This window comes from Peromyscus leucopus, chromosome 20 (genome assembly GCF_004664715.2).
Source record: "Peromyscus leucopus breed LL Stock chromosome 20, UCI_PerLeu_2.1, whole genome shotgun sequence".
Lineage (NCBI taxonomy): Eukaryota > Metazoa > Chordata > Mammalia > Rodentia > Cricetidae > Peromyscus > Peromyscus leucopus.
The window spans coordinates 3505251-3622897 of NC_051080.1; the positions used below are offsets into that span (position 1 = coordinate 3505251).

Here is a 117647-nt window from a genome sequence, read left to right on the forward strand (position 1 = left end):
GAGTGTGTATGTGTGTGTGTGTGTGTGTGTGTGTATGTGGGGGTGGGTATATGTGAGGGTGGGGGTGTATTTGTATGGGGGTGGGTGCAGGTGTGTATGTGTCTGTGTGTGTAAGAGTGGGTTGTGTATATGTGCATGTGGTGTGTATATATATATATATATATATGTAAGAGTGGGTTGTGTATATGTGTATGTGGTGTGTGTGTGTGTGTGGGTGTGTGTGTGTGTGTGTGTATGGGCAGTGTATACGTGTGTTTGTGTGTGTGTGTATGCAGAGGCCAGAGGAGAGCATCAGGTGTCCTGCTCAATCCCTCTCCATCTTATTGCCTTGAGACAAAGTTTCTCACTGAATCTGGAGCAAGGTTGATGACCAGTAAGTCCCAGCCATCCTCCTGTCTCCACCAGCACTGGCGTTATAGGCACATTTGTGCTCTATCTGGCTTTTCGAATGAATGCTGGGAATCTGAATTCTTGTGCAGGCCTCTTGCCCACCTCTCCAGCCCTGTTTTTTGTTTGTTTGGTTTTTTTTTTTTTTTTTTTTTTTTTTTTGAGAGTTTCACTGTTAGCTGATCTAGAACTTCTATATAAACTATTCTGACCTTCAGTGGACAGTGATCCTCCTGCCTCCCCACCTGAGTGCTGGGGCCAGAGACCTGGGCCACCATCTGTCAGCAACTCCACTCAGGCGTCAAGGGATAATAGAGGCAGAATTACAGGGCTCAGACCACGTGAGATCTGGTTTCCAGACACACAGGGCTAAAACACAAAAGCATTCCTTGTGTTTAGTGATGTCATCCTGAGGGAGAGTCCCCGTCTTGAAGCTGGGTCACAAGGGCAGTCAGAATGCATCTGGCAATGTCTTAACCTTCTCAGTACCTGAGGGTTTAAACATTAAGACACCACTGATTCTAAAGAAAGACATTTCTTAAAAACAAAAACAGAACAATTTTTAAAAAGGCCTAAATTGTCAGATGCATCAGCACACACCTGTAATTCCAACTACTTAGGATGGTGAGATGAGAAGATCCAGAATTTGAGTCCATCCTGGCCATTTGGTAAGAAGTGCCAAAATGAAAAAAAAAATTAAAAATTGGCCTAAAGCTGGACATGGTCCGGGCAGTGGTGGCACACACCTTTAATCCCAGCACTCTGGAGGTGGATCTCTGTGAGTTTGAGGCCAGCCTTGACTACAGAGTGAGTTCCAGGACAGGCTCCAAAACTACACAGAGAAACCCTGTTTGGGGGTGGGGGAAAAAAAAAGATGGTTATGATAGTTCACACTTATAATCCCAGCATTTGAGAGAAACTAAGGCAGGAGGATCACTTTGAGTTCAAACTCAAACTGGGTCTCAGTGTGAGTGACAGGCCAGCCTGAGATACAACGTGAGGTCCCATCTCAAAAAAAAAAAAGAAAGAAAGAAAAGAAAACAAAAAAACCATCATCTTTCTTAGGTCTTTGTTTTAGTACAGCCTGGGGTAGCAGCTCAGGGACTAAACTCAGCTTTCTCAGCACATGGACACTCTCAAGAGACTTGAGAACACTTTCTCCGAGACCACTGGTCTCAGATGCCTGGGAACCGCGTCTCAGTTGGGTCACTGGTGAGTTGGTTTTTCTTCTTCTTTTTGTGAACAAAGGCAAAGATTTCCTCTTGAGAAAGGAGTTAAAAGCTCACAGTTACAAGCTGGGTGTGGCAGCACATTCTCTAAGTTCTAGGCACGGCAGGAGGCCAAGCCCACTCTTATGTGGTGAAAGTCTGTTTTAGCCAGTTCTCAACACAAAAATAAGCCAACAGGTGAAGGTATGGGTCAGAGACTCGCCCTCCTCTTCAGGCCTGCAGCAGTCAGAGTCCAGAGACTGGCCTGGGATGGTCATACCCCAACGAGGGCTTGCATTTTGACTTTAGTGATTTAAAAATAGATGTAGAGGCTGGAGAGATGGCTCAGAAGAACACTTGTTGCTCTTGCAGAGGACCTGGGTTTGGTTCCCTGCACTTACATGGTGGCTCACAACTGCCTGTCTCAAAAACAAAAACAAAAACATATATTTGCAGGGCACGGTGATGCCTGCCTTCAGAAGCAGGCAGATCTCTGTGAGTTCAAGGCTAGCCTGGTCTATAGAGCTAGATCCAGGACAGGCACCAAAACTACACAAAGAAACCCTGTCTCCAAAAAAAAAAAAAAAAAAAACAGAGAGAGAAGAATCTAAAGAATATTGCACCTTTTTTCATTCTTTTTTCCTCTTTTTCTTTTATTTTTTAAACATGGTCTCTTGTAGCACAGGCTAGCCTCAAATTCCCTAGGCAGTGAAGAATGACCTTGGAATTCTGACCCTTCTAGCACCACACCTGGTGTAGGCAGGGGAACCTGACCCAGGTGTTCATGCATGGAAGGCAAGCATTTTACAAACTGAGACATAGCCCCAGTGCTGAGGTTTTCATATTTAAAAAGATTTGGGGCGATAACCTGCTCAATCACCCTGCACACACATACCACACCTCCTCCATCCTCTGCCTGTGCACACACACACACAATCCTCCTCTGCCCTCTGCCTGAACACATACACACACACACCACATCCTCCGCCTGTGCACACACATGACACACCTCCTCCATCCTCTGCCTGTGCACATACACACACCACACCTCCTACATCCTCTGCCTGTGCACACACACACACACACACACACACACACACAATCCTCCTCCGCCCTCTGCCTGAACACATACACACACACACCACATCCTCCGCCTGTGCACACACATGACACACCTCCTCCATCCTCTGCCTGTGCGCACACACACACCACACCCTCCTCCATCCTCTGCCTGTGCACATACACACACCACACCTCCTCCATCCTCTGCCTGTGCACACACACACACACACACCACACCCTCCTCCATCCTCTGCCTGTGCACACACACACACCACACCCTCCTTCCTCCCCCCTCTCTTAAATGCACACCCCGCACAAGCACTGTGAGCAGCAGCTCCACGTGGGCCATTCATCAGCTTGCACACTGTTTGAGGTCATAGCTCTGTCACAAGCCTGTTTTACACAAACTCCTGGTAGCTTCTCTCTCGCACTAAACCATGCTGATCCAGACTGTGTGGAAGGGTACCAGAGGAACAGAGCAGGGCAGGGAACCTCTGCAGCAGCCGCCGCCGCCGCCGCCGCCGCCTCCTCCTCCTCCTCCTCCTCCTCCTCCAGGTTAGCTGCAAGTGGGTTATTGACCACATTAGACTTAAAAGCCTTTTTTTTTTTTTTTTTTTTTCCTCCAGTGATGAGGGAATGCTATCAGGCCATGGCATGCAGTAGCAAAATGCTATCATCTGGAGATACTGTTATCAAGTGGATACTTTGACCAAGTTACCGAGAGCCAGCTTTGGGGTAAGCAGGGATTTCCATAGAGCATTTGTAAACAAAGAATATAATGCGCTTCCAACTCTAAAGGGACGATCCTGCTGCGTGTGGACATTTCTGTGTATAAACACATGCACTTACACATACATGTATTTACATCTATATCTATATAGATACACACACAAATATAAATATTTTGTTTGTTTATTTATTTATTTTGAGTCAGGGCCTCTCTACATAACCCCAGCTGTCCTGGGACTCACTCTGTAGACCGGGCTGGTCTCTAACTCAGAGATCCACCTGCCTCTGCCTCTGAGTGCTGAGACTAAAGGTGTGCACCACTGCTGTAGTTTTATAAATCTTTTTTTTTAGCCTTCCAAGGAGACTGGGGCCATTCACCAGGATAGTTCTCTACCAAGGAAGAGGGGGAGAAAATCTCATTTTTCCCATTTGTTTATTTTTGTGTACGTAGAGAGCAGAGGACAACTTTTAGGAGTTGGATCTTGCCTTCTACTATGTGGGTCCTGGGGAGTAAACTGAGATCAGTAGGCTTGGCTTACCGGCTGGGCCATCTCTCTGGCCCTAGTGAGGAATCTTTCAATACCGATTCTGGATTGGTACCGATTCCTATTCTTTCAGCATTGATGTAAACTCAGAGTAGGAGTTCTGGGCTGGAATGATGGTTCCGTGGTTAAGTACTCAAGCTTTTGCAGAGGACTCAGGTTTGATTCCCAGCACCCACGAGGTGGCTCACAACCGCCTGTGTCTCCAGATCCAGGGGTCAGATGCTCTCTTCTGGCCTCTTCAGGTCCTTGCCCACATGTGGGACACACTCACTCAAGCACACACATATATTCATAAATAATAAATAAATGGTACACACCTTTAAGCCCAGCACTTAGCAGGCAGAACAGGCAGATTTGAGTTTGAGGCCAGCCTGGTCTACATGATGAGTTCCAGACCAGCCAGAGTACATAGTAGAACTTTTCTATTTATTTATTTACTTATTTATCTTTTTTTCTTTTCTTTTTTTTCTTTTTTTTTTTTTTTTTTTGGTTTTTGAAGACACGGTTTCTCTGTGTAGTCCTGACTGCCCTGGAACTCTGTAGACCAGGATGACTTCAAACTCACAGAGATCCTCCTGCCTCTGCTCCTGAGTGCTGTGGGATTAAAGGAACTCCCCGCCCTCCTCCATCACCCCACCTCCCCAGAATCCATCATGGCAGTATGTTTTGCAGGGTCTGACTCACTGCGGCTGGTGTGTCTCATGAGTCTGTGTCATTTCCCATTCTGGAAGATGTAGTCAGAACACATGCCCAGTTCTTGTCTGGACTCTAATGCTGGCCTCTAGAGGACGCAGAAAGTGTTGTGGAATATTAATTTGTGTTACATCCATTTATGCTGTGGAATAGTGGTTTAATGATGCAAAGACATGTTACATTTGTTTGATTAAATAAAAGTAACCTGTGATCAGGAGGCTGAGCCAGCAACCAGCCAGAAGGAAGTGGAGGAACCACGTGTAGCTAGGGTTCTGAAGTGGGGGCTGAGCAGAAGGACGTGCCCTGTTTTGGGGGAGGCACGAGCTGGGAGAGGTCAGCTACTTGCTTGCTATTCAGCCTCTCTGAGCGAGCAGAATTTCGCCTCAACCTTTGAATCCCGAGTTCTGTACAGGGACAGAGACCTAAATAAAGTTTCCTTTAGGGGCCGTGGTAGAGCTGGTGCCTGAGGAACAGATTCCTGCCTGGCGATGGCCAGTGTGGCCAACCGCTGTGGAGCGGCAATCACTGATTAGCACAACAGTTGTTTAAGGGCGGCTTAAGGGCAGCTACTGAATTTAATGAGAAGCAAGAAGAAGGGGCTCTTTCCCCCCTAACTAAAGAATTAAAAGGTAGGAAAGAAATGATACTGGAAATCTTGGGGAGACCTAGCAGAGCCATCACAGGACACCTGGGAAATTGGGATGCTGTCTTGGGGATCTTTGTTTCATTAATTAAAGAATTTGCAGTTGGTCAGTAGTGGTGCATGTCTTTAATCCCAGCACTCAGGAGGCAGATGGAATCTCTGAGTTCAAGGCCAGCCTGGTCTACAGAGCAAGTTCCAGGACAGCCAGGGCTATGTAGAGAAACCCTGTCTTTAAAAACAGAAATAAAAACAGGAAAGGAAAAAAAAAAAGCATTAAAAAAAAAAACATACTTACAGCCGGGCGGTGGTGGTGCATGCCTTTAATCCCAGCACTCGGGAGGCAGAGGCAGGCAGATCTCTGAGTTCGAGGCCAGCCTGGGCTACCAAGTGAGTTCCAGGAAAGGCACAAAGCTACACAGAGAAACCCTGTCTCGAAAAACCAAAAAAACAACAACAAAAAAAAAAAAAAAAAAAAAAAAAAAAAACAAAAAAACAAAAAAAAACATACTTAGGCTTTTTCCATCATTTGGGGGGGAAAAGAGAGATGGTTAGTTATTTCTTAGGCCAATGAAAGGCAAAGGCAGCCGGGCGGTGGTCGCGCACGCCTGTATAATCCCAGCACTCGGGAGGCAGAGCCAGGTGGATCTCTGTGAGTTCCAGGCCAGCCTGGGCTACCAAGTGAGTCCCAGGAAAGGCGCAAAGCTACACAGAGAAACCCTGTGTCGAAAAACCAAAAAACCAAAAAAAAAAAAAAAAAACATACTTAGGCTTTTTCCATCATTTGGGGGGAAAAAGAGAGATGGTTAGTCATTTCTTAGGCCAATGAAAGGCAAAGGCAGCTGGGCGGTGGTGGCGCACGCCTTTAATCTCAGCACTCAGGAGGCAGAGGCAGGCGGATCTCTGTGAGTTCCAGGCCAGCCTGGTCTATAGAGCTAGTCCAGGACAGGCTCCAAAGCTTCAGAGAAACCCTGTCTCGAAAAACCAAAAAAAAAAAAAAAAAAAAAAAAAAGAAGAAGAAGAAGAAAGAAAGGCAAAGGCAGTTTGTCTTTAAGGGACATTAGAAGCCAGGAATTCTGGGTAGGAAAAACACATTACCTTAAGGTGAACCCCACCCCTCTTCCTAGGGTGTCACCTGCCTCTCTGATTTAAGAAAGGAAACTAGGACGCGTCTCCACCTAGAGACAGATAGAGGAGCCCGGTGGATGCCATTCTGTCTCAACCAAAACAGTAAACCAAAAGTTCCCATTTTTCTGGAAGGACCTCGGTGATTTGTGCTTTCATCAAGGACCTCATGGGTGGCAAGGATGTTTCCCAACACACCCCAGTTTATTAGGGAATGAAACTGAATTTCTTGAATGAGTTGAGGGCTGGTGAGCTGGCTCAGTACATAAGGTCACTTCCTGCCGATCCGGATGACCTGAGTTCCGTTCCCAGGATCCACATGGATAACCAACCTCCACTCGCATGCCATGGCACCTGCCCCGCAGCCCATCTTAGCCACTGTTCCGTTGCGTGAAGAGACACGTGACCAAGGCGAGTCTTTTTTTTTTTTTAATGGTCTTTCAAGACAGGGTTTCTCTGTGTAGTTTTGGTGCCTGTCCTGGATCTCACTCTGTAGACCAGGCTGGCCTTGAACTTCCAGAGATCCTCCTGCCTCTGCCTCCCAAGTGCTGGGATTAAAGGCGTGTGCCGCTGTTGCCGCCGCCGCCACCACCACCACCCAGTCAAGTCTTATGAAAAGGAAGCATTTCACTAGATGTTAGTCTGTTCTTGCTGTGGTGGAAAGGACAGGAACAGCCCTGGAACTGTAGCTGAGAACTTTACAGCCTGATCCCCAGGTAGCTGTCAGGGAGACACTGGGTCTGGGGAAGGCTTTTAAAACCTGAGCTCATCCTCAGGCATACACCTCCTCCAACAAGGACACACCTCCTCCAACAAGGACACACCTCCTCCAACAAGGACACACCTCCTCCAACAAGGACACACCTCCTCCAACAAGGACACACCTCCTCCAACAAGGACACACCTCCTCCAACAAGGACACACCTCCTCCAACAAGGACACACCTCCTCCAACAAGGACCCACCTCCTCCAACAAGGACACACCTCCTCCAACAAGGACACACCTCCTCCAACAAGGACACACCTCCTCCAACAAGGACCCACCTCCTCCAACAAGACACCTCCTCCAACAAGGACACACCTCCTCCAACACGGACACACCTCCTCCAACAAGGACCCACCTCCTAATCCTTCCAAACAGTTCACAGGAGACTAAGCATGCTTATGAGGGTCACTCTCATTCACACCGCCACATTCCACTCTCTGCCCACCCCACCCCTCATAGCCTTGTAGCCATATCGTAATGCAAAATGCATTTAATCCAATTTCAAGAGCCCCTCCCCCCACCCCCCATAGTCTCCAGACAGCTGAAAAGTCCAAGGTCTCTTCTGAGATTCAAGGCAATCTCTTAACCTCCTGTAAAATCAAAATCAAAGAGCAGATTACAAACTTCCAGCATACGATGATACAGAACAGTGATTACCATTCCGGAAGGAAGCAGAGAGCAGAGTGAGGAAACCCTGGACCAAAGCAAGACTGAAAACCAAGAGGGTAAACTCCAGATTCTTCGTCTCCATGTTCAATGTCAAAGTAACAAGCTTTTTTGAAACAGGGTTTCTCTTCACAGCCCTGGCTGTCCTTGATCTCTCTACATAGAGCAGTCTGGTCTTTAACACACAGAGATGCCCCTGCCTCTGCCTCCCGAGTGCTGGGATTAAAGGCGTGCACTAGCATATCTGACCTGTAAGGAACTTTTATAGATTAATAATTTGATCGCTCTAATTATCATCTGCTTTTGGAACATGGTTTCATTGCTACGGGAAGAGCAATTCAACACAACCTTTGCTGTTAACTTGTTATTTAGCAGTCAGCATGGTTGATAATGCAAAAAATATTAAATATGAGTCTTCTGTCAAATACTACAAAACTTGTGTTTAGGGCAAAGAATTCAAATCTTTTTTTTTTTTTTTTTTTTTTGAGACAGGGTTTCTCTGTGTAGCTTTGCACCTTTCCTGGAACTCGCTTTGTAGACCAGGCTAGCCTCGAACTCACAGAGATCTGCCTGCTTCTGCCTCCCGAGTGCTGGGATTAAAGGCATGCACTACCACTGCCCAGCACAAAAGTATTTACAAAGTAAGAAAGATAAAAAAAAAATATATTTGAAGCTCGGGAGGCAGAGCCAGGCAGATCTCTGTGAGTTCGAGGTCAGCCTGGTCTACAGAGTGAGTTCAGGACAGGCACCAAAAACTACACAGGCACCAAAAACCCTGTCTCGAAAATCAAAAAAAATCTTTGTTTACACAAAAGCCCCCGCTGCATTCTGGGAATTTGATGGCTTGGAGCTGAGACCCCTTTCTCCTTTTTCATTTCCTGCTCACCAATTCTTTTAAGACTGTGAGTCTTACCCTAGCCAACGGGGGACAGACACAGACATCATGTGTTGTTAGAATAAAAACCAAATGCAAACCCCCTAGATCAGCGGTTCTCAGCCTTCCTGATGCTGCCACCCTTTAATACAGTTCCTTATGGTGTGGTGACCCCAACCATAAAATTATTATTATGTTGTTGCTGTTTCATAACTGTAACTTTGCTACCACTAGGAATCATAATGTAAATATCTGATATTTCTGATGGTCTTAGGCAACCCCTATGAAAGTGTCATTTGACCCCGAAAGGGGTCACTGCCCACAGGTTGAGAACCACTGCACTAGATCAAGAGTAAAGTTTTGCCTGTCATGGTGGCACATACCTTTAATCCCAGAACTCAGGAGGCAGAGGCAGGTGGATCTCTGTGAGTTCGAGGTCAGACTGGTCTACAGAGTGAGTTCCAGGACAGCCAGGGCTGCATAGAGAAAGCCTGTCTCAACAAAACCAAAATAAATAAATAAATAAACAAATAATAAATAAATAAATAAATAAACAAAGTGCTCTGCAACACATATACTAAAATTGCAATGAGAGGCGCAAGAAAAGCATGGTCCCTATGCAAAGATGGCATGCAAATTAATAAATATATACATTTCAGGGCTCTTCTCTCTCAGTAAAAAGTAGACCAACACCCATACTGAGTGGCTCACGACTGTCCATGACCCTAGCTCGTGTGTGTGTGTGTGTGTGTGTGTGTGTGTGTGTGTGTGTGTGTGTGTACTCTCAAAAAACCAAAATAATTCATTCTTTAGCACAGGAGCCTTTGGAGACATTTCATAGACATTCGGCAATGAGAGATTCAAAAACCAAGCATCCCAGGGCTTTGGCTTTGTCACTTACAAGTGGATGCAGCCATGAATGAAGGACACACAGGTGAATGGAAGGGTTATGGAACCAAAGACGCTCAGGAGAAGGTTCTAAGAGACCGGGTGTCCGCTCCAATGTGGAAAAGAACTTAAAAAAAGGATTTTATTTGTGTGTGAGCATCTATCTGTATGTATCAGTGTGTGGTGCCTGCAGAGACAGAGAGGTCAAAGGGGTTTTGGGAAAATTTGGTGATGGTGATTGGGTGGTCACCGTGACTGGTGGAAGCCACAGTGCTGGCCATGGTGGCAGTGGGAATAGCTAACTGGATTTGGTTATGGTGGAAGCAATTTTGGAAGCAGAAGCCACAATGATTTGAGCAATTACACATTCAGCCTTCACAGTCTGAACCCCTGAAAAGGAAGCTCTGGCCCCTGAGGCAGTGGAGGCTACCACTGCCAAACCACGAAACCACGGTGGCCAAGGTCATTCCACAGCAGCCACCGTTCCGGCAGTAGCAGAAGGTTTCACTTACTGCCAGGAAACCCAGCTAGACAAGCGACGGGGATGGGCAACACACACACACACACACACACACACACACACACACACACACACACACCAACAAACAACCAACCCTCGCTTTACGCTGACTTGTATAGCGGGTCTTTAAAGTTTCTGTTCTTGGGAAAGTATGAGTTATTCCAGCTGTCAATTTAATTTCTGTCGCTGTGACCAACGCAATTTAGGGGTGAATGGGTTAATTTTGGCTCCAAGTTCCAGGTTATTCTGGGGAGGTGAGCCTGGCAGGAGCTTGAAGCAGAGAGTAGAGAGGAGTGTACTGTGTACACAGCCCACTTAGTTCAGGATCCCTGCTAGGGAATGTGCCACCCACAGTGGAAGCGTCTTCCACCTCAATTCACCTAATTAAGGCAACTCCCCACAGACTTGTCTCCTGGCCAACCGGCCCTAGACAGCCTCCCTCTCTCTGTGTCTCTCTCTCCATATATATATTCTTTGACAATATCTTGCAGAGACTCTCATCACAGGTAATGCTAGTTTATATCAAGTTCACCACTAGAACATCATACCAAGAAAGGGTTATCTCGTACGTGTATGTGTGTGTATGGGAGCCGGAGAACAGTCCTTAGAAGCCACATATGATGGTTTGAACACTTGGTCCCCTGCTGGTGACGATGTTTAGTTGGCAGCTTTGCCGGAGGACATTTATCCCTGGGGGCAGGTTTGGAGGTGAAGAGCTTTGCCTCTTTCCAGGCTTCTCCCCCGTTGGGATTGCAGTTGAGGGTGTAAGTGCTAGCTCCCTGCTCTGGTCTCCACGCCTGCCACCTGCTGCCACGCTTCCCAGCGTGATGGACTCTTATCCTCTGGAACCATAAGCCAAAGGAAGTCTTCTGTAAGTTGCCTTGGTCATGGTGTTTTATCACAGTAATCTGAAAGTGGCTAAGACACCCTTGTTTTTTGGAATGGCACCTGTCACTGGTGTGGAGCTCACACAGTAGGCTGGGCTGGCTGACCAGTGGGGCTGGCTGACCTGTGCACCTTGTCTGCCTCCCAAATGCTGTGATTAAAGACATGGGCCAGCCACCAAGTCCAGTAGATGAAAGTGTTTTAATAAACAATGTATAATACAGTTTTGTGACATTCTCTCAGACCTCTGGGAAAGACTTAAACTTAATTCCGTTTTCTTTCTTTTAGAAATGTTTTGTTTTATTGAGATAGGGTCTCAGGTAGCCCAGGCTGACCTCCAAACTTGGTATGTAGCTGAAGCTGACCCCTGAGTGTCCTCTTTTCCTGTCACAGTAAAACAAAACAAAGCTAGACCCCACGTTGGGAGGACTGTGCCACCAAGTGTGGCCGGAGTTTATTTTTGTTCTTTACTATTTGGTGCCGAAGCTTCAGGCTTCTCCGGGTGACTCTACTTCCCTTCTCACTGCGAGGGTCGTGGCTCCTCCCTGGGTCTTTCTGGAGGAAAAGAACAGAATGAGAGTGAGGTGCTGGGCTGAGCACAGACTTCCTTCTGAAGGCCCGGAAAGAAGAAGCAGGTGGAGAAGATGAGGGGGGGAGTTGTCCGGGGCAATCTCTCAGAGGAATGAGGCCCTGGGCACTCGCTCGTCCTTCATTCCGAGGGCCTCTGATGCCAGCAGACACCTGTTTGTAGGGAAGAAAGAAAAAAAAAGAAAAATTCCAGAGGGTGGGATTTCAGACGCCTGCTAGAGTGACCACAGACGGCCTGGAGCTTCAGGATCTTTCCTTTGCTAAACTGAACACCCTCCAGGTGCTTAAGGCTTAAAAGTCGTGAATAGTGGTGACCGCCAAATCCCAGGAAAAAAACAAATATTCCCCCTGCCGTGAACTCATCTCCCTCCCCTGTTCTTTACCCAGAATGTGTGAACCCCGCCCTCCCCCAAGAGCTGAGACATGGATCTGCAGGGTAACCGGCTCAGTCTAGTCACGGCTCAGTGGTGTTTGGCCTTGTTACTGATTTCACAATTCAATCAAGAGACGTAGTTTGGGACAAACACCACTAAAAGACAGAAGGAGGTTTGGGTCTGAAGGACCAAAGTACAGGAAGTAGCCTTCAATTTCAGTCATTATGGTTGTAACGTGTCTTTTCATTTGTGTATGTGTGTAGATGCCACAAGGGCTCAGGAGTTACAGATGGCTGAGCCGCCTGGCGTCAGTGACGGGAACCGAACCCAGGGTCTCTGGAAGGACAGCAACTGCCATTTACCAGTAAGCCATCTCTGAAACTCCCTGTGGCCATAATCTTTATCACCAAGGCTTTATGATTTTGTCTGTTTATTTCTTCTAGAGCTGAGGACTGAACCCAGGCCCTTCCCTCACTAAGTGAGTACTCCAAGCTGAATCTCCAGCCCCATCATCAGGGGTTTATATGGACAGTGCCTGCCTGGAGTAGGCAATTAAGGCAGACGTTGCCCTTAATTTAGAACACATTGTTCATAGACACGGCCTCGGATTTATACTCTGAAAATTAACTGATACGCCTAAGATCTATCCTGTGACAGTTAAAAAGGGAGAACAGTCTAGAACCATTGTAGATGGTGAAGACCTAACCAGGCCAAGGAGAGGGTGCGCTGGCTGGTCTATGTCAACTGGACACAAGCTAGAGCCATCAGAGAAGAGGGAACGTCAATTGAGGAAATGCCACCATAAGACAGTAGGAAGGCCTGTAGGGTATTTTCAGCTCCCCCGGCCCCAGACAGGGTTTCTCTGTGTAATCCTGGCTGTCTTGGATCTCGCTCTGTAAACTCATTCTGGTCTCAAACTCAGAGATCTGCCTGGCTCTGCCTCCCAAGAGCTGGGATTAAAGGCGTGCGCCACCATCGCCCAGCTCGGGGATTTTCTTAATTAGTGATTGATGTAGGAGGACCTAGTCCATTGTGGTAGGAGACACCCCTGGGATAGCAGTTCTTAGTGTGTGTTTGTGTGTGTGTGTGTGTGTGTGTGTGTGTGTGTGTGTGTCCGAAGGAGGGGGTGGGATGGGGAGTGTGTGTGTGTGTGTGTGTGTGTGTCTGTGTGTGTGTGTTTCGAGACTGGGTTTCCCTGTGTAGCCCTGGCTGTCCTTTCGCTCTGTAGACCAGGCTGGACTTGAACTTAGAAATCTACCTGCCTCTCCTCCTGAGTGTTGGCACCACCGTGGTGGCTCTGATTTCTATAAGAAAGCAGGCGGAGCAAGCCATGAGGAGCAAGCCAGTGAGCAGCACCCCTCCATGGCCTCTGCATCAGCTCCTGCCTCAGTTTCCCGCCTGGTTTGAGCCCCTTGACTTCTCTCAATGGACTGACTCGGAATATGTTAGCCAAGTAAACTGTTTCCTCCCTAAGTTATTTTCGGTCATGGTGTTTCATCACAGCAGTAGTAACCCTGACTAAGACACTTCTGAGCCCTCGCTCAGCGGGTAAAGGCGCTTGCCACCAAGCCTGAGGACCTGGGTTTGATCTGTGAGTCCCACAACGCGGAAAGAAAGAGCCAGGCCCTACAAATTGTCTTCTCAACATCACACTTGTGCCCTGGCACATGTACACATACCCCTCCCTGATAAATAAATGTAATAATGAAAAAAAAGAATCAAGCCTTTCAGAAGTCAGTGTAGGGTTGGGGATTTAGCTCAGTGGTAGAGCGCTTGCCTAGCAAGCACAACACCCTGGGTTTGATCCTAGCTCAAAAAAAAGAAGTCAGTGTGTATGAAGGCTGAGTGTGTCACTGGGGGTTGGTTATAGGAACTGTAACTCTTCAGTTAGTGAGGGCGTATCTCCTGCCTCTGACTTCTCCCATCCCCTCCCACCCTGCACACATGTGTGCCACCCTAAGCCTTTCCTCTCCCAGGCAACATAACCTTTGCTAAGGCTTGAGATCAGAGGAATTTTTACTCTGTGTAGTCCTTGGCACTAAATAAGCAGACCTTTACCCAGGATCAGCAAGACCCACCCTTGGGAGCCACTGAGTGCTGCCTGGCACGTCCACAGCAATTAGAGCAAAGGGCCAGAGTTCAGGAACCTTTTGGAGGGACGCTCTCCTGAGCCAGTGTTGGCCCCATTCTCGGTCCTTGGTCCTCGCTCTGGAGGAGACAGGGCAGCCCCGCCTCAAAGCACTCTCCACATAGGCACCTTCGCACATACGGCAAGGTTCCTAAACCTGGCTGAGATGAATCAGTATTAGAAAGAACGCAAGTGGGGCTGGAGGGATGGCTAAGCGGTGAAGAGCACTGGCTGCTCCTCTAGCAGACCTGGGTTCAGTTCCCAGCACCCACACAGCAGCTCACAACTGCCTGTAACTCCAGTTCCAGGGGCTCTGGCACCCTCACACAGGCATACATGAAGGCGAAACATCAATGCACATAAATGCATAATAAATGAATCATTAGAAAAAAGGAGAATGCAAATATTTTTTTCCTGTGCTGATGATTGAACGTAAAGCCTTCCACAATGAGTAGCAACATTCTAAGCCTAGGAAGACGTCAGGCGTTTCACAGTTTGATGTTGCTTTAGGGAGAAATACTGCTTCATCTGGTAATGGTGGCTCATGCCTGTCCTCCTAGCCCTTGGGAGGCAGAGGCAAAGACAGGCTGACAGTTCAAGGCCATCCTTGGCTACACTGTAAACTGTCTCAAGAACTGTAAAATTGTCTCAGGAACAAAATAATTCAGTCTGTTGCTACAGTGAGGAAAACAACGTGTTCACATGTTCCCATCAGTGCCGATCTGTGTGCTAACAGCTCCTCAAAAGCTGCCTGCCCCGTCCTAGAGTTTTCCACTCGCTGATCCGCACACCTGCAAGTTCTCCCTCAGATAGGTATTCATATCGATTGCTCTTGTGCTTCCAAATCACAGAGTGGGGTGGAGAGATGGCCCTGCTGCTACAGCGCTTGCCTCAAAAGCTTGGGGATCTGAGTTTCATCACCAGATCCCCTGTAAAAGTCGGACACGGTGAGACAGTCCCATGATCCCAGTCCTGTGGAAGGGAAGACAGCTTGCTGGCCAGTCAGTCTAGAGGAATCAGTGAGCTCCAAGTTCAGTGAGATGCTGTCTTGAAAAATAACATGAAGTGGGGTGTGATGGCGATCACCTTTAATCCCAGCACAGAGGCAGGCGGATCTCTGTGAATTCAAGGCCAGCCTGGTCTACAGCATGAGCTCTGGGACAGCCAGGATAGCTACACAGAGAAACCTTGTCTCAAAAAAACAAAAAATTTTTAAAAAAATAATTAATAATTACACTCATGATATTAATTACATTTGTGGTATTCATTGATTACATTCGCAGTATTCATTCAATAATTATATTTATGATATTCATTAATTACACTAATGTATATTGATTTATTACATTCATGATATGTAGCTAGAGGTTTCCTGCCTTGCCCACAGTCAGGACAAATCTCTGTCACCCGCCAGTCCCACAGCCACTCAGACCCAACCAAGTAAACACAGAGACTTATATTGGTTACAAACTGTATGGCCGTGGCAGGCTTCTTGCTAACTGTTCTTATAGCTTAAATTAATCCATTTCCAAAAATCTATACCCTGCCACGAGGCTCGTGGCTTACCGGCATCTTTTCATGCTGCTTGTCAGGGTGGTGGCTGGCAGTGACTCCTTCTGCCTTCCTGTTCTTTTATTTCTCCTCTCTGTTAGTCCCGCCTATACTTCCTGCCTAGCCACGGCCAATCAGGTTTTATTTATTGACCAATCAGAACAACTTGACATACAGACGATCCCATAGCCCAGCCAAGTGCAGATCATCTCAGACACCTGCACTCAGGCCCATGGTCCTAATCATCCTCTATGCGGACCTGCTGGGTAAAGCCACGAGGAAACCAAGAACGGGCTCCCACAGGACATACAGAACATTCCACAGCAATGATATTATGTCCTGATACTACTGTCCATTTGTGGGACTTTTCCATCACACAAAACAGAGATTCTGTACTTAGGAAATCATTGCTCTATATTCCTTTCTTCTCCATCTTGAGATAAGGTCTAATCTTCTGTCTCTATAAATTTGTATATTCTAAAAAGGAAATAAATATGTGTATGTATACACATGAGCATACACACAGATACTGCAGAGCATGATGGACGGAGACACCAGATATCAACCTTTGGCTTGCACATGCACACACATGAACATACATGTGCACACACAGATTAGGGAGGTCTTTCCTGTGTCCCTTCTAAAATACCCTTGTCTCTGACGACAGCTTTCGCTGCTCTCCCCTTGGCGTGGTTATTTTCCGTTGTCAATTTGACCACCTGGAATTAACTAAAACCCCAAAATGAGGGCAAACCAGTGAGAGGGTTTTGTTTTGCTTAATTTGAATAGGGATCTCCACTTCTAACTTGGATCTTGAGGTGGGAAGACACACGCCTTTAATCTGGGCCACACCTTCTGCCAGAAGCCTGTAGAAGGACATGGAAGAAAGAAGCTTTGCTCTCTGCCTGCTTGCCCTCCTTGCTGGCACATCCATTCCTTCACTGGCAGTAGAGTCTACATTCTTTGGGATTCCAGCACATACGGAAGACCAGCAGAGGCATCCAGCCTCGTGGACTGAGCAACTACTGGATTCTTGGACTTCGTGTTCATAGGCAGCCATTGTTGGACTACGTCTGTAAGTCATTCCAATAAATTTCCTTTCTGTATATAGTTCTGTTACTCTAGAGAACCCCGACTAATACACCCACCTTTAAAATTATTGTACGTTTGTGTGTGTGTGTGTGTGTGTGTGTGTGTGTGTAGGTCAGGACGAGTGAGAGTCAATTCTCTCCTAGCACATGGGTTCTGGGGATCCAACTCAAGTTATCAGGTTTGTTGAGAAGAACCTTTACCTGATGAACCATTTAACTGGCCCTGGTTTGTTTGTTTGTTTTTTGAGATAGAGGCTCCAATGTGCAGCCTGGCTGGGCTGGAACTCCCCGTGTAGACCTCGAATTTGCAGAGACCCGCCTGCCTCAGCCTCCTGAGTGCTAGAATTAAAGGCTGTGACGTCTTTCTAAACTAACCCTTTTCAGCATTAAGTGCCTCGTCACTTAGAATCTTGAGAAGACTCCAGAAGGCCTCTGTTTAGTCTGGATGACTCCTCCTCTACCTCCGGGGGTCAGCTTGTGTCCCAGGTACCCCTAGCAACTGGTTTTGGTTTGGGATTTGACTTATGATCCAAGGGAGGTGGCGGCGGCGGCGGACATAGTCCTCTCAGGACTGGGGCTGGAGCTGTGACGTACTCCTTACCATCTATCCTGAAGAGGCAGACTGTGGCTGGCACCCTCTCCTTCCTCCACTTGGGGAAGCTGCCTGAGAATGAAACCCTGCTGGTTCTGAAGCAGAGAGGAAGGGCCACCAGTCAGGCATGTGGAGAGTGGCTTAGGACCTGTCTGGGCCCTAGAGAAGCCCTGCTCTGAGCTCATTGTGCTCTCTAGTTTCCCAATCTGTGAGTGACTCAGTTCCTTCCCTGCACAACCAGTACAAACCGGGTTTCTACGAGGACAACCAAATCAGAGATAAGCAGGAAGGCTGTGGAGGCAGGAGAAGCCAGCCAGCTCCAGAGGGAGAGCCTCGTAGCAGGCTTTTTTTGATCACCAGCCCCCAAATCATGACACTGAGACTTATGATTAATTATGAATGCTTAGCCTTAGCTTAGGCTTCTTTCCGGGTGCCTTTTTTAACTTAAATGAACCCATTTCTATTAATCTATGTGCTGCCCCGAGGCTCACTTACCTCATCTACCTATCTACTTGCGATCTAACCTGCTTTCCTGCTTCCTCGTGTCTGGCCGGCTGCCTCCAACTTGCTGCCTCCTCTTTTCTTCCATTCAGCTTTTTTTTTTTTTTTTTTTTTTTTTTTTTTTTTTTTTTTTTTTTAGCTGAGGATCGAGCCCAGGGCCTTGCGCTTGCTAGGCGAGCGCTCTACCACTGAGCTAAATCCCCAACCCTAGCCATTCAGCTTTTTATTAGACCAATCAGGTGCCTTAGGCAGGCAAGGTGAAACAGATGCATGTCTTCACAGATGTTCTACTCCACAACAGAATCCACCTTTAAAACCCAGTCTCAGGCCTTATGTGTTCTGTTGTGTGATTTACAGACACTGGTCCTTCCTCATTTACTTGACATCTACAGCGTCCCACAATCTTATCTACACGGAACTTGATTTTAATAAGGTTATGGATGACAGGGCGTGGGTCCTGGGGTTTTTGCTTGTTTGTTTTCAGGCAGATTCTCTTATAGCCCATGGCTCAAACTCACTCTGTAGCTAAGGATGACCCTTGAACTCCTGGTATTCCTGCTTCTACCTCCCAAGTGCTGGGATAGAGCCAGGTTTTTTGTTGTTGTTGTTGTTGTTGTTGTTTTTTCGAGACAGGGTTTCTCTGTGTAGCTTTGCGCCTTTCCTGGATCTCGCTTTGTAGACCAGGCTGGGCTCGAACTCACAGAGATCTGCCTGCCTCTGCCTCCCGAGTGCTGGGATTAAAGGCGTGCGCCACCACTGCCCGGCTATATTGTTTTTTTGTTTTTGAGAGAGAGAGAGAGAGAGAGAGAGAGAGAGAGAGAGAGAGAGAGAGAGAGTGAGAGTGCGCGCGCGCGCGCGCGCGTGCGCGCGCATGCGCGCGCAAGCCTAGAACTCATTATGTAGCTCAGGTTAACCTTGAACTTAGGATCCTTCTGCTTCAGCCTCCCAAGTTTTGGGATTACAAGTGTGCAGAATCACACCAAGCACATATATTTTTATTCATTAAACTAAAGTTTATAGAAGTCAAGCATTTTAAGATGGGTGGTAATGGTGCACACCTCCAAGAGGATCTCTGAGTTCAAGACCAGCCTGGTCTACAGAACAAGTTCCAAGACAGCTAGAGCTGTTACATAGAGAAACCCTGTCTCAGAAAACAAAAACAAAACAACAACAACAGAAATCAAGCACTTTATTCAACATCATAGAGCTAATAAATGACAAAGCAAGAACTCTAATCTGCTTCTCTTGATTCTGAGTCTGAGGCCTGAGGCCAGGGGTGAGTGCATATGCCTATGATCCAAAGGCTGAGGCAGGAGGATCTAGAGTTCAAGACCAACCTGTGCTGAACAGTGAGACTACACCTCAAAAATCAGCACAGCACTGCACTGCACCATACAGCACTACCCTGAACCACACAACACTGTACTACACTGCACCAAGCACAGTACCACACAGCACCACACTGCACCGCACCACACAACACTGCACCATACAGCACCACACTGCACCATACAGCACCACACTGCACCATACAGCACCACACTGCACCATACAGCACCACACTGCACCATACAGCACCACACTGCACCATACAGCACCACACAACACTGCACTGCACTGCACCGCACAGCACTGCACTGCACCGCACAGCACTGCACTGCACCGCACAGCACTGCACTGCACCGCACAGCACCGCACAGCCTATGGTGTCTTCATTGTCCGGGTTTGTCAGGTGTCCATTTTCCCTCTTAGAAGAGTGTGTCACTGCAGGCAGGATCTTGCTGTGCTTAGGGCAGCTTCCCGGGGGTGGCTGAAAACAGGCGGCACCTTCAGACTGTTCTCAGATCTGCTTTCCCTCAGCAAAGAGCATGTAAGTCACCGCTCAGAACGATGCCTCGCCTACTGCATGAGTATTATCGTGATGTCCCCACCTTTCTGACGGATCCCCCCAATAAGAAAGTATTTTTAATTTACTCGGTTTATGTACACCCATAGTGAGCATAAGCCTCTACAGAACAAACCTTCCTTAGTACTTGAGCATTTTCTGACGTTGTCTTTTTATGTGGTGTGTATTTGGTTAGTTAGTTAGTTACAAGGTCAGACTGTTCTCCAAGTTGTCATCCTCCTGCCTCACATTCCAAAGTATTACAATTACATTGTATTTTCTACTTTACTCTGTTTCTCTTTTTTGTTTGTTTTGTTTTTTGGTAGTTGCAGAAAACCTGCTCAGAGCTTTTTGAATGCTAGGCAAGCTGTCTGTCAGTGAGCTGTACCCTAGGACTCATACAATTGATACCACAACAAAATAATGCATTGATGCATTCCTGGGCCCTGGAGGTGGCTCAGCAGGTCAGGGTGCCTGCTATACAAGTCCGAGGACCTGCGTTTGATCCCTGGATCCCATGGTGGAAGGAGAGAACTGACTCCCAGGAGTTCTCCCGTGACCTACACACTGTGACCTACACACATGTGCTACGGCAATATGCATCTACATTCACATGCACATAATACATGCATAATTTTTAAGGAGTAAAATAATTAATAAAATATTTTTTTTATTTTAGTCCAAGCTAAAATTTGATGTCATAACTATTGAGTACAGTTGATATGTTAAGCATATTGTGAGGTACAATGGATAGCATGTAATGTACAATAACATTTTATTTTATTGTTTTGAGACAGGGTTTCTCTGTGTAGTCCTGGCTGTTCTGGAACTTGCTGTCTAAACTAGGCTGGCTTTGAACTCACAGAGATCCACCTGCTTCTGCTGCCCAAGTTCTGTACAATAATAATCTTCATGATACTCACAATATAGTAGGGAAAAAATAGAGACAACAGCAGGGGCTCAGCCTGAGGAGAGCCAGATGTGTTTAGAAAACAGGAAGTGTGGAGCTCAGCTTGACCAAAGATTTGCATGGTGGACATGGGAGAGAAGGCCAGTGCTCTGTGATGGGGGATCTGGAGACAGCGTGGTGGGGATCTGGAGACGGCGTGGTGGGGGATCTGGAGGTGGCATGGTGGGGGTCTGGAGGTGGCGTGGTGGGGATCTGGAGACGGTGTGGTGGTGCATGCCCGTAATTCTGGCACTTAGGAGTCTGAGGCAGGAGGATTGCAAATTTGAAGGCAGCCTGAGCTGAATAGTGAGAACTTGTCAAAAAAAAAAGTGTAACACCCCCACCCCCACCCCAATGCACACACATTTTCAGGAAACAGGCATTCACTGTGCGCTCACATCTCTTCCTTCTCTCAGTAAGCGATTTGGGAACCACTAAACCTTTCTAAATGGGTAAGGGAGATAAGCTGATCAAAGAGACATTTCAGTCATTAAGAGCAGTGTCCTGGTTCGCTTTTGTCAACTTGACACAAGTTAGAGTTATCTGGGAAGAGAAATCTCAGTTGACAAAACGCCTCCATCAGATTGCCTGTAGGCCAGTCTGTAAGGCATTTTCTGGATTAATGATTGATGGGGAAGGGCCACTGAACAAGCCGGGAGGAACAAGTCAGTAAATAGCACTTCTCCGGGGCCTCTGCATCAGCTCCTGCTTCAAGTTCCTGCCCTGACTTCCCTGGGTGCTAGAGTGTGACCTGAGAGTTATAAGCTGAAATAAACCCTTTCCTCCCCAAGTTTGTTTGGGCGTGGTGTTCCTCACGGCAATAGAATCTCTAAGGCAAGAAGGGAACGATGGGAATGGAAAAGAAAACTGGTCTCGTTAGGACAGAGCATTAGTGGCTGGCATTATTTGATATGAAGGAGGAAGAAGACCCTGTGAGAACTTACAGGCTTGACACTTAGAGACAGGAGACCCGGGGAAATGCTAAGAACCGGCTGGCGTGTGCACAGCGGATCACCTGGGACGTGTCTGTGTGGACGGCAGCTGGAGATCTGGGAAGAAAAGGATTGTGCATGGGCTATTGCATCCCCTGGAAAGAAGCAGCAGTGTGGCATTCTGGAACCATCACTGCGGAGGTGAAGGAGAGCTGTGGTTAGGAAGGGAGCCTCAGCATCTTCCCCAAGGATGCAGCGGTATGCAGAGCAGAGGGCTGGTGTGGAGAGAGGAGTGCTGAGCATTGCAGAGTTGATCCATGGCCGGTGTTGGGGGCAGGCAGGACACAGTACCGTGTTCTAGGACAGCTTTCTGCAGGTGCTGGGGTCATGGAAGGATGCTCTTCGGTAGGAGTGTCTAAGAGACATGAGACCCAAGAGTAAGGACTTATCCCAGTGAACCCTGACCAGAGCATAGAAACCACACTGGGGTATCTGAAAACTAAAAACATCCCCATGAGGTATCCACTCCCTACAGATGGAGAAACAAAGCAAACTAGCCATGGTGGCATAAGCATGCCACTCTAGACTAGCACTTGGGAGGTGAAGGTTGGAGGATCACGAGTTCAAGGCCAGCCTCAGCTATGTCAGGAGTTCAAGACCAACCTTGGCTACATGAGAACCTATCTCATAGAAAGCAAAGAAACACATGTAAGAAACAGACTGACTTGGAATTTAGCTCAGTCTTACCTTAAGATGTCGTTCTTTCTACAGCTTCATCCTTTGCCTGGAAGGTCTCTAGGGCTGGTGTAGACACTGTGGAAATCAGAAGAGGACTATGAGTCAAGCCTAAAGAATGCCTCCATGTGAGGAACAGATGAGAAGTAGCAAGGAAATGGGGGGTGGGCAGCCAGAGGCACAGGATGGTTGGTGGCATCCAGGGGCGCAGCCAGAGGCACAGGATGGTTGGTGGCATCCAGGGGCGCAGCCAGAGGCACAGCTAGAAGAGGAACACTTAGCCATCTTGGATGCACATATGGCAAAAGTCGGGGTTCTGCTGTGGATGGACTCAACGATCTCATTTCAGAGAGGGATTTCCAGAGTGACACAAAGGGTGGAGAAGCAGATGAAGAGTGAGTGCAGGTCACTGTTCCAGCTAGCGCTGACCTTGAGTCACTGGAAGAAGTCACAGGGAGCCAACCCCAAGACCGTGCCCGCAGGAAGCTTATTAGGAAGAAAACAAGGATTGGTAATGAGGGAATGGAAGGAAGCAAGACTGGTCAGGAGCAGTTGAACTGTGTAGGACCATTCCCACTGGAGGCAGGCTGTGAGGAATGGGGTGGGACCAGACATCCGGAGGCCATCTGCCAGCAGCGCTGGAACAGTAAGTCTGTCACAGTTGTGTGCTGGCACACAGCTTCAATCCCAGCACTCAGAAGGCAGAGGTCAGGAGGTGGATCTCCGTGAGCTGGGGGCCAGCCTGGTCTATAAAGTGAGTTTCTACACAATGATTTCCAGACTGAGATCAAAGGTGTGTGACACCTCATGTAGCTCAGTCTTCTCCATTGAAAGCTCAATTTATTGGGAGAAAAAGCACAAAAACAATAATCAATGATGCCCTGAGCTTCTATTACCACTTAATGTGTGTGTAGCTTTCCCCCTGTGCTGGGAGCCTAGGTTCTCAGGAAATGTTTATAAAATGAGTTAATTTGTTAGGGAGAACGAGAAGTGCTTAGAAGTCCTGCATGGCTTGGTCCTGGGAACCTGACAGGTGCCACAAGGGACTAAAGAGCAGACACACAGACACAGCTGGATTGAGTGGGCAGCTCTGACACACCACCAGCTGTGCAGCAGCCCAGAACCTCAGCTTGATGATTACCTAAGCAGAGGAGGAAAGGCGAGGTTAGCTGGCTAGGTGGGAGGTTTCTGCAGGGGAGCAGTCTCTCTGGCTGTGAGCCTCCAGCTTTCTGTCCGTTCAGTCGACATTCCCACAGGGACCCGAGGGAGCTTTGCCACCTCCCGTGGGTCTGAGGCCTTGGGGTCCTTGTCAATCCTACACCTTCACTCTCGCTGTACGTTCACCCCGGGCTCCTCTGCCCCCCAAGCTCAGGTAGTAAATGGAATTTAAGAGTCATTAATGTGGCCAGCCCAGCGGCCGCCTGGAGAAGTCAGAGGACAATCACAGAGCTGCTTTTGTTTGTTTGTTCTGTTTTGAAATAGGGTTTCTCTGTGTAGCCCTGGCTGTCCTGGATCTCACTCTGTAGACCAGGTTGGTTGGTCTCCAACTCACAGAGATCCACCTGCCTCTGCCTCTCAAGTGCTGGGATTAAAGGTGTACGCCACCACCACTTGGCTTAGAGTTGATTTTGAGGGGGTGGGGCGTTTCTCTGTGTAGTTTTGGTGCCTGTTCTGAATCTCGCTCTGTAGGCCAGGTTGACCTCGAACTCACAGAAATCTGCCTTGCTCTGCCTTCCAAGTGCTGGGATTAAAGGCATGGGTTGCCGCTGCCACCACCCAGCTTAGGTTGCTTTTTAAATGTATATTACTATATATACATGTATTGGGGTGTATGGTGTGCATGTGTGAAGGTCAGAGACAATACTGGGGAGTTTGTTCTCGGTTTCCGCCTTTATATGAGTTCCTAGGCTCAAACTCAGGTCATCCAGCTTTCACTGCAAACACTTACTGGTGAGCTATTATCTCTTTGGCCCCTTGGATGTTTTGAGGAACCCTGAAGAATAATTTTCCAGGTAAAGGTCAATGGCAGCTGGGCAGTGGTGGCACATGCCTTTAATCCCAGCACTCGGGAGGCAGAGGCAGGCGGATCTCTGTGAGTTCGAGGCCAACCTGGGCTACAAAGTGAGTTCCAGGGAAGGCGCAAAGCAACACAAGAGAAACCCTGTCTCTGGGGAAAAAAAGGTCAATGGCTATAGTTGCTAATTTTAGAAAGTCATAGAGAAAATAAAAGCATGAAAAAAACAAAAACAAAACAAAACAAAAAACCACTTGGAGTGTGTAGATGGAAAACTTAGAAAGGACCCCTTAAATAAAAGGTACATGCAATAAGGTTCACACTGGGCTGGAGAGACTGCTCTTCCAGAGGACCCAGGCTCAGTTTCCAGCGCCCACAGTGAGCAATTCCAGGGAGTTAGGCGTCCTCTGCAGGCACTGTCCAGACTCATGCACACACAGACACACGTGTATACACATAATATAAATCTTTAGGGATTTTTACACATTATACACATGATTAAAATAAAGCCTTTTTTTTTTCTTTTTTAAATCCATATTAAGAGCTGGGCATGGCCAGGGTGGTGGTGGTGGTGGTGGTGGTGGTGGCGGTGGCGGTGGCGGTGGCGGCGGCGGCGGCGGCGGCGGCGGCAGCGGCATAGTGGCGGTGGTGGTTTTGGTGAGAGCACACACCTTTAATCCCAGCACTCAAGAGGCAGAGGCAGGTGGATCTCTGTGATCTCAAGACCAGCCTGGTCTACAGAGCAGGTTCCAGGACAGCCAGGGCTACACAGAAACCCTGACTCTTGGGGGATGGGGGAGCCCTATCAACAAATGCTGCCCATAGCTACTGCCATCTATGCAGAAAAGTGTTCTCACTGTTGTCATGTGACCCACTTGGTGATGTCTTTGAGCTAGACGTCAATGGAAGAGAGTGGAGAGTACACAAGACGGAGCCGGCACTGAGTGCGGGCTGCCAGATCTACAGGAGTTATGTTTGCAGTCTAGCTTTGCTGGCTAACCATGTGTCTTTTAGGCACATTACTTAACCCTCGTAAATTACTGATTAATCTTCCAACTGAAGATAATAGTTCCTGCCTCACAATTTTGTGAGGATTGATGGGTGTTTGTCAAGTGTGAAACAGTGTATATAGAAAAGAGTTCAGTTAGTATGTTGGAAGAAAAGCCTGAAGATTGTTCCGTAAAACCCATTACTGCTTTCTTGACTTTCCTGTTTTGGTTTGGTTTGGTTGTTTTTTTCCAAGACAGAAAGGTTTCTCTGTGTAGCCCTGGCTGTGCTCTGTAGACCAGGCTAGCTCAAATTCAGAGATCTATCCATCTCTAACTCTTCTGGGATTAAAGGCGCACATCACCATGACTGGCATGATTTTTATATTTATTTATTTAATTTATTTATTTGTGTGTGTGTGTGTGTGTGTGTGTGTGTGTGTGTGTGTGTGTGTAAATCGATGGGACCCAGAGCCCCACACATGGTGGGGAGCACCCTACCATTCAGCCATGTCCTTGGCCCCGCGTCTCCTTTCAGAAATCATAAATTCAAATCTTTTCTCTGCCAGATTTTATTTCATGGATGGGTACTTTTTATGAGGTACCATTTATGAGGAGGACAACTTGTCCCAGGCTTAATCTGCAGAGGCAACTTTGCCTTGGGGAATGGTCTGATAGCAAGTAGGATTGGGAGCAGATCGCATCTTAAGGTAGGCTGAGCGAGCCCAGCACCGGGTCTTTCATCCGGGTGCTGCTCAGAAAATCCCTGGTTCCTAGCATTGCCATGCTTCACCGTGCAGCCTTGCTTGGCAATTTGAGCCAACTGCGTTTCTTTCCATTTATTCTTAGATAGTCTCAGTTGTTTCCAGGAGGCAAATTTCCCCCATGCCTCAAGCTCCCCTCCTTCCACACCGAGAAATTCTTGCCCTAGATTTCTGTTTCGCTGCCTCAGGCCTCTTTTCTTTTCCATCGGGTACTAAGTTCTGATCTGCCTCACTTTGTTGTCTGCCTCCTGATCACTGATTGACCAGCTCATGCCCTCGGCTCCTTCAGATCCGGAGAAATAGGCCAGGCGGCATTTCCATCTATACTTTGAGACGCCTCATAATTGCATCAGTATCGCACGTACTACGTGGAAAATACATGCGAACTGTCAGGCTTTGGGTTAATTGGTTTTACCTCCCGTCTCAGAGGGGCAGAGTCCTAGTCCCCGAACCAGCTTGACTCCCAGGGGAGGGAGTGGCGGCCAGAGGAAAGCAGTTCCCTCCACCCACCCATTTCAGCCACCAGCGCCCATTGCCTCTAGGTCCTGCCCTTCGGAATGGCACAGAAATGAAATCTCAGAAGAAAACTTGAACTCAATTAATATTATTAATAACTAGGAGTGGCAGAAATACAACGCTTCCCTTTCATGGCCGGTCAAAGATGAAATTTGATTATGCTTTGGAGGGTGCGGTTTGAAGTTTTTCCTCAGTCTGGACCTACCTCAAGTCTCGTTTCTAACCAAGGGAGGCGCACTGGTCCGCATATATAGAGGCTGCGCGGCTCCAGGATTAGCCAAACCAGTTCTGAAGCACCATGGGGAAGAGGCAGCCGAGTGCAGCAGCCCCTGCTCCCAACTGTGAGCTAAGTAAGTGGGCAGCCAGTGGCGGGGACGCGGGCCAGCCGAGCACACCTGGAAGCTGAGACAAACAGCCCCGACCCTTTTCTTTTCCTAGTGGCAACCGAGGGTCCCAGAGGAGAGGTGCTGGGCTAGAGGGCGCTGGTCCAGAACTAACGTGTGCGTTTTCTCTTCTTTCAGGAGACCACTCTGTATGGAAAGCAGCAGCCCTTGCCAGGGTGTGGAAGTCTGGCTTTTTCCTTTTGTCCCGAGTTTGCTTTGGTTGTCGTCATATGTTTGTTTGTTTGTTTGTTTTGTGGGTTCGTGCTTTCTTCCTCTCTCCGTTCTTACATTTCTCCCGGCAGTTTCTGCATGAAGGATACAGCGCTGTCGTCTCTACTGCTGTAGCCAGTAGGGGAAATCGGGAGGGGAAAAAAAAAGGTTTTGGTAGCTCTTAGAACTTGGTGGGGAGTTGGGGGGCTTGTCAGGGCATGTATTACAGAGAAGGACGCTGAGGTGTGAGGCCGGGGATGGAGCGGGACTGCTTTGGGGCAGGCAGGACAGAGTGTGGGGAGAAGACACAGCTAGGTGGGATGGAGAAAAGCTCCCTGAGAGGCTTGGAAGGAGAACCACTGATGCGGCCGAACTGGCTCCGCTGGTCCAGGTTCCGCGGTTCCTCCCAGACGTGGGGTGTTCTTGGCCCGAGCAGCCAGAAGAAAAGGGACTGCCGTGGTGCCTTATTACCGGTTGTAGCTGTATCTCGAGGTCATCATCTCTTAGGAGGAAACAGGCTTGTAGTGACCTAAAAAGAGATGGCGGGAACTATGACAAAAATTTACAGGTCCCTAGCATTCCCGGGCTGGGGAGTCGCCAACCTGAGGAACGCGGTAGGTTTGAACGGCAGGGCTGGAGCCGGGCCACGCCTCCGGCTCGACCCCGCCCCCACAGGCTCCGCCTCCCCAGCGGACCCCGCCCCCAGATCCAGCATGGGTGGGCGGAGCCTCCGCGCCCAGTCCGCCCGCCACGCAGCCCGGCCGCTGCGGGAGCCCAGCCAATCAGGAAGTGGGGCTCCCGCCCTGCCAGCCAATCGCGGGAGGGCAGGAGGTTGACCCGCTAGGTGCTGGCTTCTGGGATATGGAGGCACCGGCGCGGCGTGTCAGGCGGTGGGCGAGCCGGTAAGCCGAGGTGCTGGCGGGGTCGGGGGTCACAGCGTTCCGCTGTGTGCGAGCGAGCGAGCGGGCGAGCGGGCGGGCGGGAGCCCCGGACCCCGGGGAGACGCGGAGGGCGCCGGCGTCGGCACCGGCGCTGGCGGTCACGGGCCTCGGCCTTGCCCCGCGACCTGGGACGCCGGACCACCGCCCCTCCCCGGGGCCGGCCCGACCGGAGGCGCCCCGCGTCGGGGGTGCGCAGACCGGGCGCCCCGCGGAGGGGGAGCCCCGGGGTCCGCCTACCTGCGCGCCGCCTCCCGCAGCTCAGCGCCCTGTCAGCCCGGCGGCCGCCGCCGGGGCTGCGCTGTCGGCCCGAGGGCCTCGGGCCGCGGGGTTGAGTGCAGCCGGGGTCCTCGCGCCTTCCGGGCCTCTTTCGGGGACGCCTTGCACGCGATGGGTGCGCCCCTTCCCAGCGGCTTCCTAGCCCCGGTACTTTTCAAAGCTCACTTTATGTGACACCGCTCCTTTGGGCTCTTTGTCCGGGTCGGGTCCCCGGTGCCGGACTTCGTGGGTACATCAGACTATTTGGAAGGGCGTCCTCAGGACAGAAGCTGGCTTTCCTCTGTGTGCTATGGAGACACTCCGTTGTCCTTTGCTTTACTGCGATGCGATTTAAGGCATCGAGAGCAAACATATGGAGGGAGAGCTGGCCAGGGCCCAGGGGCTTCTGGGAGCTTCTGTGTGAGCCGTGGGGGAGCCACGGGAGGCTGGCCTTCCGCCGTGGCATCTCCATCACTTCTTGGCTGTGTTAATGTTCCGTTCAGGCTGCTTAGGCGTTCTTGTGTTCCGCACACCTAGGTTGGGGTTGATGGCGGGATCTTCCAGGTGGTTGGTGTTAAATTAGTTAATACACGAAAATCGCTTAGGCCGGTCCCCTGCCACCAGGTGCTTTTATTACTGCCTGCTCGCACCTGCTGTTACCCAAGGCTTTGACCTTCTCAGGAGTCTTTGCTCGGAATCCTTCGGGCTGTTGCCAAAGATTCCCCAGGCCAGTGCTTTCTAGCCATATTATTAGTCTGAAAGCGCAGTAATTACAGGCGAAGAAGACAGGCGCTGTGCAGAGGGCTTCTTCTTAACCCTCGTCTTTTCTCTCAGAGACTAGATCTTGCTATATGTGTCTAACTGCTCTGGAACTTGATATGTTGACCAGGTCGACCTCCAGCCATCCTTCTGCCTCTGTGCTGAGATCAGTCACAAGCATTTGCCACTCAGGCCTGGCTTCTGCTTAGTTTATTAAATGAGGTTGGAAAAGAACGTTTTAGGCTAGTTTCTGCAGTAGCTGTGTTAGTAAATGTAACCTTGAGATTTCGCTGGTGTTTTTTGCTACAGTCTTCATTCTCAGCCTTGCTTGGATTAAGAGTTTATTTTGGACACGCACCTAGAAGGCGGTGACTGCAGCACACAGGCTCTCTCGTGTTTCCGGAAGGCCTGTGGGACTCAGAAGGGGAATTCCTGAGCATCCTGGCCGCACCTGTTGTGAAGGGATAGGGAAGCTGGATGTGACTCCGAGATTCCGCTCTGTTACTCGGCAGAGCTGGTGGACAGCTTTGGTTCAGTAGTCACTCAGTGAAAATTGTATTCACAAAGTAGGATCGTTTTTTTCTGTTTGACTTTGCAGCCCAGAGCCTGGTTCGGTGCCGCCTTGTCAGTCAGAGGCTATCATTTTCTGCTATGCCAGTACATCTTTGTATGAGCCTTAAATCCTCTTAATTCCTGTTGGTGTGGTTGGGAGACCCCAGGAGTTCAAAAGAAGTCTTTCTCAGTCGCTTAGCAGCATTGTTGGGATCCCATCACTAAATAAGGAACTGTTTATGGAAAAGCACAGCTTACAAAGCATGCCCCGCCGGGCGGTGGTGGCGCACGCCTTTAATCCCAGCACTCGGGAGGCAGAGGCAGGCGGATCTCTGTGAGTTCAAGGCCAGCCTGGTCTACAGAGTGAGATCCAGGAAAGGCGCAAAGCTACACAGAGAAACCCTGTCTTGAAAAACCAAAAAAAAAAAAACCAAAAACCAGTTCAATACTTCTTTAGGTTGTCATGTGTTCAAATTCATATGTAATGAGAGGAGAAGACTACAAGTTAATTATTAAAAATGTATCAGGTTCCAAAGAGCAGAAGGAAGCGTCCAGGGCTGCGGAATCTCTTACTTGCTTGTCTGACTCGACACATGATTTTCTTCTAAGGACAGAAGGTCAGTGTTGATGGTGATGTCTGTTAGGGTAAATGGGCTAGATGTGCCCTAACAAAACAAAAAAATCCTTCAGGTTTCCTGGAGGAAAACTATATAAGAAAGTGGAAAAAAAAAAGACTTGGACAAAGTTTTTGGGTGATGGGCGGTAGATGATATGCTTTTGATAGATTTCTTCCTTTTTCTTCCCTAAGAGAGGGCCTTTGAAGTTGTTCACAGGATGGAGGTGTCAGGCCAGGTGACCAGATTGTCCCCCCACCAGGGGAAGCACTGTTGTAAAGCTGCGGTTAGAAGGAAGTTTACAGGAAGCTTACCCTGTCAGAGTTGGAAGAACAAAGGCCAAGGTAGAGGAGGGCAGAGTAAACCGTGTGTGGGCTAGTCAGCAATCCGGAAGGTGAACTCTGTGAGCAGAGAAAAGGAATAGTTCTCGTGTGTGTGTGTTTGTGTGTGTGTGTGTGTGTGTGTGTGGTGTGTGTGTGTGTGCTTGGCCTGCCCACCCCCCATGAGCGTGTGCCCGGCCTGCCCAACCCCCATGAGCGTGTGCCCGGCCTGCCCAACCCCCATGAGCGTGTGCCTGGCCTGCACACCCCCCATGAGCGTGTGCCCTGCCTGCCCTACCACTGTCCTTTCTTTTTTTCTTTAAAGATTTGTTGTATTATTTTTAATTATTTGTGTGTGCACGCGTGCATCCCGCCATGTGACTGTGCCTGTGTCTGTAGGGGTGTGTGCACGTGAGAGGTGTCAGATCTCCAGGAGTCGGAGTTACAGACAGTGTGAGCCCTCTGACGTAGGTGCCAGAAATTGAGCTCAGTTTTTCTGGAAGAGCAATGAGTGCTCTTAACCCTCAAGCCATCTCTTCAGCCTCAGGCCCTTGTTTCTTAGTCATGGTTGACAAATAATACTTTTGTCTAACAGATCAGTACTTGACAGCTGGGCCACATTTTCCCTGTTCTTATCTTCACTGACACCCAAGCAGGCTTCATTATCAGCTGTGTTCCACTCCCCAGATCTTTCTCTCCTCTCCTCTCCTCTCCTCTCCTCTCCTCTCCTCTCCTCTCCTCTCCTCTCCTCCCCTCCCTCCTCTCCATCCCTCCCTTCTGTGAGTGAGTGAGTGAGTGTGTGTGTGTGTGTGTGTGTGTGTGTGTGTGTGTGTGTTTCTTTCCAGACAGGATCTGGCTGTCTTAGATGGCTTGGAACTCTTAGCTTCTTGCTTTAGCATTCTGAAAGCTGGAGTCACAAGCAGGCGTCAGTCACATGCTGGGGCGTCTTGCCTTTGCTGGTTTGAGGCAGAGTCTTTCTCTGTAGTCCTGGCTGTCTCGGCACTCCCTATGTCAGTCACACTGACCTGGAACTCACCCAGCCTGCCTCTACCTCCCTGAGTGCTGGGATTAAAGACTGCGTGAGGCTGCCCCCTCCCACCCCCTTCCCTCCACCCTTATCCCAGTAGGTTCTTCTGTAAATCTCAAAGAGAACTGAAAAGTCAAACTCAGGTGAGAGGCGGCATGTTGGGTGTTGAGTTGTGATTGGAGTTCTTGGGCAAGACAAGTAGGAGGAGAGAGAGATTACTGTGGCATTCGAAGTTAGCAAAGTACTATCTCAGCTAGTGTCTCAATGGCCATTGTGTCAGAGAGAAAGCCGGCCCTGATTCAGGTATAGTGACTTTGTGTAATAGGAGCACTGTTTGTACTTTATGAGTGGGGTGTGTTGTGTGGAATTAAAGGCATTATGTGGAACCCAGGTCCATAGGGTGGATTATAGTTTTAAGGTCACTTTTTTGTTTGCTTATTTGTTTATTTTTTTATTTTTTTCAAGACAGGGTTTCTTTGTGTAGCCCTGGCTGGCCTTGAACTCACAGAGATCCACCTGCTTCTGCCTCCTGAATGCTGAGACTAAAGGTGTGCGCCGTGTGCCGCCCGGCAAGATTTGGAATCTTTATGTTCTCATTTGTTGGTCCTACTCACCTTTCTGAGATAGAATTTTACTAAGCAGCTTCAGGTTGACCTTGAACTTGTGACTCACCTGCCTCAGCCTCTGAATGCTGTGGTTACAGGCGGTTGTTCTCTTCTGAGTGTTTGAAAGCCAGGGAGGCATCTTGATCAGTGCCAGGTTGTTTGATCTTCAGAGCCCTCAAGGTAGAAGTAGAACCGACCTCCACAGGTGCACACTGCCATCACACACATAAATAAATGTACAAGAAGGTCTTTAAACACTTGTGTGCCATTTCTGGATTTGTATTACTTCATATTTTGTACGTTGTGACTTGGGAGGTGGGGAGATTTAGACTGTATACAAACAACCCCCCTTCTCTCCCCAGTATGGGGGGTAGATGATAAAACTTTCTTCTATACCTTAAAATTAATGAGATGGCTATGAATACCTTTACCTCCTTTTAGGGACAAATACAAGAAACCACTGTTTTAAACTCAAGCCTTTTTTCAACATAAGGAAAAAATGGTTTTTTAGAGTTGTACATGTATTTAGTATTTCATACTTTATTTTGTTTATTTTTTTTTGTGATTTATTTTTAAGTGAATTGGTGTTTTTCCTGCATGTATGTCTGTGTGATGGTGTTAGATCCCCTGGACTTGGAGTTACAGACAGTTGTGAGCTGCTATCTGGGTTCTGGGAACTGAACCTGGGTTCTCTGGAAGAGCAGCAGTATTGAGCTATCTCTCCAGCCCTTTTATTTTAAGCTAGGATATTACTATGTGGCCCCAGCTGAGCTGGAACTTGCTGGGTCGATCAGGTGGCCTTAAACCTGGTTGTCCTCCTGCCTCTGCCTCCTGAATGCTGAATGCTCCTGACCGTGTGTGATTTTTAAGGTAATCGAAGTTTCTTATTAAATTAAAGGAGCAGAAGAATTGTAAGGAGAATACCAGGGAGTAGATGTTCTCACCTCCTCAGAAGACAAGCCAGTGCTAAGCAGTGGGTGCTGAGGGGTACTTGCTAGAATCAGGAAATGGCTCTCTGGAAAGGAGGGGGAGTCAGCGTTTCACTGTCTGAACCACTGTGTGGACACTAAGACAGAGGAGGAGTAAGTTGAGCTTTAGGCTGTCTGTCGTGCCTGCCCGGGAGACAGCACAGAGCGATTACCCACTCAGATTTCTGTCGGATTGTTTGACAGAATGTCCCCAGTGAGCGGGACTGAAAGGCTCTGATAGACTACGGAAGCTTTACATTTGAGAAAATTAATGGGGCCTGGCGCTGTCTGTCGCGGGGCACCTGGGTTGGAGCCTCGCTGCTGCTGCTGCTGCTACGTACAACAACAATACAGTACCTGGTGAGCAGGTTTTGTTGCCAAACAAGATGGAAGTGAGCTCAGCACTCACCTCCATCTGACCTGCCTCTCCCTCCCTTCTGCTCTGGTCTGCAATTTTCTGTGTAGCTGAGGCTGGTTTTGAACTCATGATTTTCCTGCCTCCACTTTCCAAGTACTAGGACTATAGGTGTGAACCACCAAACCTGGCCCCTAACTGCCTTTTCTTTCTTTCCCTAAATTCTCTTCTTAAACATTTTTTATCTATCTATCTATCTGTGTGTGTGTGAGAGAGAGAGAGAGAGGGAGAGAGGGAGACAGAAAAGAGAGAGAGAGAGAGAGAGAGAGAGGGAGAGGGAGGGAGGGAGAGAGAGAGGGAGAGAGAGAGGGAGAGGGAGGGAGGGAGAGAGAGGGAGAGGAGGAGAGTCTGGAAACCTGCAGGAATCAGTTCCATTTCCCACTGTCTGCCGTGTGGCTCCTAGGATGGCATTCGGGTGGCCTTGGGGCACGCACCTTCACCAGCTGAGCCACCCCACCAGCCCTCAACGCTGCCTTTTCTTTCCTTTTTTTCTTTTTGAGACAAAGTTTCTCTGTATAACCCTGGCTGTCCTAGAACTCACTCTGTAGACCAGGCTGGCCTTGAACTCAGCGGACCAACTCAGTGCTGGGATTAAAGGCGTGCGCCACCACCGCCTGGCTAACATATTTTATTAGTTCTTTAATGTGCATTGTTTTTTTGCCTTTATGTATGAGGATGTTGGTTCCCCTGGAAATGGAGTTACAGAGATTTATGAGTTACCATGTGGGAGCTGGGAATAGAACCCAGGTCCTTTGGAAGAACAGCTGGTCTGTTAACCACTGAGCCATCTCTCCAGCCCCTGCCTGTGTTCTAAGGCTGCATCTTCTCCTTGATGCAGTGAGATGACTGACGGTGTGTGCGTGTGCGTGTGCGTGTGTGTGTGTGTGTGTGAGAGAGAGAGAGAGAGAGAGAGAGAGAGAGAGAGAGAGAGAGAGAAATGGTCCTGGAGGGCAAAGCCACTGTTCCTCTCCACGAGCACGAAGTGCCCCTCCCTCTCCGCCCTAGTGCATCCTGCAGGCGTGTGAACCGTGGAGCTTGTGATGGGAAGACTGTCCTGTCGAATCTCTTCTCTTCAGTAGTGTGTGCCTAAGACTAAAGAGCAGCTGCCTGTGTTTTGTTGGCTTTCTGTCTTAGAATATGCTGCTAGTAACGTCAGAACTTTAACCCTGCTGAGTTGGGAAGCTGAGGTGTAATCAGTGTCTCAAGTTCCAGGTCAACCCCGCTTCATCAGTGTAAAACCCTGTGTGTGTGTGGTTGGCACACTGAGTGTGGGGAGGTCAGAGGTCAGCCTGTAGGGGTGGAGAGTTGATCTTTCCCCATGTGGATTCTGGGGGATTGAACTCAGGTCTTCAGGCTTGGCAGCAGCAACCTTTACCCACTGAGCCGTCTCAATGGCCTACTTTCTTTTTTTTTCTTTTTCTTTTTCTTTTTTGGTTTTTCCAGACAGGGTTTCTCTGTGTAGTTTTGGTGCCTGTCCTGGAACTCACTCTGTAGACCAGGCTGGCCTTGAACTCACAGAGATCCGCCTGGCTCTGCCTCCCGAGTGCTGAGATTAAAGGTGTGCGCCACCACCGCCCGGCTTACTTTCCTTTTTAAATATAACTTTTTTTTTCTTTTTTCCGGAGCTGAGGACCGAACCCAGGGCCTTATAGGCAAGCGCTCTACCACTGAGCTAAGTCCCAACCCTTAAATATAACTTTTTTTTAAAATTTTTTTTTTTAAGATTTATTTATTTATTTATTATGTATACTGAAGAGGGCGCCAGATCTCATTATAGACAGTTGTGAGCCACCATGTGGTTGCTGGGAATTGAACTCAGGACCTCTGGAAGAGCAGTCGGTGCTCTTAACCTCTGAGCCATCTCACCAGGCCCCTAAATATAACTTTTTAAAACCTGCTTTGGATATTAAAAATCTCTTTCAAGTATATTCCATGCACTGAATATTCTTAAACAGGATATCAGCCCTCATTACAGAAGCAATCTGATTTAGTCAGTCTGGGTGACAGTTCTCAGAACTGAACAGAGAATACGGAAGGACTCCTCATAACACGTGACTCAAAGCTCACTGAGGCACTGTGTGGAGTTTGCTGGTTCCTCGTGGTCCAAGTTCCTTTTCTTGTGAGAGCTCATTGCCTGGTGTGACTTGTAGTTTCTTATTTCTTTCTTGTGGGTAGGATAACGGTGTCTTGCCTTATTCACAAAGTTAAAGGCCACCGAGCCACACTGTGATCGGAGCCCAGGGCGTGCTCAGATGCGTGAGTGCCCTCAGACGGTGGAGGAGGCTGGATTGATGAGTGCTAATGGGTCTGTGGCTGACCAGAGAGACGGGCCTAGTTGTCTGTTGCAGGAAAGTGCTGGACCCTGCTGACTGTTGAGGGAAAGATGGTGCTTCTTAAATTAACCCGTGATGGTGTGTTTATACCCAGAAGGCAGGTGAACCCCAGAGCCCCCTTTTGGGTCTAGATGACGGAATTCATAAGGTAGAATATGTTGGTTCATAAAGAATATCCAAGAACTAAGGTGGAGGGCTGTTCAGGTAGGAGTGGTTACTGGATAAGAGGGGAACAGTTGCTCAGCAAGGAAGGAGACTCCACCCCCTTCCGCAGGGTCAGCACTTCGGGGGGTTTGTGGGAGGAGGTAGGTGTCAGCGGTAACTTCCTCTCGCTGTATATTTGGAATCTACTGAGATAACAATTACATAGAACCTAGATCCAAAATTGAAAAGTTCAGCTTTTGAGGGCTCTTGGAAAGTAAAGGCACCTGTTGCCAAGCCTAAAGACCCGAGTTCGATCCAGGGTCCCACATAGTGGAAGAAGGGAGCCAACTCCTGTGAGTTATGTGGCACCCATGCCCAACCCCAGAAAAAAATAAATGTTTTTTAAAAAAGTTCAGTCTTTGTAGTGAGGCCAAGCCGCCAGTGTGCTGTGGATAGACTACCATGTCAGCTCGGTAATGCTCCCGCAGTCCCCAGCTGCACCTCGAAATGCCACTGGTACCCAGAGAAGCACTGCTTCCCGGATGGGCCCAGCCTTGCTGGTGCCTCAGCATTCCCGCAGTCCACAGGGCAGGCTACTGCCGCGACTAGCTTCTCCCAGTTTTCAGAGCAAGACTGGAACTTCCTTTAGTTTTCCTTCTGGGGAATAGTGGCCCTCCACTTGATAGGCACCTTCCATGCCCTTCCACAAAACTGAGTCATGAGTTTAATTCGTTGGATAGGCCAGAGAGTTCTAGATTACTTTCCTTTATTTTCTGTTCATTTTTGTGGTTATATAGATGATGATCTTGATTTCCCTATCCTTCCCCCGTCTTCCAAATTTTGTTACTATAAACCTTTCTGTTCTTTAAAAATTGTGAATTTTGAAGGAGATTATTCTGGTGTTAGATATTTGGCTTAATAGTGAGGTATTTTGGGCTAATTTGGGCTAATATTGGGTTGATATCGAGGCAGAGATTTGTTGATTGGCAGCCTGTTAGTGCATATGAAAACAGATTTGATGGGAGCTAGGTGTGGTGGTGCACATCTTTAATCTCAGCAGAGGCAGGCAGATCTCTGTGAATTCGAGGCCAGCCTGTCTACAAAGTGAATTCCAAGACAGCCAGGGCTACACAGAAAAACCCTGTCTCAAAAATTCAAAACAACAACCAAAACCAAACAGATTTGTTGGCTGGTTCATCTGCTGTGCGCACACAGGGACCCACATGAGTTTGGAGCTGTTGAGTGTGGTTCTGGTGCTGTCTGGACCCCAGCACTGAGGCGGGTGCACACACGCAGGCTCCTTGAGGCTGGCCAGCTCCCAGTCTCACCGCCGTCTTCCTGGCCTTACCTTTTATTGTTTTTGTTAATGCCTCTTAATCCTGTTCTGAAAGCTGTAATTATTTCCGGGTTAGCTAATTGAGTAGGGAGATTGTTCCTTTCATACCAGCGTTCAGCCATACAGTGACGAAGTGTTAGTTCTGTTCTTGCTAATTCCTCACCTTTCTTTTCTCTTACAGAATCCTATTCTAAGAACACAGACACTCAGGTATCTACCATGGTGTTGGATCCTGAAGAAAAGACGCCAGATGGTAACTTACAGCTTCATGTCTTTGTCTACATGGGCTTGGGCTTTAGTCAGTGGCAGGCTGTCCCTCTAACCTGTCCTCCGAAGCACAGCCAACAGGCTCGTCTGGTGACAGGCTGTGAATGAAATGAATTTGTGATCATAGAATTCCGCCTCCGGTCTCATTCCTGATTGCCAGCTGCGTTGTGACTAGCTGGTTTGGTTTCTAGAGCAGTGATGCTTGTAAGGACAGCGTCATTCCCAGCCTGGGCAGTGACCTCCAGTGTGCTCACTGCATCTGCCTGCCAGTGTTTCAGATGTGTGTGCAGCAGACACACAGGGTCCTTCTGAATCTGAGCTCCCGCTCTCGGTTGCCCACACCAGCTTCCTAGAAAGGAAAACCAGAGCTCTGCTTTGTGTGGTTGGTTGTAGGGACTTATGGGAAAGAGAAGAGCGTTTTGTGGTTTACCCTAGCCATGTGATGTCTGCAGCTCAGTGGACTTTGTGTGCTTCTGATGGACTAGCCCTCGTCTGCCAGGCCTTCCGCCTTGCATTCAAGATTAACTGTAAAATGCAGACTTCAGGGAAACGCTGCTCTCAGGCTGCTGTGAGCCATGCTGTCACAAGGGCGCCGGCAGACACCCGTGACCACCAGCCCTTCAGTCCTGCGTGAGGCCTTAGTCAGGACTCCTGCTTCCTGCTTGACAGTTTGCTCTACTGTCACTTACTGTGTGAGGCTGATGGAGCCGTGGACCCAGGGATGGTTCTTAGAGCGAGTCCTGCTGGGTGATGGGACGTTCTTTTAGAGTAGGATCCTGAGTTACTAGTGGGTCTAGTTTATCAATGTCGAGTTGTAGGTATGAATTGCTTGTTTGTTTTAAGGCAAAGTCTTGTTAAATTGTAGCCCAGGCTGACTTCAAACTTGTGATCCTTTTGAATAGCCTTTAAAGCATGTCAGTGTTCGTAAAGAAAAATGAAGTGATTCTAAAAATTATCAAGTTGCGGGGGTGGGGGGTGGGTGGGTGCTAGAGAGATGGCTCAGAGGTTAAGAGCACTGGCTGCTCTACCAGAGGACCCAGCTTCAATTTCCAGCACCCACATGGCAGCTCACACCTTCACAGTTCCAGGGTATGTGACACCCTCACACCAAAGCACATAAAGTAAATCAAGTGGGTGTAGAGATGTAGAATGAGATAACTACGATGATCAGTGTCGAAGCTGGTTCAGGGAGGACACGAGATTGGGAGGAGGCAGGGCGTGGGTCTGAGAGGAGTTACGGGGATGAGTTGGGGCCAGGGATGAGTATAAAATATTAGGTTAAACTGATCCAAGATGGAGAGAGCAATTGGAGGCTTTTGAGATGCCTTTTCTGTCCTTTGAGATAGGGTCTGGCTGTGTAGCCCAGGCTGACCTGGAAATCTCAATCTTCTCTCCTTAGTTTCCAAGAGTTAGGGTTGCAGGATTGTACCAGTCAGCTTGTGCATATATTACCCTGTAAAAATATTTAATATTTTGGACTATGGATGTAACTCAGTTATAGAGAGCTTGCCTAGCATGCATGAAGCCCTGGGTCCAGTCCTCAGCACTACATAAAACCAGGTATGCTGGCATGTGACTGTATCCCAGCACTGGGGAAGTGGATGCAAAAGGATCAAGTTCAGAGTCATCCTCAGCACAAACCAGCCTGAGACCTGTCTCTAAATAAGTATTCATGTGCACACACATGTGCATTTATTTTAGAACGTAGATTAAATAAGCTGTTTAGGATAAAGCCAGGCTGGTCTCTTGTGTGTGCAGGTGTAAGATAATTTTTGGGTCTAAAGCTGTTGCTCAGTGATGAGGGAGCATGTACCAGACAAGGGCTAGTTCTCCACCAAGGGAAGAGCTTTGATTGCTCATTAGTGGACTTCGTTATGTTCACGCAGATGGCGCTTCTGGAGACCATGGAGACTCTGCCAGTCTTAGTACTATCAACCCCGCCTACAGCAACTCCTCCCTCCCACAGTCTACTGGGGACTCAGAGGATCCCTTCACCACCTACTTTGATGAGAAGATCCCCATTCCTGAGGAGGAGGTTAGTGATGGTCCCTTGTAGGGGACCCTGTGTCCTGGGGAAGCCTGTGAGGGAAAGCTCTCCAGCCCCCACCTCTTGCTTGACAACCTCCAGTCTCGTGTTGGCAGCCAGTCTCTGCCATCATCAGGATGAGCAAGCCTCTGTGGAAAGGTGCCTGGTGGTGTCAGTGAGCATTTTGTAACTTTTGGAAGAATGGGTTTTGTGTGTTGTCCTTTCTCCAGTGTGGCTCCAGTGTGGGTAGTGGTGGGCACAAAGGTGCTGTGTTACTTTAGTTTAGAACGAGTTGCTGGTGGAGAGCAGGTAAAGGAAGGGCTGTCACTGAGAGAGGCGGCCATCTTGCTGGTAAAATGTAGATGAGCTGGATGTGGACTGTGCGCATGTGCACTGCCCCTGATCCCGTGCAGCTGGTGATACCCCTGACATGTGACAAAATAGTGGAGACATTCATTAGAAGAGGTGACACTCAGGCTGCTTTTCCTCTCTCTTTTGCAGTACTCTTGTTTCAGCTTTCGTAAACTCTGGGCATTCACAGGACCTGGTTTTCTTATGAGCATTGCCTACCTGGATCCAGGAAACATCGAATCTGATTTGCAGTCTGGAGCAGTGGCTGGATTTAAGGTGAGCATCCAGTTTTACCCCAGCTGAGTAACAAGTTTTCATTGTTGTTGTTGTTACTGTCACTGTTGTGGCTGAGGATAGACTTGAGGGCCTCGGCATGCTACCCCCGTCCTTTTGAGCACTCATTACACTCTGACAGCCTTTTCCTGCTCTTGCGGAGTAGACTCGGGCTCTACCTGAACAACATAGGTTTGAACAGTGCATGTCTGCTTACATGTAGGTCTTTCTATGTTAGCAGCAACTTGTAAAAACCACAGATGGGGTGCATGGCTTAGAATACTGAAAATTTAAAAGTTAGGTATGTCATAAATGAATAAAATATACAGATAATAATCTATTGCTGTCCTGGAACTTACTATGTAGACTAGGCTGTCCTCTGTCTTCCAAGTGCTAGAATTAAAGGTGTACACCACCATGCCCGACTGAGATAATAATCTATTTTATAATTTACCATCCCAGGAGATATGAAGATCTACCGCATAAAGGTTAAAATGTACCCCATCCTCTGCACGCACACAGTTCACGCTGGAGCTGTTCTCAGTTGAGAGAAATAAAAGCAAATGTAAGATGTGATGTTAACTCCTAATCATATACAATTAGCTGTTGTGTGTGCTGTACTTCCGTGTTAGCAACCGGTGCTCTTGTGAGCTCATGTTGTGATTGCTTGCGATGCTGTGTGGCTGGTCACTTCTGGTGGGGCTGTTTTTCTTGAAGTGATGGACCAGTAAAAAGTAGTTCTTGGTTATCATGTGGTTTTCACCACGTGTGTTATTCATCCAATCGCTTCTTGGTCTTTCAGCTAAGAACAAGTGTAAAGTAGGTATCGGTTGGCTAGGTTACTGGTATGGCTTCTGATAAACAGGCTGCTAGTGAAATGTTCTCTGAAGACTTTTGATTGCATGGCAGAGGAGTCCGGGACCCTGTGTCTCTCACCTCCTGTCTTAGTTACTTTTCTAGTGCTGGGACAAAACACGGTCTCAAGACCACTTACAAAACAAAACGACGCCTTTTCTCTGGGCTGACAGTGTTCAAGGGTTTAAAAATCCATGATGGTGGAGCAAAGGTGTGGGCAGCAGGAACAGCTGAGAGCACATCTCGATCCTCAGACAGGAAGCAGAGAGGACTCTGGGAATGGCAGGAGGGCCCTGACACACCCCCAACAAGACCACACTTTCTGATCCTCCTAAACTTAGGAGCCCATGGCCATTCTCATTCAGATTGCCACGCCTCCCTCATCATCCCAGCATGCACAGTCCTCATCGGCAGTGACACTTGCATGAACAGTCCTTGTGTGTGGTCTCTACTGGTTTGTTTGGTTTTTCAAGACAGGCTTTCTCTGTGTAGTCCTGGTTGTCCTGAAACTCACTCTGTAGACCAGGCTGGCCTTGAACTCACAGAGATCCGCCTGCCTCTGCCTCCCGAGTGCTGGGATTAAAGGCGTGCGCCACCACTGATCTTGTTTTAGCCACATAATTTCCTTAGAAGAAACACTAGAGGAGAAACTGAGGGCCAGAAAGATGCCAGTTGCCTGGCGGGTCATATGTAGAAGCTGATGCAGAACGTGGAACTGTGTCCCTGACCTGGCTTTGTCCTGACTGAGCTGTTTCCCAGACAACCAGGCAAAAGGCCTTGCGTTGCCTAACAAGTGTTGGGGTGTCGTTCTCTGTAGTTGCTCTGGGTGCTCCTGCTGGCCACCATCGTGGGGCTGCTGCTCCAGCGCCTGGCAGCTCGACTCGGAGTGGTCACCGGCTTGCATCTTGCTGAAGTGTGTCACCGTCAGTATCCCAAGGTGAGTGGCGTGCGTCTGCCTGCTCCTCTGTACCTGCAGGAATCCGTGGGTCTGGTGTATTGAGCCAGTGGAGGAGTGGGGGCAGTGTCCCTGAAACTAGAAGTACCATGTATGTCCTCCTTCAGAGTCCAACACAGGACTCACTTTTTTTTTTATATATATATATATTTTTTTTATTTTACAATACCATTCAGTTCTACATATCAGCCATGGGTTCCCCTATTCTCCCCCCCCCACCCCTCCCTTACCCCCAGCCTACCCCCATTCCCACCTCCTCCAGGACAAGTCCTTCCCCGAGGACTGCGATCAACCTGGTAGACTCAGTCCAGGCAGGTCCAGTCCCTTCCTCCCAGACTGAGCCAAGTGCAGGACTCACTTTTTCGTTGTTGTTTTGAGACACGCTCATGTTGTCCAGACTAACATTGAACTCTGTATTTGGCCAAAGATGGCCTTGAGTGCTAATCATTGTTTCTACCTCTCAAGTCCGAGAATTACAGGCAGACATGGGTTTCCTTAGGGAGATTCTGCATGAGTCAGCATTTACCAATCACCCTTATTTTGTCTGATGTCACCGTCACTTTGAAGATGTTTTTACAAAGTAGATGTGGTAGGATCTTTGGATTTGCTGATTGTCTTCAGTTCACTCTGTCCCTAGAGCTTCCTTCTAAGTATCTTACCTTTCTTACTGGCCACCTGAAGTGGGAATGGCTTTGTTGGGAGACCTTCTGCAGGGCTGCTGAGGACAAAACTCAGGCCTTCACATGTGCTTGACAGGTACCTTAGAGAGTGAACACTCTGTCTTGGCTGAAAAACACTTTTTTTAATCCCTTTTTTTTTTAATTTATTAATTATGTATACAGTGTTCTGCCTGTGTGCCAGATCTCATTACAGATGGTTGTGAACCACCATGTGGTTGCTGGGAATTGAACTCACGACCTCTGGAAGAGCAGCCAGTGAGTGTCCTTAACCTCTGAGCCATCTCTCCAGCCTGAAAACATTTTTAAGTTAGTTTCATCTGTAGCTGTGAAACAGGCCTCCCTTGGGTGTGCCCTAAATGTGTAGTCTCATTTCTGATTGTGAACATAGAGGTTTTGTGTTGTTTTTCTTTTCTGTTCTCATAGGCTGGTTGGTCAGTTCTCTCCCTCACCCTCCTTCTCCCTCCTAGGATGTTCTTGAACTCTTGGTCATCCTGCTGGAGTTCCTGAGTACAGGTGTTGTAGGCATGTGCCACCACATGTGGTAATTAGAAATGATTTTTCCAACTTCTGAGCAAGTGTTGCGGTTTTATAATTCCCTTAGTATCTTTCTCTTGTGCACAGTAAACCTGTTTGTGCAAAAGCTTTTTGGGTAGTGAGTGTCCGGAGGCAGTAGCCAGCATGAACTGCGTCTGTTTTCTCCTCTTCTGTTGGTCTAGATTTAGTTTCCTGGTTTACTCTATTCCATCTGTGCTCAGCTAGTTTACCGTGAACACTTTTAAAAAAGAGAGGTTTATTTTTAGTTTTTAAAATCATGTGTGTGTGTTTGGATATGTGCATGGGAGTGCTTCGGACCCCGGAACTGGACTTGCAGGAGCTGTGAGACGCCTGACGTGGGTGCTGGGAGTTGAGATCCAGTCTCGTGTCTTCTGCAAGAGCAGTGAGTGCTTTTAGTCCTCAGCCCTCTTTCTAGCCCCTTACCCCAAATATTTTTGCATATATCTTTTTTTCTTGTTTGCATATTATTATCTGGCTGTCCTGGATCTCCCTCTGCAGTAGACTAGACCTTGGCTGACCTTGAACTCACAGAGATCTGCCTATCTCTGCCTCCAGAGTGCTGGGATTAAAGGCGTGTGCCACCACCTCCTGGCTTATTTTCCCCTGAAACTTTTTGGTTGTTTTTAGGCAAGAGCATAAGTGGAAAGTAATGACTAGGAATCCCGTTCTTCTCAAGGATTGAGGAGGGCAAAGTGAGCTGGGCTGCTATCTCACCTTGGTTCACAGTCTCCCACAGGAAGCTCACTTTCCTATGCTGTCTGGGACTGAGTTCTGGTGTTTCTCTCGAGTCTGGGGACTTATGTAAGGCTGTCTTGGTCTGTGCCAAAATCAGAATTCCAAAGGAAGGAGGCAGTTCTTCCAGATGAATGATAAGAACCACTGTTTGCTTTGTAGGTCCCACGGATCATCCTGTGGCTGATGGTGGAGTTGGCTATCATCGGTTCTGATATGCAGGAAGTCATTGGCTCCGCCATCGCCATCAATCTTCTCTCTGCAGGAAGGTGGGGACTTCCCTCTAGAACACTGTCAGTATTGAGCTGGATTCAAAGACAGGGTGAACGTGAAAAGCAGCTCATTTTCAGCATTCAAGGTTCAGCCTGTCCAGAGCCGCTACGGCTTCCCCAGCAGACAGAGTCTGCGTCTCCCAGGCCCGTGATGTGCACACTTGATTTCAATGGACAGACAGTCCCTCCTTTGTAGGGGAGGCTGCTGATCTCACTGCACCCGACCCATGCTTTTGGCTGTGTGTCCTACCATGTGACGCAGTAAGCTCCAGGGAGAGTGTCAGAGGATGGCCTTTCATGAGCTGTTTCCCGGCCACTCGTGGCGTGGCTTCCCACCACTGTCGCTCCAGGCCCTAGCTTTCCTGGGTTTTTCTGTGTTGGACCAGATGTGAAGAAAGCGTTGTCGTAGTCTTTAGTTTCCGTTTCTTCTCTAACCTAGGGTTCCCCTGTGGGGTGGAGTTCTCATCACCATCGCAGATACTTTCGTATTTCTCTTTTTGGACAAATATGGTAAGGATAGTGGGACTGACGGGTGGATCAGAGCCACTGGCTTCAGGCATGTGGCTGTGGGGAAGTCTGTCTCCGCTGGGCTCACTGCTGCGTTTCCCCTTAGGCTTGCGGAAGCTGGAAGCATTTTTTGGGTTTCTCATCACTATTATGGCCCTCACATTTGGATATGAGGCAAGTGCTACAGGCTGTTGGTTACCTATTTAAAACAGAGTTTCATTGTTTCGTTTGTAATCTTTTATTGTAGAAAGCAACGGTAATTCCAGAATTGTCTGATTGTATTGAATCCACAAAAAGCCAGTGTCCTTCTGGGCTGCTTTTGAAGGAATGTAGTCTATGGCAAGGACTCAGGTGCAGGAAGGCCTATAGAGATTTTCTTTGGGGCCAGAAATGACTAGACCTTTCAGGGTCAACATTTTTGTCCCACATTTCCCTGACAGCAGAGCAGCTTTGGAGTGGGGCAGACAGGAGGGTTATTGGCGACTGCTAACTCAAAGCAGTTCTGTTTGTGCTCCTCAGAGCTGACATCCATTAACTACAGCTGTGTTCAACCAGCTGGTGGTGCTTTTAAACATGCGTGGTGGTGCAGGCCTGTAATACTAGCTACTAAATAGAGGCAGGCCAGTCTCTGAGTTTGAGCCCAGCTTGATCTAACCAGAGAGTTCCAGGCCAGCCAGGGCTAAGGAGTGAGACAAAAACTGTTGATGAGTAATAGGTGATTGATTATTTTCCTGGCTTGTGCCTTGCCCATTGCTGGGGATCAACACCATTATTTGCAATTTTTTATGTCCAGTTGTTATAAACTGGTTTCTATGTACAGACCTGCCTAAACATTAAAAAGAGATCTAGTCTATGAGCAGATTTTTCAGGCTGTGCCGAGGCTTGCAGGAGAAATCCTGAGCCGGGAGGAAGTCTGGGTGAGCGGTGCTAAGGAATGGCCCGCTCCTTGCACACGGGTGGCAAGCAGAGGTGATGAGCAGGTGGCCAGCATTGTGAGGAGTGGCTCCAGGACTGGACTGTTCTCAGCTCTGTATCAGCAGTTACAGTGACGCAGATAACAGCAAGCCCTTTATCGGGTGTGTTCCTCAGAGCACCGTGTTCTCTGCAGATCTGTAGTGCACATTTTCAGTACTGTGTCTGATAGTCAGACTAGACAGTCCTGAATCCTCTGACTCCTGGCGACAAGCCCTGGTATTAGTTATCTTTGGTAATTGTAACCAAAATACTGGAGGAGAGTAACAGGAGGGTGAGGGGCTACTTAGCTAGGGGTTCAGCTCAGTCTGGTCCGCAGTTCCTTGGGCAGAATACCCTGGCGGCAGGAGTTGTGGTGTGGGAGACTCTACCTCAGTGCAGACAGAAGCACAGAGGTGCAGGACATGGCTAGGGCCAGGAGGACTTGTCCCCGTTGGTCTGCTTCTTTCAGGGAGGCTCCACCTGCCAAAGTTCCCACCACATCTCCAACAGTACAGCCACATGGGGCGTGGGTCCAGTCCCGAGCCCGTGGCAGACAGCTTACCTTCAGACCACAGCAGCCCTTTGTTCCCACTGGTTAAACGCAGGCCTTACACATACTAGGCGAGTGCTTGTTGATAATTCCATGTTCCTGTTCCAGGCAGTTGTTAGAGGAGGGTGATGGAGTGAAGGAGCCAGTGTCTCCTGGGCTGGTCTCCTCCTCCATGGTGCAGTGGAGGCTAATAGCTGTTATGTTGTGTGTAGTATGTTACAGTGAAGCCCAGCCAGAGCCAAGTGCTCAGGGGCATGTTCGTGCCGTCCTGTTCAGGCTGCAGCACTCCACAGATTGAGCAGGCTGTGGGCATCGTGGGAGCGGTCATCATGCCACACAACATGTACCTGCATTCTGCCTTAGTCAAGGTGAGCGGGGCCGTGTGTATCGGTTGTGGGGTTTTTCCTCTCAGTACAGGGATGCAGACTTAGTCTGTGACGAGATAGAGCTCTGCAGGGGCACAGTGTTTCTAAGGCTGCCTGGTCTGTATTTATCACCAAAGTGACCAGGAAAAGTGACCCTCGAAATTCCAGGCTAGTGTTCTTCCTGAAAGGTCTGGAAGTCTTGAGGTCCGGAGGGAAGGAGGGCTTTACTGGTAAGTCAGGCGTTCCTTTGCTGAGATCGTTCACACTTGGCAGTCAGTCCAGTAGCCTTAGGGCTGAGATTCGTTAGTCTGTGGGAGCTCTGTAGTCAGCAGGCTGCTGGCTCCCCCAGACGTCCAGTGTTGTCAGAGGCTGTGAGTCTAGCTTCGTGAGCTGAGATCTCGTGTTTCAGCTGGTCAGTGGTTTGCCCTCTTAATCTTTAGCTGACTCCAAAGTTCTGAGTTGTTACAAAGAGGCTCCGCATCGGTGGAAGGCTGACTGCTCTGTTATCTCTAGTCTAGACAGGTCAACCGGGCCAATAAGCGGGAAGTCCGAGAAGCCAACAAGTACTTTTTCATTGAGTCCTGCATTGCGCTCTTTGTCTCCTTCATCATCAACGTCTTTGTCGTCTCCGTCTTTGCCGAAGCATTTTTTGGGAAAACCAATGAGCAGGTGGTGAGTAAGCCAGGTGAACTGCACGCCGGGACGGGACAGAAAAGAGCAATGACCTGGAACCCAGGGAAATAGGTCTGAGGCCTGGGCGTCCCTGCTCCCCCAGTCTCTACAGCCCAGCCAGTCTACGGTGTGGGGCTGAGGGAGCCTGTCCCCGCCCCTCAGGGGTGAGCTGGGCAGAGGTGGCCTTGGACTCACAGTGGCCGCATGCTGTCATAGCGGTGGTATCTTGGCTGTCTAGCTGTCGTTATTTCTGTTTCCTTTTATCAACCAGCAGACCGTGTGTCTGCTGGACTTGATGGCTGCTCTGAAGACAGGTTAGGAGGAGGAGTCAGCAGAGAGGAAGGACTCTGGCAGGGCGAGACCTGGCTCATTTTGGATTCTGTCCCATTTTGTTTGGTTGGTTTTTTTCTTTGAGGTGTTTTGCTCATTGTGGAATACTTTAAGATGCCAGGGTCGAACCCAGGATCTTGTCCACAATCACGGGGCTGCTGGCCCACATTCCCATCTGATCTTGGTCATTTGTGTCCACAGGACGTCTTGACCCTGGTTCTGCTGTGACCGAGGCCTCTGATTGCTGTGTCCTCTCACACTTAAAGCCTCTGTTCTGTTCTGTTTTGTTTTGGGTTTTGGTTTTGAAAAAGGGTCTCATTGGAGACCAGGCTGGTTTGGAATTCACAGAAATCCTTCTGCCTCTGCCTCCCAAGCACTGGATTAAAGGTGTGCATCACCAAACCGGGCATTTCTTATAGTTTTTTTGGACAAGTTCTCCCTGTGCGGCCCAGTCTGGCCTCAAGTTTGGGATGCTTGTAGCTCAGCTCCCTGCTGGCCTGCCTCCAGGAAGTCCTCTTAGAGTCCCTCTCCTTATCTGTACTTACCAGTCCTCCAGCTTTGCTCTCGCCATGCACACTGTCTCAGCAGCAGACATTCTGATGCTGGAGGGGTGAGAGGCCCGAGGGAGGGTTGCAGGGGGGGAGCACCAGCTGCCGCCCCTGTGGCAGCCCTGCAGGGCTTCCTCTGCTTGTCTCGTGCCGAGGAATTTGGTGAGACAAAGAGGGGTTCTTGTCCGGTCCTCCTTTCTAAAACAATTGTTCTCAAACTGCCTTGGTCTTCAGGTTAACGTCTGTAGAAATAGCAGCAGTCCCCACACTGACCTCTTTCCTGAGGACAACTCAACTCTGGCTGTGGACATCTACAAAGGGGTGAGTGAGCCCATGGCGGTGTTTGCAGATCCTCTGGCCTTTGGGAGTTCATTTCAGCTGAGCACAACTCCTCTGAGGGCCTTTGATTTCTGAGGCCCGTATGCCGGGACACATGTGCGGTTCTGGGGGGGTAGAAGATGGGCTGCACAGGTACACATTTGGGGTTCTGTGGTAGTGGGGGGTGGGTAGATGGGCAGCAACTCCTAAACTCCTGAGGACGCTGAGGTTCTGGGGCCTTGACTGCAGTGACAGAGGTGAATTAGTGAGATGTGCTTTCCTCGGCCCTCTTGGGCCTTTCACGCTGGTTCTGTTGTGACCCCCAAGAAAAAGATGCACTACACTGAGTTCCCCACATCCTCAGAAAAGTGAATTAAGGAGCACGATTTGGGAAGGGTAGGGTTCTGCCTCCTTAGAGTTAATGTGGCGGTTAGAGATGCGGGGGCGTCCGGGTTAGAGATGAGGGGCACAGAGGAGGGATGCAGGGGCGTCCGGGTTAGAGATGAGGGGTGTAGCTAGAGTTTTCCTGCCTTGCCCACAGTCAGGACAAATCTTTGTCACCCGCCAGTCCCACAGCTGCTCAGACCCAACCAAGTAAACACAGAGACTTATATTGCTTACAAACTGTATGGCCATGGCAGGCTTCTTGCTAACTGTTCTTATAGCTTAAATTAATCCATTTCCATAAATCTATAAGTTGCCACGTGGCTCGTGGCTCACCGGCGTCTTCACATGCTTCTTGTCATGGCGGTGGCTGGCAGTGTCTCTCTGCCTCAGCCTTCCGCTTCCCAGAATTCTCTTTCCTTGTCCCACCTACTTCCTGCCTGGCCACTGGCCAATCAGTGTTTTATTTATTGACCAATCAGAGCAACTTGACATACAGACCATCCCACAGCAGAGGGACACAGAGGAGGGATGCAGGGGTGTCCGGGTTAGAGATGAGGGGCACAGAGGAGGGATGCGGGGGCGTCCAGGTTAGAGATGAGGGGCACAGAGGAGGGATGCAGGGGCGTCCGGGTTAGAGATGAGGGGCACAGAGGAGGGATGCAGGGGTGTCCGTCCAGCGAGTGAGATCCAGAACTGGGTCTGGCTTCTGTGCAGCGCCCCGCACGGTACTTGGTGTGGCTCACGAGGGGAGGGAGGTGCTGCAGAGGCTGCTCTCTGGGGCTTATCCAAGCACTGACAAGTCCCTCTCCCTGTCCAGGGCGTTGTGCTGGGATGTTACTTCGGGCCTGCAGCACTCTACATCTGGGCAGTGGGGATCCTGGCTGCAGGGCAGAGCTCCACCATGACGGGAACCTATTCCGGCCAGTTTGTCATGGAGGTATGTGCTGGGTTGACTCCGGGGATGGCACGGCCCCTGAGGGTCTAACCCCGCATCTGCGGCTTCCCCGACTTCCCCGCACTTCTCTCTCCTGTCACCCGCCCTCATCCAGCCCCTGCGCTTTCTCCCAGGGATTCCTGAATCTCAGGTGGTCACGCTTTGCCCGCGTGATTCTGACGCGCTCTATTGCCATCATCCCCACGCTGCTTGTTGCTGTCTTCCAAGATGTAGAGCACCTGACGGGGATGAATGACTTCCTGAATGTTCTGCAGAGCTTACAGGTGAGCAGGGAGCTGGGGAAGGAAGCCCAGGCTGCACCTAACCAGCAATGAGTCTTGCCTGGGGCACCAGGCCTCCTGCGGGAGGCTGGTACTCGGGGTGCGGGAGAGAGGGAGAGGGGATGGAAGTTCATCACATGGCAATGATGAGCTCTGCTTAGCGTGGCAGACACAAGTGTAAAGACCTGATCCGATCCCCGGCAGACAGTGGAAGGGAAAACCGTCTCCAAAAGTTGTCCTCTGCTCTCCATAGTCACCATAGCACAGGCATGTCTGTCTGTCTGTCTCCGCTCTCTCCTGGTCTCTGTTTCTCTGTCACACACAGATAATCCACAACATTGTAGCTCATTAATGCAGCAAGGGTAAATCATTAAATGAATTGTCAGAACATCACCAACTCTAGGGAGACAAGTCACATCCAATATGTTGTTTATTTATTTAAGATTATTATGTATTTCAGCGTTTTGCCTTTGTGTATGTATGAGCACTATGTGTGTGTGCCTGGAACCTGAAGAGTTCAGAAGATTGCGTCAGATTCCCCTGAAACTAGAGTTACATATAGCTGTAAACTGCCATGTGGGTGCTGGGAACTGAACCTGGGTCCTATGCGAAAACAGCAAACCAAGTGCTCTTAACCACTGAGCCATCTCTCCAGCCCCCGGTGTTGTCTTTTTGTGTTTAAACAAAGGTGCTTAGGATCATGATTAGTGCTGGATTAAAAACAGTGTTTGGCAGAGGCAGGAACAACTCTTGCCCACGGTGTAGGGGAGATGGGATTTATGACTCCTCTTTGAGCCGTGCTGGGTCTGTGGTGCACAGTAACCACATGGACTCTACAGAGCGGGAGCTTCTTAAAGAATAGCTTCCACAGTTGATGTGGAGGGAGAGAGCGTGCCAGAGCCAGGCCAGTGCCAATAAGCAGCAATCCTCCAAAGTGTCTGCTTAGTTCCTGCCCTGACTTGCCTTGGTGATAGAGTGTGACCTGGAAGTATAAGCCAGATAGATAACCCCTCAACCCCTCCCCAAGTTGCTTTAATCATAGTGTTTTATGACAGCTTCAGAGATAAACTCCAGAGATAAAACCCACATAACTCCATCTCATTTTTTCCAGCTTCCCTTTGCTCTCATTCCCATCCTCACGCTGACAAGCCTGCGGCCAGTAATGCATGAGTTTTCCAATGGAATGTGAGTAACTTGTCATTCTCCAAAAGGACACGGGAGGGGGATTTTTACCCAGCAGGCCAGTCAGAAATGTCTTCTCTAGGAGATCTGTGTGTTTCCAGAGCAATTTCTAGCTGCTGCTTCTTTGGCTTATAAAGAAACTGGTAAGCGTGAGTTACAAGAAAGGAGGAGAAACACTTTATTTAGACCTTTGAGCTCTTGCTCTTCACCCTCAGCCACCGAGGTTTGCATGCTATGTTATATTTCCCAAGAGAGGCACACGCTAATAATACCTATGCACACCTGAAGGGATCTGTGGGTGTGCTCTAGTTTCTTTCTGCTGCTGTGACCGACACTGTGCCCACGAGCATCCAAGGGGCCGAGAGGTTTACCATTCTGGGAGAAGTCAAGGCAGGCTCAGACAGCTAGTCACATCACAGCTCCGAACTCCGACAGCTAGTCACATCACAGCCACCGAACTCCGACAGCTAGTCACATCACAGCCACCGAACTCAGCTAGTCAGGTCCCAGCCACTGAACTCAGACAGCTAGTCACGTCCCAGCCACCGAACTCCGACAGCTAGTCACGTCCCAGCCACTGTCAAGGGCAAAGGGAATCAACAAATCCTTGCTTCCATGTTTGCCCTAAGCCAGCTTGCTTCTTTGTGTACTGTTCAGGACGCACTGGCTGGGTCATGGTGCCGCCCTGTGTGAGCTGGTTGTTCCCACCTCATCCCCTGCAGGTGAGCCCACAAGCCAGCCTGATGTAGATAATTTCCCATTAAGACTCCCTTTCCAAGTGGTTCTCGGCTGTGTCAATTTGGCAGTTAAAACTAATCAGTACAGGTGTTCATGCGACTTGTTAGGTTTCAGGGATCCTTAATTGTCACCTCTCTGAGGCAGTGGGACCTGGGAGGGTGGAGCTGATAAATGAGGCAGACTAAAGTCTCACACAATAGCCAACTTTATTCAGAGCATCAGACAGTTTATATTCTGAGGGTTAAGATAGTCACACATGTAAAGTTCTCATGAGTTCAAGCTGTATACACAAGGACAAGTAGCGTGTGGCAAAAACATGTATTTCCATAGAGGTGTATATAAAGGAGAGTTTAAACATTTAATTGAATATCAACAGCCAGCAGTAATGAGTAATTGGAAGTAAATTCGCTCCTATCCACTGCACCGGGAGGAGCGTGAAAACATTCTAAGAACAGTGCCATGTTTTGGAGAAACTGGTTGTAAGACTCTTGTCTTGTTTGCTTCAAGTTTTCTCACAGCACTCAGAATTCTCCTCACACGACTCCATTCCTGGACCACGTTCTCATGTCTAATGAAATGACGCTGCATTTCCGGGACCTGCTTATCTCTGGGGTCTTAAATGCTGGATTTTTGTTGTGCCAGAGAGATGGGTCAGTGGATAACATGCTTGCCACGCAAGCCTGACAGTCTGAGCTCCATCGCTGGAACTCAGAAAGGATGAGGGAGAAAAAGAACTCCACAGAAGTGCTCCTGACCTCCACATGCATGCCCACACATGTACACGTCATGCACACATGATAATAGACAGTTGAATACTGGTTCTCTTTATCACAGCTCTTCTTCTGTTTATCGCTGATTTACCACACAAGACAGTTTTCTTTTTGCTCTGTGCCCAGTTGAACTGTTGTCCACTCGTGTGCCCCTTCTTTCACAGAGGCTGGAGGATCGCTGGCGGGCTCCTGGTCCTTCTCGTCTGCTCCATCAACATGTACTTTGTGGTGGTGTATGTCCAGGAACTAGGGCACGTGGCACTGTATGTGGTGGCTGCCGTGGTTAGCGTGGCTTACCTGTGCTTTGTGCTCTACTTGGTGAGTCCGGTGTGGAGGGGCAGGGCACCGGCGTCGGGGAGGTGTAGGTAGGGCTACTGTCCTTTAGGAATGAATGGTCCCCAAGCAGTTTACCGAGGCAGTTCATACGGTGGTGTCAGACCAGCTCGCTCTGAAATTCTAGTTATTTTTTTGTGGTTTTGGTTTGGGAGATTAAACACAAGGCTCACGCGCTGCCAAGCAAGCATTCAAATGTTGTGCTCTGTTCTCAACCAGATGCTTATATTTTGAATCATCCAACTTACTTAAGGGTTTTTTTTGGGCGGGGGGGGGGGGGGGTGCTTGTTTCTTGAGACAGGGTTTCTCTCTGTAACAGCCCTGGCTGTCCTGGAACTCACTCTGTAGACCAGGCTGACCTTGAACTCCCAGAGACCTGCCTGCCTCTGCCTCCCGAGTGCTGGGATTAAAGGCGTGCGCCACCATACCTGGCTTATTTTAGTTTTTACTGCCTAGTATTTTTCTATTTCTGTTTCCTAAATCAAAAGGATCCAGCATTTAATTCCTGAAGAGAATGTTACGTGCTTGAGAAGCCAGTTGGCTCAGTGGTTGCACATCAGGCATAAGAGAAGGACCTGAGTTCAAATCCCCAGGCCCCATGTTCAACCATGGGCGTGGCTGTGTGTGCCTGCAGCCCCGGCCCTGGAGGCAGGGAGGCAGCGACAGGAGATTGCTGACCCTGCTAGCCTGGTTGCAGCGGGAATCAAGGCAGAACCACAGAGCACTAGGACAGGGAGCCCAGTTTTGAAAAGCCTTGGAGGGGAAACTCCAGGATACTTTGAAGCAGAAGAGGGCCTGAGAGCCCGACTTGGCCAGCCTTGGTGGAAAGAGTGGACAGAACTGGATGTTTGGGGCGGAAAGAAAGCCGCTGTGTCCCTGCATAGCATGGATGTGCCATAGGTGGCTGAGTGACAGTCGTGTTTTCTCTCCCAGGGTTGGCAATGTTTGATTGCGTTGGGCCTGTCTTTCCTGGACTGTGGGCACACGGTAAGCATCTCTAAGGCCCTGCTGAGCGAAGACACCACCGGCGGCAATACTAAGTAAACACTGGGTCAGTCTGTCTGTCTTTGCAGGGAGCCATCAGAGCCAGTGTGTTTCTATGGTTTACTGTGTGAACATAGCCACAAGTATGTGCTGTTGCACAGACTGCATTTAGGACTCAACTGTTAGTTGGGAAACACTTTGTTTTGTGTATGTTTTGAGGTCTTTGTTTTGTTTTTGTGAGATAGGATCTTGCTATGAAACACTAGGTAGCCCAAAACTCACTATATAGCCCAGGCTGCCCTCAGACTTACGGCAATCCTGTCTCAACCTCCTGAGTGCTGGGGTTATAGGCATGCACTACCATGCCTGGCTTTTCCCATGTGTGCATACAAGATGATTATTTTTGGCAGGGATGGATGTCACCCCGCAGCATTAAGCAGTCCCTGGAAAAAGTGACACTTGAGCCATTTTAAACACTAAGTCCCTAAGTAGCTGTCTAAGGGCCAATAGTGCTCTATCATTTTGAGAGCAAATTCTCTGCATGAATATTAACCAGACACTCTGTTCTTAAAACTGTATGAATTAGGGATATAGTAAACTGCAATTGTGTTTTTCATTAGGTGAATTAAGGGTATAGTAGCTCTGGGCATGCAAATTTTATCAAAAGATAATGGATGTTGAAAGATGGAAAAAATGCTTTTATGCTCCCTTTCAAATTATTTTATATGAAAAACCCAACTAGAGTGATGCCATCCATTTGAACTACAAAATTAGAGACAGCTACCTTCTTTGAGTTCAGGATTTGTTTGTTTGTTTGTTTGTTTGTTTGTTTGCTTTCCAAGATGGGGTTTCTGTGTAGCCCTGGCTGTTCTGAAACTCATTCTGTAGACCAGGCTGGCCTTGAACTCAGAGATCTGCCTGCCTCTGCCTCCCAAGTGCTGGGACTAAAAGTGTGCGCCACCACACTTTGATGATATTTTATTTCTACTTTTAATTTCTCAGTGGAAACTAAGAAGGGTAGGAGGCATAGAAGGTGGACGTGGACAGGTGTCCACCTGCAGGGAGTTGCTGTCACCCCCAGGTTTCCTTCCGATGCAAGCTTAGCCCCGGGTTATAGCTTTCATGTTACTGCCCAGGGTTCCTGATAGTGTTTAGTCGTGAGGATGCACAATCATCAAATCTTTGCCTTCCTCGTGTAAGAGAGAGGTGTTAGCAGGAGAGGGTAGCCTCCGTGAGCTGACGTGAGCTGACACGCCCCTGAGACGCGGGACGCGGAGTGGTCAGAGGCTAACTGCACTGCTCCTCAAGCCAGCCGTCACCACGTCATGTCGGACACACCAGGTTCACGTCCAGGAGGACTCCAAGGCACTCAGGAGCTCTGGACTAACCTTTGCAAAGTCAGTAGGTGTCACTGTGGTTGTGAAGTTCCCTCCCTGCAAGATGGCACTAGTTCCCTGAGAGAGAACCTCAGAGACCAGACGGTGAAGCTCTGGAGCCGTCAGCCCGGGACTGCTACTCTACCTGAGCCTCCTGTGACCCTTACACCGGAGCCGCCTCGGAGTCTGTCAGACCCTGTCTGTCTGGGGGTCGGGTGTGGTCATTGTCTTGGTGGCGGTGGGAATGAGCATGGCTTTGGAGGACGTCCTCGTCTTTGAAGCCTTCCTTCTAGTGAGCTGGCTGACAGATGATGTTGGCCCGCGTGGCATTATTACCAGCATTGTACACACAGTCAAATCTCACCATGGACACATTCTTTATGAGGCATAAAAAATTTGGTAAATTGCCGTTTTACTCACCCTACATTGGCCTCAGCCCCTCAACTAATACAAAATCTCAGGTGACAGGTCCTACAGCAGTGGTTCTCAACCTGTGGGTCAAGACCCCTTGGCAAGCCGCTGTCTCCAAAACATTTGCATTACAATTCATAGCAACAGTAAAGTGACAGTAATTATGAAGTAGCAATGACAATAATCTTATGTTGGGGGTCATCACGACATGAGGAACTGTATTAAAGGGTCACAGCATCAGGAAGTTTGAGAACCGCTGCCCTACAGGGTCCTTCTCACACCTGTCCCTTCTGCCGCCATTGTTCCTGAAGCGGACCTGAATGGTGCCTGAAGATCTGGAGGCTGAGCTTGGAAACTCTGTGCTGTAGTATGTGAAGGCCAGACTGATGGCAACAGAACTTCCTACAGAGACGCTGTTGCAACGTTTACGTTTGTCCCTCAGGGCAGGGTGGATCCAGAGTCGCTGATGTTGATAGTCCAGCCCAGAGCTGCTAGGGATGGAGCACTGGTGTGGTAGGCAAGACCTCTGCTGCGGATCTTACTTCCCTGACCTAGAGTTCTTCCATGTTATGCTTGTTTACACCCATGGAAGGTTTCACCAGAGTTAGATGGTCTTTTCTAATTCTACAACTAGTTCACAGCGTCGCTTGGTCATCACTGAGAAGGTGTACTTCTAACAGTACTCTGTCCAGTAAACAGTGTGTAAAAATTTCTAGTCTCCGTGCCAGTGTGGTTCTGGCCACGTTTGTGAGCCGTCTGTACTTTCTCTAACTGGTCCTTGTTCTCACGTGACATGAAGTAACTGTACTGCTTCAGGGCACTGGAAGCTCACAGGCTGGGCAGGGCTTAGGCGATCCTGCCAGGACTGTAGGAAGGAGCTACAACTAGGCTTTTAGTGAACCGTTAACAGCTTGTAAACTTGATTTGTAATTTAAAAAAAAAGAAAAAAGAAAAAAAGAAAAACTTCCCTTTTTCCTGTCTGGTTTCCTGGCTGTTTTTTAAACCTTAAAAACACTTGATTAATAGGGTCTCAACAGCTTTGATACAGAAATACAGACATGTCATCGCCATCAAGAATGACACACCACGTGCCCACAGTGTCACTGCTCGTCTCCCTAAGGGACAGAGTCCCCAGAAAGCTTGGGGTAGTAGTAGACACCAAGATTCTAATTTCAATTTAGGAGCCGAGAGATGGCCTCAGAGGTGTACATGCCGCCAAGCTTCACACCTGGAGTTGGGTGCCTGGGACCCACACGGTGGAAGAAGAGAACCAACTCTTGAAAGTTGTCTCTGACCTGTGCTCTGTGGCACTGGAGCACTCACCCCACATAAGTACACAACAAATAAATAACAAATTAATTTTTTTAGTTTAAATGAAAATTTCAGTTTACCACTTAGTTAATACTTTTGTTGTGGTTAAGGCCATAACTTTACCATTTTGCAAGGTGAAACTTTTCCCACCTTCCTCTACTGTATGCTCAATATTTGCTGTCTGTAGTCTTGCCTCACCACACGGGAAGGGTTTTACAATATGTATTTGCTGCCAAAAAATAGTAACAATGTAACAAGAGAACCCAGAGTCCCTCAGCTGAAATCCAGATGCACATTTTGGCAGACCTGATGTCAGTGCAGATCTGGCCCTGCTGCCTTTGTGAGCAGAGGTGAACCTCGGGTGGGATGGACCAGCAGCAGCAGCACCAGGCAAACGGTGGGGAGTGTGTCCTTACCTGACTATCCCAAGACAGCAGTCAGGTGAACTTCATGTTCCCAAGATGTCCCCAAGGGGTTATCTGTGCCCACTATTCACTGAACTTCCCCTAATTTTGGTTTAATTTCAGAACTAATGAAGAATGCAGAGCATTTTCCAGACCCTCATGTTAGCCTTCCCTGTTACCTCATGTGTGTTTACAAGTGGCACAGTCACTGAGACTGAGTGACAGTCCTCAAAGCAGTGGGCTGCAGAGGTGGCTCAGTGGTTAAGAGCGGGCGCTGCTCTTCCAGGGGACCCGAGTTCAGTCCCCAGCACCCATGCCGGGTGCTTCACAGCCGCTTGTGACTCCAGCTTCAGGGGCTCTGATGCTCTCTCTGGCCTTTATAGGTATCTGCCCGCTTGCACTCGCTCTCTCTTCCTCTCTCTCCCTCTCTCTCCCTCTTCTTCCTCTCTCCCCTCTCTTCCTCTCTCTCTCTCTTCTTCCCTTCCTCTCTCAGTTCTTAGAACATGATGCCTCTCACCCCCATCCTGAGAGGCAACCGAACAGCCTAAAAGCCAGAGGACTGGTGTTCCGTCACCAACCACCTGTGTAACACAGCATGCCCTTCAGGCCGTAGGAAGACTCCAAACATTTCTCCAGGAACGCCAGGAACGCCAAGACAGCAAAACATCTCAGTCGGGTGTAGTGACACACACTTGTGATCTCAACGCTCGAGAGGCATGCTGGAGGCTGGAGGCTGGCAGATAGAAGGCCAGCCAGTTCACACAGCAAGTTCAAGGTCAGAGTGGGCTACACAGAGAAACCTGTGTCAGCACTTATCAGTGGCTTCGAGAACAGACAGGGTCCCATGTGACAGTAGCTAAGAACCACTAATAGATACACTCATGTATCACCTGTCTGCACCCCAGAGTACCTTAACCTATTGTAATACTTAGCTACATTTGTAGCTAGAGTTTTCCTGCCTGGCCCACAGTCAGGACAAATCTCTGTCACCCGCCAGTCCCACAGCCGCTCAGACCCAACCAAGTAAACACAGAGACTTATATTGCTTACAAACTGTATGGCCGTGGCAGGCTTCTTGCTAACTGTTCTTATAGCTTAAATTAATCCATTTCCACAAATCTATACCTTGCCACGTAGCTCGTGGCTTACCGGCATCTTCACATGCTGCTTGTCATGGCGGCGGCTGGCAGTGACTCTCTCCGCTTTCCTGTTCTCTCAGTTCTCCTCTCTGTCCCACCTATACTTCCTGCCTGGCCACTGGCCAATCAGTGTTTTATTTATTGACCAATCAGAGCAATTTGACATACAGACCATCCCACAGCACACATTTCTCAGTGTCTCAGAACTAGAGAACGAAATTCTCCAATTAAGTTACCTAGGTGATAATACTCTGATGTCATGCAGTGAGGAAGTTCACCATCTTGGCTCACTTGGGAGCAGTTTCCATGAATTATCAATGAGTCTGGCAATCGTTATTAGTTTTCAAGCCTGGGTGTCAGACCTGCAAGTGAAATGTCAGTGTCTTCCTAGTACACTGGCTTGGGAGCGTTTAATCCAGGGAACCCATTTGGTCTATGCTGTCTTCACACAGCCACACAACATCCTGTGAGGTGACATGGGACAATGTGTAATGTGCTCCAAATAAACTTTCTGGAGACTTGATGAGATATCTTATCAGTGTGCTTGACATCTCTAGATACAGCATGTTTCCATTTTACACACACAGAAGATAAGGTCCAGAAAGTATACACAGATCTTGTATGGTGGTGCATGACTAATCCTAGCCTCATGAGGCAGGGGGATCACTGCAAATTCCAGCCAGAGCTACAGAATAAGAACCTGCCTCAAAACTTAAACAAGGGGTTGGGATTTAGCTCAGTGGTGTAGCACTTGCCTCAGTTCTGAAAACAAAACCCAAAGGATACATTGGAAGGGCTAAAACTGGGCCTTAACCCCCCCCCCTTTTCAGTGCCTTATTTACCGCATCATATGGGTGTAGTTCATACAGATTTATATTCTGCGCTCTACATTCACACATAGGCTGTTGGTGCCAAGAGCAACAGTATTACTAACACACTAAGGACCAATGTGAAAGTCAAGTCATTGTCCCGAATTGTATCCCTGGACAGATAAAGAAGTACAATTTCTTTACCAGGTATGGCAGAGTACACCTTTAGTCCCAGTACTTGGGAGGTAGAGGTAGGCAAATCTCTGAGCTCAAGGCCAGCTTGAATTATGTAGCAAGTTGCAGGCTATCTCATGGTGGGTGGCGGGGGGTGGGGGGTGGGGGGACACACACAGCACAGATCCTAGCAATCCATTTTCATTTGGTTCACAGGAATGGGGTCTGGAAATACGTTTTTAGAAGAGCTGAGGGTGGGGCCTGGTGATAAGCACCTGTAATCCCAGGACCTGGGAGGTAGGAGCTGCTTGCAAGTCAAGATCATCCTCAGCCCCAGAGTACTTTTGAAGCCGGCCTGAGCTATACGAATCCAGCTTTAAAAACTCAAAAAGTACACGACATGAAGACAGCAGAGATTCCTGATTCAGTCTGGCAAACACTGGGGACTCCTAGGTTACCCTTTGTCAGCACACTTTTTCTTTTTTTTTGTTCTTTTAATGGGAGGGTTTTCTCAGGTGTCAAAGGATAATAGTTCCAGAATTAAGGGCTCAGAGTTTAGATCATGTGAGATCTGATTTCCAGTACACAGTACTAAGACACAAAGCGTTCTAAAGTTGAATCCCGAGGCTCTGTCACAAGATAGTCGGATGCATTTGGCAGTGCCTCCATCCTTAACTCTTTCAGCTCCGCTATTAGAAACTACCCAGGCAGCTACAGAGCACATGCAAGTGGAACTTGCCCCTTTCCGTGGGTTTAAGCATGCTTCCCCTGACACTCTGGGCTCCAGCCTTTCTCTAAAGGGCCCTCTCTGCCTCCTGGCTGCTTGGCTGCTGTGTGGACGATCTCCACACTGACTTAGCTCATGCAGCTCCGATTCTCCATCTTTCTCTTGTTCTGGGCGGCTTGTCTGCCCTAGACCTTTTCTTTTAAATTCTAATAAATTGTTCTTGGTGGGCTGGGGACGGTTAAAAGGACCCAGGTTCAGTTCCAAATATCCACGTGGTGGCTCACAGCCACCCATAGCTCCAATTCCAGGGAATCCAATGCCTTCTAGCCTCTGTGGACACCAGACACACATGCATACTACGTACATGAAGGTAAATGTACATAAAATAAAAATCTAAAATTTTCCTTGAGTTTAAAACAAACAAAAGCAATCTCATATACACATAAGCCATTTGTTGTTGTTGTTTTCGAGACAGGGTTTCTCTGTGTAGTTTTGGTGCCTGTCCTGGATCTTGCTCTGTAGACCAGGCTAGCCTCGAACTCACAGAGATCTGCCTGGTTCTGCCTCCTGAGTGCTGGGATTAAAGGCATGCACCACCTTCACCTGACCTTTTTTTTCTTTTAATTTATTTTATGTGCATTAGTGTTTTGCCTGCATGTCTATCTGTATGAGGGTGTTGGATCCCCTGGAACTTACAGTGTGAGCTGCCATGTGGGTGATGGGAATTGAACCCAGATTCTCTGGAAGAGCAGACAGTGCTTTTAACCACTGAGCACTCTCTCTCCAGCCCTGCCATTTTCTATTCCGAAATAAAGCACAGAAGTACCGAGAAAAGGGACCAAAATAATAGGTTAGTTTACCATGTCACTCCTGAAGTCACAGTAATTCTCTCGCATGTTTATATGTTAGTTTACCATGTCACTCCTGAAGTCACAGTAATTCTCTCGCATGTTTGTCCTCAGCACCACCTGGGATTGACGGCTCAGCCTGAACTCTACCTTCTGAACGTCGTGGACGCCGACTCGCTTGTGTCCAGATGACGAACAGCCTGAGGGACTCCGAGAACCCGCTCCCTCAGCCCTTTTTGCGCCAAGTGTCTGTTAACAAATCGCTGTTAGTTCAGAGGTGACTTTGTTGAAATGTTTTGAACAAAGGCAAAGATTTCCTCATGGGATCAGAGGTAAAAGCGAACAACTATGTATGGGTCAGAGACCACTCGCCTCCAACAGTCATGCAGTGAGTTTACCTCAGGGGTAAGCAAGCAGGCAGCCCTGCATTCCCACAGGCTCGTGTCTGCACTTCTGGGATTTAAAAATGTAGGAATACGTATTTATGTGAACCTGAACGTGCCAGTTTGGGTAAGATTTTAAGGTTATAAAAATTAATAGATTTTTTTAAAATGTTGTTCAGGTGAATTAGGTATTTGTTTTATTGGGATCATAAGTGAGGAGGGGAATGAGTTTTTTTTTTTAATGTTGAACTTTGTAAATTAACTATCCTTTAAAGTGCTATTTTACTACACTGTTTATTTTACTTCATCGTCATCCACCAGAGTATCTCTTGGGTAGCTACTAACACTTGGACATTGATTAAAGTGTGTGTGTGTGTGTGTGTGTGTGCGCGTGTGTGCGTGTGCACACTCGTGTGCCTGTATGTGTTGACGCTTGTGCAGGCCACATGTTGATATCAGGTGTTTCCTCAGTCTCTGCCTTACTTTTTGAGACTGCCTCTTTCCGACATGGAGCTCACTGGTTGGCTACGCTGACTGCCAGTGAGTTTGGGGGTCCTCCTGCCCCTGTGCCTCAGTCTGGGGTTACACATTTGCTGCTACCTGTGGATTTTACACTGTGCTGGGGACCAAACTCAGGTCTTGGACAGCAGGCGCTTCACCAACTGAAGCGCCTCCCCAGTCCCTGGCACACGAGTTTTAACGAAACCTCTCTTCCGTCTGTTCCCATGTTGATTGTATTGGTTACCATTGTTTTTCTAGTGTCTGTGTCCGTCCACGCCGTCCTGTCCATCCACGCCGTCCTGTCTGTCCACACTGTCCTCTCTGTCCACACCGTCCTTTCTGTCCAGGGTGTCCTCTCTGTCCACGCTGTCCTTTCTCTCCACGCCGTCCTTTCTGTCCACGGTGTCTTCTCTGTCCAGGCTGTCCTTTCAGTCCACTTGAAGCTCTGACACTCAGCATACCATAGCTAGATCCTAACTCTGTTTCTAAGGTCACTCCTGTTGATACTGTTGGGTGTCCTGGGCATTCTAAGCATTTTAGGTGTGTGTAACAAGTGGTATGAGACCTGTACTATGTGGGAACCCAGATGATCAGTCCACATATCACCACTGCCTGCCTGTGTGCAGGTTGTAGATTTTTGTTTTTTAATTCCAATTGCTAACCAGAAATTCTTCTCCTTAAACTTTATAATAAAGTTCATATTGAATAACTAAAAATTTTTGTCTAGGGGTACTGCTCACTTGTAGGGCTCTTGCCTACCTTAGGCAAGATCTCGGGTATGATCCCCAGCAGTTCATACAAACACACACACACACACACACATAATACAAACACACACACACACATACTTTTATCATAAGTCTTTTTTTTTCTTTCAGTTTGTTTGTATGGTGTGTTACATTGACAGATTTTAATATGTTGAACCATCCTTGCCTCCCTGGGGTGAAACCTACTTGGTGATGGTGGATAATTTTTTTTGATGTGTTCTTGGATTCGGTTTGCCAATATTTTGTTGAGTATTTTTGCATCAATGTTCATGAGGGAGATTGGTCTGTAGTTCTCTTTCTTTGTTGCGTCTTTGTGTGGTTTGGGTATCAGGGTAACTGTAGCCTTATAAAAAGAGTTTGGTAATGTTCCTTCTGTTTCTATTGTGTGGAACAATTTGAAGAGTATTGGTATTAACTCTTCTTTGAAAATCTGGTAGAATTCTGCACTGAAACCATCTGGTCCTGGGCTTTTTTTGGTTGGGAGATTTTTGATGACTGTTTCTATTTCTTTAGGGGTTATTGGTCTATTTAAATAGTTTATCTGGTCTTGATTTAACTTTGGTATATGGTACCTATCCAGAAAATTGTCCATTTCTTTCAGATCTTCCAATTTTGTGGAGTACAGGTTTTTGAAGTATGACCTGATGATTCTCTGGATTTCCTCATTGCGTGTTCTTATGTCCCCCTTTTCATTTCTGATTTTGTTAATTTGGATTCATATTCTCTCTCTCTCTCTCTCTCTCTCTCTCTCTCTCTCTCTCTCTCTCTCTGCCTTTTGGTTACTTTGGATAGGGGTTTGTCTATCTTGTTGATTTTCTCAAAGAACCAACTCTTTGTTCCATTGATTCTTTATATTGTTCTCTTTGTTTCTATTTTATTGATTTCAGCCCTCAATTTGATTATTTACTGGTGTCTGTTCCTCCTGGGTGAGTTTGCTTCTTCTTGTTCTAGAGCTTTTAGGTATGCTGTTAAGTCAGTTGCTTGTGTGAGATTTCTCCATCTTCTTTATCTTCTTTATGTGTGCATTTAGAGCTATGAATTTTCCTCTTAGCACTGCTTTCATAGTGTCCCATAAGTTTGGGTATGTTGTACTTTCATTTTCATTGAATTCTAGGAAATCTTTAATTTCTTTCTTTATTTCTTCCAATCCTGGCACCCTGGAGATAGAGGCAGGAGGATCAGAAGTTCAGGCTCATCCTTGGCTTTGTATCAAGTTCAAAGTCCTGGTTTTTGTTTGTTTGTTTGTTTTTAAAGATGGGGGGTGTTGCTGAGGAGATAGCTTAGTACTTAAGAGTGCTTACTGCTCCTGGGTGGAGTTGCGCGCGCGCACGCGCGCACACACACACACACACACACACACACACACACACACACACACAAAGTGTAACTTTAAAAATAACAAAACCGCCGGCCGATGGTGGCGCACGCCTTTAATCCCAGCACTCGGGAGGCAGAGCCAGGCGGATCTCTGTGAGTTCAAGGCCAGCCTGGGCTACCAAGTGAGCTCCAGGAAAGGCGCAAAGCTACACAGAGAAACCCTGTCTTGAAAAACCAAAAAGTAAAAAAAATAACAAAACCACATAAAACATTTAGCTGGGCATGGAGATCTGTGCCTGTAATCTCAGATCATAGGAGGCTGAACCAGGAGAATCTTGAATCCCATCCCGAGAACATAAGGGACTGGAGAGGTCCTTCAGTGACTGCTCCCAGCACCCTCAGGGCGTCACAGCCATGTGTCACTCCAGTCCCAGGGAACCCAGTGCCCTCTTCGCTTTCTAGGGCACTGCACACACGTGGTGCAATCACGTATATGTAGGCAAAACACCTAGACACAAAATAAATTTAAAAAACAAATGAACATGGTAACAAATCTGGGTTTTGTATGTAGCGGCATTGTGCAGTAGTATTAATCTATTTTGTTATAATAAATACCTGGGAACAGGGTACTTTCTCACAGAAGAGGTTAGAGGCTGCCATCGTGCCCCAATTTTTTTAAAAGCCATTCCTTGCCTAAAGATTTATTTTTGTGTGTGTGAGTATTTGCCTGCATGTATTTCATGCACCGTAAGCATGCCTGGTGCAGGTGGTTGTGAGCTACTATGTGGGTGTTAGGAAACAAGCCCTGGTCACTTGCAAGAGCACCCCCACCCCATTTCTTTTCTTTTTTTTTCTTTTTCTTTTTTTTTTTTTCTTTTCTTTTTTTTTTTTTTTTGAGACAGGGTTTCTCTGTAGTTTGGTGCCTGTCCTGGATCTCTCTCTATAGACCAGGCTGGCCTCGAACTCACAGAGCCTGCCTCTGCCTCCCGAGTGCTGAGATTAAAGGAGTGCACCACCACCACCGCCCGGCCCCCACCCCAGTTACTTGTTTGCTTGTGTGGGTGCACACATGTGGGGGTCAGAGGATGACCTTGGGAGTTCATTCTCTTCCTCCACTTTTTGGGGTGCAGGGGTCAAACTGAGGTGTCAGGCTTGGCCGCCCCTTTTCTCCCTGAGCTGTCCTGCTTCCCCAACAAGCTTTTCTAAGAAAACACACTCACACTGCTTGCTGGGTGTGTAGTGACTACATTTTTTGTTAAGAACCAGTTAAGAACTGGTTAGAAGTCTGTCAGTGCGTTGTTGATGCAGAGACAGGAGCTGCCCCCACACACAAGATCCTGAGCTCCAGCTGTTAGTACTGCAAGGGGGATTGACTGAGAAAAGACATCAGCAGGGGTGATTCTCAGTTAACTGCCTGTGGGTTCAGAAAGGACTTCTTAAAAACACTGAGACATGAGCACAGACTTTATGAGAATTCTGTGAGGCATCCTACAGTGTGATTAGAACACAGTGAGATCCCTTTGTTCTAATGATCAGCACGCAGAAGGATCTTTCTTCCTTGCTTCCAGCTTCTGGCTTTATTTTTTGGATACATTGAAGAACCGAGGTCTGATGTAATCCTTATACATAGAATAGAGAACACCTGGAACAGAAAGGCACCGCACATCAGTAGTGTCCATGAGACCCAAACACTGGCATTTTCCCACATGCTTTTCTGAAACTGGCACAGGATTGCAAAACAGAAGACCAACAGACGCCTCCCAGGAAGCTTTGGTTCATGCAGAGGCTGCAGAATCAAACAGCATTGACATGGTTTCAGTCAGTATTGACACAGGTGTGCATGTGCACACAGAGTAAACTCATAAAAATGCAAGTGCTGTGCATTTTTTTAAAATTTAAAAACCACTATTATGAACTCTCCTCAAGTTTACATTTTTATTTTGTTTGTTTTTTGAGACAAGGTTTCTCTGTGCAGCTCTAACTATTCAGGAACTCACTATATAGACCAGGCTGACTTTGAACTACAGAGATCCTCTGGCCTCTGCCTCCTGAGTGCTGGAGTTAAAGGTGTGGGTTACCATGGCTAGCTTAGCTGAACTTGGTGACATATGCCATCAGTCCTAGCTCTTGGTAGGCAGAGGCAGGAGGATCAGGGTAGTCTTTGACTGCACGGTGGTTAGAGGCCAGCCTAAGGAACATGGAATCCTGTCAAAAAAAGGGGGGGCGGAAATCTTGGGAAATTTCAGGCAAGTTTGCTGAGATACAGGCATCCTAATCCACCAGTCTCATAGTCAGTGTCTGCCTGTGCGCAGTGTACCAAAGAACAGGTGACTGGAACAGCCCGCTCTGGATTACAGTGTGGGAATCAGCTGTGAGGAGCCGACGCTGGCTGTGGCTTCCACCAGGTCCTAGGGCTGTTGAGGGAGAGAAGCCCACAGGTGAATAGGCTCAGCGGGAAGAGGGGGTCCTTCGGTGAATCCTTGGCATGTCGGTAAATCTCACGTCCAAAAGCAAGAGGCATCAGAAGACTCAACTGTGGTCTCCTCGCCATCCTAAATCCCTGTCAAGGCATCGGGTACCTGGTTATCTAAATCTTTCGCTTCCCCCAAGACTGGCCACTGTCGCCTTCCTAGGGTGCACAGAGGATGCAGGCTCTGTGAATTCTTCCTGTAGATCCGTGTGATGGTAAACTGAGGCAGCAGCTGCAAAAATCTTAGAGTGAAATACTAAAATAACCAGAATTGATGCATAGAGTTCAAGCCAAAATGTTTGCTTTTTAGCTGAAATCACTGTAACTGAAATGGCATTCTCAGAGCTGGAGAAATGGCTAAGAATGTTTGCCTAGCGTGCACAAAGCCCTGGGTTTGATGCCCCCCGCCACATAAACCGGGCATGGTGGCACACACTTGTAATCCCAGCATTCAGACGGCAGAGGCAGGAATGTCAGAAGTTCAGTCATCCTTGGCTACACAGGGTTTGAAGCCGTGGATGGTGAGTTCTGGGGTCTTTTCTTTAGTCTTGCTGAAGATGAGTCTTGCTCTTCCCAGTCATCTAAACGTTGGTATTCCCTGAAGTTACGGTCTTATCGTACCAGCTCACTGACACCTGCTGCTTCACTGGTGAACCGGCTACTTCTCTAAGAGAGATCGAAGTGTGGCGCCCTTATCTCTGCACAACAGGACAATTCCATACACTAACAGCGGCCCCCACACTTTCTATTAGATTTAATGTTTGTGTGTGTGTGTGTGTGTGTGAGCGAGCGTGGGTGTGCTTGTGCCACGGCGCGTGTGTGGAGGTCAGAAGAGCCTCAGGTGTCCTCCATTGCTGTGTTACCCTGTGGCCACCAGGCTAGCTGGCCAGCCAGCTGCCCGAGGTTCTCTCTCCAGCTCCAGTCTGACCACAGGCACAGGGGTTACAGATGTGCACATCATACCCAGCTTTATGTGAGTTCTGGGAGTCTGAACTCAGTTCTCACACTTGTGTAGCAAGCACGTTCCTAGCCAGCCATCCCCATGCCTCTCTGAGCTTTTAAATTGTGTGTAAAGAAATACATTGAATGTGCCCTCAACATTGTCTTTTTTGAGACAAGGTTTTGATATGCAACCCAGACTGACCTCAAACTGGTAGCCTCCTGCCTCAGAGTTTCCAGTGCTGGTATTACAGACATGTGCATTTATTTTTAAACTACAAATTAAATATAAGCAGTCCACACATTAGCAAAGCATTGTTATTTTTTATTTAACCTGGCTTCCTTTTGAGACAGGATCTGGCTATCTTACCCAGTGTGGCCTCTAATTCCTGGACCTCCCCCGTCTGGCTAGCTTTTTTATTTCCAAGATACAGTATTTCCTTCCCATATCCCTAAGGACCTCCTTATTCATGGGATGTGAGTTCTGTAATTCAAAGGGTTTGTTGGGGGTCTCACATAGCCCAGGCCGACCTTGAACTTGCTAGTCGTTGGAAATGACCTTGAACATTTGATAAGCCTGCCTCTACCTACTAAGTGCTAGGATTACAGGCATGTGCCACTATGTATGGCTTTTATGCCGTCTTAGGTTTGAAGCCCACAACATTCTTGCCTAGCACCCTACCAACGACGGCGCTGTCCCTAGCCATGGAGACATTTGGAATAGGGATTTCAGTTAGTATTTTGTGAGACTAATGGTTTGAGTCTAAAGTGATTGCTCTGTGACTCTGGAAAAAACAAAACAAACAAACAAACAAAAAAACAACCAACCACATTTCCTCTCTAAGCCTCAGGTTCCCAGTCTGTACAATGAGGTAACAGTGCCTGTCTTAGAGAGTAGATTTGATGGGTCGTTGTATAATAAACACTGTGTAGCAGGAATCTTAAAAGTTCTTTTTAATAAAATCAAACCCGAGCCAGGTATTGGGGTCCATGCTGGTAGATCAGAGAGACAGGACAAGCCACAGCCATCTCACCTTGCCAATTCCTCAGCTGGTCCTGTTTCCTCAGACTGGAAGCTTCTGTGTCCTCATCCCAATGGCTCTCAGCTGAACTGTGTTGCTCCATAGCCTGAATGCTTAACCAGCCAAATGCTTCTAGTTTCTGGTCCTCAAGCCTTATATATCTTCCTGTTTTCTACCACCACTCCCTGGGATTAAAGGCTGGCTTTCTGGGATTAAAGGCGTGTCACCATGCTTGGCTATTTCCAATGTGGCCTTGAACTCACACAGATCCAGAGGGATTTCTATCTCTGGAATGCTAGGATTAAAGGTGTGAGTGCCACCATTTTCTAGCCTTTGTATCTAGTGGCTGTCTGTTCTCTGACCCCAGATAAATTTATTAGAATACACAATACCACCACAACACTGTCTGGTCCTTGTCCCAGGAATGGTACTAGCTTCTAAAAAGCTCCTAACTGCCGGGAAAATAACAGTGTGTGTTATTGATAAGCCTCTTGGGTCACACCAGAGACTTTTGCCAATGAGAATACCGCTGGCTTGGGAGGTGAGTGCAGCTCCGTGGGGGGCCATGCCCTTAAACTCAGGGCTTGGGTCAGGACTGAGTTGTATCCCAGCAGAGCAGGCGGACTCTGAAGAGGTGTGTTTCAGATTAAAGCATTAACAACAGAAGGACAGGTAAGGGAAATGTGGGCTGGTTACACAAGGGAGGTGTCTTCCCAGCCAAAAGAATGAAGTCCTGTTGTTCGCGGGAAATAAATGCAGCTGGAGATGATCAGACCGAGCAGGTTGTAGCAGCCTCAGGAAGAGAGTCGTCTTTGCTCATTTCTGGTTCTTAGATTCCATGTAAACCACAGCACATGCACACACACACACACACACACACACACACACACACACACACACACACACACACACATACACACGAAAGCAGAAGGAGATCTTCCGGGGGAACCACGAGGACTAAGAGGGGGCTAGGAGGCAGAGAAGAACATGCTCCACATACCGTGTGCGCCTGTATGAAAGCTTGAAGATGCACTGAGGTAATGATGCGTAGGTAGGGGCTGGCGGTGGGGTAAATGCTCACTGTCACTGTTCTGTCTGCTCAACTCACTGTCCCCTCAGCCCTGACCTCTGTTCTTCATTCTTTGTATGAGGGAGGGACAGATCATTTCCTGTACAAGCCAGGAACCTGGGAATCACTTGTTTATTGTGTGTGTTCATATGTGTGCCACAGTGCGTGTGGGAGATCGGAGAACGCTGGGTCCTCTCCTTCCACACGTGCATCTCGGAAATGGAACTCGAGTTGTCTTTAGCTGCTGAGCCGCCCCGCCTGCTTGGGAATCACCGTTGGTTGCTCTTTTCTTTCCCCAGTCACTTGGTGGCTACATGTTAGAGCTTCAGTTTTACAGAAGCCTGGTTTCCTGCCCCAGGATGGTCTGTCTTCTGTCAAATAAACTGTGTGGGGATGTGTTGGGAAACACCGCTCGTGTCCCCAAAGCCCTTGATGAAGGCACTCATTCCCGCGGTCCCTCTAGAAAGGTAGTGACTTGTTTACCATTTTGGTAAAGGCAGGCCGTTAGGATGGCACCCGCTTGGCCTTCTACCACAGTGGCTCTGGCCAGGGGACCAATGTGGGGATTCTGGCAGGAGCCGTCAAGACAGCTCAGCGGGTGAGGGCATCTGCTTCACAAACCCGATGACCTCAGAAAGCATGAAAGGTGGACAGAGAACCACGTGACAGAGTCGTCCTTCACATGTGGGCCATGGGTCACGCATGCCGTACATGCACACATCACACACAGCAATGCTAAACTGTTAAAGAATCCTGAAAGTTTGCCGGGCGGTGGTGGCGCATGCCTTTAATCCCAGCACTCGGGAGGCAGAGCCAGGCGGATCTCTGTGAGTTCAAGGCCAGCCTGGTCTACAGAGCGAGATCCAGGAAAGGCGCAAAGCTACACAAGAGAAACCCTGTCTCGAAAAACCAAAAAAAAAAAAAAAAAAGAATCCTGAAAGTAGCTGAGCATACGTATATGACAATTACACATTCCAGAATTAGATAATAACACAGTCAGGGCAGGAAATGGCAGGCTGTGTTGAGGCTGACCCTCTGGAAAACACACTGCAAACTCATGAGTGGCACTTCCCGGTAATTCTGCCAGAGCCGGAGGCTGTCCCTACAACCAGTATCTCACCCGCCCCAAGTAACGCGATTATCTTCTCTTTGTGCACAGGTTTCCCGGTAAATGGCTGCAGGGCTCTTCGGGGAAAGCTAGAGATGATTATGATACATTTATTTGTACATAGATGTACATGTACACACGTGTGGTATGTGTTTATATGCATATGTATATGTGTGTGTGTTACATACGTGTGTTGGGGGCCAGAGCTCCTTGCTGTGAGCTTTAAGTTCAAGCCTTTCCTGCTTCGTGATGTCCTGATTTCAGTTCTAGGGCCTCTGTAACCAGGGCCCCCACTGTGACCAGGGGCCCCTCCACCCCGTGACCAGGGCCTCCACCATAACCAGGACCCACACATAACCAGGGCCCACATGTAACCAGGGCCTCCACCATAACCAGGACCCACACATAACCAGGGTCCACATGTAACCAGGGCCTCCACCATAACCAGGACCCACACATCTCTGTGGCTCAGCCAGTGCTGGTTGCTCTTTGGACTGCTGCTAATCACGACATCAGGCGCCCCTGCCTTTGCCAATCAGATGCTCCCAGTAACAGAGAGATCAAGAGCTCTCTGTCCCTACTGAACCCAGGAGGCCAGCAGCTCACTGCAGCCTTCTCAGAAATAAAGAGTGCTCTCAGAGCTTGTGAAAGGTACCAGGGCTGCTTGCACACAGGCGTCTCCTCCCCTGGCGAAGCGGGTGGATGTTCTCAGGGAGTCAGGACCGTCACTCTGGCAGTCCGTCTCCCTCAGACTTTGCCTGCCTCTGTGGCAGTTTCTCAGCCTCAGTGCTGGTGCCGGTTGAGGCCAGATCGTGTCTGCTCTAGGGTGCCCTGTACACCGCAGGCCGTTGGCACACCCCTGCAAGGCTGCCCCGCCTTCCACTCCCAACAGGACAAACAAGAATGTCCCCAGATTAGATTTTCCCGAGGGAACAAACTGCCTGTCACTTCCTAAAAGCCCACAGGGGCCACCAAGCCTATGGAGACCCTTGCTCTCTAAACCGTGACACCTGGTAATAAGAGGACCAAACAGTGAGCTTGCCAAGGACTCGGTGTTTGTCACTCACGCCACCGTGGAGCGGCTGGATGCAGACACACAAGGTGGACAGAAGGGCTGTGGAACCAGAGTCCTCTCGAGAGAGGCTTCTCGGAGACCACGTGCCCACTGAACTGTGGAAAGAACTGTGTTGGCAACCCTAGAGTCAGGAGGACTGGCACCCAAGAGATCGTTTTGAAGAGGCGGGGACAGCTGACTCGGGTGGTGGCGAGGAGGGGGCTTGGCTTTGTGTCTTGATGACCGCGATGGCGGACAAGATTCATTCGCAGTCCACGCCTGTGGCTGGCCAGAGCGGCTCTGGAACTAAGCTGTGGCCATTGAAGTGGGGTTTGCAGGTGATGACGGCTGGGACCGTGTGGCTTTGGTGGATGGTCTGCTAACCATGGAGGCGGGTTTGGAGGTGGGGAACTGTGATAATGTGGGGAACCACAACAATCAAATCTTCGGGTTTGGGACCCACAAAGAGAGGAACTGGAGCAGGAACCGTGGTGTGGAGGCCACGGTGACCTGGAGCCTTGCTGCTGCAAAGGCCTGCACTTAGATTAGCTACCCCTGGGCAGAGTCCTCGCGGCCTGGACTGTGATGCAGAGTAAATGTCTTTAATGTGCCCCTCGAAGCTGTCTGTGTGAGGTTAGTGGACTCTGACGCCATCTTGGTACACCTCTCCAGTGTGAGAAGTTTAGGGTCCTCTTGGGGTTCTGCCAGGTTTCACTGGAGTTTAGTTACAATTGCCTGGGTGAAACAGCCTTGCCTCCAGAAACTTTGGTGGAGTTTCCATTGTGTTGTAAAGTTCACCACTGAGCAGGTCACTTAGGCACAGTCTACCGAGCTAGGCATGGAGCACACACATAATCCCTGTACCAGGACGCCTGAAGCAGGAAGATTTTAAGCTCCACACAGCCTGGGCTACTTCCTAAGTTCTAGCCTGGGCTAAAAGCAAAATATATAAAGGTTTTGGTACCACTTATGCAGTATGTAAGCTCCTCATGTCCATAGGAAATATATAATGTCCATAGAAAAAAAGGACCAGTCTATGAGGCCCATAGGACAACAGCCGACCAGAACTACTGTGGAAATCGAGTCTGTCTTGTGTATTCCAGCTCATGTCGGAAGGCTCTGAGTTGTCCTTGCTTATCCTCTCACGAGGATTGTTATTTTGAGTCTGGCCAGCCGCGGCTACCTAAAGGTACTCTGTCTCAAGCAAACAAACCTCAGACATGTAGGCCAGGCATGGTGGTGCACAGCTGAAATCCCAGCGCTCGAGAAGCAGCACCAGGACCACACGGCACCCCGAAGGCCAGCCAGGCTACACAGGGAGCTCACCACCCCCCCAGATGGGCTGTGTGCGGTGTTCCATGTCGACTTGACCCAAGCTAAAGTCACCCAGAAAGATGCCTCTGTAAGATCAGATGGTAGGCAAGCCCCTAGGTCATTTTCTTAGTGATTGACGGGGGGAGGGCCCAGTCATTGTGGGCGGGGCCATCCCTGGGCTGGTGGCCCCGGGTTCTATAAGCAAGCAGGCTGAGCAAGCCAGTAAGCAGCTCCCTCCATGGCCTCTGCATCAGCTCCTGCCTCCAGGTTCCTGCCCTGTTCGAGTTCCTGTCCTGACTTCCTTCAGTGATGAAGTAAGATATGGAAGTGTAAGCCGAATTAACCCTTTCCTCCCCGGCTTGCCCTTCGGTCACAGTGTTGCATCGCAGCCATAGGAACCCTAAGACATGGTCCTATCTTTTCTTGTAAGAACTTTGCACATTGGGCAAAACTTCATACTTCCTGGGATGGAAGTAAAAAGGCTGTTTAGATCTTTGGCCTCTAAAAAGCCTCCTCCCAAGTAAAGTGCTGAGCGACTACGTCTGCTGGTCAGATAGGCTGGGGAACGCAACCACCGCTGTGACCGACCGGAGCTGTGTGGAGTAGAAGCAGAACCAGCGCCTGCCTCTAGGGCAGCGCTTCTCAACCTGTAGGTCGCAACTCCTTGGGGGGGTCACATATCAGATATCAGTTATATTAGGATTCATAACAGTAGCAAAATTACAGTTATGAAGTAGCAATGAAAATAATGTTATGCCGGGCAGTGGCGGCACACACCTTTAATCCCAGCACTCAGGAGGCAGAGCCAGGCGGATCTTCGTGAGTTCGAGGCCAGCCTGGTCTACAGAGCGAGATCCAGGAAAGGCGCAAAGCTATACAGAGAAACCCTGTCTCGAAAAACCAAAAAAAAGAAAAAAAAAAGAAAAGAATTTTATGGTTGGGGGTCACCACAGCATGAGGAGCTGTATTAGAGGGTCGCAGATTCAGGAAGGTTGAGAACCACAGTCACAGGCTGTTAGATAGAGAATCCCAAAAAACTCAAAAAGAAGGGGGAAAAAAGATGCCCACCCCCTCTTTAAGGTGTGGGAATTTTGTTGGGTTCTATCAGGTGAAAATTCTAAGAATTAAGATGATGCCTCATCCCTACTAGTTTGCTTTCTTAAAGATTTATTTTTATTTTACGTGTATGAGTACCTGAATGTATGGTAGGTAGTACACACTGTGTATACTGATGCCTGAAGCAGCCAGAGAGGGATTCCAGAACTCTCAGAATTAGAGTTACGAATGGTTACGAGCTCTGATATGGGTGCTGGGAACTGAACCGGAGTCCCCTGCAAGAAGAGCCAGGGCTCTTAACTGCTTCATTCCTCTAGTCCCCGAGATGAATCTTTTTATCTCCATCCCCATAGTGTCTAAATCCAGTATTTATCTTCTACCAAGGATGAACAGAACAAGGAAACACACACACACACACACACACACACACACACACACACACACACACACGCACACACACACGCACACACACACGCCTGTGGAGGACAGCCAGCCCTAAGCAACCTTACCTAGGGTCACAGCTCCCACAGCGCACCCTTGGGCGGCAATCCGCACGTGGATGAGACGAAGGGACATCTTCTCCTCTCTTCTGGACTTTAACTTGTAAAGACCGTAGGAGAGCACAGCCACAGAGCCGGCCACCCCTGTGGATTTAAAACACGAGCTGGATAAACAGGAGGCAAGAATTCCTCGGCTAAATGAAAGACTGTGTGAAGGCCGCCTACCCGGAAGACAGGCAGTCAAGGTGCAGACTGAGTGCTGGTCTGACGTTCTGGGGTCAGAAGTGAGGGTTGCAGGTGGATTTTGGAATATCTGCATTATATGATATCTTGTGATGGGCCCTAGGCCTCAAGAGCAAACCTGTGTATGTGCCACACACCTTATTCACTCGGACTGTATGTGTTTCATTTATTTTTAGAGTGCCTATCTTTTTACTATGATTCATTGTGGGAGAGCAGATGTGGAACCTTCCTCTCAAGGCATTGTGATGACTCAGATTTCGGAGTATATTGAAATTTTGGACTTCAGATGTTCAACCTGTACCAAGGAGGACATTAAAAAGAACTGTAGTGTAGGACTTGCCTAACGTGTTTGAAGCCCTAAGATTGTCCCACGCACTTATAAAGTTGGTGTGGTGGTGCACATCTGTAGCCTAGATGCAGCTGTATAGGGGGTTTAAGGCTAGCCTGGGCTACACCAGATCCTGTGTTCTGGCTAGGTTTTTGTCACCGTGATGCAAGATAGGGTCGTCTGGGAAGAGGAACCACCATTGAGAAAATGCCTCCGTCAGATTGCCTGTGGGTCTAAGAAAACAGGCTGAGAGAGCAAAGCAGATCAAGCCAGTAAGCAGCATTGCTCCATTGTCTGCCTCCAGTCTCTGCCTCCAGTTCCTGTCTCCAGTCCCTGTCTCCAGTCCCTGCCTCCAGTCCCTGCCTCCAGTCCCTGCCTCCAGTCCCTGCTTCCAGTCCCTGTCTCCAGTCCCTGTCTCCAGTCCCTGCCTCCAGTCCCTGTCTCCAGTCCCTGCCTCCAGTCCCTGCCTCCAGTCCCTGTCTCCAGTCCCTGTCTCCAGTCCCTGTCTCCAGTCCCTGCCTCCAGTCCCTGTCTCCAGTCCCTGCCTCCAGTCTCTGGAGTCCCTGTCTCCAGTCCCTGCCTCCAGTCTCTGGAGTCCCTGTCTCCAGTCCCTGTCTCCAGTCTCTGGAGTCCCTGCCTCCAGTCCCTGTCTCCAGTTCCTGTCTCCAGTCCCTGTCTCCAGTCCCTGCCTCCAGTCCCTGCCTCCAGTCCCTGTCTCCAGTCTCTGGAGTCCCTGCCTCCAGTCCCTGTCTCCAGTTCCTGTCTCCAGTCCCTGTCTCCAGTCCCTGCCTCCAGTCCCTGTCTCCAGTTCCTGCCTCCAATCTCTGTCTCCAGTCCCTGCCTCCAGTCTCTGCCTCCAGTTCCTGTCTCCAGTCCCTGTCTCCAGTCTCTGTCTCCAGTCCCTGCCTCCAGTCCCTGCTTCCAGTCTCTGGAGTCCCCATCTCCGATCTCTGCCTCGACTTTTCTTCATAGCAGACTGTAAGATGAAATAAATCCTTTCCTCCCTGTGTTGATTTTAGTCATGGTGTCTTATTTTATGTGTATATGTTTATGTACCACATGTGTTCAGTGCCCACAGAAGCCAGAAGATGGCATTGGATACCCTAGGGCTGTGGTTGCAGCCAATGCTCTTAACTACTGAGCCTCTCCAGCCTCTAGACACAGTGTTTTATCAATAACAATAGAAACGTCACTGAGCAATAAACATACTGGAAAATAGATTTTTAAAAATTTATTTAGAAAGAGAGAAAGTGTATGTGTGTGTGTATGAGAGAGAGAGAGAGAGAGAGAGAGAGAGAGAGAGAGAGAGAGAGATTGAATTTGAGTATTTGGGAATCAGTTTTCATATTTCCCCTTGCAAATGTACTGCAAATCCCAGGCTAGCTGACCTATTCTCCACCTCCCATTTCACAATAGGCACTTTCTTTCTCTACTTTTTTTTTTTTTTTAAGCTCGAGCAATTTTATTGGAGTTTAAAAGAAATCTAAGGCTATATAAATCTCTTCTGGCCTCCAGGGGCACCAGGTATGCCCGTGGTATAGAAACACACGCACCTGTGGAAAAACCCATACATATAAAAAAATTAAAAATTAATCTAAAAAAAAGTTTATGTAGAAGTCTTCTTAAAAACATATGCTGTTCTACTTTGGGGGTTCTCTGGTTACCCCACTGATTTATGTATCTCTCCATCAGCAGCCACACTGTCTGGGTTACCTGAGCGAGGAGGTGGGGTGCCTCCTTCCACTTTATCTTAAACAAACAAAAACCTTAGAACAGAACATGGTGCACACACTTGTAGTCCCAGCCCCCGGGAGGTTGAAGCAGGCAGATCAAGGAGTTAGAGACCAGCCTGAGCAAGACAGGGAGACTACCTCAAAAAACCAAAGACAAAAGGCCCAAAGTCTCAGTGGTAGAGCATTTCCCTACCATGAGCAAAGCCTCTAGACTGCTCTCAAGCACTGAGGAAGAAACACTGTTTAGCTGACAGAGAATTCATGACTTCCATATACTATGTCTTAGGATAAGCATGTCTTGTGTGTGTGTGTGCGCGTGTGTATAGGTGTACAAGCACCTGTGTGCACAGCATACAGTGGCCAAGGACAGTCTAAGGGTGTCATTCCTCACAGCACGTTCACCCTGGTCTGGAACTCACAGCCAGTGAGTCCTACACATCTGCCTGGCTCCACCTCCCAGTGCTGGGATTACAAGTGTGTATCTCCATGTCGCTGGCCTTTTTATATGGGTTCTAGAGGGCAAATTCAGGTCCACATGCTTCAGGGCAAGAACTGTAGCCACAGAAACCTTGTTGGCATTATAAAAGGAATTCCATTAAACCTATGAATCTGTTTGGGGAGACCTGACCTCCTTACTACATTACTATATATATTACTAATTACTAGTCAATGAACATAGTACTATGTTAACATATTAATTGTACTATCCTTTCTATATTAAGCTATACATTTATTATACACATTACTAACTACAAATTACATATATATTAGTAATTACTGATTGTGTATATATATATTATGTGTATATATATATATATACATGTATATTACTAATTACCAATCCATGGATATTGTAGGTGGTCTATTTATTCAGGTCGTTTGTGATTTATTTCATTAGAATTTTTGTGATTGTCAACATGTGTGTGTTAAGTTTATACCTAAGTATTTATTTACAATGCCTGTAAATGGACTTCCCCCCTAAACTGTGGGTCTGTGTGTTTGTTCATAGTATACAGCATGCGGCGAATTCTTATGGGACAAGAAGTTCTGGTGATCTGTGTTGGCCCCGGAGAGTCTAGGGATAGGTGATAGCCGTATCCTTCATGGTCTATTTGGTAAAGTGAAGAAAGAGCCAGGGTATACGATCACAAGGCTGTGGCTTTATAGGCTTGTTAGTAGGCAGGCTGCGTGAAATGGCTCGTGTACAAGATGTATAAACAGCAAAAAGCAAGCCAATCAGATAAGGATGACAGTTTCCAGCCTGGCAACCTGAGCTCAATCTCGGCATCCCACCCAAAGGCGGAAGAAAGCGGAGTTGTCCTATGACGTCACACATGCCCCTCAAGATCATTCCCCCCGCCCCTCCCCAACACCCCCCCCACACACACACACTAAAAAGATTTAAGGAGGGTAGAGAGACGGCTCAGCAGTTAAGCGCACTTGCTGCTTTCCCAGAGGACCCGAGTCTGGTTCTTGTAGCCTGTGTCAGGCAGCTCGGGACTGAAAACCTCAGCTCCAGGGCATCTGACACCTCTTCTGGTCTCCTGCGCCTGAACTCACATGTGCAGTCAGATCACTGAGTTCAAGGCCAGTCTGGTCTACAGAGGGAGTTCTAGGACAGCCAGGGCTACACAGAGAAACCTTGTCTCAAAAAAAAAAAAAAAAAAAAAAAAAAAAAAGATTTTTTTAAACTTAAAATATATAAATATAATTGTTTTAATTAAAAAATATATAATGATCTTAAACTGCTCATGCTTTCTAATCTAGAAATTTTACTTTTGGGATATATTCCAAGAAAATAAGCAAAAGTACAGAACATGACTAAAAATGTTCATGATTGTACCAAGTCTGAGGAAATACTAAAAACCCTAAATGGCCTGAACAGAAGAAAAACTGTATACCTACAAACTGTTATAAGAAGAGATCTCTGTGAGTTCTAGTCCAGCCTGGTCTATATAGGGAGTCCCAGGTCAGTCAAGGCTACCTAGAGAAACCCTGTCTCAAAAACAAACAAGAAGAATCATGGATTTATTTTCACTTATCTCACGGTGCTCTGGATTGAACCCCAGGACCTAGGTATTCAAGGCAAGCACCCTAGTTCTGGGTCCCATCCCAATAAGTCATATTTGTAACGATGGGAGTGGTTTCAGATAATCAATAGAGGTACTTCTTAAATTATCTCTATGACACAGTCCATCCTGTGGCAAAATATCCCGTAAGTATTACTAAAATACAAAAGCTAAGTGAAACCTCAACATACATACAAACTTATTTGTTTTCTAGCAAAACCCAGAGTCTCTCCCCTGGATCAAGCCCAGGTCTGTCCTTTGGGAGATGAGAGTCCACGCCTTTGCTGTTTCTCAGTGTCTCTGGTCTGCAGGTAATTGAGTTTAGCTAGGGACCCTTTCATCTTCCTCATTAGTCACGCTGTTTCCCCAGAACACTAATTTAATGTACATCAGACTCTGGGTAATCTGTTCATTACTGGGATCTGTTCAAATGGCATCGAGAGGCTTGTTTTTTCTTCTGTTGTTTTCTCTTTGGAGGCAGGGTCTTACATGGCTCATGCTGGCCTTGAGCTTATTCTGTAGTGATGATGACCTTGAACTTCGGATCTTCCTGAGTTCAGAATTACAGACGCGATCTGCCACCCTGCCCTCTTCCATAAGGAGACCTGAACCTAGCCTTGTGCACAAGCTCGGCCAACTCTAGCAACTGAGCTACCTCCCAGCCCCCAAGAAGTAAAGTTTCCAATCGTACCTGACGGTAATGAAGGGAAAATCTGCAGACACCAAGACTTACAAGTGATGCCCAGAACAGACAGACAGACAGACGGTTCCAGCTACCCCTCAGGAAGCTAAAACCGCTGCTCCAGTCCTCAGTGAGAAACGTGTGGGTCTATTCAGTGAAATCTATTTGAGTCAGTGGGAACTAATAATTTTAGATGGACCTCTAGGGGCTGGCAAGATGGCCCAGCAGGCAAGGGTGCTTGCTGCCAAGGCTGATGACCTAGGTTTGATCCCTGGAACACGCAGAGTGGAAGAAGAGAACCGATTCCCAGAAGTCGTCCTCTGACCTCCGCATATATGCTGTGGCATGCGAGTAATACCCACCACCACCAGCCAGGCGGTGGTGGCGCACGCCTTTAATCCCAGCACTCGGGAGGCAGAGCCAGGTGGATCTCTGTGAGTTCGAGGCCAGCCTGGGCTACCAAGTGAGTTCCAGGAGAGGCACAAAGCTACACAGAGAAACCCTGTCTCGAAAAACCAAAAAAAAAAAAAAAAAAAAAAAAAAAAAAAAAAATACCCACCACCACCAAAATAAATACATGTGAAAACATCAGCCAGTCCTTTGACAAACTCTGTAAAACTGAGTGGAGGATAGCTGAAATCCACTGGGGTCTGAACTAGAAAGAATCCCTCAAGCTCAGCCTGTGTTGCTCTGAGGGGTGGGCTTCAGAGAACCAGAGAACGAATGCACGGACGGGGAGTGCCACCCTCGGAGATTCCGAGTTCTCTTTCATCACGGTTTTCCTGCAACCATCAAGACATGGACTTACCCACAGGGACGAAGGGGGAGTCTCTTGATTTCCTGAGGAGACGGGACAGTTGGCCTTCATCCTCAGCTGCTGACCACTCATCTGAAGACATGCTTCTTCTCTCTACGGACAACAGGGGACCTGTGTGGTTGCCGCCATCATTTCAAGAACCTGTTCTCTCCTTGCTACCCTGCTAGGAGCCTGTCTGCGCAACTGAAATGGGCGGCTGTCCACTTTTCTCTGCAGAATCCCAAATGTCAGGGGGAGTATTAAATATATGTGGGGAGAGAAACTGGCAGTCAGGGTCCTTGAGTACAACACCTCGATCCCCATCCCGTCTCCTTTCCCGGGATGACATCTGCCGTCACCTGGGAGCTCAGGACTTCTCCCCAGGCTTTCTCTCACAACGATGGCATCAACACGGGCAAACATAGTCTTCTGGTGTCCAGGGGATGGGACACTACCGCTCTGCAGGGTGTGTAGAGCCTCATACAACTGTTCTGATAGCTACTGGACACCCCTGTCACCAGGCCAGGCCATGAGAAGTGGTTGTCTTCATCTGCCAGGCTTTAATGAAGACTCACAAAGACAACTCGCAACAGACTGAGGGGTGCTCCTGTCTGGCGTCTGTGCGGCCCACCCATACGTGTGGAAACGCACACAGGGCATGGTATTCAAACCCAGCAGCTCCATCAGCAGAAAATCAAACCCAGGAAGAGGCACCATACCTTGTGCGTGCTGGAACACAGTCTCCTGCTGGCCTGGGAGCAGCACAGGGTAAGGAAGGCTGTCACAGAGCTCTGTGATTGCCAGCTAAGTGAGGATCACGGGAAAGCTGGGAGACGGCCCCGAGGGAGTGGCCAGCTGGAACTGGCTGAGGTCTCCCAGCTCCTGCTGAAGACCACGGCAGCGCCTTGCCATGAGTGCTAGACTTCAGAAGATTGTATGTTTTGTTTGCTTTTTTGTGATAGGGTCTCATGCTACAGCCCTGCCTGCCCTGGAACTCACAATATAGACCAGGCTGGCCTCGAACTCAGAATCTGCCTGCCTCTGCCTTCCGAGTGCTGGGATTAAAGTTGTGCGCCACCACCGCCCGTCTAGAAGAAACTGACTGCTGAGGGGGCTCCTGGGGCCTCTGTGACTTAGAAATCCCTGCCCAGGACGGAAGGGAGGAAAGCGTAGGGTTACTATTCGGGAAATGCCATCCAAGGCCAAGATGCAACTCATAGTTTAGGAATCCGGCACAGCTCTGACACTGGGCTGCATGAAGGACACAAGTAAGAAAACACAAAAGAGCACTTAACACAGTGCAGCTGGGGCTTGTGGCGAAGTCGTGGAGTGCTTGCCTCGAATACGTGAAGCCCTGGGTAAAATGCCAAGTGTAAAATATGTACCTAACAGAAACATGAATGACATACAAATGTCTCCCGATAGCCAGTAGACAGCAGATGAGGGCGAAGGCCAATTATCCTGACTTCTCAAGGGTTCTGGACACCCCTTTGTTTCAGCACAGAGGCACACCGCAGGACGCTTCGCACCTGCAGCCTGCATAGATGCTCAGGTTCACGAACATCCTTAAAAAGGACCGCATGTCACTGCCCCTTGGCCAATCCAAAGGCGGGGTGGGCAGTGGCGGCGAGGGCGCTGAGAGTCAGCCAGGGCGCTGGGAGCCGATTTGCACACCGTGAACCGGCTCCCGTTGTGCCCTGGCACTCTTGAGTCTCCGGAAACCTCCCCATCTTGCCGGCGGCACCTTCCTCCAGCTCCAGGTCCAGCCATCTCAGCGTGAAGGGCGTCGACCAGGTAGAGTTCATGGGATTTTTTTCCTTACACGTTTTAGCTCGAGCTCTGGCGTGTGTCTGTCCCTTTCTCTCTCCTCTGTAAGTTGCAGACTGATTCCCCTCTCCATGCTTTTCGGGTGCATTTGGGGCGATCTCTTGCACGACCGTAATGCAATAGAAGAAATTCACGTTTTGTCAGCTGTTTAGCAAAAACAACCAAAAAAAGTTTACACTTTTTTTTTTTAATTGCGTTTATTTGCCCTTCGGGAGGCAGGGAACACACCTACAGAGGTCAGAGGACAACCTGTGGGAATCGGGTCCACTTCCACCACGTGGATCCCAGGACTCGAACTCAGACCATTAGGCTTGGCAGCAAGCACTGTACCGAATGTGCCAGCCCACCAAAAATGATTTTTCAAATGTGTGTGGGGTTTTGTTTGATCTAGGATCCAGTCAGGATCCCATATTGCTTGTCTTGTGGCTTTAGTCCTCTTGATCTGGAAGATGGCCTTAACAGACTGACTTTCATGACCCTGCTAACTTTTCCCCTTACAGCACTGGGGGTCAAACCTGTGGCCTCGGGCTTGCAAGGCAAATACCGTTCCTCCCAACCCTCCCCAGCCTCCACGCTGGTGACTTGGCAGGATTTGAACATGGTTTCCTCATTAGGCTGAGACCATGCATTTCAGGCAGACCGCCTGTGTTGTGTGTGTGGTGTTGTGTGATGCCAAGACAACACCACCTGAAAATAATCCGCCCTCTAGTCAGGGCTGTGCTCTTCGCTGTTTACTGCCTGGCTGGGGATGGCGGCCGGGGCTCACCTGTAACTTTTGCCAATCTCTGGTGTGAATAGGCCAATTTCAAGCTAGTGTCTGTCATCAGGTAACTTGAAGTAGAGAAGTGTTTCTCCTCCGCTGGTCTTGAGGCAGGGTAGAAAGACAGGAAAACAGAAAGGGACCTCACCCTGGGGCCACAGTCTCTTGACAGCTGAGAATCCAGGGGCCCAGAACACTTAGCAAAGCTTGCTATGAGGATGTCCACAGAGAGGCACTATTCCTTCTCCACAGGGGCATTTCCAAGTGAGAATGTTAAACATCCAAGGAGCACGTGTAACTGATCGTGTAAGACTCCGCGCGTGGCCTTGCCCTTTTCCCAGGCGTAAACCAGATGACTTCCTGGAATCGCAAGCAAAACTCTAAGTTTTATTTACGATAGAAACATCCTGTACTCTACTACGTTCCTCGGGAGCACCCGGGCTGCAACTCCAGGGCCCACGGAGGATGCGCGTGGCGACTGTAAGCTCCGTGAGTGGGCCTCCTCGGAGCCCCGCCCACACACGCAGGGGTGACTTATTCTTTCCCTATGTGCCTCTCGGTTAACTTCCAGGTTTAAATCTCTGTTAGGGATCTCTTTAATAAACTCCAGCTCTGCTTCATCCTGGGTCATAATAAAATTCTTTTCGGGGCAATTTTAATGACCTGGAGTGGAGGTCCCCAAAGCGTGAGGGACTGCACAGCGGGATGTGTCTTCTGCCACACGACTGCTTTGACCATGGTGATTCAGTCTGCCAGGTCATTACTATTTTTCCCTTTGTAATTAAGAACAATTAATAATGTTATGTAAACGTCCTGATGTTTATTATACCTTAACCCATTCATTTCAGTACTTACTAGTCATGGTTGCTGGATCAGTTAAGTCTTAGGTTTTCAGAATGGTGATCCCCCCTCCCCCCGCCCCCCGGCCCCAGCCATCATTCTTTTGGATTACTAGTTGAGATTTTTTTCTTTCTCCCTTTGGTTTTTTGAGACGATCCTGTGTAACTCAGGCAGGCCTGGAGCTTGACAAGTTATTGATGATCTTGAACTCTGTTCAATGACATTGTGAAGAGAATTTTGGTAAACAACCTTGTAGGGAGCCGCTATTCAAAACAACTCCAACTCCATATTTGGCTATGATGCACGAGTATGGTAATTGGCCTTATGTCCTCAGCCTATCCCGTGGCTCCCCGTGTTCGAATTCTGGCGGGACCCAATCACAGTTCGGCACGTTTGCCTGATTCCCTTTATAAGCAGCTGCAGTTTAGTCCTCGGGGGCCCCTCACCTCCCGCTCTCCCTTAACCAAGAGGCGCTCCAATAAAGTGTGATCTGAGAAGAATCCTCGCGTGGTGGTCGTTCTTCCTCGCTGACCGAGGAGCTCGCCGCAACTGGTGCCGAAACCCGGGACGGAAACTTCGGACACCAGGTGAGGGGTCGAAGAGGATTCAGAACTCAACACACGGAGCAGTGACGTCGGTAAATTCTCCAGGTATGCTGATTGCCGGGATTAATCCGTTTGTGTTTGCTTTCGTGGTCCTCCTTATGATTATTAGAGAGGGACGCAAAGCATTAAGCAAGCACCAGGATAGTCTATCAGAATCAGACTTTAAAGGGGAGAACTTAAGTAGGCCTAAAAAGAAGAAAGAAAAGAATAAAGAAAAGGAAAATAAAGAAAATAAGCCAGAGAAGAAAGAAAATTCAGAAAAGAAAGGGAACCCTTTGTATCTAGTATTAGAGGAATTTACAAAACTTGATTTCTCTGATAATGAATTAGATTCAGATGAGGAGGAAAATTTAAAGAAAGCCACCGCTGAATATGAGGAAGAGAAATATGGGTGGCGGTGGCGGCCTCCTCCTTATAATGTTTCTGCTGGGGTGAATGCGGAACCAACGGTGCCTTCGGGACCACATCCACCCCCGGCAACACCTTCGTGCCTGCAAACAGGTGGAGGTTGTCATTTTATCAGGAGAGACACCTGGGCGCGGCTAGCGTCCGCGTTTCCAGTTTTTGAAGATCCGCAAACAAACAACAGATATCATGAACCTGTGCCTTATAAACAATTAAAAGAGCTGGTAGAGGCTACGGAGTAACAGCCAGTTATACCTTAACATTATTGACTAGGCTCACTACTCAGGCTATGACTCCAACAGATTGGTTCGAAATAGCCAGAGCATGTTTAACTACATGACAGTACTTGGATTTCAAATCTATAGTCACAGATAGAGCCCAGGCACAAGCTAGAATTAATCTTCAGAATAATCGACCACAGTGGACGGCTGACATGCTACTGGGTCAAGGACAATGGACCCTAAATCAGACGGCATATCCTATTGAAGTTTATCAACAGATAAATGAGATTTATTCTAAAGCTTGGAAATCATTACCAAATAAAGGAGAAGTATCAGGGAATTTGACTAATATCAGTCAGGGCCCGAATGAACCTTTTTCAGATTTCGTAGCTAGAATGATGGAGGCAGCAGGAAAGATATTTGGTGATGTAGAAACAGTTATGCCTCTGGTTCAACAATTAGTATATGAGCAAAGCACAAAAGAATGTCGTAGGACCATTATCCCATGGAAAGGAAAGGGATTAGAAGCTTGGCTAAAAGCCTGTCGGGAAATTGGGGGACCGCTAAGTAATGCTGGCCTAGCGGCAGCAGTCCTTGCAGCCACACGAGCTGCACGAATGGATGCTAGCTGCTCTGACGTAGCTCCTTTAATTATGCTCCAAGGAGGGAATTATGGTGTTCACACATTACTTGTTATTCTAATTCTCAGAGAGGTTATGGGGAATCCTTGTGCTGGCTGGGGGCCAGGTGCTAGGCATCACCTTTGCAGTGGAGGTTCAAACTGCTGCAGCTGGTCCCTGTCTCCAGAGATGCAGGCTTGGCCATTTCAGCCTCTTCAGGTGGAAGGAGTTAATGGCTCCAAACCATCCTTCATACCTCTACTTCTCTAAATGCACAGTTGAAAGGCGGCATTATGGTGCTTAACCAGTGCATTGACTTGGTACAAGAACAAGTTGACATCCTTTGGCAGCTGGTTCAGTTGGGCTGTGAGTGGAGGATGCCTGGTTTGTGTGTCACTAGTGTGCAATTCCAAAATGGTTCCTGAGCAGCGAATTTGTCTAAACAATTGTCCAGTTATCTTATAGGAAATTGGTCCGGAGAATTTGAAGAGACCTTGGAGAAACTGAGAGTGGCAGTGGTGACCATCAACTCCACACGAGTGGACCTCAGCATGGCGGAGGGACTGTCCTCCTGGATTGCTTCTACCTCTTCCCTGTTTAAAGAATGGGTGGGGGTGGGTATATTTTGGGCATGCTGCCTTGGAGGATGCGTGTTTTGTCTGTGGTTGGTCTGCCGTTTGCGAGCATGTACAAAAAAGGACAAGGTCATTATCACTCAAGCATTAGCCGCTTTGGAGTGTGGCTCCTCCCCTCAGATCTGGCTTTCTGCCTTAAAGAATACCTAATATCCACACAGCCTTTGCACCCCCAGGACTGGTTAGTCCATTGCACTCGGGAAGGTATGTGGACAATTGTTGCACGCATAGCCTTTGCACCCCTGGGACTGGTTAGTCCATTGCACTCGGGAAGGTATATGGACAGCTTTCACATACTTGTATTGAGCACAGGATGCCAGGCTCGTGCACTGCACTTGAAGTGTAGGACATTTTCCTTCCTTCAAGGAGAGCAAGTCTGACTGCATAGGGAGTCACATAGCCTTTGCACCCTTAGGACTGGTTAGTCCATTGCACTTGGGAAGGTATGTGGACAATTGTTACATGCATAGCCTTTGCACCCCAGGGACTGGTTAGTCCATTGCACATGGGAAGGTATGCGGACAATTGTTACATGCATAGCCTTTGCACCCCAGGGACTGGTTGGTCCATTGCACTCGGGAAGGTATGCAGGCAATTATGCACAGTTAACTCATCCTCGATCGGTCAACACATCATGAGGTGGGGACCTGATCGGATGAAATACTTGTGTTGCAGAAATCAGACCTATACTCTCTCCTGCTGCTTAATTAACAAAGAGGGGGGAGATGTAGGGAGCCGCTATTCAAAACAACTCCAACTCCATATTTGGCTATGATGCACGAGTATGGTAATTGGCCTTATGTCCTCAGCCTATCCCGTGGCTCCCCGTGCTTGCATTCTGGCAGGACCCAATCACAGTTCGGCACGTTTGCCTGATTCCCTTTATAAGCAGCTGCAGTTTAGTCCTCGGGGCCCCTCACCTCCCGCTCTCCCTTAACCAAGAGGCGCTCCAGTAAAGTGTGATCTGAGAAGAATCCTCACGTGGTGGTCGTTCTTCCTCGCTGGCCGAGGAGCTCGCCGCACAACCTAATAAATGTGTAATGTTGTAAAACAAGTTAAAACTGACACCACTGTCCAGAGGTGATTGGTGAACAACCTGGTCAAATTCACAGGGTTTTGATGTGTAAAACTTTACAAATGGAGCTGGGCGTTGGTGGCGCACGCCTTTAATCCCAGCACTCGGGAGGCAGAGCCAGGCGGATCGCTGTGAGTTTGAGGCCAGCCTGGGCTACCAAGTGAGTTCCAGGAAAGGCGCAAAGCTACACAGAGAAACCCTGTCTCGAAAAAACAAAAAAACAAAAACAAAAAAAAAAAAAAAAACTTTACAAATGGAACAATTCCATCAATAGGCAAAATGGAGCCGGGCCGTGGTGGTGCACTCAGGAGGCAGAGGCAGGCGGATCTCTGTGAGTTCGAGGTCAGCCTGGGCTACAGAGTGAGATCCAGTATGGCAAGGGCTACACAGAGAAACCCTGTCTCAAAAAAAAAAAAGACAAAATCTGTCTGGCTGTATAGTGCATGATCCCCGGGCAGATGTGTTTAGTTAATACACCACTGTCTGCCAGTCCGGACTCTTGGTCTCCTAATGGAACGCAGGGATTTAAAAAAGAAGAAAAGAAATGAATTTCACATCTTTAAAAATCTGACAATGCTGGTTTAGTCCCTAGTAACACACGCACACACACTCTGACACTCATTGTAACACTCACACACACACACTGTCTCACACACACTCTCACACTCACACACTCACACACACCGTCTCTCTCACACACGCTTTCACACACATACTCTCACTCACTCACACACTCTCACACACTCACACTCTCACAACTCTCTCATACCTTCTCACACACACTCACACACACACCCCAAAACAACACATAACAAAACCAGTAGCAGCAAATATGTGGCAGCCAACAGGGAAAGGGTTCGGAGGGAGAAGTGAAAGTGAAGGCTTCTGGGAGGAAGGGGTGGGCTGAGGGGTGGGGAAGGGACCCCTGCAGGGAGGGGGAGGGACCCCTGCAGGGAGGGGGAGGGACCCCTGCAGGGAGGGGGAGGGACCCCTGCAGGGAGGGGAAGGGACCCCTGCAGGGAGGGGAAGGGACCCCTGCAGGGAGGGGAAGGGACCCTGCAGGGAGGGGAAGGGACCCTGCAGGGAGGGGAAGTGATCCCTGCAGGGAGGGGGAAGGGAGCCCTGCAGGGAGGGGGAGGGACCCCTGCAGGGAGGGGGAAGGGACCCCTGCAGGGAGGGGGAAGGGACCCTGCAGGGAGGGGGAAGGGAGCCCTGCAGGGAGGGGAAGGGAGCCCTGCAGGGAGGGGAAGGGACCCTGCAGGGAGGGGAAGTGATCCCTGCAGGGAGGGGGAAGGGAGCCCTGCAGGGAGGGGGAGGGACCCCTGCAGGGAGGGGAGGGACCCCTGCAGGAGGGGAGGGACCCCTGCAGGGAGGGGGAGGGACCCTGCAGGGAGGGGGAAGGACCCCTGCAGGGAGGGGAGGACCCCTGCAGGGAGGGGAGGGACCCCTGCAGGGAGGGGGAGGGACCCCTGCAGGGAGGGGGAGGGACCCCTGCAGGGAGGGGGAGGGACCCCTGCAGGGAGGGGGAGGGACCCCTGCAGGGAGGGGGAAGGGACCCCTGCAGGGAGGGGGAGGGACCCCTGCAGGGAGGGGGAAGGGACCCCTGCAGGGAGGGGGAAGACCGCTGTAAGAAAGGAGGCAGGCTCCTCATCCTTAGCCAGCCAGGTCCAGTCCTGCCCCGTGACCCTTTCCTCCCTCTGTGAGAGGAAAATGTGGCAGGTGATGGCAGCTTAGGTCTCTAAGCACTGAAAGCATAACTCTGGTTTTTAACTTTCCCTTGAGAGGAAACAGGAAGCAAGGGCTGGGGTCATTTGCACAAAGGTCAAAGGTGAGTGACTACCGCAGGGACATTTGTTAAGACGAAGTGCCCCGTCAGCAAGAAGCCTAGCATGGAGCCGCCGCAGGTGAGTCAGCTGACCAGGCACGGGTGATCTCAGCGCTCAGCAGGGCCGGCTGGGCCAGAGGATGAGAGAATGAGATTCAGAAGAAGCAAAGAGCCCAGGATGGGGGTGCGGTGGAGAGGCAGCTCAGTGGTTAGAGCCCTTGTTCCTCCTGCAGACCCTGAGTTCTGTTCCCAGCACCTGCTTTATCCTGTAGTGTTCACTGTGGACATCCCCATAGATGATCACACACACACACACACACACACACACACACACACACACACACACACACACACGGCCGATAGTGACCGTAAGAATGATAATTGGTGCTGGTTACCGTTTGGAAAGATCATGGCCACGACAGACCCCAGTATCAGAATCAGAGCTTTATTAGAGGAAGAGGTGGGGGGGGGGGGACGAGAGAACCAGGCCTGGGAAGGAGCACGTGCAGAGAGAGACAGAGATGGGGGGGAGAGAACAGAACAGAGAGAGAGGGTGGGGTCCGAGTCACAACTCTTTAAGGTGAGATGGGCTTATGGAGCTACTCCACGCGTGCGCAGATTGTGTGACCACGCTGTGCATACGTAATCACCAGTGCACACTGATGACATGTAAGATGCAAGCTGCCTTGTCTAGCTCCTGAACTGAGCATGTGCAGTCATGCAGCTAGAGCGCGGCAGAATTCCATACGCCTTTACTGTGTGCACTTGCTGCCTAGTGTGCATGGTAAGTTCCAGGCCAGCCAGGGCTACCCAGGGAGACCTTGTCTCCTAAATAAAAGTTTTTAAATATAAAGAAGGAAGGGGGTGAGGGAGGGAGGGGGTGAGGGAAGGAGGGGGTGAGGGAGGGAAGGGAGCTGAGAGGATGCAGTGGCTTGCAGGAGCGGTCAGCACCCAGGTGTTACATGAGACTCCAGAAAGGCTTTTTGGAGCTGGTTTATGGAGTGTTAGAGAGCTAACGGTAGTGGATGAGGGGACGGTGAGTGGATTCCCATGCTGCATCTGGGGGGAGGGTGACAGTGAGTGGATTCCCATGCTGCATCTGGGGGGAGGGGGACGGTGAGTGGATTCCCATGCTGCTGTGCCTGGGGGGAGGGTGACAGTGAGTGGATCCCATGCTGCTGTGCCTGGGGGGAGGGTGACAGTGAGTGGATTCCCATGCTGCAGCGCCTGGGGAAAGAGGGGGACAGTGAGTGGATTCCCATGCTGCATCTGGGGGGAGGGGGTGACAGTGAGTGGATTCCCATGCTGCATCTGGGGGGAGGGGGTGACAGTGAGTGGATTCCCATGCTGCATCTGGGGGGAGAGGGTGACAGTGAGTGGATTCCCATGCTGCATCTGGGGGGAGGGGGACGGTGAGTGGATTCCCATGCTGCTGTGCCTGGGGGGAGGGTGACAGTGAGTGGATTCCCATGCTGCATCTGGGGAGAGGGGGACAGTGAGTGGATTCCCATGCTGCTGTGCCTGGGGAAAGAGGGGGACAGTGAGTGGATTCCCATGCTGCTGTGCCTGGGGGGAGAGGAGCTGATGGAGGTGATTCCCCAAGACAGACCGGTGGGTGGAGATAGATTTCTAAGTTGAGAACAGGCTTATTGGGAAAGACAAAAGAGGTGACTTCTGAGTTGAATGTTTTACATGTGGCATTGGAGGGGGAGACACGGTGCTCATACAGAAGCTTGGCTGTGTTTTCCTCCTGAAATGGTGTGTTTATTGTAGGGACATTTTTTTTCTTGAGGCACTGAAGATCCAATCCAGACGAGCACCGTGCTGCGAAGGAGCATCTCTGGCCTGCAGGAATATATTTTATATGATTCTTTGTGTACGGATGTTTTGCGTGCATGTATTTGTTTTGCGTGCATGTATTTGGTGTGCATGTATGTTTTGCGTGCATGTATTTGGTGTGCATGCAGTCCCATGGAGGCCAACAGAGGGTGTCAGGGCCCTGGAACTGGAGTTTCAGATGGTTGTGTGCTGCCACACGGGTGGGAGCTGGGAACTGGCCCTGGGTCCTCTGGAAGAACAGACAGGTCTCTTAAGTGCTGAGCCATCTCTCCAGCCCCTTGGTGGTGGCTGTTTAAGGAGAAGACCTACATTTTCTTCTCAGAGTTTCCAGGTTATATAGATAACCTTCTTCTCCATAAAGGTAAGGATCGGACCCAGTTTTTACCATTTTAGCGTAATTCTTACCTTTTCCCGACTTGTCATCCGTGTGTGATTTTGTCAAATGTTTCTTTTTAGAATTTTCCCCAGGAGTCTAGAATACTCTAAATCTTCCCCGGAGTATGAAAAGATAAAAGCAGCACAGAAAAAAAAAAAAATGTGGACTGACAGTTTACCAATCCGTGTATCTATTAATTTTTTTTTTTTTTTTTGAGACAGGGTCTTCCTAGATAGCCCTGGCTGTCCTGAAACTCGCTCTGTAGACCAGGATAGCCTCCACCTCACAGAAAGCCTCTGCCTCTGCTTCCCACATGCTGGGGTTAAAGGCCTGTGCTGCCGCATCTCACCAGTTCATTAGTAATTTGCTTTCTCTGACATTTCCTCCCATAAACCACTAGGGCCAACGAGGCTACAGCACTCGAACTGTTTTTGGAGAGTCTGTCACTGGGGCTGGAGAGGTGGCTCAGTGGTTAAGAGCACTTGTTGCTCTTGCAGAGGACCTGGGTTCAATTCCCAGCACCCACATGGCAGCTCACAATGATCCGTAGCTCCAGTTCCAGGGGATCCAGTGCCCTCTTCTGACCTCCACAGGCATGGGGGGGGGGGCATGTGGTCCACAGATGCAGACAAAACACTCAAGCATGTGGAATATTTCTAAAAACACACTAATGCTACATGTTGTACCAGTGGGTTGAATGCCAGACCACCACACAAAGATCCAGAACTGCTGTCTTTCAATGAAAAATAAAAAGCATATTTAAGAAGAAAATAAAATGCTCCATTAATAAAAACCCGAACCTTCAGAAAACATTGTAGTGCATAACTCTGTTTGGATTCCTAAGCTGCATTTATGGAAGAAAAATATCTCTTTCTTGTAGGAAGAGCTGCAACATTTCTCTTCTCAGACGTGCCTAAGGAGCGGCGCTGTGGCCAGAGTGAGCAGGGAGCCGCCTCAGCTCTGGCGCTAACAGTTCTAGAGTTTAGAGAGCGCTCTGGGCGCTGCCTCGCCTCCCTCTCATGTCCTTTCATGGAGATGGAACGGTTCTCTTTTACTAAGTCAATAAAATACTAGAAAGGGCTTGGCCATGGAGCACACCTTTAATCCCAGCACTCGGGAGGCAGAGGCAGGCGGATCTCTGTGGGTTCGAGGCCAGCCTGGGCTACAGAGTGAGTTCCAGGAAAGGGGCCAAAGTTACACAGAGAAACCCTGTCTCGAAAATAAATAAGATACCAGTAAGAGGCAGCAATTGGATGTGGGTTCAGGTGTTGGTCTCCCCATCCCCTGCACCCACAAAGCTGGGAAAAGTGTGGAAGCATCTGTTGACGGGTGGCCCTCAATGCCGAGATAAGCAGCTTAAGTTCAATTTTATGATGGATGAGTAGGTATCTTCATAATCTGAGTGTAGGAACAGCCCAGTGAAACTGTTATGTAAGAGCCTTGGCGATGGCTCAGCCCGGATGACCTGAGCTCCGTCCCTGGGCCCCACAAGGTGGCAGGATAGAGCCAGTTCTGGAGACCCGTCCTCTGACCTCCACATGAACAAGAGAAAGTCAGTGGCTTTCAGGCCAGCGAGGGCTCGTCTTAAAAACCGGTAACAAGGAAATAATGAAACTGTTCCCGGAACTGATGTGTGGGGAGACACTGGTGTGAGCCCATGAGCGTGGCCGGCTCTCCGCAGCGTCTGTGAAGTGAGAGCAGGCTGAGCGTTTTCCGGCAGGAGATTGGCTTGGGTCACACTGGTGGCTGATGTCATTTGTTCGCATCCCACGGCGTTGTTTGTTGAGTTGCTTCTTCCTTGTCCGCCAGATTCGGGGACTTTATAAAACCCGAATGCCTGCTGCCCCCGTGGCGTGCCCAACTGCTGAACAGCAGCTGTTAAAACGGAGTCGTCACCTTTAAATCTCCCAGGGAAAGCTTTACATAATCAGTTTCTCCAACCGGAGTCTGGTGTCACCCGATCGTTTGTTTTCTCTTCCTTTCACAAGCCGTTTTTTAGAAGAGCCCGCCCCAGCAGCCTCGCAGTCCCGGAACCCCACGAGGGCTCCTGCAGAGCCCGGGTCGGATGCTGCCCTCTGCAGTGCGGAGTGGGCGCCGCTGCCCTTTGCCTTCCCACCTCGGCTGCTAGTGCCCCGGGGCGGATGCGCAGCCGAACGTTCTGGGTCATCTGGCTTCCCATGTCCTGTCACATTCTCTCTCCAGCCACAAAGCAAATGGCACCATGCGATATCTCACCCGACAGTTTTGGGGGCGCCGGGCTGCTTTCTTATTTCCTCTAGCAAACAGTACACGTGGGTTGCTATGGAGGTTTGCTGCCAGGGCCAGGTTTGCTGGGCGTCTCTTGTCCTGCGCCAGGTCTCGCTGGAGCCCCTGCACTTGGCTATGTGCAGGAGTGCACAGCTCACAGCAGGATCCCCCAGGAGCGCTGGCCACCCCCTCACCCCACCTCCCACCCCCCACCCCCACTCCCTTACCCCCCCCACCTCCCGCCTCCCGCCTCCCACAGGGCGTCTGGTGGCCGAACTTCTGTCATGCTGTGTTAGTAGCTGTCTTAGTTTCCATTGCTGCAACCAAAAACCATGATCAAGAAGCAAGTCAGGGGCTGGAGAGATGGCTCAGCGGTTAGGAGCACTGGTTGTTCTTCCAGAGGTCCTGAGTTCAATTCCCAGCAACCACATTGTGGCTCACAACCATCTGTAATGAGATCTGGTGCCCTCTTCTGACCTGCAGGCATACATGCAGACAGAACACTGTTTACATAATAAATAAATAAATCTTAACAAAAAAAAAAAAAGAAGAAGAAGAAGAAGAAGCAGTAAGCTGGGGGAGGAAAGGGTTTATTTGGCTCACACTGCCACATCACTGTTCACTGAAGGAAGTCAGGACAGGAACTCACACAGGGCGGGATCCTGGAGGCAGGAGCTGATGCAGAGGCCATGCTTACTGGCTTGCTTTCCCTGGCTTGCTCAGCCTGCTTTTTAAATAGAACCCAGGACCAGCAGCCCAGGGATGGCCCTGCCCATATGGGCTGGCCCCTCCCCCATTGATCACTGATTGAGAAAATGCCTTACAGCTGGATCTCATGGAGGCATTTCCTCAGCAGAGGCTCCTTCCTCTCTGATGACTCCAGCTTGTGTCAAGCGGACACACAAACCAGCCGGTACAGTGGAGTTGTACTGGAAGTTTTGGGGCAAAAGGCCTGGGTCCAGGAATCCAAAAGCACTAAGCTGGGCCATCCAAGCAGCTTAGAGAAGCTGGAGAGAGCAATGGTGAGGAGCAGAGAGAGATTTCACCGTGTGGGCCCATCGGAAGGGCAGATAAAGGGGTTCAGTGACCCCAGGTCCCTTTTCCAGTGGACTGACATGATTTAAATAGAGGAAGAATGGGGCTGGAGAGGTGGCCCAGAGGTTAAGAACAATAACTGCTCTTTCAGAGGACCCGGGTTTGGTTCCCAGCACACATACAGTGTCTCACAACCTTCTGTAACTTCAATTCCAGGGAGTCTGGCCCTATCTTCTGGGATCGCTGGGAACCATACATGTGCTATATCGTATGTGCGGGCAAAACACCCATACACATCAATAAGAACAATTAAAAATAAACGGGGGGACAGTAGGGACAGGGAAGTAGAGGCGGTCAGGGTGCAGTCCCGTGGAGCCCTGGGCCTCCTGTGGAGCCCTGGGCCTCCTGTGGAGCCTTGGGTCTGTTCGTTTCTGAATAGTGATAGTGACCCTGGCTGCCTGGGGTGGGGACGGGCAGCTGGTTCTCTGGGAGCTTACTCATGCACCAGAGACGGTTGGTTGCCCTCCTCTGGCCCAGAAGGCTCTGCCGCCCTGACATCCAAGGTGACGGCAGGTCTCTGAAGAGCAGAAGGCGCTGCTCTGGGGCCTGGACCAGGGATGATGTGTGGGAAATCGTCCTGACATAGGAGGCAGGTCACAACTGAACAGCAGAATAAGGGCCGAAGGGACGGAGTGGAACAGACGAGCAGGTCTGCCTTCGAGGCAGAGAAACTGTGAAACTGTGAAAGCGTGACATGGAGAGAGGGCTGTGAGTTTTCAGGCAGAGAGAGTATTGATATGTACCCCAGGCTAGCCGCTAGCAGAAGTGGCCATTCTTCTGCCTCCGCTTCCTGAGCATGGCTGAGATGACAGACGCATGCCACCAAGCCCAGCCTAAAGGCTCTTTAAAACGTAAGTCTGTATTGTTAGCTGTGAAAGGCGTGGGACGAAGGGGATGTCACTGAGGGGATGGACGTCAGTGCCGTGTGCTTCTTAAGGACCGGGAAGGTGCAGCCTGGCAGACTCATGGGGTTTTGTTTGCTTTTTAGGCAGAGTCTTGCTCTACAGTCCAGCCTAGCTTTAAATGTCCGCTGTAGGCTGAACTGGCCTCAGATCCGCCATCTTTCTTCTTCAGCTTCCCCGGTTCTAACGGTTCCGGACTGTGCCACCATACTGAGCTGGCCTTTCTTGTTGTTTGTTTGTTTGACTTCTAGGAATGATACATTTTGACCAGTAATTTTTGGAGTTTATATACACATTCCAGTATAACTAACTCTCCAGTCTCTCAAACGGTTTCCTTTGGAGGAAAAATACTATTTTGCTTAGTCACTGTTACTATTAATTTTAAGCTGATGGAGGAATCGGGTGCAGTGACCTGTCTTGGTCCTTGGCTCTTGGTGACTGTGACCTCTGCCTGTTCTCTGGCACGGGGTGGAGCCAGCGGCTCCACAGTTCATTAGGGAATTCCTATGATTCTTTAACGCAGCCTGAGTTGGGTTTTAAAGCTGAGATTAAGTGACTAGCCCGCTCTTGCTTTTGTTGACATTAGTGTTCCATTGCAGTGCCCGATGCTTTAACTGACAAACAGCAACTTAATCTCCGCTAAGTACTGGGCTTTTCAAAGCAACGCTGAGGGGAAGAGCCTGCTCCAGTGCCAAGGATACAAAAGGAACAATTACACAATGTTTGCTTCCCTTTCAACGCTGAGGACACAGAACGTCAGAACTGGGAATAAACAGAAGACGTTGGAGTGTTGGCAGCAGAGGGAGGGAGTGGTCCCCCAAAATACTTCTGGGCTCGCACCCCTACACCCTTAAGAGGCCGACGGAAGTGGCCGTGAACACGGAGCTGCCCTTCCCTCGGGCTCTGGTGCCTTCCCCTGCTCGCCTGTTTGGTTTTGAGACAGGGCCTCACTATGTGTCCCTGGCTGCCCCCCGGGTGCCAGGACTACAGGGGTGCCACTATGCCTTGATGACTTTGCTTTCTTGTTTATCCGTGTGTGGGCACACACTTCCTGTGGTGCATGCGTAGAGGTCAGAGGACAGCTTTTGGGAGTCGGCTCTCCTTCCACTGTGGGTTCTGGGGATTGACTCACGTTGTCAGGCATGGCCGCGAGCGCCTTGGCCCACTCCGGCATCTTGCCTGGTTTGCGTTCACTTCCTCGCACGTGGATTTCTTCCTCTCAGTCAACGGTAGGCTGAGCTGCTCATGCAGCTGAAATTCTCTCCATCCATTCTTTGGAGTTCAGCTCACAGAAGCCCTGCTCTTCCCCGGTAGACGGGACAGCATTTTCTGGCATCTGTTCATCGTCTTAGAGATGCCTGGAGGGACAACTGCCCCAGAGCTGTTCAAGAGTAGAGCACACAGTAGGGCCTCAGTGCTAAGCAACGGTTAAATAAGAAGTAAGCCAGGATATAGCTCAGCCACGAGTGTTGGCCTCCGTCACTGGGCCCAGAGTTCAACGCCCAGCACCACCAGGAAAAATAGCGAAGTGTGTGTGTGTGTGTGTGTGTGTGTGTGTGTGTGTGTGTGTGTGTGTGTAGAACTAGACATGGTGAGGCAGACCTGTGTGTGTGTGTGTGTGTGTGTGTCTGTCTGTCTGTCTGTACATGTGCATGGCCCTGGGCATGGTGAGGCAGACCTCTGTGTGTGTGTGTGTGTGTGTGTGTGTGTGTGTGTGTGTGTGTAGCACTGGACATGGTGAGGCAGACCTGTGCTCTCAACACTCAGACGGTTGCAGCAAGAAGATCAAGAGTTCCAGGCCAGCCTGTGCTCCATAGTAAGACCCTGTCTCCAGCCCCTCTCAGCGTTTATTAAATGTATTATTACTTCATTGTGATGGTTTTTGTTTTTCTTTTGAGAAAGGAAAACTCACTATGTAGACTAGGCTGGCCTCAAACTCAGAGAGATCTGCTTCCCAAGTGTTGGGATTAAAGGTGTGCACCACCACACCTGGCATTTCATTGTTTCTTGTCATAGCCCTTTAGGTAGATGATATCCCCATTTACTGAGGAGGAAACTAAGACCCAGAGGCAGGCAGATCTCTGTGAGTTTGAATCCAGCCTGGTCTACAAATCAAGTTCCAGGATAGCCAGGGCTTCACAGAGAAAACCCTGTCTCAAAAAAACGAAACAGAAAAAGTAGTTTGCTCAAGATCAAAGTCAACACATAACATTATAGGGTTGAAAACTCTACCTCCATCTTCCTCCCATCCCAGAGGAGGCTCAGAACTAAACTGAGATAACAGAGAAGTAGAATTCAGGCTTTTCTTGAAATGGAAGGAGCCAACATAAGGAAACGCCAGCCTGGGCTCAGTGTGCAAGAGTGGGATCTGAGTTTTCGTTTCCAGCATCCATGTAAAGCACCGCGCATGGCTGTGGCACATTTTAACCGTGGGACTGTGATGGGGCCGAGCAGAAGCAGGTGCCCATGGGAGCCAGAAGAGGACATCAGAGCCTTGCAGCTGGAGTTCCATGTAGGTGCTGGGACCCAAATCCAGGTCCTCTGCAGGAGCAGCCAGTGCTCTTCGCCGCTGAGCCACCTCTCCAGCCCTGTTCAGAGTGGCTTTAAATGTGTGTTTTCTTCAACTGAGGAGAAACCTGTAATACGCAGATGTGGGGGCAAACAGATTGTGCAGTTTGGGGGCTCCTGAAACCGTCTCTGTAGCAGGGGGCAACTGCAATAAACTTCTGTATCTATTTCTCTAGCCCTAGTACTTTAGAGCAGAAGTGAGGCCGTTTGCCATGCTGTTCAGACAAGGATTTAGTTAGTTCTCTGCACTAAGCTGTTACCCTCTGTGGTAGTTTGGATGTAATTGGCCCCCATAATCTTATAATGAGAGGCACCATTAGGAGGTGTGGCTTTATTGGAGTGGGTATGGCCTTGTTGGAGGAAGTGTGTCATTGTTGGGGTGGACTTTAAAGAGACTGTAGTAATTTAAATGTAATTGCCCAGCCGGGCGGGGGTGGGGGGGGTGGGGGGGTGGGGGGGTGGCACATGCCTTTAATACCAGCACTCAGGTGGCAGAGCCAGATGGATCTCTGTGAGTTTGAGGCCAACCTGGTCTACAGAGTGAGATCCAGGACAGGCACCAAACTACGTAGAGAAACCCTGTCTTGAAAAACTAAAAAAAAAAAAAGTAATTGTGCCCATAATCTCATAGGGATTGGCACTATCAGGGGGTGTGGCTTTGTTGGCGTGGGTGTGGCCTTGTTGGAGGAAGTATGTCACTGTGGGGGCGGGCTTTGAGGATTCCTACGTTCAGGATACCGCCCAGTGTCTCAGTTGATTTCCTGTTGCCTGCAAGATGTGGACTCTCAGCTACTCCTCCATCACCACATCTGCCTGTGTGCTGCCATGCTCCCTGCCAGGATGATAATGGTCTGAAACTCTGAAACTGTGAGCAAACCACCCCAGTTAAGTGTTTTCTTTAGAAGAGTTGCTGTGGTCATGGTGTCTCTTCACAGCAACAGAAACCCTAAGACACCGTCCAATGTGATGAGTACCTTTTGTGAGGCACAACTGTGCGTTTGCAAATCTCTCAGTCACCAGACCAGCATAGTAAAGTGTATGAGTAAAGGAAGGTCTGCCTTTCAGGAGAGAAGGTGGTTCATCTTCCAGAGCGGAAGAGGGAGGCATCTGAGCCCCAACACCTGGCTTTGTGTTGAAGAGGCAGAGCCGGGAGCTGTCCTCTTCCCCCTTTGTACATTCACAAGCAGGATCCCTGGACTTAAACTTTTCAAAACTCGTTCTGGATGGCTGTGGTGACAGACAGCTTTGATGGGAGGCAGAGGCAGGTGGCTCTTTGTGAGTTTGAGGCCAGCCAGTGACCCATAGTGAGACCCTGTATCAAAACAAAACCCCCAACACAAAATTCTTATTCTAGGACAGGGCCTGGTACAATGGTACAGCCTTGCCTAGCATGCCCACAGGCCTGGGTTCAATCTCCAACATAGCACCCCAACCAAAAAAAAAAAAAAAATTTATAACCACACACCCACACCTCACTCTAATCCTTCCAAAATGGCTAACATCTACTAGCTGTGTGCGGTCATTTGAATGCTAACTGTCCCTGCAGGCTCGTGGGCCTGAGCACTTGGTCCCCAGCCAGTGGGCTGCTTGGGAAGGCTGTGGAACCTTTAGCAGCCTTACATGAGTCACTTGGGATTTCAGTTTGGTTCCAGTTCTGTCTGCTCTCAGGTTCCTGACGGTCATACAAGGTGACCAGCTGCCTCACACTCCTGCCAAGATGCCTTCCCCTCCCAAGACTGCATCCTTTCAAACTGTAAGCCAGAATAAGCCCCTCCCCCTTCAGTCACCACTGGGCAGAGATCGGGTCACAGCATCGAGGACCATCCCTTATACACTGTCCATTATCCCTGGCTGCAGAAAAACACATCTGTGGTTCAAATGCCTTAATGTCCAGGGGGATGTTTCCTTCTCAGAGACACTAAGACACAAACAAAGCCAAGCCAGCAAGTGCAGAGACTATTTATTTCCATCTTAAATGAATATGAATTTATTGACTGATTTGATATTCAAAATAGGACTTCTGCAAAATCATCTCAGAAAATATACATTTGTTTAGATACATACAAACTATAGCGAAAACTCTCGAATGGGCATACCCAGACTCACTCTCAATATGTACACAAGGATGTCCATGGTTTTCTTTCAGGATCAGTGGACTTTTATTTTCTTTTGGAGGGGGGTTTGGTTTTTCAAGATTTTCTGTGTAGCTCTGGCTATCCTAGAACTCCCTCTGTAGACCAGGCTGGCCTGGAGCTCAGAGATCTGCCAACATCTGAACACCCCCTCACCCAGTGCTGGGACTAAAGGCATGTGCCACCATGCCTACTTCAGGATTATTAGGTTAGAATAATCCGCCCAGGTCTTGCCAACTACACTCACGGATTACTTTTGGAATCCCCCACATAGTGTACCTAGTTTTCCTAACTGCAGTGAGTCCTTTCCCTGCCTAGAGTTTATTGTGGTCAGCTAAGTACATGCTAGATAAGAAAGGAAGTTAACCCATGCATCCCAACCGTCGTGTGCAGTTCTGGGGGGCGGGCACTGGTGTAATCAGGTGCACTTATAAAACTGAGTGTAGTGTGGCAGGATTTGGTGAAACACCGAACCAAAAGACAGAAAGCTGCTGGCCAGAGCTCACAAGCAGGGAAAGCCGGACCAGGAAGGGCAGTGCAGCCACTGGGTTCAGATTTCATTTTCCGGGGGGTAGGTGGGGGGTGAGGTGAGATTTTCTGTGTTAGTCACACATGGATTTTCACTTAGCTGGTATTTATTTATTCGGTTTGCAAGCTGTTAGTTCCCCTTGCTTCATTATCAAAGCCCAAGAAAGACTACTGGTCCCTTTGAAGGGGAGTTCAAAGCCGCTGTGATTTGGTTTTGATTTGGTGGGAGACACTACAGAAAATACAGAGGCGTGTGAGGATGAATCGGACTTCACCTCCCCTAGTCAGAATTTTTCGTCTAAAACTGAGGCCTTGACCCGCTGCAGCCACTCAGGTCTCTCCTGCCGCCCCCGCTATTTCACGGCGTACCCGTAGACATGGGGCCGCAGCAAAGCCCAGGACATGGGAGCCCGGATGTGCTGCAGCTTCAGCTTGGAGAAGCTGGCCTGCTCCAGGGCCTTCCAGCTCTCTCTCGTCAGGTTACATCCATCGAACAGAAGGTACCAGACAGGATCCAGAACCTGTTGCCAGAAGTAATTCCAGGTGGACCGCTCATCTGCCACGTGCTCCATGAAGTAAAAAGCCCCTCCCTGAGGGGGAAAAACATACACACACACACACACATACAAACACATTTTAAAGACACTGGTTTTGGGAAAACGGCTTTACAAGACGCGTGAAGCTTCAAATTTCAGTGGCCTGAGGCCAACTCTAAGAAGCCACGGGTAAATTAGAATGGAGTAAGGCATTATCTGGGTAATGTAGTTTGAATTTCGGTCACATTTTATACCGTGCTAGCTGAGCATGATAGCCCATGCCTGGAATCCCCACACCAGGGAGGCTAGGGCAGGATGATCTGAAGTGGGACCATGTCTTCAAACAGAGCCTTTTAAATGGAGCTACCAATCTAAGCAACAGACAAACATTTCTGCAGTCGTAGAGAAGTGATAATCACTGAGACCAAAGCACTTAGTGTAGTCTACTCTTACCACACTCATTCTCTCAACAGGGTTCCCTATAATCACAGAACAAACCTACAATCACCCAGCACTCAAGAAGCTGGGGCAGGGGAATTGCTGCAAGCTTGAGGCCAGCCTGGGTTACTAGACTTAGTTCAGGGCCAGCCTGAGCTACATAGACACCAGCTCAGACAACGCAACCAGTGTTGTTAAGTTTTATTAGCGCCACTGTCTCTGTTTTATTTTTGAGACAGGGTCTCACTGTGCAACTTGACTCACCTTCCACTTGCTGCAGCCCAGGCTGGCCTTGAACTCACAGAGACCCACCTGCTTCTGCCTTCCTTCTGAGTGCTGGGATTCAAGAAAATATGCCATCACACCAGGCACATCACTGTTTTTACCTGTGAGGGAACTGAGTCCAAGGTGACAGTTGGTGTCAGAAAGGAATTCTAAATCTCTGTCTGTGACTCCAGGACTTTCTCAGCAACACGTTTATTTTAGAAAGTGTAGAGAACACAGAAATGGTTTAGAGTCAAATCATGGTGGCACATGTCTGTAGTTCCAGCACATGGGAGGGAAGAGATACAAAGTCATTTCGGCAACATTGTGAGTTTGAGGCTGGTTTGGGCTGCATGAGACCCTGTCTTACAAACAAAAAAGGGGTTGGAGAGATGGCTCGGAGGTTGAGGGAGCTTGCCCTCTGGCAGAGGACCCAGGTTTGGTTCCTAGTACCCACATCAGGTGGTTCACAACCACCCATAACCCCAGTTCTGGGGAGCGAAGGTTTTCTGGCCTCCATGGGAACTGCACACTCAATCAGGGATGCACAGACACATAAATGCATAAAAAAAAAAGAGGGAGAAAGAAAACCAGCCACTGTCTTGTTATATGTCAATTGGCAATTTTTCCTAAAATTAAGTCTGTATCATATATTGTTTATAACCTTCTTTATTTTACTTTGTATCTGTTAGGCTCTTCCCAGTTTTTTACTGTAACCGAAATTAACATCCACAGATCTTGGGAGCACCTGTAGTTATTGTTAAAAAGTGGGATTGAGTTGAGTGGTAAGTGCCTTTTAAAACACCTTGGTGGAAGTTTTCAAATTGCCTTTTGGAAAAACTAAATCACATTTACCTTAGAACTAGCAATGGCTGTGAAAGCGCCTGTCTCAGGGTTTCGATTGCGGCTTCCGGCCTCTTCCCCCTCCTCAGCCCTGGCACTGGATGAGGAAGGGGCTCCTCCTGCGGCAGATACTATGTGTACTGGCTGACCAGGATCCTCCTGCCTCTGCTGGCCCTAGGGCTGGGACTACAGGTGTGAGTCAGGGCACCCAGTTGATATTGTAATAACACAACTGACCATCAAGGAAAAAAATCAGTTATTTCCATGAGCACAACAAGGACAGACAGACCTATAAGGAACCCAAGTACACAGGCTTTCTAGTAAAAGATTTGATAAGTGTGTTTCAACATGAGTGCACATGTGTAGGGCTTGTGTGGAGGTCAGAGGTCAACTCCCCGTATGTCACTTCTCAGGGAGAGGCCCCACTTTTAAGACAGAATCTCTCACTGGCTGGAACTCGCCAAGCTGGCTAGGTTGACTGGCCAGTGGACCTCAGAGATCTGCCAGTCTCTGACTCTCCTGTTCTGGGATTAGTGTGTGGGTGTGTGAATGTGTGCACACACACATGCGGACAACAGTCGTTAAACTCGGGAGTCTTTCTCCAAAAGAAAAGAGAGAGAGACACCAAGAGTCTACACAAAAATCATGCCTGGGTTTTCCATCATTTTTATATTTGTTGTTACTTCTTTGTAGCTTTGCTTTTTCGTTATTGGGTTCTGGTGTTTCCAGGTTCTGACTCCAGCTCTCAGGTACAAATGCTTCGTGACCGAATTAATCCCCAGCCCCTCTTTTGTTCAAAATATTCATCACATTAACTAGTCTGAGTGTGAAAACACAAGTGTGTGTATGTGTGTGCACGTGTGTGTGCTCTCCTTCACCGTGTGGACTCAGGTGCCTTTGCTGGCTGAGCGACCTCACCGCCCACCTCATCTTTTCATTGTTGCTGTTCCTTGACGCACATCACCCAGGTTGGTCTCGAACTCGCCCCATAGCGAACTCACCGTGGAGCTAGCTGGTCTTGAATTCCCAGCCCTGCCTCCACCTCCCTAGTGCTGGCCTTACAGGTGTGTCCCACCACACCTGGCCTCTCCTCTTATCCTTCTAAAAAACCTTTTAATTCATTACCAGGATGTTCCCAGGTACCGGCTGCAAACTTCTGGAAACACCAGAGCTGTGGGAGAGTAGGAACCTGCAGGAGGCGTTTCATTGGCTGAACTGTGTTGTTCAAAGACTGTGTTATGCAAATGACACCCGGGGCAGCGTCTCAGCCTTAGGTTTTGTACAGCCAGTGATGGGAAGCGGTATTGCCCGGAGTAGTCCCGCGCTTTGGCTTTCATCTGCAGCCCACACAGGTCATGCAGATGTTACTGCACATTACTAAGCAGCCTAGAAAGCCATCTCCCTTCCGTTGGCCTCTTTCTCAAGCTACTCTGGTCCTGGCTACCCAGAGTTCCAGATAGAATGAATTCAGGGTTTAGAGATGTAGTTACCCTAAATTATACACGTAAGTGCACGTAAAATATATGTTTAGGAATAGAAAACCAAATTTCCTAATAAAAATGAAAAACAAAAACCTGTCATCTCCTCAGGCTAGGGCAGGAGACAGGAGGAAGAAGCAGAGAAACCAGCTTGGATCTGACTGTGAGTAAGCCAGAGCTTGGCAGGATGGGGCGGGACAAGCTCTGGATGGGTGTTGAGATTCAGAAATCTGTGTGGGCACGCAGCTGAGAGGACTGGGGTCGTGTGAGGCTGCTGGGGAGGATTTATGTGTGGAAGGAGACCCGAGGAAGAGACAGACCCTCAGTGTCTAGGGACAGCAAAAGGTTAGAAACGCTGTAAGTCTGGAAGATGGGCAGCGGTATTCACACTGAACTAGACCTGGGCAGGGCATGGTGGTGCATGTCTTTAATCCAGTACTCAGGAGGCAGGGGCAGGCGGATCTCTTTCAGTTTGAGGCCAGCCTGGTGTACTTAAAGTTTCAGGCTAGCCAACTACTATTAGTGAGAATGAGACCTGCTTTCAAAAGGTAAACCCATCGCTGTATAACTTGGGTGCATTTCTTAAGTATCTGCTTCAGAGGATTATAGTTAGGGTAAACTGAGGCTGTCATAATGCTCCGAGCTCTATTCAGCAGCTGGTGAGCTGGTAACCACAGAAGCTAAGGAAGACAACCGAGGTCACATCTGCCTTGCACCAAGGAGGCATGATCAGCAAGGGTGTGCGCCATCATGCCTGGCTACACATCTTTACCTGCTGGTTTGATAGCCACCTGTCCTGGCACCAGAGACCATGCTGAGCCTCCGAGACTTTCTCCCAAGGGATACAAGGGGGTCACAGAACATCCCTACACGTTCCAAACTGAATGAGCTGGAATGTTCGGACCCGCCTCCAGTCATGTTCAGCTTTGTTCAAAACAAACCCATTTACCCTGATAATCCCAAGTGTAGAGAATTTCTTCGGACTTCTAGAAAGACATGACGAATCGACCATTGCTCTTGCCTGTGCCTCGTCCCGTTCCCTGCAGGTAGCGCCTGTGACTGCTCGCTCTGTGATTGCTCGCTCTAGCTTTTGCACGAACATGTTAACATTACTTCTTGGGCATTCTCTTTCCTGCTCAGCCTAGATCGCTCTTCTTGGACCTTTTTTGTCTTTGGTTTTATATATATATATATATATATATATATATATATATATATATTTTAAAGTTTTTATTAGTTCTGTTTTTTGATACAGAGTTTGACTATACAGTCCAGGCTGGCCTTGAGCCAGCTGCAGAGCGAGGCTTGCCTGCCCATCCCTCTCAGCCTCTGAGACACTGAATCGTCACTGGGTTTATGTGTGCGCACCACCCAGCTCTTGAACTTTTTAATAACTACAGAGTTCCTGACTACGTGACCATTTCCCATCCACAGACAGGTTTTTTCCAGTTTCCACTAATGCAAATGCTCCTTTAACGACTGTCCTTGAGATGGACAAGGTTCTGCACATGTATAGCTGTGGATAAATTTCCAACACATAAAATTATGTTCACTTGACATATTGATAGTAAACGTACCTTCAAAACCTCCCCTGTATGAGGGGACCCTTCCCAGACCCACCCCAGTACCTGTTCTCTAAGTCTCTGACTGTCACAGGTTAATGGCCTCTAGTGTGATTTATAGGTCTTTCTCATATAACGGCTATTTTAATTTATATTCCTGTTCCTGCCCGGTGGCTCATCTTTGTTTTTCATTTACTCTGATCAGTTTTAAGAAACACAACCATTGTCCTTAGTGACTTGTCAACTGCTGCTTTGTTTTCTGATACAGGGTCTCAATGTGTAGCCCTGGCTGGCCTGGACCTCACTATGTAGACCAGGCTGGCCTTGAACTCACGGAGCTCCTCCTGCCTCTGCCTGACCGGTGCTGGCGCTTGTAATGTTAACTTGTGGGGCATGAACCTTTCAGCCGTTCCTGGGAGCTACTGCTACCAAGTTCAGCATCTGAGCTGTCTGCACGCTCTTGCCTCTGCAGCAGTTTCGAATTTTATAAATTGATTTGTCAGCCCTTACCTTTGTCTTTTCATAAAAAATGAAAATTCTTCTCTGATAGTTTGCCTTTTAGTTTAGAATCCACCAGAAATTGATAGGACCCCCCCCCCCCCCCCGGCTCGTGAGAGCGGCTACTAGTCCTCATCTGTCACTCACCGGCCTCAGCACTCGGCACACCTCGCGCAGAATCTTCTCCTGGTTCTTTACCGAGCACAGCACCAGGGTGCAGACCACCACGTCCATAGAGCCATCGGCCACCTGGTGCATGTTCTCCCCGGCCGCCACCACGAAGCGCTCGAACTGCAGCTGCCGGTTCTCTGAGACGCTCTTGAACAAGAACTTCTCGAAGTTGGGGTTCGGGTCGACACAGGTCACCCTGCACCCGGGGGGATAGAACTTGAAGTTGGCCCCGGTGCCGCAGCCCAGCTCCAGCAGCGACAGCTTCGCCGAGGGGCCTGCGAACTCCTGCAGGTTGCTGAAGAGTTCTTTCTTTCTGCTGGCCATCTGCTCGTTGTAGACCACCGTGAACCGGGACAGGAAGTAGGGAAACCACAGTTTGCATATCCAGTTCCACACGCCTAAAATGTTCAGCAGATATATGGGAAGCGCCAGGATGCCGACGGCCAGCCGGAGGACCAGCAGAGCGAGCGTCATCGCGGCAAGTGCTGGAGAAAGAGCCGCAGCCCCAAGCAGTCCCCTTGAGAAGCAGGGCGCAGGCTCTGGGCGGAGCTCCAGAGCCAATCAGGGAGGAGGGAGGCGCCCACTGAGCCGAAAAACAAAACCCCGGACTCCCACCCTACCCCTCCCCACCCTTCCCCACCCCTCCCCACTCCTCCCCACCCCTCCCCACCCCGGCGCTCTGGCAGAAGTTGGCTCAGCTGGGCGCGCAGCAGCCCAGGACTCGGCCCCGCATCTCCTTAGCAAGGCTGCAGCCTTCACTCCGATCTGGTCCTGCCTGGCCTTGTTTGGGTCTCCAGGCTGCAGCGAGTTTCCTGCTGCGGTTTGTTATGAGCAGTGCGTCCTTTCACACCACCCACCCAGCCTCCCACCCGCGTCCTTACTGAGAAGAGTCCCTGCGTGGGTTAGGGCACCAGGGGAATGGCTGCTGAGACCCCTCTACCAAAACTTACTCCCCTTCCTTCTCCTCTCCCCACTGAACCCCACCCAGGTCCTTTTTTTTTTTTTTTTTATAAGGAAGTGAGAGGGAACCTCGCCTAGTCTCAGCCAACAATTCCCCAAGTTCCCTTGTGAAACGGAGGCTTTCATAAGTTAATGATTAATCAGAAGGCTCTCTGCTAAGTCGCTGTTTTGACCCGCCTATCATTTAAAGTGCAACTGTCAATCTTCACCTTCATTATAGTTGGTTACTATGTAACAGCCAATGCAGAGTAGACCAGTGCTCAGAGCGTTCGCATTTGGAGCCTGGTGGGTTTTATAAAATAGTTGCAAGCACCTGTCTGATTGTTTGGTTTTGGTTTTGGTTTTGTTTTTTGCCAAACACAGAGTCTCAGCTGGCCTTGAATTCTTGATCCCTCTTCGATCCCTTAAGTGTTGAGATCGCAGGCCTCTGTCACAAAGCCCAAGCTCCACGGACTTCTTGAATTATTTTTTGAGTCATAAATTCACAAGAGGAGAAATTGCTACTAAATCGTTCGCTTCCATTTCTTATGTGTGCTCTTACAGGTCTTAAAGAAATGAACCGTGGAAGCAATTCTAAGTGAAACATGGAGCTTTTGATGTGTGAGTGACAATAGTCACAGACCCAACTAGATTTGTGAAACTAATATACTCACACACTTCTGCAAGCCAGGGCAAGAACGTTACTCCACTGGCTTCCAAATGAAGTGGACCTGAGGCAGCCACAGTATCTGGCAATCCGCAGGGCAGCATCGGCATCCAGAGGAGGAAAAAACTCACGTTCTAAAACATAAGCGTGATGGGGGCTGGCTGAGCAGGCTTTCTTTTTGATCCTCCTCCTATTTGGTGGCAGAGGTGGGTGGTACTAAGGATTGAGCCCAGGGCCTCAGAGGCATGCCAGGGGGGTACTCTGTCACTGATCCCTAATCCAGGGAGGGGTGTGTGTGTGGATGTTCTAAAGTCTACTCACATTTATATACCCTACACGAACGTTACAAACACAACAGCAGGACCTGGTGGCACACACCTTAATCCCAGCACTGAGGCGGCAGAAGCAGGCGGAGGTATATGAAGTCTGTGGGACCAGGCTGATTTACAGTAACACAGGACCCCCTCCCCAATGTAGACTAGAGAGACCTGTTTCAAAAACAACCACCAAACAAAAATATTACAACTATTCCACATGTGTGTGTGTACATGTGTGCTGGAGCAGATGCAGTCATTTTTTTTTCAATTTTAAATTTTTATTTATTTGGTTTTTCAAGACAGGATTTCTCTGTGTAGCTCTACCTGTTCTGAAATTTACTCTGCAGCCCAGGCTGGCCTGGAATTCAGAGATCCAACTGCCTCTGCCCTGCAAATGCTGGGATTAAAGGCGTGCGCCACCACTGCCCAGCTTTGTGTGTGTGTGTGTGTGTGTGTTCGCGCTTATCAAGCACCCACACAGAAGGACAAGTTTCATCAGTGAGTTCCCCTTCCACCTTGCTGAGGGAAGGTCTCTCATTTCTGCAGCTGCGCTGAACACCCCTGGCCAGCCGGCCCACCAGCTTCTAGACAGCTCTGTGTCTGCCTTCCACGTCACCTAGGCGTGCTGGAACTGTGGCTGCACACCACCCTGTTTGCCCAGGTCACTGGGTACACTGCTCCTGCTTTTACAAGCTGGGCCAGCCACACTTTTTTTAAGCAGGTGATGGATTCAGGGGCCATTTTATTGCTTCACTATGTGTCATAGCCTACATTTGTTTATCTTATCACTTGGTTAATGATTGGATTATTTCCAATTTGGAGCTATGAAAAATTAAACTATTATGAGGCTGGGCCTGGTGGTGCCGCCTTTAACCCCAGCAGAGGCAGAGGCAGGGGGATCTTGAGTTTAAGGCCAGTCTGGTCTACATAGTGAGTTTAATGCCAGCCAAGGATACCCAGTGAGAGACCCTGTCTAAACAACAAAACCCACTTTTCTACGTGTGTGTGTGCACACCTTTGAGTGCACACCAACACATACCACAATTGTGTGTGTTTTCTACTGCTGTGATAAACCACCATGACCAAAGCAACTTATAAAGAAAGCATTTAATTGGGCTCACAGTTCCAGAGGGGTAGTGTCCATGCTAGGTGAGCGAGAGCCCAGTGAGAGGGAGGCATTACGGCAGCAGAACAGCTGAGAACTCACGCCTCAAACCACAAGTATGATGCAGAGAGCCCCTAGAAATGGTGGGAATGTTTTGAAAACTCAGGGCCCACCCCTAGTGACATACTTCCTTCAGTGAAGCCACACCTCTTTTTTTTTCCCCCAGCATGGGCTCACTAGGTAGCCTTGGCTGTCCCAGAATTCAGTAGATTAGACTGGCCAGAAACTGACAGATCTGCCAGCTTCCACCTCCTGAGTGCTGAGATTAAGGCCGCACCTTCTAATCCTCCCTAAAGAGATGGCAAATGGGGACCAAGCATTCAAACACCCAGACGAAGTGCTTGTGTGAGGTCAGGGGACAGCTTTTGGGAGTCAGGACTCTGGGCTCTCAGGACTGGCGGCCGGTGCCTTTTATCTGCGAAGCCATCTCGCTGTTCTGGCCCTAAGTGGGTTGTTTTGTTTTTGAGACAGGGTCTCATGTAGCCCAGGCTGATCTCCGGCTTCATTATATAGCTAAGGATGAGCTTGGACTCCATCTTCCTGCCTCCACCCCTGAGTGGCTGGGTGGCAGACCCTGTCACCATGCTAGCTTTACACAGGCTGAGTGTCAAACCCAGGAGGCAAGCGCTCTCCCAACTGAGCTACAGATTTTTAGATAAATTTCAGCCAGGGCGTGTATGTGGAGGGAGATTATTAATAGAAAAAGGCTCAAGAAAAGAACAAGGTGGGTCCAAGGAGAGCCAAACTTGAGTGCCTTAGAGGCTGCCACTCATGCCATTGGGATAGACTGAATGCCACCTCTCAAGGGTTGCTAAGTAACTGTGTTTTGTTTTTTTTTTTCTTCCTTTCCTCTTTTTTGTAGATGACTCTGGGGTGTCATGGAAAGAAATCTGTCTTACTTTTTATTGCTGTGGTGAGACACCATGACCAGAGTCACTCATAGAAGGAAGAATTTATTAGGGCTTATTTATTTACATTTCCAGAGGGTGAGTCCATCATTGTGGCATAGAGCATGGAGGCAGACATGGAGCAGTAGCCCAGAGCTCGGATCCGATCCACAAGCACAAGGGGGGGGGGGGCGCTAACTGGTAATGGTGTGGAATTTTGAAACCTCAAAAACCACCCCCAGTGACACACCTCCTCCAACAAGGCTATACCTCCTAATCCTTCCCAAACAGTTCCACCAAATGGGGACCATATGAGCCTATGGGGGCCATTCCATTCCATTCTTACCACATAACCTGATAAAATAAAACCACAGGAGAAGCCTGGTGGTGGCGGTGGTGGCTTGCTCCTTTAATCCCAGCACTCAGGAGGCAGAGGCAGGCAGATCTCTGTGAGTTCAAGGCCAGCCTGGTATACAAGGCCATGCAGAGAAACCCTGTCTCAAAAAACAAAACAAAACAAAAAACACAAACAAACAAACAAACAAAAAACTTACAGGAGGAGCTAGAGATGTTGGTAACTAAGCTTTGTCTTGTTTTGTTTTGAGAAGTGGGGAGGAAGTCTGTATAGTCCTGGCTGTCCTGGAACTTAGACCAGGCTGGCCTCAAACACACACAGATCCACCTCTGCCTCCCAGTGCTGGGATTAAAGGTGTGTGCCACCACAACTGGCTGGTAGCTAAATCTTAAAAAGCCAATGAATAAATAAAACCATGAGTCAAAAGGGTTGTACAAAGGGCTTAAGACAAAGGCTGGGTTGGGTTTTTGTTTTATTTTTCACTGAAAATCAAGTTTCTTATGAGAGTCCTATAAATTGCATTTTATAGCTGGGAAAGGGGAAAGCCATTTATGTACAGATCTTAAGCATGATTCATTGCTATTTTAATACTTTTTTAAAACTTCACATTTTTATTTATATGTATGTGTTTGTGTGACTGTTATATAATGCATGTGTGGGTGCCCGAGGAATCCAGAAGAGGGTATCAGATCCTCTGAGATGGAGTTACAGGTGGCTGTGAGCCATCAAGCGTGGGAGTCGGCACTCTTCTTCCACTGTGGGAGAAGGGATTGGACTTGGGTTGTCCAGCTTGTGCAACAAATGCTCTTACCCACTGATCCATCCCACCAGCTCCCACCTCACCTTTTTTTTTTTTTCTTTTTTTTCCTGGATCTCACTCTGTAGACCAAGCTGGCCTCGAACCCACAAAGATCCACCTGCCTGTGCCTCCTCAGTGCTGGGATTAAAGGTGTGCCCACCACTGCCCATCTCCCACCTCACTTTTTGAAATGGGGTTTCTCACTAGCCTTGGCCACATAGGCCAGGTTTTTGACTCGTGAACTCCAAGGACCTGTCTGTGTCCACCTCCTGAGTGTTGGGGATTGCAAGTACATCTATGCCCAGGTTTTTTCTTTTAATTTAATTTAATTTAATTTTTATTTTTTTAATTTTTTTTGCTGCATACGCTTTCAATTGTCTTTATCATTTTAAAACATCAATTATTGGTATTATTTTTTTCTTTTATTTTGAGATGGCTAGCTGAGATGATCCAGCCTGACAGACTACTTGAACAAGGACTTGAAACAAGCCCTGAACTTTCCTTTTATGCAGAGACTGGACAAATGATACAGGACCTGACAATTAACCTAATTTTTTTTCTTTTCAAGATTCCCTAAAGATATCTTCACCCCTAGAAAGCAAAAAGAAAAAGAGAATAAGATATGAGATAGATCATTGAATCTACTCTGATAAAAAAGATAAAGAAATAATAGGATAAATAGGTAGATCATTGAATCTACACTGAAGAAAAAGGGGAAGATATAAAAATGACAAAAGGTAGACTACTGAATCTATTATGAAAAGAAAAAAGAGAGAATATGGATATGATAAGATAAAAAGGGAGATTATGGAATCTACTTTTAAAAAGGAACTACTTGTTTTAAATAAGATAAGTAATGAAAATTTTTTGGTCTGAGTTTATCAGATGTTACTGGACTGAACATTGTTAATATATATAATGGAGTTTTTATCTGAATCTGTCAAATGTTAATGGACTAGACATCATTAATGTAATTTTTGGCTGTATATATTGTATATACTTATTGGATAGTTTTTCTTGTATTAGTTATAAGCTTTCTTTAATTTTAGACAAAAAGAGAGGAAATGTGGTGGTATTATGTTCCCCAAAATATTGTGTACCTTAATAAACTTATTTATTTATTTTTTTCCTTTTACTTTATTTTACAATACCATTCAGTTCTACATACCAGCCACAGGTTCCCCTGTTCTCCCCCCTCCCACCCCCTCCCCATCTCCCCAGCCCACTCCCCATTCCCACCTCCTCCAGGGCAAAGCCTCCCCCTGAGAACTGCAATCAACCTGGTAGACTCAGTCCAGGCAGGTCCAGTCCCTTCCTCCCAGACTGAGCCAAGCGTCCCTGCATAAGCCCCAGGTTTCAAACAGCCAACTCATGCAATGAGCACAGGACTTGGTCCACTGCCTAGATGCCTCCCAAACAGAACAAGCCAATCAACTGTCTCACCTATTCAGAGGGCCTGATCCAGCTGGGGGCCCCTCAGCCTTTGGTTCATAGTTCATGTGTTTCCATTCGTTTGGCTATTTTTTTTTTATAATTGAGTAAAACCGAAATTTATTATAAGCCACAGTCGTCCTAGGGACCTCCATGCTATATATATAGCCTTCATGGTTCTATGGGTTGTGGTCTGATTGTTCTTTATTTTATATCTAGAATCCACTTATGAGTGAGTACATACCATGACTGTTTTTCTGAGTTTGGGTTACCTCACTCAGGATGATTTTTTCTAGTTCCATCCATTTGCCTGCAAATTTCATGCTTTCATTGTTTTTCTCTGCTGAGTAGTACTCCATTGTGTATATGTACCACATTTTTTTCATCCATTCTTCAGTTGACGGGCATCTAGGTTGTTTCCAGGTTCTGGCTATTACAAATAGTGTTGCTATGAACATAGCTGAGCATGTATCTTTATGGTATGAATCAGCATTCCTTGGGTATATGCCCAAGAGTGGGATGGCTGAGTCTTGAGGTAGATCAATTCCTAATTTTCTGAGAAACCACCATACTGATTTCCACAGTGGTTGTACAAGTTTACATTCCCACCAACAGTGGAGGAGTGTTCCCTTTGCTCCACATCCTCTCCAACATTGACTGTAATTGGTGTTTTTGATCATAGCCATTCTGACAGGTGTAAGGTGGTATCTCAGAGTCATTTTGATTTGCATTTCTCTGATGATTAAGGATGTTGAGCATTTCTTTAAATGTCTTTCAGCCTTTTGTGATTCTTGTTTTGTGAATTCTCTGTTTAGCTCTTTAGCCTATTTTTTAATTGGACTGTTCAGTATTTTGATGTCTAGTTTCTTGAGTTCTTTATATATTGTGGAGATCAATCCTCTGTCAGATGTGGGGTTGGTGAAGATCTTTTCCCATTCTGTTGGCTGTCTTTTTGTCTTATTGACTGTTGTCTTTTGCCCTGCAAAAGCTTCTCAATTTTGAGAGGTCCCATTTATTAATTGTTTTGCTCAAGGTCTGTGCTGTTGGTGTTTTATTTAGGAAATGGTCTCCGGTGCCAATGAGTTCAAGAGTGCTTCCTACTTTCTTTTCTATTAAGTTTAGTGTAACTGGATTTATGTTCAGGTCTTTGATCCACTTGGACTTGAGTTTTGTGCATGGTGACAGATATGGATCTATTTGTAATCTTTTACATATTAAGATCCAGTTATGCCAGCACCATTTGTTGAAGATACTTTCTTTTTTCCATTGTATAGTTTTGGCTCCTTTGTCAAAAACCAGGTGTTCATATGTGCATAGATTAATGTCAGGGTCTTCAATTCAATTCCATTGGTCCGTATGTCGGTTTTTATACCAATACCAAGCTGTTTTTATTACTATAGCTCTATAGTAGAGTTTGAGGTCAGGGATGGTGATGCCTCCAAAGGTTGCTTTATCGTATAGGATTCTTTTAGCTATCCTGGGTCTTTTGTTTTTCCATATGAAGTTGAGTATTTTTTCTTTCCAAGTCTGTGAAGAATTGTGTTGGGATTTTGATGGGGATTGCATTGAATCTGTAGATTGCTTTTGGTAAGATTGCCATTTTTGCTATGTTAATCCTACCTATCCATGAGCATGGGAGATCCATTTTCTGATATCTTCTTCAATTTCTTTCTTTAGAGATTTAAAGTTCTTATCAAAAAGGTCCTTCACTTGTTTAGTTAGTGTTATCCCAAGGTATTTTATATTATTTGTGGCTATTGTAAAGGGTGATGTTTCTCTCACTTCTTTCTCAGCCCTCTTATCATTTGTGTATTGGAGGGCTACTGATTTTTTTGAGTTGATCTTGTATCCTGCCACTTTACTGAAGGAGTTTATCGGCTGTAGGAGTTCCCTGGTAGAGTTTTTGGGGTCACTTATGTATACTATTATATCATCTGCAAATAGTGAAAGTTTGACTTCTTCCTTGCCAATTTGTATCCCTTTGATCTCCTTTTGTTGTCTTATTGCTCTAGCTAGAACTTCTAGTACTATATTGAATAAATATGGGGAGAGTGGACAGCCTTGTCTTGTTCCTGAATTTAGTGGTATCGCATTGAGTTTCTCTCCATTTAATTTGATGTTTGCTGTTGGCTTGCTATAAATTGATTTTATTGTGTTTAGAAATGTTCCTTGTATTCCTGATCTTTCTAAGACCTTTATCATGAAGGGGTGTTGGATTTTGTCAAAGGCTTTTTCAGCATCTAATGTGATGATCATGTGTTTTTTTTCTTTCAGTTTGTTTATATGGTGTATTACATTGACTGATTTCCGTATGTTGAACCATCCCTGCATCCCTGGGATGAATGCTACTTGGTCGTGATGGATAATTTTTTTGATGTATTCTTGGATTCCGTTTGCCAATATTTTTTTGAGTATTTTTGCATCAATGTTCATGAGGGAGATTGGTCTGTAATTCTCTTTCTTTGTTGCATCTTTGTGTGGTTTGGGTATCAGGGTAACTGTAGCCTCATAAAAAGAGTTTGGTAGTGTTCCTTCTGTTTCTATTGGGTGGAACACTTTGAAGAGTATTGGTATTAGTTCTTCTTTGAAAGTCTGGTAGAATTCTGCACTGAAACCATCTGGTCCTGGGCTTTTTTTGGTTGGGAGACTTTTGATGACTGTTTCTATTTTTTAGGGGTTATTGGTCTATTTAAATGGTTTATCTGGTCTTGATTTAATTTTGGTATATGGTATTTATCCAGAAAATTGTCCATTTCTTCCTGGTTTTCCATTTTTGTGGAGTACAGATTTTTGAAGTATGATCTGATGATTCTCTTGATTTCTTCGTCTGTTGTTATGTCTCCCTTTTCATTTCTGATTTTGTTAATTTGGGTGCTCTCTCTTTGCCTTTTGGTTAATTTGGCTAGGGGTTTGTCTATCTTGTTGATTTTTTTCAAAGAACCAACTCTTTGTTTCATTGATTTTTTTGTATTGTTCTCTTGTTTTCTATTTTGTTGATTTTAGCCCTCAATTTGATTATTTCCTGGTGTCTATTTCTCCTGGTTGAGTTTTGTTCTAGAGCTTTCAGTTGTGCTGTTAACTCATTGGTATGGGATTGCTCCATCTTCTTTATGGATTGCTCCATCTTCTTTATGTGTGCATTTAGAGCTATGAATTTTCCTCTTAGCACTGCTTTCATAGTGTCCCATTAGTTTGGGTATGTTGTACTTTCATTTTCATTGAATTCTAGGAAATCTTTAATTTCTTTCTTTATTTCTTCCTTGACCCATTGATGTTTCAGGTGGTCATTATTCAGTTTCCATGAGTTTGTGGGTTTTCTATAATTTTTGTTGTTGTTGAGGTCTAACTTTAAGGCATGGTGGTCTGATAAGATACAGGAGGTTATTCCAATTTTTTTGTATCTGTTGAGATTTGTTTTGTGGCCAAGCATGTGGTCAATTTTTGAGAAGGTTCCATGGGGTGCTGAGAAGAAGGTATATTCTTTTGTGTTAGGATGGAATGTTCTGTAGATATCTATTAAGTCCATTTGAATCATAACATCTGTTAGGTCCTTTATTTCTTTGTTAAGTTTCATTCTGGTAGATCTGTCTTTTGGTGAGAGTGGTGTGTTAAAATCTCCCACTACTAATGTGTGGGGTTTGATCTGCGTTTTAAACTTTAGTAGTGTTTCTTTTATGAATGTGGGTGCTTGTGTATTTGGAGCATAAATGTTTAGAATCGAGACTTCATCTTCGTGGATTTTTCCCGTGATAAATATGTAATGTCCATCCTGATCTCTTTTGACTGATTTTAGTTTGAAGTCTATTTTATTAGTTATTAGGATAGCTTCACCAGCTTGTTTCTTAGGTCCATTTGCTTGGAAAGCCTTTTCCCAGCCCTTTACTCGGAGGTAGTGTCTGTCTTTGAAGTTAAGGTGTGTTTCTTGTATGCAGCAGATGGATGGGTCCTGTTTTCTTATCCATTCTGTTAGCC

General features: G+C 48.4%; 3 protein-coding genes across 5 annotated transcripts; 1 reads left to right on the forward strand and 2 right to left on the reverse strand.

The window, feature by feature from the left end:
- Positions 1–26839: 26839 nt before the first annotated feature.
- Slc11a2 (solute carrier family 11 member 2) lies at positions 26840–62147 on the forward strand. Of its 3 annotated transcripts, none has more exons than XM_028874573.2 (17): positions 26840–26944; positions 37638–37709; positions 39610–39758; positions 40251–40376; positions 42046–42165; positions 44313–44419; positions 44862–44932; positions 45036–45103; positions 46646–46801; positions 47312–47470; positions 48583–48669; positions 49871–49990; positions 50122–50271; positions 51380–51453; positions 53123–53276; positions 54225–54278; positions 61589–62147. In XM_028874573.2, the coding sequence occupies exons 1-17, from the start codon at positions 26893–26895 to the stop codon at positions 61664–61666; spliced, it is 1797 nt and encodes a 598-aa protein (XP_028730406.2). In that variant the 5' UTR covers positions 26840–26892; the 3' UTR covers positions 61667–62147. The 3 variants fall into 3 exon arrangements, with proteins under 3 accessions (XP_028730406.2, XP_028730407.1, XP_037053256.1); XM_028874574.2 differs by lacking the exon at positions 26840–26944 and adding an exon at positions 27983–28089; XM_037197361.1 differs by lacking the exon at positions 26840–26944 and adding an exon at positions 31458–31798.
- A 3746-nt stretch (positions 62148–65893) lies between these two features.
- Positions 65894–81760, reverse strand: Higd1c (HIG1 hypoxia inducible domain family member 1C). Its single transcript, XM_037197362.1, has 3 exons — positions 80838–81760; positions 74984–75118; positions 65894–66084 (listed from the first exon to the last, which is right to left on the reverse strand). Exons 1-3 carry the CDS (start codon positions 80926–80928, stop codon positions 66020–66022), a joined length of 291 nt encoding a protein of 96 aa, XP_037053257.1. The 5' UTR covers positions 80929–81760; the 3' UTR covers positions 65894–66019.
- Positions 81761–100608: 18848 nt separating this feature from the next.
- Positions 100609–107689, reverse strand: Mettl7a (methyltransferase like 7A). Its single transcript, XM_028874576.2, has 2 exons — positions 107092–107689; positions 100609–101915 (listed from the first exon to the last, which is right to left on the reverse strand). The coding sequence occupies exons 1-2, from the start codon at positions 107587–107589 to the stop codon at positions 101679–101681; spliced, it is 735 nt and encodes a 244-aa protein (XP_028730409.1). The 5' UTR covers positions 107590–107689; the 3' UTR covers positions 100609–101678.
- Between the last annotated feature and the right edge of the window lie 9958 nt (positions 107690–117647).

What these genes read in the sequence shown, in the direction of transcription:
- Slc11a2 (XM_028874573.2), top strand. Translation starts at nt 26,893, where the DNA reads ATGGGGAAGAGGCAGCCGAGTGCAGCAGCCCCTGCTCCCAACTGTGAG. An exon ending in TGAAGAAAAGACGCCAGATG is followed by an intron (nt 37,710 to 39,609) that starts GTAACTTACAGC and finishes ATGTTCACGCAG; the next exon opens with ATGGCGCTTCTGGAGACCAT. An exon ending in TCTCTTTTTGGACAAATATG is followed by an intron (nt 44,933 to 45,035) that starts GTAAGGATAGTG and finishes GTTTCCCCTTAG; the next exon opens with GCTTGCGGAAGCTGGAAGCA.
- Higd1c (XM_037197362.1), bottom strand. Translation starts at nt 80,928, where the DNA reads ATGTCTTCAGATGAGTGGTCAGCAGCTGAGGATGAAGGCCAACTGTCC. An exon ending in CTCCCCCTTCGTCCCTGTGG is followed by an intron (nt 75,119 to 80,837) that starts GTAAGTCCATGT and finishes TTAAATCCACAG; the next exon opens with GGGTGGCCGGCTCTGTGGCT. An exon ending in TGTGGGAGCTGTGACCCTAG is followed by an intron (nt 66,085 to 74,983) that starts GTAAGGTTGCTT and finishes TTTCTGTTCCAG; the next exon opens with GTGTTCTCTATTCTATGTAT.
- Mettl7a (XM_028874576.2), bottom strand. Translation starts at nt 107,589, where the DNA reads ATGACGCTCGCTCTGCTGGTCCTCCGGCTGGCCGTCGGCATCCTGGCG. An exon ending in TGTGCCGAGTGCTGAGGCCG is followed by an intron (nt 101,916 to 107,091) that starts GTGAGTGACAGA and finishes TTTCCCCCTCAG; the next exon opens with GGAGGGGCTTTTTACTTCAT.